Source organism: Anolis sagrei, chromosome 6 (assembly GCF_037176765.1).
Source record: "Anolis sagrei isolate rAnoSag1 chromosome 6, rAnoSag1.mat, whole genome shotgun sequence".
Lineage (NCBI taxonomy): Eukaryota > Metazoa > Chordata > Lepidosauria > Squamata > Dactyloidae > Anolis > Anolis sagrei.
In genome coordinates this window covers 26116628-26233563 of record NC_090026.1, presented here as the reverse complement: position 1 = coordinate 26233563, position 116936 = coordinate 26116628, and the positions used below count along the sequence as shown (strand labels likewise).

Sequence of the window (116936 nt, the reverse complement as noted above, 5' to 3'; positions counted from 1 at the left end):
CTCATGTTTTTTAATATTGCCTCAATTATGTCGTTGTAGATAAAATCAAGTTTTTTTTTTTAAAAAAAACATGTGGCAAGTTTCATTGCAACAGCTCTAACAATGAGGGGGAAAGGAGCCCCTGAAGTTTCCCCATTGGCACGATTACTTGATTAAAAAGTAATGAAGAATTTACTGTATCATTATAGTTATGATATGGACCCCTTACAATACTATAGAAATACTTTACAAACAATTTGCTGCCCCCATTTAATAATGAGTATTATAACATTTTTTTCATTGAGTGCACAGGTGTAGGAGTTTATGAGAATCTGAAATTATCCTAGCGTATCCAGTGAGCTTCAGAGTTAAATTGCCCAAATTTATTTTTGAATTTATTATTACATAGAAAATGGTTACTGTTTCTTGTGATCAGGTATCAAGAGTAACACTCTCAGACCTTTGATGGGTGCTTCAGTAGAGACTGAACATATTCTATTGAGACACTTAGGGCCCACCCAGACGTGGCCCATATGCTGGGCCCTCTTCTATTTTTACTGGAGACATGCAAATGACACCCCCAGTAAAGGAGGATAAATTCAATACAAAGCAGGAAAAGCCTGCTTTATTCTGAATTAATTTGATAGTCCATTAGACCCAAGCCTTTGTGAAAGGCCCGGGTCTAATGGGCTATGGGACCTTTGTGGACAGGCCCACAGGAAGTCCTGGGATTACCCGGGGCCTGTCCATACACCCATCTCACATCATTTGTTTATTTATTTACAGTATTTATATTCCACCCTTCTCACTTTGAAGGGGACTCAGGGCGGATCACAGAACACATACACAAAAAAAAATTCAATGCTGTGCAACAGACAGGACAGACAGCAAATAGAGGTATTATGTCAGTTTAAGCATCCTGGAGGGTGTGCTCGATTCCAGCCACAGGGGGGTGCTGTCACTCCATCCTCTATGACAAAGAACCTTGATCACAGATTTTCTCCTTCGTTTGAGCGCTGACATTTATCTGGTATTTTTTTTATGGTGCTGTAAAATACCTCCCCGCTTAAGCGGTGCCTTATTTCTCTACTCACAGCTCACAGCTGCTTTCAAATTGCTTAGGTGGAGAGTAAGCTGGGCTGAAGGTCAGGTGCTCACTATGACCCGGGTTTTGAACTGCCAACCTTTCGATTGATAAGACGTATTGCTCTTACCAACATGGCCCCTGCCGCTCCACACCCCCATCCCCACAAAACTCCCAAAATAAAAAGGAAACACACTTGGAGCCATTTGGCTTTTCCTTCTGTCTAATGGAACACACCAAGGATGCCCGAAAAGAAGGGGGGCCCAAATCACTCCTGGCTCCCCCTGTCTTTTCACATGTTATTGGTATGGTCCTGGTATGGTCCCCTTTCCACACTGCCTTTAAATCCCAGGATCTGATCCCAATTATTTGCTTGTCCAAGATTATCTGGAAGTGGAGACTCATATAATCCAATTTAAATCAGATAATCTGGGATATGATCATGGGATATAGGGCAATGTAGAAGGGGCCTGAGATTCATTTTGAGAGAAACCAACATGAACAATCAATTGTCATTTGACTCCATTGGTCTTCCCAGGAACAATTCTTCTTGCTAAGCTCTTATATTGCTTGCTTTGTATAGACGGCTTAATCTATATAAATGTGTCAGTGTGATAAATGTGATGTGTGGATTGAATGACATTGTACAAAAAGGTGTATGACTGGAGTCTGGCAAAAACTGGAGACACCATCCTAAGAAGAATGAATCCTGAAAAACTGCAAAAGGAAGTGAAGAATTCATGAACTCCTGATCTATAATTAAAAGTTACTGCTGACATTGTTGAACTGTGATTGAAAAGATGTTTGCATAGTCAAAGACAATAATTCTTTAAGTCAAGGATGTCAAACAATGCCCTTACATTAAGGAAGGAAAACCAACATCTGTCCGGAATTGGTGGACTGAGCATGTTTTAGCTGGAAAAACAACCTGTCAGCCAAATGGTGACACCTTTATGAACAACAACAGCAAGAAGTTTTCTCTATAAGAGACCTTTTTATTTTCCAAAAGTGTGGCAGACAGGCAGGTGTGTCTACCTGCCTCTTTCTTCAAGGGATGGAGAAAGTGGTATATTGGGAGAATGGCAGATTTTCAGGTAACACGATCTGCCCTGTGTTCCAGTCTCTTCTCCAGGAGAAGGAAGAAGCAATGGTAATGTATGCATGAAGAATGAAAATGTAAGTGTGTGTGAATGCTGGGTAGAACATAATGTTCCCTTTCTTTGTGTAACTATTAACCAATGTAGCCATATAGAGTATATAAACCAACCTTCTTTCTCTGTAAAGTGTCTGATATAATCTGTCTCGTGGAAAATGGAATAAAATAAATACTTATATAGTAGAATCAGACAGACATGGAAAAGTTTGATTTCCTGAAGTTATGTGTTCAGAATATAAAACCAATATATTCTACTGAAAAATCATAAGCCCACCAGGTCACAGAATAAACATGACATGGAAATACTTTGGCCTAGTTTTGACATAAATCAGTATAAAGTTACTGTTGGATTCAAATCAATCTGTCGTAACACATTCAAATAACAAACATTGATCTAAGTAACAGAGTGCAGGTCAAAATAATTATTATACTTATAGAAAGCCAATGATCTTGTGGAAGTTGCGTAAGATGTCTGGAACCTGATTTAGACAAGCAAGCTTATCAGTGTTCCATGATTTATTAGGGCTGGGCGGTTTCGTTCGTTAATTTCGTAATTCGTTATTGATTCGTATTTAAATTAGCTTACGATCCGATATTGAGCCATGCAGGAGCAACTAAAAATCAAAACGAATTTTTCAATTTATTTCGTAATTGTTTCGTAATTGGTTCGAAATCATTTCGAAATTGTTTCGAAATCGTTTCGAAATTGTTTCGTTATTATTTCCATATGTCTGGTGCAAGTTTTATAGTTGTTGTTTGTTTTATCAGTGATAAAAAAATAAATTATCACACCAACAGTCAACAACAGAGGGAGAGGGAAGCTTCAGAAGTTCCCCCTGTCCCATTTGGAGGTTTTTTTAGCGTATTGCGCAATCGCGTCCGCCATTAACGAATCGATTCATAATTGTTTTGTAATTTACGAAATTTCGTATATTTCAAACTTTTTTAAAGAAAAATTTCGGAATTCTTTTAAAAAACGAAATGCAAAACCCCCCTAAAAACGAATCGAGTTTAGAATCGAGCTTTCCCCTGAGGAAGGGAACGAGACCCAGCAGCGGCGTCCACCAAGCTTGCAAGGCTCCTCCGTGCTGCCCCCTCCCTCCGCCTCTCTGGGGGAGGAAGAGAAGGGAACGAGACCCAGCAGCAGCGTCCACCAAGCTTGCAAGGCTCCTCCGTGCTGCCCCCTCCCTCTTGCCTCTCTGGGGGAGGAAGAGAAGGGAACGAGACCCAGCAGCGGCGTCCACCAAGCTTGCAAGGCTCCTCCGTGCTGCCCCCTCCCTCTTGCCTCTCTGGGGGAGGAAGAGAAGGGAACGAGACCCAGCAGCGGCGTCCACCAAGCTTGCAAGGCTCCTCCGTGCTGCCCCCTCCCTCTTGCCTCTCTGGGGGAGGAAGAGAAGGGAACGAGACCCAGCAGCGGCGTCCACCAAGCTTGCAAGGCTCCTCCGTGCTGCCCCCTCCCTCTTGCCCCTCTGGGGGAGGAAGAGAAGGGAACGAGACCCAGCAGCGGCGTCCACCAAGCTTGCAAGGCTCCTCCGTGCTGCCCCCTCCCTCTTGCCCCTCTGGGGGAGGAAGAGAAGGGAACGAGACCCAGCAGCGGCGTCCACCAAGCTTGCAAGGCTCCTCCGTGCTGCCCCCTCCCTCTTGCCTCTCTGGGGGAGGAAGAGAAGGGAACGAGACCCAGCAGCGGCGTCCACCAAGCTTGCAAGGCTCCTCCGTGCTGCCCCCTCCCTCCGCCTCTCTGGGGGAGGAAGAGAAGGGAACGAGACCCAGCAGCGGCGTCCACCAAGCTTGCAAGGCTCCTCCGTGCTGCCCCCTCCCTCTTGCCTCTCTGGGGGAGGAAGAGAAGGGAACGAGACCCAGCAGCACGTCCACCAAGCTTGCAAGGCTCCTCCGTGCTGCCCCCTCCCTCTTGCCTCTCTGGGGGAGGAAGAGAAGGGAACGAGACCCAGCAGCGGCGTCCACCAAGCTTGCAAGGCTCCTCCGTGCTGCCCCCTCCCTCCTGCCTCCCTGGGGGAGGAAGAGAAGGGAACGAGACCCAGCAGCGGCGTCCACCAAGCTTGCAAGGCTCCTCCGTGCTGCCCCCTCCCTCTTGCCTCTCTGGGGGAGGAAGAGAAGGGAACGAGACCCAGCAGCGGCGTCCACCAAGCTTGCAAGGCTCCTCCGTGCTGCCCCCTCCCTCTTGCCCCTCTGGGGGAGGAAGAGAAGGGAACGAGACCCAGCAGCGGCGTCCACCAAGCTTGCAAGGCTCCTCCGTGCTGCCCCCTCCCTCCGCCTCTCTGGGGGAGGAAGAGAAGGGAACGAGACCCAGCAGCGGCATCCACCAACCTTGCAAGGCTCCTCCGTGCTGCCCCCTCCCTCTTGCCCCTCTGGGGGAGGAAGAGAAGGGAACGAGACCCAGCAGCGGCGTCCACCAAGCTTGCAAGGCTCCTCCGTGCTGCCCCCTCCCTCTTGCCCCTCTGGGGGAGGAAGAGAAGGGAACGAGACCCAGCAGCGGCGTCCACCAAGCTTGCAAGGCTCCTCCGTGCTGCCCCCTCCCTCTTGCCCCTCTGGGGGAGGAAGAGAAGGGAACGAGACCCAGCAGCGGCGTCCACCAAGCTTGCAAGGCTCCTCCGTGCTGCCCCCTCCCTCTTGCCTCTCTGGGGGAGGAAGAGAAGGGAACGAGACCCAGCAGCGGCGTCCACCAAGCTTGCAAGGCTCCTCCGTGCTGCCCCCTCCCTCTTGCCTCTCTGGGGGAGGAAGAGAAGGGAACGAGACCCAGCAGCGGCGTCCACCAAGCTTGCAAGGCTCCTCCGTGCTGCCCCCTCCCTCTTGCCCCTCTGGGGGAGGAAGAGAAGGGAACGAGACCCAGCAGCGGCGTCCACCAAGCTTGCAAGGCTCCTCCGTGCTGCCCCCTCCCTCCGCCTCTCTGGGGGAGGAAGAGAAGGGAACGAGACCCAGCAGCGGCGTCCACCAAGCTTGCAAGGCTCCTCCGTGCTGCCCCCTCCGTCTTGCCTCTCTGGGGGAGGAAGAGAAGGGAACGAGACCCAGCAGTGGCGTCCACCAAGCTTGCAAGGCTCCTCCGTGCTGCCCCCTCCCTCTTGCCCCTCTGGGGGAGGAAGAGAAGGGAACGAGACCCAGCAGCGGCGTCCACCAAGCTTGCAAGGCTGCTCCGTGCTGCCCCCTCCCTCTTGCCTCTCTGGGGGAGGAAGAGAAGGGAACGAGACCCAGCAGCGGCGTCCACCAAGCTTGCAAGGCTCCTCCGTGCTGCCCCCTCCCTCTTGCCCCTCTGGGGGAGGAAGAGAAGGGAACGAGACCCAGCAGCGGCGTCCACCAAGCTTGCAAGGCTCCTCCGTGCTGCCCCCTCCCTCCGCCTCTCTGGGGGAGGAAGAGAAGGGAACGAGACCCAGCAGCGGCGTCCACCAAGCTTGCAAGGCTCCTCCGTGCTTCCCCCTCCCTCTTGCCTCTCTGGGGGAGGAAGAGAAGGGAACGAGACCCAGCAGCGGCGTCCACCAAGCTTGCAAGGCTCCTCCGTGCTGCCCCCTCCCTCCGCCTCTCTGGGGGAGGAAGAGAAGGGAACGAGACCCAGCAGCGGCGTCCACCAAGCTTGCAAGGCTCCTCCGTGCTGCCCCCTCCCTCTTGCCTCTCTGGGGGAGGAAGAGAAGGGAACGAGACCCAGCAGCGGCGTCCACCAAGCTTGCAAGGCTCCTCCGTGCTGCCCCCTCCCTCCGCCTCTCTGGGGGAGGAAGAGAAGGGAACGAGACCCAGCAGCGGCGTCCACCAAGCTTGCAAGGCTCCTCCGTGCTGCCCCCTCCCTCTTGCCTCTCTGGGGGAGGAAGAGAAGGGAACGAGACCCAGCAGCGGCGTCCACCAAGCTTGCAAGGCTCCTCCGTGCTGCCCCCTCCCTCTTGCCCCTCTGGGGGAGGAAGAGAAGGGAACGAGACCCAGCAGCGGCGTCCACCAAGCTTGCAAGGCTCCTCCGTGCTGCCCCCTCCCTCTTGCCTCTCTGGGGGAGGAAGAGAAGGGAACGAGACCCAGCAGCGGCGTCCACCAAGCTTGCAAGGCTCCTCCGTGCTGCCCCCTCCCTCTTGCCCCTCTGGGGGAGGAAGAGAAGGGAACGAGACCCAGCAGCGGCGTCCACCAAGCTTGCAAGGCTCCTCCGTGCTGCCCCCTCCCTCCGCCTCTCTGGGGGAGGAAGAGAAGGGAACGAGACCCAGCAGCGGCGTCCACCAAGCTTGCAAGGCTCCTCCGTGCTGCCCCCTCCCTCTTGCCCCTCTGGGGGAGGAAGAGAAGGGAACGAGACCCAGCAGCGGCGTCCACCAAGCTTGCAAGGCTCCTCCGTGCTGCCCCCTCCCTCTTGCCTCTCTGGGGGAGGAAGAGAAGGGAACGAGACCCAGCAGCGGCGTCCACCAAGCTTGCAAGGCTCCTCCGTGCTGCCCCCTCCCTCTTGCCCCTCTGGGGGAGGAAGAGAAGGGAACGAGACCCAGCAGCGGCGTCCACCAAGCTTGCAAGGCTCCTCCGTGCTGCCCCCTCCCTCTTGCCTCTCTGGGGGAGGAAGAGAAGGGAACGAGACCCAGCAGCGGCGTCCACCAAGCTTGCAAGGCTCCTCCGTGCTGCCCCCTCCCTCCGCCTCTCTGGGGGAGGAAGAGAAGGGAACGAGACCCACCAGCGGCGTCCACCAAGCTTGCAAGGCTCCTCCGTGCTGCCCCCTCCCTCTTGCCTCTCTGGGGGAGGAAGAGAAGGGAACGAGACCCAGCAGCGGCGTCCACCAAGCTTGCAAGGCTCCTCCGTGCTGCCCCCTCCCTCTTGCCTCTCTGGGGGAGGAAGAGAAGGGAACGAGACCCAGCAGCGGCGTCCACCAAGCTTGCAAGGCTCCTCCGTGCTGCCTCCTCCCTCCTGCCTCCCTGGGGGAGGAAGAGAAGCTTTTCCATCGGCTGAGCGATTCATAGCTAAAGGATACCACCATATTGAGACTGTAAGTCCATCGCTGGTCGGCTCGAATCGTTTTCGGACATAGCTGCTGTTACAGAGTTTCCATCAGCCACCTCCTCGAGATATCATCCTTATTGTCATCCTTCCCCGGCGAAGATACCACCAGTTGCCGGCGAGGATTCCTCCAGGGGCCGGAGCAAGCTGCTGGGCCGCGGGCCAACTGGCCAAATCGAGCCGAAGAGAGACGGTCCCTTGCCGGGTGGCTTCGGCCTGCGGCCTAACCATCTGGACTTGTTTGTCTCCCTCGGCCGCTGGGCCAACTAGGCTTTCCACCTTTGCCTATTCTGCCCGGGCCCTACTGCCTTTCCATCTGGCCCTCACCACCGGCCAAGCGGCGGCCCCCCCCATCTGAGCTGACCGCCACCGTGTCGACCACCTCCGGAGGTCCATCCGCTAATTTACATCAAACGTCAGCTATTTACATCTGAATCATAGCACTTTACTAACTGCCAGTCTCCTGACCACTGTGTACATTTTGCGAACATTGCACGGTATAATCCGTCCTACCTCTGCTGCTAATGTGGTAATAAGACCATAATATAGCGCTTAGTGGCGCCTGTTCCGTAGCCAACTGTTTGCACTTTACCAACTGTGGCACTTTACCCCTCCCAACTCCTCCTGCCGCACATTAGTAGTATAGAGGGCCAAATATTTTCTGTTGAGGCTGTTGCACTTTAATATCTTGTTGCACTTTAAAAACCTTGCACCTTAAGAATTACTCGGTAGCCGCGGAATTTACCTTGCACTTTGCACTTTAAGACTCTAGTATTCAAGGACCATCCTATTTCGCAGCTAACGCTTGCCTCCGGTACCCTTCATCTACCGAAGTGTCCATTTCCATCCATGTGGTCCCCCACCCTCCTATGCTTACTGTCTCTGTCACTATTATCTGGTGGAAGGGGCAGGGGAGGTAGTGGGCTGGAACCTGTGGGAAACAATGAGGGGAGGAGGGGGGATGAAGAAGGCCAGCACAATTGGCAAGATAAAACGCCAACATCCCAAACAGCTGGTGAAAGTGTGATTAAGACCCTAGCCAGAAATAGCGGCATGGAGGAGGGGAGGTGTTCCACTAGCCGAGGGGCCCCCATAGAGGTCATGGTGGGAAGGAGGAGATGCGGGAAAAGGAGACCTCAAATTCGGCCAAATTCGGACCACTTATCTATAATCAAAATTCCAAATCGGTCTCCTAAGGTAAATTGGTGTAACCAGGTGAGCGGACCCTCCGGTCTGAAGGTGGTGCTGTTGAACGCCAGATCTGTCAACGGAAAAACGACCTGGATCCAGGACTTAATCCTGGACGAACGGGCAGATCTGGCGTGCATCATGGAGACCTGGTTGGATGAAGCTGGAGGAGTAAATCTGACCCAGCTTTGTCCTCCGGGTTTCTCCGTGCAGCACCAACCTAGATCCGGAGGGCGGGGAGGCGGGGTCGCAGTGGTCTATAGGGACTCCATCCATCTGACCAGGTGCCCCATCCCCGCAGACCGCAAATTTCGAAAGTGTCTACCTGAGGGTGGGTGACCGGGACAGTATAGGGATTCTAGTAGTGTACCGTCCACCTCGCTGCACTACAGTCTCCCTACCTGAGCTAGCGGGGGTGGTCTCGAGCCTGGCATTGAAGTCTCAACGGCTTCTTGTGCTGGGAGACTTCAACGTCCATGCCGAGACGACCCTCACAGGCGCGGCTCAGGACTTCATGTCTGCCATGGCAACCATGGGGCTGTCCCAACAAATATCTGGCCCCACCCACTGTGCTGGACACACATTGGATTTGGTTTTCTGTCAGGGATGGGAACAGGGTGGCGGTGTGGAGGAGTTGTCCATCTCTCCGTTGCCATGGACCGACCTCTTCCTGATCAGATTTAGGCTCACTGCGCCCCTTAACCTCTGCAAAGGTGGAGGACCCATTAAGATGGTCCGCCCCAGGAGACTGATGGATCCGAATGGCTTCCTGACGGCTCTTGGGGATTTTCCCGCCACCTCGGTAGGTGACCATGTCGAAGCCTTGGTGGCTCTCTGGAATGGGGAGATGACCAGGGCTATTGACATGATTGCTCCGGAACGTCCCCTCTCAAGTAGCCGAGCTAAACCAGCCCCTTGGTTTACTGAGGAGCTGGCAGCTATGAAGCGAAGGAAGAGGGAACTAGAGAGCGTGTGGCGTTCGGAACCGAGCGAGTCGCGGCAATAAAGACCGCAAAGAAAACTTTCTTTGCGGCCACTATTGCATCTGCAAAGAACCGTCCGGCGGAGCTGTTTCGGATTGTCAGAGGTCTTTTAACTCCCGCCTCTGCAGGTGGGAGCCCTGACAATTCGGTCGTGCGCTGTGAAGCATTTGCTCGGTTCTTCGCAGACAAAGTCGCCTTGATCCGTTCTGGGCTGGACGCCGCGTTAGATGCAGACTCTGTGGATGTAACGAGAGCACCTGCTTGTCCTATTTTGTTGGATTCTTTTCAGTTTGTGAAACCCGAGGATGTTTCACAAGATACTTGGAGGAATGAGGCCCACCACGTCCATCCTAGACCCCTGCCCATCCTGGCTTCTGAGAGAGGCCAGAGGGGGATTGGCCGAGTGGGTAACAGTGGTGGTGAATGCCTCCCTTCGGGAAGGCAAGATTCCAGCGAGCCTAAAACAGGCTATTATAAAGCCGCTGTTGAAGAAGCCATCACTGGACCCCACTAAATTGGACAACTTTCGGCCTGTTTCCAATCTCCCCTTTTTGGGCAAAGTCATGGAAAGCGTGGTGGCCTCACAACTCCAGGTATTCTTGAGAGACACGGATTATCTGGATCCGGCACAGTCTGGTTTCAGACCGGGGCATGGTACCGAGACGGTCTTGGTCGCCTTAGTGGATGATCTGCGCCGGGAGCTAGACAGGGGGAGTGTGTCCCTGTTGGTGCTCCTGGACCTCTCAGCGGCCTTCGATACCGTCGACCACGGTATCCTTCTGGGGCGCCTTGCGGAAATGGGTCTTGGAGGCATTGCTTTGCGGTGGCTCCGGTCATTTCTGGAGGGTCGCACCCAGAAGGTGTCATTGGGGGACTCCTGTTCCGCACCACAACCTTTGACTTGTGGGGTGCCACAGGGTTCCATACTGTCCCCCATGCTGTTTAACATCTACATGAAGCCGCTGGGTGAGATCATCCGGAGTTTCGGGGTGCGGTGTCATCTGTACGCAGATGATGTCCAACTCTGTCACTCCTTCCCACCTGCTACTAAGGAGGCTGTCGAGGTCCTGAACCGGTGCCTGGCCGCTGTAACGGTCTGGATGAGGGCGAACAAACTGAAACTAAATCCAGACAAGACAGAGGTACTCCTGGTCAGTCGCAAGGCCGAACGGGATATAGGGTTACAGCCTGTGCTGGACAGGGTCGCACTCCCCTTGAAGGCGCAGGTTCGCAGCTTGGGTGTGACCCTGGACTCATCGTTGAGCCTGGATCCCCAGGTTTCAGCGGTGACCAGGGGAGCATTTGCACAGCTTAGGCTCGTGCGCCAGCTGCGCCCGTATCTCGGGAAGTCTGACTTGGCCACGGTGGTACACGCTCTTGTCACATCCCGCCTGGATTACTGCAACGCTCTCTACGTGGGGCTGCCCTTGAAGACGACCCGGAAGCTTCAGCTGGTCCAGCGTGCGGCAGCCATGTTACTAACTGGAGCGGGTAGCAGGGAGCACACAACGCCCTTGTTGTCCCAGCTCCATTGGCTGCCGATTTGTTACCGGACACAATTCAAGGTGCTGGTCTTGGCCTACAAAGCCCTTAACGGTTCCAGCCCAAAATACCTTTCTGACCGCATCTTGGCCTACGAGCCCACGAGGACCTTGAGATCGTCTGGGGAGGCCCTTCTCTCGATCCTGCCTGCATCACAGGCACGGCTGGCGGGGACGAGGGAGAGGGCCTTCTCGGTGGTGGCCCCCCGGCTGTGGAACACTCTCCCGGCACACATCAGACAGGCGCCCTCCCTCATGTCCTTTCGAAAAAGCCTTAAGACCTGGCTGTTCGAGAGGGCATTTAATTAAATGCTAAGCAACAACATTACGGTAATGAGAACTGGAATGGTATAAGGAAAATGAGACTGGCTATGATTCTACTAAGAGACGAAGCGGATTTTTATGTAGTTTGTATTTGTTGTATAGTCATATGTTGTTGATACTGGCTTCTGTAACTGTCTTTTTATGTGTACTGTACACCGCCATGAGTCGCCCGTAAGGGCTGAGAATGGCGGTCAATAAGTGCATCTAATAATAAATAATAAATAAATAAATAAATAAATAGAAACAATTTTTTCCGTGGTTACCCAGCCCTATGATTTATATAAGTCAGAATATATTTAGCTAAATGTGCGATGGAAGGGCAAATCATTTCTATACTTTCCAATTCATCCCCCAATGACCCTTTAGTCTGAAGTTCCAATCCACAGAAGGGGAGCTAAATTTTTCAGAAACAACTTTTCAGATACATTCAGAAACAAATCAGTTATACAGCTGCTCACCCTCAACAGGGGCAAATGTGACTGACTATAATGGCCCAGTTCTTGAATGAGGAAGGCAAGTTCTAATGAAGCTCCCTTGCCAATTTTGTTTGCCTTCATTCAAGGAAAATAGGGATAGGATTGCAACCTTACCGTTTCTTCAGTTTCTGAATCAATTTCTCAATATTCCTTATTGCATTTCTAAAATACTGAAATTCCTCAAGGTTTTCTTGGCCTCATGTAAGCCGCTCTGAGTCCCTTCAGGGAGATAGTGGCAGCGTATAAATAAAGTTATTATTATTATTATTATTATTATTATTATTATTATTATTTCTCCTCAAGGGGGGGGAAACCAAAACTGTAGTCAAAAGCTGGATTTATACTGCTATATAATGCAGTTTAAATTGCATTGTATAGTCAATGTAGACGAGTGGTTCCCAACATTTTTGACTTGCAGAACTCTTTTTAGAATAAATTTCCATAGTGGAGTCCCTTAGGTCTACCCTAAGTCTTACAAGTTAATAGTGTTTAGGAGTTGTGTTACAGGGGAAGGAAGAGGGGATAGATAGATAGTAAGGGAATGTAAAGTCCTTAGGGCTCCAAGGAGCACAAGTTGGGAATCACTGGTGTAGACCCATATACTGTAATGCAGTTCAGTGCAATTAAACTGCATTATATGGGTTTAACACTGACCATAAAATGCAGTTGCAAACTCTCACCCAATCTATGTATGTCTACCTAATACCACATTGATAATCACTAGCCTGCTCACTAATACCAAAAATGACTGGACAAAGAGGTCAATTAACTAAATTGCTGTACAGTTTTTGGAAATGTTCTCAAAGCAGGAGAAAATAATTAAAATTACTCAATACTTCCTTTGAGAATAAAAATCAGAAAAGCATGTTGTAGAAAACAATTCTACTGAAAATTTAGAGAGATAGAAAGACGTTAACCATAATCTTAATCAGGCTACACTTATTAAAAAGACTCTTATTTGGGCTCAACATTTCTCTTTCGACCGCATGTAGTTAACAAAGAGATAATGCTTGTGTTCAGACTTGGTAAACATGTTTATTAAGATGTGTTTTTCAGCAGTGCGACAGAGAATACTGCTTTGCTTGAATCCCTATAATTACCAAGAAAATTAAAATAAATTATACTGCTTAAACAAATCTCCTCTGAATTTCTGATGGCCGGTAGTAAAACTAATAACAAAAGCTGTAAAAGATCCCTATACATATACCCTACTTGTATTTCAGAGAACAAGACTTAAAATTTGGAACACATCTGATTCAATCAGGCTGTTGTAATTATTGTTTTATTACCGCTGATGCAATAATTTAAGTCAGACTGTTGTAATGAAGGAGATTTACATGGCAATAGAGCAGATAAAAAACTAAAAGGTCTGCGATTTGCAGTAAGAATGGTAATATTAGTATGGTTGCTGCTGCTGCCTCTGGTAGACTGCCAAGTTCAGGATGTAAAATATGAGATGTCACCTTCTTGGTCTGTTTTTCCCAAATACTCTCAGTCAGGAGATTTCATTTTCGGAGGCATTCTTTTTCAGTCTTTCTTCTTTGACAATGCACAAACCTTCAACAAACTACCTTCTGGACTTCCATTTATGAAAATGTTTGTATATAGATTTATCCTTCTAATATGTTGTTGTTGTTGTTGTTGTTGTTGTTGTTGTTGTTGTTGTTGTTGTGTGCTTTCAAGTCATTTCCAATTTATGATCCTAAGATGAATCTCTCATGGGGCATACATGTGTGATCTGCTAGTAGGTCTTCATGGCTGAATGGGAATTTTAACCTTGTTTTTCCTAGACATAGTCCACTACTTAAACCACTACCCCATGGTGACTCCATACCTTTGTACATAGACATATATATCTTCACATCATATTCTGTTCTATGTCTATCATATTTTTCAGTGAAAATACCAAGCTGAAGATGCATTAGTTATTGTTTAGTTTTTAATTGTACATCTGACATGGAATAGAAACTAGAGTTAAAACTTCATACTAGATCTTGATATTTAAGGACACATTATGGTTAGATTATGAAACTGCACAACAGAGAATAATTCATAAAACAATTTTCATCTTCAAATCATGCCTTATTATACTGGACTGTGGACATGATTCCTACACAGTATGTATTCCTATTTATGTATGTATGTGAATCTAAGTTCTCAAATCTTACCTTCTTCCCTTCCCTTTTATTATAGTGGCATTGATTTTGTTAATATTTCCATTCTCTTCCCATGCTAGCATTATCTTCCATCATCTTTATTTTACACTATGATTCTCTTCTTCGATTAAGTAGTAATAGATAAGGTTCTCATCCCTGAACTAGATTTCTAATTTGGTAGAAAATCTAGCACCAAAATAAATAATAACTGCCTCATTCTGAGACAAGTTGGTATCGTCTCATATACTTTGCATAATTTACATAATGTTGTGTGTTGCATAATGTGTTGTTACACCTTTCATTGTACTGCACTTTTGGAATCTATATTTTTACATTATCAGTAGATTTATGTGTCTGTACATGCATACAGCCCTGGAAAATATCAGCTTCTGATAGGCAACATATGAGGCGAAGAATGCAATTTTGACAAAGAAAGATCCCTTCATTAATATGTTTTATTCTGAAATGAAGATACGAGATTTCACGTTAATATATTCTCTATCAACATTTATCTTTCTGAACAACTTAGCAGATTGCAAATGCAGAAGTTTGCAGTAAGTTTATACACTGATACGGTTTTGATGTTCTGCTAGTCTTGTGCAATGATATATGATCACTGCACAAGACTAGGAGAAAACTGAATCTATCTATGAATGTATAACAGTGAAGTGATGGTAACAAATTTAGAAAGAGAAAATGTCTGTGTTAAAAATGTATCAATCTCTTTGTAGTGTAATAACTGAAAACTACCAGCACATCTTGGCTTTGGTATTTGCTATAAATGAAATCAACAACAATCCCTATCTGTTACCCAATATTACAATGGGATTCAACCTTTATGACAGCCATTTCAATGCAAGATGGACCTATAATGCCACAATGCAACTTATTTCTCAGAAGAACAGACTTGTCCCCAACTATAGATGTGAAACTGGAGAGAAGTTACTAGCAGTAATTGAAGAACAGGTTTATGGCTTTTCTCTGCAGACAGAAAATTTATTGGCCATGTACAAAATTCCACAGGTAAGATGTGTATTTTTTGGATGACATGAATGTACTTTTTTCTATGGGTGATTATATATTCTATATATAGACAAAAATGGCTTGGTTTTGTATTCTTAAAAATTACATTTTGCTTGCTTAGAAAAAGCACGGCAAGAGAAACAACATGCATTATTCTTTTTTTCATTCTAGAAAAATATCACTAGCCTGTTGCTTTAACTTTGAGGAGATTTATCTTTTGAGTAGTATTTAGTTGTATTCCTAATTTGCAGATTAGCACTGACATTGATCTGATAGAAACTAGTGGTAAAGTTATAAATTGTTAGTTAGACAAAGCTGCACCATTGAAAGCTGAGAAAGAAACTAAGGAAACAAATTTAATACAGACACATACTGATCCGCTTTGAGGCATCACTGGAATCAAAGAATAACAAGAATCAAGACCAAGTCTTAGAACTGAAAAGGACTTATTTTACAACAAGTATCCTGTGGTGGTTCAAGCACTCAAATTATGCTTGTGGCTTGTTTTTCACTATCCTGGAAAGAGGCATGGGTCATGTTGGTTAGCTTGGTATGCTCTAAAGAATATCCTCGAAATGTGACCATGTTTGAATAAATAAGTCACCAAATGTTCTGGGTAAATTACTCTGGAGCCCTTTTGGTATAGAGATGGCTAACCCAGCCAAGGATACATCTATACACCAAAAGCCAGAAGCAGATGCCTTGCAGAAGTTTACTGGAGAAATTACTTCTCCTTGTCTCATGTTATGTCCTCACCAAAAGCAACATCACCAGCAAAGGGCACAATATTTGTTGGACAATGAACTGGGATCAAGCACAATCCAGATCAAGCCTGATTCAGCTGTCTACACCCACAAATACCAGCGCTTCCACCAGAGCTTCCTGGTATACAATTTTTCATTGTCCTAGATTACTAATTGTTGCAAATCCAGCCAGAAATCATGTGGAGTTCATACAGAATTTAGTTCATGTTGATCGAAACCAATATCTCTACAATAGGTCAAATCATATTTACATGGGGAGTTAATTCCAGTTATTCAAGCACATGTATAGTTTACCATGATATTTTATTTTATTCACTGCTATTGGCTCTGATTCCATAGACTCATGCCATATTTTACTGGAGCAGAGTATAAGGCAAGTTTGTATCATGCACGATCATATGGGTTTTCAGAATGACATGATTCTATTCCAAATCAATATCAGCTTTTTATGGGAGGTATGATAATATAGAATGATAAAGAACATTTTAAATTATTAAATATCTTTAACACCTAATGAATGGAAGAAAAAGAAAATGGTAGGATCTGAAAAAAAATCTGTCAAAAGCCAGTGGAAGGAGACGTTGCCAACTTATTCAAATTTTAAATATACCTACTGTACAGATGCTTTTTTCTCTGTTCCATTGGCAGACAATAATATTTTATTTTCTATTTATTCCTTCACATCTCTCTTTAGTTTATATTTAGTGCTACTACTGTTGAAATTGGAAACACCAACCCTCTTCCCTCATACCAAATGGTTCCAAATGAAGCCCATCAGTATTGGGGGATTCTCCAATTACTTCACTATTTCAAATGGAGATGGATTTCATTCATTGCTGCAAATGGGTTGACATTAGACTGGTTCATGAAGACAATGATCCCAGAATTTTCCAAGAAAGGCATCTGTTTTGCTTTCATAGAGTCATTTACTAACTTATGTTTACAGTATAACACTGACAAGGACACTTTATTAAACTGTGCTTTTCAATTGTATGATAAAATTATGAACAGCAAAACCAATATTTGGGTTCTTTATTGGGATATATATCACATGACATTTCTGGGAGATTTTCTAATTCAAGTAATTAATGGCATAATATCAAAGCCAAGAGGTAAAGTTTGGATTCTGACAGTTGGAATGAAATTAAAATCCCTTGCAAGCAGGTGGAACTGGGATGCACCATTCCTTTGCACAATGTCCTTTACACTTCACTCCAGAGAACTTCCAGGATTCCAGCAATTTCTTCAGAACAGAAATCCTTCTGGGGCTTATGAAGATAGTTTCCTTAAAGAATTTTGGACTCAGGTATTTAGCTGTACATTTCAGGATTCCCTTCAGAGCAATGCGACTGGAGATATCTGCACTGGAGAGGAGAGATTGGAGAGCCTTCATGAGCATGTCCTCCCAGTGAGTGTAACAGGCCAGAGTTACAACATCTATAACACTGTCTATGCCGTGGCTCATGCTTTACATAAAATGTATTCATCTAGGTCCAAAAGTAAGGTATTCATGAAGTCAGAGAGAAGACCGCCAGTGTGGCAGGTACTGGATTCTGATTTTAATTTGGAAAGTTTGTTGTGTTTCACTTTGGCCATAGAAATACAAATGAAAAAAAAATCACTAGGTTCTTGTGGGTTTTTTTCGGGCTATAGGGCCCAGTTCTAGAGGCATTTCTCCTGACGTTTCTCCTGCATCTATGGCAAGCATCCTCAGTGCTTAGCTATATAATTGGTACAATACATGTTAAGGTTACTCCTGTTTCAATACATAGTTCTCAAAGGAAAAATGTTTTCTTTTTTTTTTTTTGCATGTAGCTCCATCACTTTTTGAAATCTGTGTCATTTAATAACACTGTTGGAGAAAAGGTTTCCTTTGACCAGAATGGAGTGCTTGAGGCTGGATTTGACATCATAAATTGGGTCACGTTTCAAAACGGATCTTGGATTGGAGTTAGAGTTGGAAAGCTGGATCCCTGGGCTCCTCCAGATGAAGCAGCCAGCATTGATGAAGACGCCATTGTATGGTCCAGCTGGTTTAACCAGGTATGAATTCAAATATTTCAGATAGCGTCCCCATTTTGGGAGTGAGTGTTGACAGAGTTCCTCTTTAGCAAGATGTCATAAATATATCTGTCTCTGTATTAATTTTTGAAAATGTGCCTAGTGGAAGGCAGTTTTGTATGCCTTCAGATGGCTAAAGTATATTTATTTCCTTTAATGGATGTTTCTTACCATCAATGAGTTTCTCTCTGGAGTGATACATATGCTCCAGTTGACTGAAATTTTCAGTAAAAGAGTGTGGGTCACTGTAATATGTCTACTCAGGAAGATTAAAGATCTAAAAAAAAATCTGGAAAATCTGAAGCTATAAGTAGAAAACAATAAAATCCCTATATTTGCAGGTCTTGCACTAATGGTTTAATTTACTGATATTCAGCAAAATATGTCCTCCCTAGACATTTTTATGTCCTCCAGCACAAATCTATGGGATTCTTGGGCTGGAAACCATTCATTTCAATAGAGTACACTATTATCTATGATTTTGCATTTTCTAAATCAATCAGTTCAGGCATGCCCGTAGCCAGGATTTCGATTCGGGGGGGGGGGGGGGCTGAGTTTTTTTCAGGGGGGGGGGTTCGGGGGGGTTGAGTTTCAGGGGGGGCTGAGTCTGAGAGAAAGAGGGTCTACCCTAATAAACCTTTTGTATCATTACCCCAATACCCTCATGCATATGGGATATATTGAGTATGGTGATCAGATCATGATATGAATAACATAACAATTTAAATCATGCACCAGTAAGGCCTTTTCGCGAACCACCATGAGAATTTCAGGGGGGGGGGGGGCTGAAGCCCCTCAAGCCCCCCCCCCCCCCCCCCCCCCGGCTACATGCCTGAGTTCAGGAATGTATTGAAAGTCACTTTATTACTAAAAAGAACATAAAATCCTTTTGATGGCATCAAAAAATCAATGTGTGGTATATTAAATGTACAGTATATTTGGAAAATAATGGCAATTTAAAATAATTATTTTTTTTACAAATTCTGAATGTGCACACAAGGAAAAATAAAGGGAGGGAAGGAGTCCACATAATTCACTGCATGAACTTGGAGCAATTTGAGTCTATCCTAGGAAAGAGGCAATGTCATCCAGACTTGTCCTTTATCTTTAGCTCACAAAACTGACACTTATTGCACCAAACGAGAGAGCCATTATTGCTTATATAAAGATAGTGCCAGAGGTATGTTCTTCTATGTTCCTGGCAGTACTGCTTAGTGTAAAGCCTCACTGTATAGCATACTGTCTTCTTAAGAAGAATGGCCCTGTATACTTTTGCAAAGACTGACATTTTCTTTAATTGGTGGACAGACACAGCCTCTTTCCCGGTGTAATGCCAACTGCCAACCCGGTTATAGGAAGAAAAGCAAGGAAGGTCAACCCTTCTGCTGTTATGATTGCATTCCATGTCCCAAAGGATTCATATCTGATAAAGAAGGTAAGAGTTGGATTAGAGAAATATACCTCATTTATTGGCTGAATCCTTTTATGACCTTATCACAAGGGGGAGCCCCTGCCAGTGCCGTTTCACCAGCAAGCGTGGTGAAATGGCAGGCATTAAAGGTGACTCCATCACCCCATGCATCACTCCAGTGTGCCTGTGTTTCCCACATCCCATGGGGGAAGTGTTGCCTGAGTGGTGCAGTAGTGTGCTGGCTACATTGGATCCAGCACAACACTGGCAGATTCCTTCCTGTGTTTAGAGGGAAGCATCACATGAGTCTTCTAGTCTAGTTGTGGGTAGGGCTTTCCCTGAAAGTCCAGCAATGTTGTGGGATTAAAGGTTTAATGAGGTATGTTTTGTCCCCATATATTTCATTATCCCAATTTATGTATGTGCTTATATGTCTTATAAGGTATTGGTTTAATCTCTGGTTTGTTAGTAAAACTGAAGTAGTGTGTCACAAAATGATGTCACTAACATGAAATGTTTAGAAAGCTCTGATTTTTAGTACTCTAGTATGTCTATAGCAACTGGAGGACAAAATGAGGGCACTATACCCCACAAATAATAGTTCTACCTTTAGTGTAAAAATGCTCTTTAGTTCCCAAATTTCTGGGTTTGTTCTTAAGCTGAATTTGGAACAGGCACGTTTTTAAAGTGTAGTTCCACACACACACACACACACACACACATTCAGTCTTTGGATAGCACCCCTTGGCTTGTGGTTTGTTCCCCTATTCAGAAGATTTCACCTTACTTTATGTCCCTGTGATAATTGGATTTCGAAAAAAAAAGGTTTATTGTGGAAACAAGGATTGGTGATAAAGTTTCAGTGGAGACACCTTTCCTCCACGATAACTCTTTCAGGTGTGAATTAGATTTAGATTTCTGCGTAGCTGTCCAAACGCATCTCCCTCTACGCCCCGTCTCGGAGTTTAAGATCTTCTGGGGAGGCCCTGCTCTCGGCCCCACCTCTATCACAACTGAGATTGGTGGGGATGAGGAGCAGGGCCTTCTCGGTGGTGGTCCCTCACCTGTGGAATACACTCCCCGGGGATATTAGGTCATTGACATCCCTCTTCTCTTTTAGAAGGAAACTAAAAATATGGATATGGAACCAGGCTTTTTGGGTAATCTGGCAGATAGACAAAGGACAATGACGACTAGAATTGATAGGATTTGACAATGTGGAATGAATTTACGGAATCTGAGCTGACGAACGTTGAGCATTAGATTGGTTTTATTGATTGTGATGTATAATTGATTGTTTTAATTGTTTATAATTGCTGTTTATATATGTTTTATCTTATTGTTGTGTTGGCATCGAATTGTGCCTTTTGTAAGCCGCCCTGAGTCCCCCCTTGGGGGTTGAGAAGGGCGGGGTAGAAATGTGTGAAATAAATAAATAAATAAATAAATAAATTCTCTCGCTTCCTGTTGTCATACCCCCCCCCCCCCGTTCTTAACTATGCATCATTTGTAAGTTAGAAGTTTGTAACTTGGGAACTATCTTTATATAAACAAAGCACATTTTTGTAATGACATTTTTATCTGTTTGTCTGTCTTTCAGATTCATCTGAATGTTTCAAATGCCCAGTTGATCAATATGCAAATCTGGATCAGAATTCATGTTTTCCCAAGACAATAACTTTCTTATCTTATGAAGAACCATTAGGTATTAGTTTAGCCAGTTGTTCTGTTCTATTTTCTTTCATTGTGGCTTTAATATTAAGATTATTTATGAAGCATCACAACACCGCAATAGTAAAAGCAAACAACCAAAGCCTGACCTACATTCTGCTCATCTCTCTGCTCCTCTGCTTCCTTTGTACCTTGATATTCATTGGCAAACCTAAGAAGATAACATGTTATCTACGTCAAAATGTATTTGGCATTATCTACAATATTACTGTTTCTACTGTATTTGCAAAAACCATCATAGTAATTTTAGCTTTTACGGCCACACAACCAGGTTCAAGGATCAAGAAATGGATGGGGAGAAAACTGACCAGCTCCATTTTTTTCTCTTCCTCTATAATCCCAACAGGCTTTTGTCTTGTGTGTATGACAATCTATTCATCATTGCCGGAGACTGACATGCATTCATTGAGAGAAGAAATTGTGCTGCAATGTCGAGAGCCACCGTCTTTCATGTTTTGCTTTATCTTGGCCTACATGGGTATTCTAGCCACTGGCAGCTTCAGTGTGGCTTTTTTTGCCCGTAACCTGCCAAACAGTTTTAATGAAAGCAAATATATCGCTTTTAGCATGTTGCTTTTTTGCAGTGTTTGGTTGATCTTCATCCCAAGCTACATGAGCACTAAAGGGAAAACCAGGGTAGTTGTGAAAATCCTTGCCATTTTAGCTTCCAGTGCTGGATTTTTAGGATTTCTCTTTTTCCCCAAATGCTATATTATCTTATGGAAGCCTGAACTGAATAAGAAGGAGCTCTTCTTTAAAAAACAGTTCTGAAAATAATTCTATAATCTCAGAAACTGTATGCAAAAAATGGATAGTTTCTAGCACCATGTCATATTATTTCATAAGATCTGTACATATGAGGCAATATTAAGAAACATGAGGGGCACCCACACAAAGAACTTAAGAATTACAATATTCACTTATGACTTGTTGAAGTTTAATAAATCTCGTAAGTCTCCCAAATTCAGTTTCATTTTCGGCACAAGGACCAAACTGTACCAGTGGTATGAAGTCAAAGAGGCCATTCTCTTTAAATTAAGGAGAGGCAGGTGGCCTATTGTCATTGGGAAGGCAATTGATCAGGGGAAGAGACTAAGAATTCTGGGAAATGTAATTTAGGAAGGCAGAGAATTCAAGAGGTCCTGCCCTAAACTACATTTTTTAGAATTCTCCAATACATTATTGAATGTGCAAAGAGAACTGATAGTAAATCTGTGCTGGATTTTTTCTTTTCTAAGCTGAAGTTCTATGGCATGTGTTGTATGTCATATAGAGACTATTCAAGGGGGATAACTGTTGTGGCTTATCTTTAAAATTCCCCCCAAATCAGTAGATGTGCGAATCTTTTTGAAACTTGGGGGGGGGGGGGGGTGGTGACAGTGGTAACTGGTTATCTTGGTTATTTTGTGCCCTGGTTATCTTGTGTCATTGTAGACAAAATCCAGGAGATAGATCTTGTGTATTTTTTAAAAATCTTGTTTATTAAAATTTTTCAAAATACCCCCCAAATCAGTGGATGAATGAAACATTCTGAAACTATGGGGGAGGAGGGTGACAGTGGTAACTGTGTTCTGCAATCATAGCTAGTTTCATCCAAATAGCTCTAACAATGAGGGAAAGGAGCCCCTGACGTTTCCCTATTGGCACAATTAGTTGGTGAAAAAGTAACAAAAATTGTTGTATCATTATAGTTTCTACAATATTTTAGAAACACTTTAGAAATGATTCCCCTCCCCAATTTAGTAATGAGTATTGAAATTGTTTTCATTGATTGCACAGGTCTACTACCTTCTGAGAATTTGAAATTATCTAAGCTCATCCAGTGAGCTTCGGAGATAAATTGCCCAAAGCATCACCACTATCATCTTCATCCCAAACTTATTTTTTATTATTACACAGAAAAAGGTTGCTGTTTCTTGCAATCAGGTATCAAGAGGATCACTCACAGCTCTTAGATGAGTATGTCAGTAGAGACTGAATATATTCTATGGAGGCATTTAATCTAATTCTATCTATAGTTCTATGTTCCTGTGTTGGAAAAAGAAACAGATAACCCTTCAAACAATTTTGACCTACAGGTCTCAGCATTCCTTCTTATTTGCTATGCTGGTTAGAGCACTTGGGACTTGAAGTACAACATCCCTTGAAGGGCTGCATGACCCTCATTTCTGGTTTATATGCTAACTTAATATTCACCAGAATTTTTTAATGTGAGGATTATGTGATCTCTAGGTTGATTTTTCTTGATCCCAATCTCACAAGTAATGGATAAAAGTCTATTTTTTAAATAAAAAAACCCACTTGAAATATGTCCTTAACTCATAGAGAGTAAATTGATAATTTGGTACATTATCTCCATGGTGTTCCAGATCCAGGGAATGAGCTCTAGTTCGTTTCCTGCCTTGGAACTCAAACAGCTACAGGGAGATATATCCAAATAACCTTCCAAAACCTTACCAATCTGGTTTGTGGACTATTTTCACTTGAAAATGTGAGAGCAAATTCTAAGAATGGGAATGACATCACAGAGGAGTACAACTTCCCTGAAAAAGATTAATACAGCCTCCCTCAAATCCCTGTCTGATGCTTAATCCAGTGTCAAACTGCATTTACTGAAAAAATCATGTCAGTGAAGTTTATTCCTGAGGTCTTTTCCACACTGCCTTTATATCTCAGGATCTGATCCCAATTATTTGCTTGTCCAAGATTATCTGGAAGTGGAGACTCATATAATCCAATTTAAATCAGATAATCTGGGATATGATCATGGGATATAGGGCAATGTAGAAGGGGCCTGAGCTTCATTTTGAGAGAAACCAACATGAACAATCAATTGTCATTTGACTCCATTGGTCTTCCCAGGAACAATTCTTCTTGCTAAGCTCTTATATTGCTTGCTTTGTATAGACGGCTTAATCTATATAAATGTGTCAGTGTGATAAATGTGATGTGTGGATTGAATGAAATTGTACAAAAAGGTGTATGACTGGAGTCTGGCAAAAACTGGAGACACCATCCTAAGAAGAATGAATCCTGAAAAACTGCAAAATGAAGTGAAGAATTCATGAACTCCTGATCTATAATTAAAAGTTACTGCTGACATTGTTGAACTGTGATTGAAAAGATGTTTGCATAGTCAAAGACAATAATTCTTTAAGTCAAGGATGTCAAACAATGCCCTTACATTAAGGAAGGAAAACCAACATCTGTCCGGAATTGGTGGACTGAGCATGTTTTAGCTGGAAAAACAACCTGTCAGCCAAATGGTGACACCTTTATGAACAACAACAGCAAGAAGTTTTCTCTATAAGAGACCTTTTTATTTTCCAAAAGTGTGGCAGACAGGCAGGTGTGTCTACCTGCCTCTTTCTCCAAGGGATGGAGAAAGTGGTATATTGGCAGAATGGCAGATTTTCAGGTAACACGATCTGCCCTGTGTTCCAGTCTCTTCTCCAGGAGAAGGAAGAAGCGATGGTAATGTATGCATGAAGAATGACTATGTATGTGTGTGTGAATGCTTCCTTTGTTTGTGTAGCCATTAACCAATGTAGCCCTATTGGAAGTCTACCTTCTTTCTCTGTAAAGTGTTTGATAAATACACTCTGTAAAGTGTCTACTTGGTCTCATTGAAAATGGAATAAAAGACCCTTTTAAATGTTTAAAAAAATATTTATGACATCAATAAACTCAGACTACCAACACTACAAGTTATTCATGGTTTTCTCTATTCAATTTCTACTGCTGTTTCCTTGGCTAGGGGGAGGGAGGGGGGGCGGAGAGAAGATGATGTAGGCATAGCTATGTGATGCCTAGTCCCAGAAGTTTATGAAAGGACATCTCTCTGTTCCAGTTTCCATTCCTGTGGGTCTTGGAGGAAGAGAAGAAAAACTCCACCAAACCTTGGCCTAGTGGCCGAGGAAGGGCTCTCCCTCCACCTTATGTATGGCTATAGAGGAAGAGAATAGCAGCCAGTATATGCCAGTCTTAATCCCTTCCTCCAATATCATTCCCTTTGCTCACTATGTTACTTAAATTGTAGCCCTAGGACAAGCAACTATCAAAACAACAATTTGTAAGATATAATCAGAGCCTATAAAAATTCTCATAAATTCAGATGTGAAATTTTAGAACTTCCCTTTTGGTCCTCTTAAAATGCTCATGACTACATTAAACCTTGACTCTTTATTCATTTTGTGGAAAATGGCATTTTTGCTGCTTTGTAAAACCAAGGATCCTGGATTAAAGACGTTTGGCATTGGCAACATATGGAAGTACTCTAAAAGGTTTGGAGCACAAGGGGCATATCTGGTCTTGTTCAGCTCATGGGGAGATGCCTTTTTTGCACCCCATTGTGACAGAGGGGACCTGCACTGGGGTCATCTGCCCAGATGGATCCAGTCCTTTTATACCAATGGTTTCGGCATTGGTCCAGAGGGATGGGCTCATCTATCAATGTTGATGAGTGCCTAGATTTAGAAGATCCATACATGTGTCAACTCTATGTACAACTGTAACTAAAAAAGATTATAGCTCTTCTACTTATGCATTTGTTCATGTGTTATTCCTTGCTTACCAGAATTTACCTTAACATGCAACAGACCATCTTTACTGCATACTTGTGGATTTGTCTGAATTTATGTATTTATTTATTTACGACATTTATATCTCGCCCTTCTCTCTCCGAAGGGGACTTAGGGCTGCTAACATAATTGGTATTATTCCATGCCCAAACAAGTAAAAGCAATTAAACAACAATTTAAAACAACATTAAAACAACATATGTAAACATTGTTATAGTACATGCATATATATGACTAAGTTTTTGTAAGGATCGTCTCCTGTGTGTGTGTGTGTTGAGAAAAAACACCGGATAATTGAAGCAATCAAGCTTAAACCACTCCCTGAATGGAGTATAACATGAGGAGTTTTTCTAATGGTTTTTGGGAGTTACTGAACCACTTACTTCAAGACTAGTCTCTTTGGAAGGCTGAGCGAAGGAAGATAGATGCTTTTGAACTGTGGTGTTGGAGGAAAGTTCTGAGAGTGCCTTGGACTGTGAGAAGATCCAACCAGTCCATCCTCCAGGAAATAAAGCCCGACTGCTCATTGGAGGGAAGGATACTAGAGACAAAGTTGAAGTACTTTGGCCACATCATGAGGAGACAGGAAAGCCTAGAGAAGACAATTATGCTGGGGAAAGTGGAAGGCAAAAGGAAGGGGGGCCGACCAAGGGCAAGATGGATGGATGGCATCCTTGAAGTGACTGGACTGACCTTGAAGGAGCTGGGGGTGGTGACAGCTGACAGGGAGCTCTGGCGTGGGCTGGTCCATGAGGTCATGAAGAGTCAGAGACAACTGAACGAATGAACAACAACAAAGTCTCTTTGCACCATTGGGGAAGAAGAAGATGCATGGATTTAATGCATAGGACTTTGTGTGAGTTTTATTTCTGCAAATGGACTGAGTTATTTTCAAAGCTGGATATTTTTGTGAAGCTGCTTATTTAACTCTAGTTACCTAAGAGTAAATTTTATTTTTCCCATTTACTTGGCTCATATTTAGTCTTTGTGGATGAACAAAGGGTTGGGAAGTCTGGACAGGACTGCATGTTTTCTGGGTTAGCTTTTGTATGAAATAAAGAAATAAAGTGAAGTGAAGTATAAACCGCAACAAATATTTGGCGACTATTGTGCATAGATCCAAAGCCAGATAATCAAATAATCATATTCATCAATCCATTACACATTAACACATTTGAACTTCTCAGTCTAGAACCCTAACATGATAAGGGGAAGGCAGTTGAAGAAAATGTTCTTTACAGATGTCTTTCCCACATTTGTTCAACTAGATATTACAAATGTAACAAGAAGCAACATCTGGATTACATTGCTGAGTGAGACCATAATCTCAATCTGGTTGATCCTATTGAAAATAAGGAGTTTTTGTGCCTTTAATTGCCACTTTGGGCCAGTGTTATTCAGCTGATAGGGAGGGAGTACTTTTGTTCAAGTGTGGAAAAAACATCCAGTCTTTAACAATGCCGTAGGGAATATGCCACTTCAAGCTGCATTACCAAAATGACTGTAATTAGTTCTTCTACTTGTAATATTCCTCCTGAAATGCAGATGATCACTAATTAAAAATTATAGCAAATGATTTTGAAAGGTGATTTAAATATATCTCTACTGATTTCACTATCAGGGCTAGTAGGAATTATAAAGCGGCACTGGTTCTTATCGTGATTTTTTCTCCATGTTCTTGAGCCTACCAGTAAATAAAGTACCAGTGAAATCAGGCATTATGTGCAAATTAGGGAATCTGTATTCTGGAAGCCCTTTCAGATTTAGGATGTTGATGCTGTTTTTTCTGCTGTCTGATGTGGTGGGCCAGGCTCAGACATTTAAATGTGAAATGTGGAATCCCCAGCCTTATCTTCCTAAGTATTATCAGGCAGGTGACTTCATCTATGGAGGCATGATTTTGCAGACAGTCTTCTTATTATATCCACAGAACTTCAGTGCACATCCTCCTGGTCCACTGCCAACAAAAAAGTTTGTATAAATATTTTTTCTTATATACTAGTTCTCTTTTCTATAATACCCTCTAGCCAATTATTTAGGAATGTTTAATAGGCTTTTTTAAGTATAGGAAGTTTCTGTGTTGTTTTTACATTTTCTCATTCTCCACTATGCAACTGTCAGGAAACTAGGCATAGGAAGGTCCTTTTGATTTCTCAAGTTTCTTGTTTTCATGATAATTTTATATCATCCTGTTTTTGAATCAGTTTGAAATGCCACAAAATGATCCCATCTTCATGTTAGATTAAGTTGGCTTTTAAGATGTTGCAAATAAAGTATAAGTCATACATTTAAAATGTTTGCATCAAACGGGCATCTATTTAAGAAAATTCTCACCCTTTGTTTGCAGTATAATAACTGAGAACTATCAGCATGTTCTGGCTATGGACTTTGCTGTAAAAGAGATCAACCAAAGTCCCAATTTGTTACCCAATGTTACAATGGGATTCAATATTTATGATGGTGGTTGGAATGCAAGGTGGACCAATTATGCCATAATGGAGTTCATTTCGTCATGGGATAAAATTGTTCCCAACTATAAATGTGGCATCCAGGACACTCTGCTAGCTGTGATTGAAAATCCGATATTTTATTTGTTAAATGAAGTACAAAATGTATTTGGTATCTTCAAGATCCCACAGGTAAAATACATTTCCCAGGGATGTTTTTGATGCATGCAACCGGTACTTTACTGTTGTGTTGTGCTGTGAGAGAGATATGCATATACACACACATGCACAGACATGTATAATTGGTAAGTAACCACAATAAAAACAACGTTATAAACTCTATGGACATCACCACATGTTGCAATTTAAGCATCCTAGAACACTAGCCAGCCAGTTGAGGGATGTGATGGGTATGCAGCCCATCACACAACGTCCTTCAACTTCTGGTGGAAACTCCTCCTGCAATCCATGTGGAAGACTCCTTGGAGGCTTCCTCGTCAACATGGGAAGGCTCTTGTGTTGTTCTGGCTTCAATGAAGCCTGCTCACTTCTGCCCTGTGTGTCTGTCATTTCACCACACTTGCTCAGTCTCAGATAGCAAAACTGGAGGCTCTCCAGAATACATTTCTTAAGAAACTACTGAGACTCCCACCGGGCACCCCGGCAGCCTTGGTCCGGGCAGAGGTTGGTCTCCCCTCCATTAGATCACGTGTTCATTTTACCCTATTTAATTATTGGAGAAATGTAAAAGACTCCTCAGTTAGGGTTCTTTCCAAGGGATGTTTTGAACAACTAGCAAAATGCAAAGTCTGGAACACTAGATACCAGAAGCTACTGGAATTTCACCCCACTCTGTCTGATAAGCCTTCTATCTTGAACTCAAGGGAGAAACTACAGGAATATTTTTTTAATAATTGTGCCCACCATGATAGTCAGGCCATTAATAACTCCAAATTCTCCCACTGGTTTAGACTGTACAAACTTGACCATGATAGGGCTATCTACCTGACTAGGCTCACATTTCCAAAACTTAGACAAGCCTTCACTGCCCTTCGTTTTCAAAGTATGCCCACAGCAGTGATTGATGGCAGATATACGGGCACCCCTCTGGCTCTTTGTTTATGTGTTTGTGAGGCCCCGGAAACTGAGGATCTGCCTCACTATTTGCTTTTCTGCCCTTTGTATTCTGATCCAAGAATCAAAATACTCGGGTTTATCCTTCACCTCCTTCAGACCAACAATGTGTCCGAAAAGATTTTTTATCTCTTGGCTGACACTAACCCTGTGGTTACTCAAAAGGTGTCTCTTTTTGCCCTGGCAGCACAGAAAATCCGGGCAAAACTAATCTCTGATATTGCAGTTGACTGTGCTGGGGATGCTTTCAACTAATAGTGGCTGTTTATGTAGTTTTAATAATGCTGTATCTATTTGCTTTTACTTGGTTTTTAATTACGCAGGTATGAGTCTACACATTATGTAGTATTTTAAAGCTGCATCTTGCTATCGATGTATGTAGCATTTTAATGATTTATAGGATTTTATGGTGTATTTTATATTGTATTTGATAATCTGGTGTTCATGTATTTATTTGTTTGCCTTGACTTGTATGTGAAAGACCTATGGTCTAAGCATCGAATAAACTACCAAACTACCACCACACTTGCTGGCAAAATGGCACAGGTGTGTATGATAAGGTCCTTAGTAAAAGCCAGCAGCATGAACAAAAAAGAGATTTCTTAAATTAAGAATAAAACATTCTTAGCACTTTAAAAAGTTCTCAAAGAGCATAAATCTTATATTGGAGAATGTTCAATACAATAAGGTATATCATAGAGTATGCCCAATTTCATGTTTCTGCTACTCACAACTCTCCTGTTGGGTATTGCTGCATGACAGAAGGTTAGACGGAATGGTCTTTGTGGTCTCTATAATTCAATTCTAGGGCTCTAGAATGTCAAGGAGAACCCAAGAAATGGATATAGATCCCCATATATGCAGTTGAGAAAGTGGTATATTTCTGGATATTGAATAGGAAGCATGTCTTCTGCTAATCTAGAGGCTGGGAATGCATCTACACTGTAGAATCATGGGAGCTGTTAGTTTGCAGAGCCAGCAGCACTACTTGACAGAGACATCTAAAAACATCATAATACTACAGTTACCATGATTCCATAGCATTGAGCCATGGCAATTAGTGATGTCAAACTGCATTAAATCTACAGCATAGATGCAACTTTTAAACATGGAGTAATTGATTCAAACTTCAGGAAAAGAGAGTCTCCCTAAGCATTAGGAAGATATTTCTGAAAGTAAGAGCTGTTTAGTAGTAGTATATGCTGCCTTGGAATGTGGTGGAGTCTCCTTCTGTGGAGATTTTAAAGCAGAGGTTGGATTGTGTGCTTTGATTATGTATTTCTACATGGTTGGGGCTTGGACTGGATGGCCCAACTCTATGATTCTATGATTATGTTTCAGAGCAATAGAACGTATATACCCATGCATAATTTTAGAGTAATTTTAGCATAACTATCATGGCTGGATTTCACACTAATTTCTTTTCACATTTTTCATGTGCTATTTAGAGAAAATTTGTGGAAAGAGCCTAAAGAATTAATTGCAGGGCAAGGACATTTGCCCCTATTCTCTCTTCATTGCATCTTTGTTCCATAGAGAACTATTAGTATATCATACTTCTGGTTTTGCCATTTGTTCTAGAATACATAAATCAAAACCTGCATGTTATATAATATTGAATTGGGAAATGTGATAATCAAAATGACGCTATATAGTTTTATTCTAAAATAATGTCACTCTTCCTGTGGGCTATGATACTGTAGCATGTTTAAGAATCATACTATTTATTTACCAGGCATAGTTGGTTCATACAACTAATATAAAAACATTGATTACTACTAGATCTAGCAATACTGGGATAATACATTTTTTACAATGACAACAACATTAAAATATATGCTTGTGCATAAATTGACCTCATGTATAAGTCAAGGACAGACTTGTGAGCCAAAATCATGGATTTGAATATGACTGATGAATAATTATAATTATTATTATCCTGCTTCACTTTCTTAAAAACTCTCAAAGTTGCTAAGATCATTCTACACTGCCATTTTCTCACCCTGGTATTCAAAGGGGCCACAAGCAAGATCACAGTGTCAGTAATAGAGGAAGTTGTTGCTTCTTTTAGAGTCTTTCAAAACATGACTATATACAGTAAATTTTCCGTTTCACATATAGACAAGATTGAAAACCTTTCTATCTGTTCCCTCCACTTATGAACTAGGTTATGTATTCCACGGCGTCAGTTGAAATAAAAGATACCAATCCTTTCTCTGTTTATCAGATGGATCCAAACAGAAATTATCAACACAGAGGGATTATCCAGTTACTTCAGCATTTCAAATGGAAATGGATTGGATTCTTTGCTGCAAGTGATGAGATATTAGAATGGCTCAGAAAGAAAATGCTTGCAGAATTTTCTATCAATGGTATCTGTTTTGCTGTCATGTTATCATTCGGCAGTGTGCATTATGATGCTCACAAAGGAGGCTACATGAAAAACATTGCAGAAATTTCTGAGAAAATAATGAACACTAAAGCCAATGTTTTGGTCTTTTATGGAGGGACGTTCCCCATAATACCATTCAGATGGTGGCTTAATGACAAACTGAATCGAGCAGTGCCAAAGTCAAAAGGCAAAGTTTGGATTTTGACAGCTGGAATGGAGTTAAAAAATATTATCTACAAGAAGAGCTGGGATACACAAGACTTCCATGGTGCTATATCTTTTGCAGTACACTCCAATGATCTTCCAGGATTTCACCAATTTCTACAGAAAAGAAATCCTCCTAGTACATATGGAGATGGCTTCATTAAGGAGTTTTGGACTCAGGCTTTTGGCTGCATTTTTCAGAATTCTCCTGGAGGTGATGTGAGTGGAGATATCTGCACTGGAGAGGAGAATCTGGAGAACCTTCCTGAACATATTTTCCCAATGAGCATAACAGGCCAGAGCTACAGCATATACAATGCTGTTTATGCTTTAGCTCATGCTTTACATGCCATGTTTTCCTCCAGATACAGGAACAAAGCAAAGGTGAAGGCTGACAGAAAGGAGCCTCAGAATCAAGTGGTTTGGCAAGTAATTACAATTTTATGTCACTTCTGATACTAATGCACATTAGTGTTTGTGCACCATTTTTTATGTTAGGACCTGGTGTATCTTGTGCAAGAGTTGTGGTTATTGGGTATTGGGTTACTGGACATTGGTTGCAATGCCATCACCTTTAATGTATGAATCCACTGTGAGAGAAGATTACTTTTTGGTGAGAGATGAGGTGGTACATTTTAAAGGAACTAGAAAACAGATAATATTCAGAAGGAGATGTGTTTATTAATAAAAAGACAATTTATTATTCCAAAAAGTTCAGCAATAAAGGTAGTGTAAACTGCTACCAGCAGTTATATTTCAGTCATTCCATGCCAAGTGGTCTAAAATTTACCTGTAGCACCAGTCAGGTGTTAAACTAGGTTCCCCAAAATTTGAGATCTTTAACTGCAACAGTTGCAGTCAAATTTTGGGAAATCCAGTTTAACACCTGACTGGCACTACAGCTAAAATGTGAAAAAAAAATGGAGACATGATGGTGGGAAGGTTTAGACCACTTAGCATGAAATGATCCATTTTGCATCTCTTGTGCCTATATAGCTCAACGTATGTGGATAAAAAGTTTATGTGCATGTCGGACAGCCCATTGTGCCTTTACAGTGCTTAGTACCTGAAAGTAACATATTGTGTCAGTGCACATTCAGCCACCTTTCTGCATACTGTAACATGCTATCATTGTATATGTAACATTATACTGCTATCAACCAGCTTGGACCCTTATGGCACATTATGCCAAAAAAATATTCCACTTGCATAATGCAATGTACACTTATACATATCAGTAGCAGGATGCATGCCATGTGATGTGAAATATCATTCTGACAGAAAGCAAAGACATTGAAACTGTTTGCAATTGTTGATGCATGCGGAAAACAAAGCTATTTTTCACAAATATTCTTCATACCTATATAATATCTATATTCTCTCTTTCTGTCTCTCTCTCTCTCTCTCTCTCTCTCACACACACACACACACTATACTTGCCCTGTGTGTTTATTGCATTTTCTGATGTTCACCACTTGGAAACTTCCAGATCCAAGCAGTCCCTACATATTTTATAAATGAATAGATAAAAAGATATCAGTAACAGAAAAGAGGTGACATGCTTCAGATTTGTAGTATCTTCTCCCGAGTCCCTGATTCAGGTTCTAAGAACATATTTCACAATTGTTTAAATTTATTTATTTGGAACATTTCTATCCCGTCCTCCTCAACCTCCGAAGAGGGAGTCAGGATGGATACCAACAGGCACTATTCAATACCAATACAATATAATAACATAGCATAAAATAAAATTGACATAAATTAAAACAGTCATAAATGTACATTAAAACAGTTTGCACACTAGTGATATACATTTCTCCCTTTATTCATCTCATCACTTTGAAATTGCTGTGACAAGTCTGTCTGTCAAATAAATCCTTTCATTTAACATTGTTATAAGCAAAACCAAAATCTGTTTTCTTTCAAAAATCCAGCTACATCCCTTTTTGGAATCTGTGTCATTCAACAACAGTGCTGGAGAAAAGGTTTGTTTTAATCAGAATGCTGAACTTATTGGCGGATTTGATATCATAAATTGGGTCACCTTTCCAAATAACTCTTTCGTTGGAGTAAAAGTTGGAAAGATAGATCCATGGGCACCACCAGAGGAAGAATTCAGCATTAATGAGGATGACATTGTGTGGCATAGCTGGTTTAATCAGGTACAAATACAAGTCTTTGGAATAGCCTTTCCATTTTGAAATAGTATACATGTTGTCATACTGGTATTTCCTTGTTTTAAGTAAGTGCAAACTGTGTTTATACCATGGTCCGAACTGGCAAGCAAGTCATGCCTCAGTATATTAAAGGTTAGCATCCTCTTCAGTGAAACTTTTTGTATCAGTATTTAAATGACTTTTCAAAACTTCAGATTCCATTTCTCTGGGAATTCTTCTGCAGTTAGGTGAATATTTGATGATAATTGGATTGCTCATTTGATAACGCTTTCAGCTTGTGTTGGACAATCAGAAGATTCAATGCATACAGAAATAACCATGTGGCCCAGGTGCTATGCACCTAACTTGATACATGAAAGGAGTAAGGTGAACCTTTTTAATCCATGTAATACCCTCAAAAACCCCTTTATGGTCTTAATTTGCAAATCACTGTAGTATGAGCTTCTGTAATTGCTTTAGGACTGGGTAAGAATCCCCCTTCCTTTTTACAACTTGTTTATACCCTATTGGGAGGACTTGGGTATTGGCTTAGGTTTGTGTCCATAAATAGGTTTTCACTGGCAAGTTTGGGAGGGTAGGGAATACAAGTTAGTGTACACCTTGACACCACCTTTGAATAAAGGGTGGAGCTCTGGAATGGTCCCCCTGTGACATAGGGGAGGGGGTTGTGAAGAAGACTCCCCTTGGGAACAAGTGAGAGGTTTGTTCTCACTCATAAGCTCCGGTGTCTTGAAGGGAGTGCCCTGGGTTGGCTTTCCAGAAATGACTGCACACGTTGAGCAACCCAGAATTTTGGATTGACTATGGAATCAGGTGTTTATTCAAGGATGGGCTAAGGAGGCCATCAGGAGTTGGCCCCTGGCCTCAGCTGAGACCAACATGAGGTTATTCTCCCACTGACATTTTTGTTTATCTCCAGATACTACAAATGTTAAGACGTTTTAAATTTTCCATGTTTAACGTAGGTCTTTGTGTCTTGTCTCATTATTTCATGCCTGGTAATCAAAGGTCCCCAACAGATTTCTGGCCATCATGCAGAAAGCCAGATCTATAATCCAGCCAACTGAACATGTGCTCACAAATACAGAAACAAAATTCTGAAAAATCTTACTATATACAATGTTGTCTTCTGAATCTTAACTATTCCAATTCATTTTATTCTGCTCTTTAATTGGTGAGCAGGTGCAGCCCCACTCTGTGTGTAATGCCAATTGTCAACCTGGTTACAGGATGGAAAAGAAAGAAGGAGAACCACCCTGTTGCTATGACTGCATTCCATGTCCAAAAGGGTTCATATCTGACAAAGAAGGTAAGCTTAAAAACAACAAATATGTTTGTTTGAATCCTATTAGTAGTTCCATTTAGTATAATCAATTTATTTATTTATTTATTTATTTATTTATTTATTTATTGCACTTATTGACCGCCCCTCTCAGCCCGGGGGCGACTCGGGGCGGTGAACAACAACAAAGAGACAATGTACAGTGAGCCGTGACAATACAAACCAGACAATACAACATAACATATACTTATACTAAAAATTGGATTTCTCCCTTTTATTCAAGCCATTTAAATGTCAGAGGGCTCTCCTACACTGCCATATAATCCAGATTATTAAATCATATAATCCACATTATCTGCTTTGAACTGGAATATATGAGTCCACACTGCCATATAATCTGGTTCAAAGCAGATAATCTGGATTTTATATGGCAGTGTAGAAGGGGCTTGAGAGTTCATTCATTCATTTATTCATTCATCATTCAATGACAGTCTGTCATTCCATGCTGGTTGAGACTACAAATAAGGTTCCATGTCTTAAAGGTTTGATATTGGACAAATAACATAATAATTAAATAAAAGGGAGAAATCCAATAATGCTTGTTATACCTTTGTTCTTCAGTGTTACCAGTTTGCAAATGATAGAAACATAAATGGAAATCTATAAACATGGAAGAGAAGGAGGAAGTGGGGAAGGAAGCCAAAAGTACAATATGATAGGCCATGCTAGAGAAGGGGGCATTTCTACAACTCAGGCCAAAAACTCTGAGAATAAACCCTCTTTTCCTGGAATGAAATGTTTTGTTCATCTCAAGATTAGAAATGTTTTGAATGTTGTCCTTCGTTTAATTGGTCTTCAAGGTTTCCACATCCAAATTAAAAGATCTCACTTTCAAATTGGGTCTTCTTATCAGAAATGATGTTTGTTTCCTCCTTTCAAGACAAAAGAGTGTGTGAGAGGACTATGTGTGTCTATATGTACAATATTTGGTTGTTCCATGACCTCATGCAACAATTTGTGCAATGTTTTCTTATGTTAGCATAGGGTTTCGATAGGATTCTAGCCAAAATGCAACACTTGTTCACAATGACAATACCTCTTTCTTTTTCACAGATTTGGTTGATTGTTTCAAATGCCCAGATAATCAATATGCCGACATGGACCAAATATCATGTATTCCTAAGACTATAACCTTCTTATCTTATCAAGGCCCTATGGGCATCAGTTTAGCCATTTGTGCCCTTTCATTTTCTTTCACTGTGGTTTTGATGATAATATTGTTTGTGAAGCATCATAATACCCCCATTGTGAAAGCCAACAATCGCAAGCTTACCTACACTCTGCTTATCTTGCTCCTCCTCTGCTTCCTCTGTGCATTGCTCTTCATCGGCCAACCCAATGAGATAACATGCCTTCTTCGTCGAACTGCTTTCAGCATTATCTTCACAATGGCTCTTTCTACCATAATGGCAAAAACTCTCACAGTGGTCCTAGCTTTCATGGCCATACAACCAAGATCCAAGATCAAGAAATGGATTGGGAAAAAATTGACCAACTCCATTGTTCTTTCTTGCACCATGATCCAAGCAGGCATATGCTTTTTGTGGGTGACAACCTCTCCTGCATTCCCAGAGACTGATATGCATTCTTTGACAAAAGAAATTGTGCTGCAGTGTCACGAGTCATCACCCACAATATTTTTTGTTGTGTTGGGCTACATGGGGTTTATGGCCTTTGCCACTTTCAGTCTGGCTTTTTTAGCTCGGAGGCTTCCGGACACTTTTAATGAAGCCAAATGTATTACTTTCAGCATGTTGTTGTTTTGCAGTGTTTGGATGTCATTTGTTCCAAGCTACTTGAGCACTAAAGGGACTTCTGTTACAGCTGTGGAAATTTTCTCTATTTTAGCCTCCAGTGCTGGGTTACTTGGTAGCCTCTTTTTCCCCAAATGCTACATTATTTTGTGGAAGCCTGAACTGAACAAGAAGGAGTTCTTCTTAAGGAGAAAGCACTGAATCTTTGTTGCAGTATGGCTTCCTATAATCCATTCATAATATGCCAATCTCAAAAAGAAATGCTTAGGATGAGCAGATTGGCCATCTCTCTCTGATAACAGTTTTCAGATAAATCAATTTTCTTGTGTGCATTGTTCTTTCTCTGAACAATTTTACTTCCTTGTATGCTTTTCTGTATGTATATCTTAATACTGTATAAATAAATAAACTCTTTCAAAACACTAACTATACCATTTTTAGTTTCATATAATGAAAAACATCCCAAAATGCATTCTCGTGGTGAATCTTGCTATCCTAGAAATGGAAGTACGAAGTTTAGATGGTGGAATAGAGAGTATGCTTATCAAATTTTGATTAAAAAAAGGAAATGTGAACACGGAATTTTATAAAGCATTCTTTTCTCCCATTTGGGAAAAGATGAAAGATGTGAAAGATTTATTTTGTCTTGAGGTTCATTTTAAGGTTTGTTTAATGAAAATGTATTACTTCCTCATGGAAATCCAATTTATGTGATATTAATGTGAGCTAGCAGTCACTTGGAAGCTGTGAGTAGGTGGAGAGAGAGAGAGACAGCATTTTTCTGGTTAAACGTATATTCACCATAGAAATAGATACTGACATCAAAGTGGACCAAGGGTTTTGTGTGCGAATCCATAAATCCCAAAGGATAAGAGTTCAACTTCAAGAAAGAACTACGCATGTTTTATTAATTGTGTTCATTCATAAATTGGTCCCTTTGTGGCCAATTTCTAAGTTGGTTTTGACACTGTGATTTTATGAGTTAAGCTGCAATTGTCATTCTGCTCCTAGTTGCACAGAGTGCTGGAAAAAAAGCATTGGTTTTAGTCTCTTGCCTTCTGGTGGTTCCAGTTTCCTGGGTATTAAAACACTTTGTGCTGCTAAAGTTGCACATAAGATCAGAACGAAATCCATATTTGACTATTGCATTGCGGATTCACTAAGGTAATATATAATTTAATCTCCAAACCTAATTTCTAGATGGTTAATATTTATCAGAAAGCTTAAATACACCACGGAATATATATGGGTTATGAAACCAGATTTCTACTCTGAATGGTGCAAATTGAGTTCAAATTGCACTTAGAAGTTGATTGGCCATATTGGTAAAATGTGTTTATGGAGTGTTGTAGCCTGATTTAATGTACAGCCAGAAAGTGTGTGCTGAACTACAGAGACAAAAAATTAGAAGTACTTCAGGATTTCTTGTTGAAATAGAAACTGTTTCACTACTAATTACTTCCCATGAACAGACAGCTTAATATTTTAGAGCAATCACAGGTCTCTTAGTAAAAGTCTTGAGGTCCTCAAATACAACACACCAGACTTCAAAAGTTTGCAAATCTCCCACATTTTTAATTCACAAAGGGATATAGGAGTTATTTTTCTATTACAGTCAATTGTTTTGGTTTTTTTCCCCAATGCTTAAAGTAACCAGATGCTATTTCAAACTGGTTGTAAAATTGTAATTACTCTTGAAGTACTGCTAGGAATTTCCAATGTGATCATGTAGCTTATTATTTGATGAGGCAAAGCATGGTAGTTATGGAATCATACTTGTATGTATGTAGTGCAAAATTTACTCAAGTCTTGAGCTGAAAGTGACAAAGTATACAGATTTGGGTGGTTGGGGAGCCCTCAGCCTAAAACAGAAATGGATGAATAGAATTGTCCCTAAACCAATCTGAAGACTTCAGGGAATTTGTAAATAACACCAGACCTAGTACTTAAAACCTAAACTACATAACTTGTAGCTCACGTTTAAATCAAATTAGTCATCAGACTGCCAGGGAGGGAACAACTTTAATCCCATCTTCCCTGTTCTATACTTAGAATGCTGATGATATTTGCCCTTATTTTTCATTGGTTTCATGTTTGTGACTTCTTCTGATGCAATAATTAAACAGCATGTGTGCTTGTGTTTTTTTAATGCTGCTTTTGGGGGGTTATTTTATAGAGTGAAGATTTCCATATATAATGAACTAGAAAAAGAAGCTAACCTATAAAATAAAAGCAAGAAAATTCAAATGATTTCTTCAACTTCAAGAATATGTTTAATCAAGAAGTTATATTATTGATCAGCAGAAAAAAAGTGATTCCTAAATTGTTAAGCAACTCTATGTGAAAATAAAGCAAAAGGGGAAAATGACTCTAGAAGAATAAATTGTGAAATAAATGGTCAAAGAATTTAATTAAGATATGCCATGGAAATATGAGTATGGAAGAAAATGCCACAATTCTGTCTGGATTTATACTTGTGGGGTTTAATGAAACTCACCAATTTCATTTTTTAATCTTTGCATTATTGTTGTTTCTGTACATAATCACCTTAATGACAAATACTATGATTATTCTAATAGTAAAATCTGACCCTGTGCTTAGCACACCTATGTACTTCTTTCTAATGCACTTGGCCTGCTTAGAGGCTTGCTATATGTCAGTCATCATCCCCAAACTATTAGAAAATTTAATGGTGAAACCTAATGTCATTTCCTTCCTGGGATGTGCTGTGCAGATGTTTCTCTTCCTCTTTTTTGGGGTAGCTGAATGCTTTCTGCTGGCTGCAATGGCATTTGACAGGTATGTTGCCATATGTTGCCCTTTGCGTTACACAACAATTATGAGCAGGAATATTTGCTGGAAGATGGTAACTGGTTCATATGTCTGTGGGACTGTCGTTGGGCTCGTCCACACCACTGTCACATTTAGCTTGCCATTTTGTGGTGTGTCCATAGACCACTTCTTCTGCGAGGTGCAGCCATTGTTGGAATTAGTCTGTGGAGACACTTTCCTAAATGAACTTCAAGTCATTGGGGTGGCTCTGATGGCCATAATGCTACCTTTCCTGCTGATAATTCTATCTTACATTGGTATTATCTTCACTATCATCAGAATGCCAGTCTTGGAGAGCAGATATAGAGCTTTCTCCACCTGCTCTTCACATTTAATAGTGGTTGTCCTCTTTTATGGAACAGCTAGTTCTATGTATTTAAAACCCAAATCCAGCTATTCTCCACCAGTGGACAAGCTTTTATCATTTTCTTACACTGTTGTAACTCCTCTGTTAAATCCTATTATCTATAGCCTTAGAAATAAGGAAATCCAGGCATCCCTGAGAAAGTTATTGAAAAAATGAATGCTGTCTCAACAAAAAAGTAGATAGATGTTTGAATAAGTATATTGTGGTAAAATAAATTTTGAAATGACCTCATTGTTGGGATCAATGCTTTTATATGGGTTGTACTGTAAAGCCTTTGTATAACCAGTATGAATTGTAAAATTCCTATGGACCAACCAGTTAATGTATTAAATCATATTTATTGATGCAACAATGAAGTGTTTTACTGAACTACAAAAAATATTCTGTGTTACTATAGTAATTGTTGTTGCTGTGTGCCTTCATGTTATTCCCGACTAATGGTGACCCTAAAAGTGAAGAGACTGAAAGAATGCAAATTGCACAAGGTAACCCAATGTGCTTCCACAACATAACAGCAATCAAGGCCAAGGCCAAGGCCTGGTGTTTCTCCCTAATTTGTTGCCAGTCATGGGTCGGGAAGGACCACTACCTGGTATTTAGCTCTCACCAAATCTAACACACACTCAAAAGTTAAGCTATAGTTAATAGTTGCAAATTTAAACTGGTAACAGTTAATAAAGTTGCCCAAATTTGAACCCAATACATCGTGTGGTCTCCTTATTTCGGGGATTGGATGGCAAAGTAACCCAATGTGTTTCCACAATATAACAGGGATTCAGATACTGCTTTCTAGATTTATACTACAATGTTTAAACCCAATATTTGCTGAAATAGAAACATGGAAGAGAAAGAAATAAACTGCTCCAAACACATCAGGAAAGAATGGAATAATGTTTCCTAAAGGAAGAAGCAGCTTCGACCTGACATAGTTTAGGGCACTAGTGGGCAACTGTGACAGGCTAGGGAGATGCCCCTGCCTCCCCTTCACATCCTACTTTAATCCCCATTCCTCTCCCCATGGCATCTATGAACTTAACAGGACATGCCACCATGTTTTAAGCCATAATACATGTTTTGGCATGGGAGAAGACTTTTTCAACTAGAAATCACTTTTGATTTTAAAGAAGGAAGGAAGGGAAGGGAAGAAGAAAAAAGAGGGCATTTTCTTGGTTTATAATGATCTAGGGCTCTGGGATATGGTGAAAAATACTCCCATGTTCTTTGGAGAGCATGGCACAGGGGGGCGGGGGGCAATGTAGATAACAAATCAAATCATTTATTTCGGTCATTGACCAGCACAGGAAATAGAGTCACATTTTCATACAAACTTGGTATGTTTGGTACATTAAAAATATAAATATAACTACTGAAGTACAATACGTGTGAGGGAGCAGAAGGGAAGGGGAAACAGGGTAAAAAGCATACAATGCCCTGATCCATCACCAAATTGTAGATTCAGAGAAGAAGATTACTGGACACACAGTTAACTTTTGGGACTAGTCATTCCCTGATGGATTTTGTATGCTGCTGCACAGAACTTTGCAACATTGTAGGTTGTAGCTGAATTAATATCTGCAAATAGCAATGTAGATACTATTTAAGCAAAGTAGGGGGACTTAAAGTCAAAGAAATAGCCCTAGAGGCTGCATGCAACCCATGGACCACAATTTGCCCACCCCTTGTCTAGGACTTCAGTATGATTTAAGAGGCTGGTCTTATTGGAACAAAAGTGGAAACTTTACCCGAGTTCTTTGATTGACATTTGTATAACGTATTACAGCATGCTTCTTTGACTAGGACTATATCCTAAAGTAATTTCTCCTTTACTTCATCTTTGATGTGAATTAGGATTTATGTCTCTAAATATGAAATGCTTCATTGGTAATGTAATGTAATCTTGAAGAAGAAAAGATCTTAAGAAAAGATAATGGGAGATGAAACAGTTGTGATTTCATTGTGTTGGGTTTCTCATCATAGTACTTTTGTCTCTATGTTTTCTCACATTATCACCACTTGCTTTTGCCTCTAATCTAGATAGAGTCATATATTTCTTCCATAAAAACCTGTTATATCCTATATATCAGTTAGTATCCCTGACATGCTGGTGCGTTTCTGTTTGAATATGCATTTCAGTTTTCAAAAACAGAGAATGGGACTAACAACACACTATTGGCCCACTATATAATTTCACAAGACTTGTTTCCTCCAGATCAGTGGTTCTCAACCTGTGGATCCCCAGATGTTTTGATAAAATGGCTAAGATTTCTGGGAGTTGTAGGCCAAAACCCATGGGGACCCACAGGTTGAAAACCACTGCTCCAGATGGTCGACTACACAGAACCAAAGACACTGGAGAAATAATTATATTCCCTGTAATTATGCAAAAATACTGTAATTGAGATTTTTTCCATGTGGCAAAACAGTCAATCAATTTCAGATATTGACAAAAACCTACATAAGTTATGAAGCCTGCTATGAATAGCATTCCTGCAATTGAAAGCTGGATTGAGGGAAATTATTGCTAGGTGAGTGAATAATATCTCAGAACAAGATGAAGGGCAGAAATATGTTTTTCTTCTCCAATATTCAGTGGCTCCAAATATATCATATGCCTTCTTTGGTGGACATGAATGAAATTTTCAGTAGATTAGCAAGATATGATATGCTTTTCTTGCTGCTCTTGCTTGTTTCTTGTTTTCAGGCAATCAGCCCAACATCAAAGGGAAACTGGAAAGCAAAAGCACACAGATATAAAGATGGCTATTTTAAGCCAGGTGACTATGTTATTGGTGCAATTTTATCTTTGCTTACTATTGGGCTTCCTGAAGAATTCTTCAATACTTTCCCCATCAGTTATACTGAATATCCCTTTAAGTAAGTCCTTATAGAATGTGGTTGTGTATTTTCTATACTTAATAAGTAATGGGCAATGTTTCTAGATATTTTTAAATATAATTTGTAAAGGCATTTTGATTGTTTAACACATATTTAGTATAAAATTTATCAATTGTAGAATGGTAGTGTGAAAGACAAGTGCTGTATCAAAGTTGTAAAAATATAACCAATGCAAAACGGGTAATATAAGGAGTCATTAAAAAGTGCAATGGCAAAACTAATGACAAGACATTTTCAGCATGGTTTTCCATGTTTTATGTTCCATTTTCATGGTTGCAAAAAAATAATTTTTCCTGGATATGGGATAGAGTAGGACTGTTTTCAGCTCTATGTGGTTTGATCCATACTTTTATTTGCTTTTAGTAATTGATTTACTTCTCATTAGAGATGAAAAATAACAACATTTTAAAAAGTGATTAAAACATATTTTAAACCCTGATGAGAAAAATCCTGCACTGAAAATGAATAGAAATAAATGAGACTATATTATTTCCAATTTAGGGTTGTAAGTAAGAACTGCCAGCATGCCTTGGCTTTCATTTTTGCTGTGGAGGAGATCAACAATCACCCAGACCTATTATCCAATATCTCACTGGGCTTCCACATCTGCGACAACTTCTTTGAACCGAGATTCAGCTATGAAATAACCCTGTCCCTTTTTTCAATACAAAAAGAAAACATCCCTAATTACAGATGTGGAAGACCATACAAGATCCCTGCCGTTGTTGGAGCACTCAGTTCTGAAACCTCTACTCAGACGGCCACTATTTTAGGTCTCTACAAAGTGTCCCAGGTAGGTGTAGAAGATAAACAATAAAGTACAGCGTAGCTGTAGAAAAAATAAATCAAATGCTATTGTGTGGGCTGGCTCTACCGTGAGCAAATTTAGTGCAAAGAAATGACTGGTAATTGTAACTGATATAGCTCAGCTATCAAAGTGGATGTGTTCCTAGGCTTTCCCTCTTTAACAGGAAATTTTGGTATCAGATACAGAAGTAACATGGAAAGAAGAAGGGTAGAGTATTGCACCATGAAAAAGAACAGCTCAACACATCTCAGAACATTTTTTAAAGTCCAAAATTAAGAATATGCACACATGAATTGAAAGAAATGTAAGCAGTCAAGAAAAACTTGTACAAGGAAGCAAAAAAAAGTTAAACCACTTTATGAGCACTTGAAACTTTGTTCTAAATGCATCATGGAATATATTTTTCTTTTGCCAGCCTCCAGTTGTATTCCCAACATGTTGGGAATAACTGATGAGACAGACTTCTCTGCTGCTTCATTTTACCTGTGTTTTCCTATTCAGTAAGGGAATCCAGAAGCAGTTACTGGTTATCATGCCTGTGGTGGACAGGAGAACACAGTTACACTAGAAGAAGAAGAACTTTATTTTTCTACCTCGCCTCCATCTCCCCGAAGGGACTTGGGGCGGCTTACATGGGGCCAAGCCCAAGGCAACATACAATTAAAAACAAAACAGTAAAATATTAAAACAACATAAGAATAACACCATCATAAACAATAAAACGAGCATCATAAGCAACAACATAGATACTTCAATGTTGACATGCAGATGCACTTCTGCATGCTAATATTGAATGGCTGTGTTTGTAGAAACCTTCTTCATTTTTTCAATACTGGTTCTGCTAAAAAATAATATTCTGGGTAGTTTTATTCAAAGGGAAGAGTGAGTTGCTTCAGAACCAACCTGTCTGTTCTATAGTACAGTGAACCTGAAGGTGGGCAATAGTATCGATTGGATACTTTATTACCTTAGGTAATAAAGGGTTCGGGATAAACTCTGGATATGCTACTAAATGCAAAGATGTGTAAGTTTGGAGGAAGTAGTATCTTTCCAGAGTATTAGTGCCATTTTTCATCCTTAGATAAGCTTATTTTCAGAACCAGGCAACTATAGATAACTAGCACTTGGTCAGAGACCTTCATTTATGCTTCAAGTGAACCTAGCAAATTGTTACATTGTAAGGCCAGCAGAGGGTGCATCTACACTGTAGAATTAATGCAATTTAACACCATTGTAACTGTCAAGGCTTAATGTTATAGAATCATAGGAGTTGAAGTTGTACAGGGCCGTTACTGTTCTCTGCCAAAGAGTGCTGGTGCTCCACTAAACTGCGGCTTACAGGATCCCACAGCATTGAGCCAGGGGCAGTTAAAGAGGTATCAAACTGCATGAATGTGAAGCCACTCTGAGTCCCCCTAGGGGTTGAGAAGGGAAGGGTACAAATATAGTAAGAAAATAAATATACTCTACAGTGTAGATGCACCTAGAGCACTGGCTCTCAACCTGTGGGTCTCCAGGTGTTTTGGCCTACAGCTCCCAGAAACCCAGCCAGTTTATCAGTGGATAGGATTTCTGGGAGTTGGGGACCTACAGGTTGGTCCCCAACTCCCAGACCTACAGGTTGGAACCACTGATCTAGTGACTAGGATTGGATCAACACTGCAATATATTTCAGTTTTGGAATCCAGATTATATTTATTATTTATTCAGGACGGCTACCAGCAGGCACCATTCAGTGCTGAACAATTCACAACATAATATACACTTTACCTATATTAAAAACAGTTATAAATATATTAAAACAATTCGTCATTTCATGTCATCCTCCATGTTAGTTCAACAGTCCATTAAAATTATCTTCACTCCATTGCCATCAGCTAAAAACAGTCTGTTAAAACCATCTATTCTGTGAACATTTGATCCCATAACTAGGGTTTAAGCTTCTTTCAGAAGGTCATGAGGGAGGAGGGCAGATCTAATCTCATTAGGGAAGGCGTCCCACAGCCGAGGGGCCACCACCGAGAAGGCCCTGTTTTGAACAGATTATGTAGCAATGTAGTTGGTGCCTACGAAATATTATTTGGCACGAACTTTCTTGGATCTCCACCTATTTAAAGAAATGAAAGTAGGGTTGAAATCCACAATATGGTTTGTTATCCTAGAAGATGCAAAAAACACTTGATTGTTTAGGCTGTAATCAATTAACATGGTATCAATTTCCTTGAAAATTAGTCTTTTGGATTCATTTTAAAGCATTAGTGGAAATAATGCCAGCCCACTACAAATTAAAGTGCCATTGATTTTGTTCTATTAAAAAGGGGGAAAATATGGTTGTTGTTTTTTTTTGTATTTTGGAATTGGTTGTGAAAATCACTGTGTTGTTTTTTTTCCAGCTGATTTGTGGCTCAACCCATTCAGCAATGAGTGATAAGATTCGTTACCCCTTTTCCTATCAAATGGTGCCAAGTGAAGCTGTTCAGTTTGATGGGATAGTGCAGTTGCTAAGCTATTTCAGCTGGACATGGGTTGGCCTCATTGTTTCAGATGACAACCAAGGGGAAGAGTTTGTGCAAAGCCTAAAATCAGTTCTCACTAGAAACAGCATCTGTGTGGCTTTTACCGAAAAGGCTCCATTTTTCTTTCCACAGACAATTAATGGATCCCCATACTATGAATTCAGTAGTGTCACTGTTTTGAAAAATCTTATTTTTACAAAAGCCAATGTGATTGTTGCATATGGGGCAACATCCCTCATGATTGGGTTAAACATACTGCTCCACAACTATGAACAACTGACAGAGAAGTTCATAGAGAAGGTTTGGGTCACAACAGCACAGTGGGATTTCAGCTCAAAGGTTTTCCTGAATGACTGGGATGTCAAACACTTCCATGGTTCCTTGTCTTTTATGGTCCACAAACACAATGTCCCAAGATTTAAGACTTTTCTCCAGGAATTTAACCCTTACCAGCATCATGATAATAATTTCCTCCAATACTTCTGGCATGATGCATTTGATTGTATAAGTCCTAATTTCTACAACAACACACAAAAATTCAAAATTTGTACAGGGGAGGAAAAGCTGGAGAGTCTTCCTCAGACTGTATTTGAAATGGACATGTCTGGTGACAGCTATAGTATCTATAATGCTGTTTATGCCTTGGCATATGCTTTGGATTCATTAGAAAATCCAAAACTGAGTAATCGGCCACTACAGTCATGGAAGGTAATGGACAAAACTGGTTAACTATTTTATACTTCAATCAGGCCCGTAGCCAGGATTTCGTTTCGGGGGGGGGGGGGGTAATTTTTTTTCAGGGGGGCTGAGTTTCGGGGGGGGGGCTGAGTCTGAGTGAAAGAGGGTCTACCCTAGCAAATCTTTTGTATCATTACCCCAATACCCCCTCAAGCCCCCCCCCCCCCCGGCTACATGCCTGACTTCAATCACTTTTGGTAAATAATAAAGATCTCTCTTCCCAACTAGCTTCACTGGTTTTTGAGAAAAATCCATTTCAACAATAGTGCTGGGGAAGAGGTGTTTTTCAATGACAACATGGAATTGTCCACTGGATATGACATACTGAACTGGGTTGTTTTCCCCAATAAATCCTTTATAAAAGTAAGAATTGGAGCAATGGATTCCGAGACTTCCTCAGACCAAAGGTTTACTATTAAGGAAGATGCCATTACATGGCCTAATGCTTTCAACCAGGTGGGTTTTCCAGTTTTGAACATTTCACTGCAGCTTTAGCAATCATTGGAGAAATTACATTTCACAGGAGCATTTTTGGTAATCGCATTTGGATGGCTCTATGGGAATTGTATCTTCCCCCCCTAGATATCAACAAAAACATTGGGGGGGGGGAGGGGGGGGGAGAAAAGGAAGCTCATGTTTTCTTATCTGTTTACATTAGAATTAAATAGAAAACTGCCTAGGTCATTAAAGTGCTGCATTACTGGAAGTGCAATAGAAAATTTCAGGTTATGTTGAATAAAATCAATGTATTCAATTAAACTGACGTTTCTTCCATTTATGATTAGATGGTGCCTAAGTCAACTTGTACTGAGAGATGCCATCCAGGGTACAACATGAAGATTCTTGAAGGACAGCTACCTTGCTGCTATCATTGCTTATGTTGCCCCGAAGGAACAATTTCAAACCAAACTGGTAAGAGATTCCAGGATCAATGAAAATAAAGTAGAACTTTGAAAATAAATATTAGAATAAAAATTTGATTAAAATTTGTTTAAAACCAGCTTGGTTGGTACTATTGTCAATTACAGATCAGATAATGTAATTTTGTTATCATGGTATCATTGGTTGTCCCACAGTCCAAATGTCAAAAACAGCCTTCCCCTTCACTTTTAAATCTTTTAAATCAACAAGCCTCCCCAACAGATAGGCAGATTGGATAACAACAACAACAACTTTATTTCTAGACCGCACTTCTCTCCCAATACAAACACTCAATGCCTTACAAAGTAACAAACAACATGAGGAATAGTACAAAATAATAAACAATAATTAACAGTGAACTTATAATGAAAGAATTAAATGTTGTAGTGAGGACTATGTAGTAATAAACCCAATTAGACAATTAGACAATAAACTAGGACATGTGTAAACATTAAATAAGGTAAAGGTTTCCCCTGACATTAAGTCTGATTTGGGGTGGTGGTGGTGGTGCTCATCTCCATTTCTAAGACAAAGAGCCAGCCTTATCCATCCAAGGTCATGTGGCCAGCATGGAGTGACTGCATGGAGTGCCGTTACCTTCCTGCCATAGAGGTACCTATTGGTCTACTCATATTTGCATGTTTTTGAACTGCTAGGTTGGCATAAGCAGGGGCTAACTGAGGGAGCTCACCCCATTCCCTGGATTTGCAAGTTCAGCAACTCAGAGGTTTAACCTGCTGCATTACTGGGGGCTCCAAAAACATTATTTATTAATACTAGTTTGGGACCCGGTGGTGCCTGGGTTATTAGAAGAAGGGATTGTTTGTTTTGGGATGTTAGGTAATATCACTGAAGTTTGGTCCAGATCTGTCGTTGGTCCAGATCCGTCAGTGCTCTCTGGATAAGGCTGAACCACGACTCCCAGATTCCCAGAGCAATCACCCCCAAACTCTGACAGTAGTTGCAGTTGGCCATGTTGGGTCTGTGTACCAAGTTTGGTCCAGATCCGTTGTTGGCTGGATTCAGGGACAAACAGGTTGCTTGGTACTCCCAATGAGGACCACAGTGAGTCTTCATGACTGGTAGACAGTTGGGATAATAGTGTACTGTCACGGTGGTAAAGTGCTCTACTAGGATTCCAGTCAATGTACTAAAGTAAAATATATGTAAAAAAGGCTATAGTTTTGAAATGAATTAATTCAGCATATAGAACCATTCATACATTTTTGAATGGCTTATCTAAGTGTTCCTTTTTTTTCCATTCTATGGCAATATTATGTTAGACACAAAACATTAGTGTAATACTAGATTTAGTAAACAGAGCCCCAGAAGAACTATGGACAGAAGTCCGAGACATTGTTCAGGAGGCAGCAACAAAGTACGTCCCAAAGAAAAAGAAAACCAAGAAGGCAAAATGGTTGTCTGCTGAGACACTGGAAGTAGCCCAAGAAAGGAGGAAAGCAAAAGGAAAGAGGGATAAGGGGAGATATGCCCAGTTAAATGCGCAATTCCAGAGGTTAGCCAGAAGAGATAAGGAACTATTTTTAAATAAGCAATGCATGGAAGTGGAAGAAGACAACAGAATAGGAAGGACAAGAGACCTCTTCCAGAAAATTAGAAACATTGGAGGTAAATTTCAGGCAAAAATTGGTATGATAAGAAACAAAGATGGCAGGGACCTAACAGAAGCTGAAGAGATTAAGAGAAGGTGGCGAGACTATACAGAAGATCTGTATAGGAAGGATAATAATATTGAGGATAGTTATGATGGTGTGGTGAATGAATTAGAACCAGACATCCTGAGGCGTGAGGTTGAATGGGCCTTAAGAAGCATTGCTAACAACAAGGCAGCAGGAGACGACGGGATCTCAGCTGAACTGTTTAAAATCTTAAAAGATGATGCTGTCAAGGTGATGCATGCCATTTGCCAGCAAATATGGAAAACACAAGAATGGCCATCAGACTGGAAAAAAACAACTTATATCCCCATACCAAAAAAGGGAAATGCGAAAGACTGCTCCAACTTCCGTACAGTGGCCCTTATTTCTCATGCCAGTAAGGTAATGCTCAAGATCCTGCAAGGAAGACTCCAGCAATACATGGAGCGAGAGTTGCCAGATGTTCAAGCTGGGTTTAGAAAAGGCAGAGGAACCAGAGACCAAATTGCCAATATCCGCTGGATAATGGAGAAAGGCAGGGAGTTTCAGAAAAACATCTACTTCTGCTTCATTGACTATTCTAAAGCCTTTGACTGTGTGGATCATAATAAATTGTGGCAAGTTCTTGGTGGGATGGGCATCCCAAGCCACCTTGTCTCTCTCCTGAGGAATCTGTACAAGGACCAAGTAGCAACAGTAAGAACTGACCACGGAACAACAGACTGGTTCAAGATTGGGAAAGGCGTACGGCAAGGCTGCATCCTCTCACCCAACCTTTTTAACTTGTATGCAGAACACATCATGCGATGTGCGGGGCTGGATGAATGCAAAGCTGGGGTGAAAATTGCTGGAAGAAACATTAACAACCTCAGATATGCAGATGACACCACTCTGATGGCCGAAAGCGAGGAGGAGCTGAGGAGCCTTCTAATCAAGGTGAAAGAAGAAAGCGCAAAAGCCGGGTTGCAGCTAAACGTCAAAAAAACCAAGATTATGGCAACAAGAATGATTGACAACTGGAAAATAGAGGGAGAAACTGTGGAGGCCGTGACAGACTTTGTATTTCTAGGTGCAAAGATTACTGCAGATGCAGACTGTGGCCAGGAAATCAGAAGACGCTTACTTCTTGGGAGGAGAGCAATGTCCAATCTCGATAAAATAGTAAAGAGTAGAGACATCAGACTGGCAACAAAGATCCGCCTAGTCAAAGCCATGGTATTCCCTGTAGTAACCTACGGATGTGAGAGCTGGACCTTAGGGAAGGCTGAGCGAAGGAAGATCGATGCTTTTGAGCTGTGGTGTTGGAGGAAAGTTCTGAGAGTGCCTTGGACTGCAAGAAGATCCAACCAGTCCATCCTCCAGGAAATAAAGCCCGGCTGCTCACTGGCGGGAAAGATACTAGAGACAAAGTTGAAGTACTTTGGTCACATCATGAGGAGACAGGAAAGCCTAGAGAAGACAATTATGCTGGGGAAAGTGGAAGGCAAAAGGAAGAGGGGCCGACCAAGGGCAAGATGGATGGATGGCATCCTTGAAGTGACTGGACTGACCTTGAGGGAGCTGGGGGTGGTAACGGCCAACAGGGAGCTCTGGCGTGGGCTGGTCCATGAGGTCATGAAGAGTCGGAGACGACTGAACGAATGAACAACAACAACAAACAATGTTGTATACAGGCATGTAGCCGGGGGCGGGGTGGGGGGGCTTGAGGGGCTTCAGCCCCCCCCCCTGAAATTCTCATGGTGGTTCGCGAAAAGGCCTTACTGGTGCATTATTTAAACTGTTATGTTTATTCATATCATGATCTGATCACCATACTCAATATATCCCATATGCATGGGGGTATTGGGGTAATGATACAAAAGGTTTGCTAGGGTAGACCCTCTTTCACTCAGACTCACCCCCCCCCCGAAACTCAGCCCCCCCCGAAACCCGCCCTGAAAAAAAATTAGCCCCCCCCCCCCCCCCCCCCCGGAAACGAAATCCTGGCTACGGGCCTGGTTGTATAGTTGTAATTTTAATACTAAACATATTCAGAGTTGTGAAGCTTAATACAGCTCATCAACCACTGGTCTCCCAAGTGTTTGATGCATTTCTTTGTTCAGTTCAGTGTCTTTACAATCTAAGTAAACCAATACGCATGTCTACTTGTTTGCTTTGCCGATGTATAAAGCAGGGCTTCTCAACCACAGGTCCCTGAGTTCTGAGACAGGTCTTTAGGGGTTCCTTGGGAGATCCTGATCATGATATTTTCTTTGAGCGATAGATGTAATCATTTTTTTTGGAATGGTTCTTTGAGGCCTGGAAATTATTTGAAGGCTTCCTCGGGGTTAAAAGGTTTGAGAAAGCCTGGTACAGATAACATTGCACAGGAAGATCTTTCTACTTTTTCAGATGCACATTATTGTTACAAATGTCCAGAAGAGGAGCGTCCAAACAAGAAACAAAACAGATGTGTTCCCAAAGTCATCACTTTTCTTACTTATGACGAACCTTTGGGGATCAGTCTGGTGTCTGCTGCAGTTTTCTTGTCTCTACTCACAGCCTCAGTATTTGGAATATTTATTAGACACCAGAATACACCAATTGTCAAAGCGACAAATCGGGACCTTACTTATCTTCTGCTAATTTCCATTTTCCTCTGCTTCCTTTGCTCCTTGATATTCATTGGACAACCCAGCATAGTGACTTGCCTTCTTAGACAGGTTGCTTTTGGCAACATCTTTACTTTTGCACTTTCTTGTGTGTTGACCAAAACAATGACTGTGGTCATAGCATTCATAGCCACAAATCCTGGGGGGAAAATAATTAAATGGGTTGGCAAAAAATTATCCCACTACATTATCTTTATTTTTTCTGCTATCCAAGTTGGAATTTGTACCATCTGGCTAGGCACCTCTCCTCCATTCCCAGAGACTGATAAAGTCTCGCAACCTGCAGAAATTGTAGTACAATGTAATGAAGGCTCATCTACCATGTTCTACATTGTCCTAGGCTACCTGGGTATTCTGGCCAGTGTTAGTTTCACCCTAGCCTATCTAGCAAGGAAACTACCTGACGCATTCAATGAAGCCAAATTTATCACCTTCAGTATGCTAGTGTTTTGCAGTGTCTGGATAACCTTTATTCCAACCTATCTGAGTACCAAAGGCAAGTACATGGTAGCTGTGGAAATCTTCTCTATTTTGGCCTCGAGTGTTGGATTACTGAGTTTTATTTTTGCTCCTAAAGTGTACATTATCTTGCTGAAACCAAACATGAACATTAAGGACCACTTGTTTAAGAAACGGAAGTCAATAAAATAACCTTCTGTACATACAATGTAATCTCATAATGATACATGGACTAGATGGCCCATGTGGTGTCTTCCAACTCTATGATTAAATGATTCTATAAATGCTTTTCATTGAAGGAAAGGACTGAAATAGACCATATGATGTATATGTAGAAATGTGTTACTCATCGATGCATACATCTGAAATTATGCAGTATGAATAAGATGTGTGACTGAGTTGTAATACTTTACAGTTATTAAGCACACATTCACACAAATATATTTTCCAGATGTGATCTTGCCTTGTTCATTTGCCTATTTGAATGATATGTAATATCTGTGTTTTAACAATAATATATGAATGAACTGTTGCCCACAGAAACAACTACTTCTCTCCCTTCTTTTTGTCTCTCAAGCAAGCAAACAAGCTTTAGATAAAGATTAATTGCTTATTATAATTGTATGCAACTTTAAATAATAAAAAATCAAAACAATTTACAGTGTAAAATGAAACAACATTTATATGTATAAGGTAGGTGTAAACTGATTTTTAAAGTGTATCTAAAACAGAATATTGTCTTTGTACATTCAGTCCTTCAGATCTGCAAGTTTAACTTTTGAAGATTTGATTATTTGCAGAGCAGATCCTGTTAATACATTATCTGTAAGAATGCCTACGTCTTCTAGTGTCATGCTGGAAGACCTAGATGATCCCAAAGAGATGTTTGCTAAGGTTAAAAGGACTGACATTCCAGAAGCATACTGTAGTGAAAGCTACCTTTTAGGCGACCAGGCCGAAGCCTGAGTATCAGTAGCTGTCATCTTGAAAGACAGGCAGAAGCAGGAGGAGGAGTCAAGCCGACTCCTGATTGGTCAGAGCAATTAGGGGAGGAGTCGGTTGAGAGAGGGAAAGAGGCTGTCAGCTTTTGACAAGAGAGGAGAAGTGTCTTGACATCAGACACAGAAGGAAGGGATTTTTAGGAGAGGAAGCTAAATAGGAGTCTGACAGGGAAAGAAAGCTTTAAAGTGAGCCTTAAGGAATAGGGAATAAGGTTGAGACAAGGGCTAGGTTTTTACTTTGTGGAGAGGACCAGTAAAAGAGAGTCTTGTCTTCTTATACTTAGGGAAAGTATAAGAGAGCTTATTGCCCTGTGTGTGAGACAGATAGGAGTCTGTTCTCTAAGTGATACTGTTTCTAAGAATAGAGCAGTCTGTTTAAGGAAACTCACAGTTTTGAAAGCTTTATTGTCAGTAGAACTAACTGTTTAACCCAACTAAGTCTCTACAACTGAATTAAGTTTCTGTACCGCTCATTCTATGAGTAGATATTTGCTTAAAGTTCAATAAACCTTTTCTAGTTCATTTTTAACTGGTGTCAGCTTCAGTCTATCAATCTCCTCAGAACTAAGTCAAGTCAATAATTGAAATCTCTTTAAAGTCCAGTCAGCCAGCGAAGAAGCAATAGAAGAACTAAGGGCAAACACACCTTACTTATGACACATTCACACCTTTGGGTCCTCAGACCAATAAAACTGAGGTGGTGGCAGTCATATCTATCAGAAACATCGGTCATTGATATATTTAACCTATGGTCAGCAGATAACTACGTTACACATACCTATGTCTTTAAATGCTATTCTCATATCTCCCTTTACAAGATCTTCTGTAGACTCCCTCTGGCAACATGGCCATCTGCTTTGGTTAGAAGCATTCAATCTTTTTTAATATCTACATCAGTTTACTGAGAGAGGTCATTTGGAGTTTTGAGTTTGAGTGCAATGAGTGTGCTAATGATGGTCGGCTTTATTTTTTTTTAGCGGATTTAGAGGCAGCAAGGTCTGGAAGCAGGCCCTGAGGAAGCTTCATTGTTCCCACCAGGCGTCCTCTTTCTGTCCCACAGAATGGTGGGACAGAAAGAGGATTTGTTTCAGAACATCTTGGAGTTCTCATCATAAAGGGAGATATTGGCGTATGATTCAAAGACATGGCTATATTAGTCTTTGAAGTGAGTTTAAGTCCCCATGCCCTGTCCAAAACAAATGGTTTTTTTTGTTGGTTTCCCTATGGTAACTTCCATGCTGACATGCGGCCACCAAACCCCCTCCAAAAAAAAAAAAGCCCTTAAAATAAGAAGAAACTTATCGGGTGCCATGAGACCTCTCTGGCAGGTATCTTGATGTGTAGAAATGATGTGCCCAAAGACAGGGCGGTTCTGGAGACAGGGCAATTCTGGCACATCATTTCTATGCACCAGGAGGCCTGCTAAAGAGGCCTCATGGCACCCAGTAAATTTCTTATTTTAAGAGCTTTTTTCGGGGGTGGGGGTGGGAAGTGGTGTGACTTCTTCACTTCTACAGGCTCATGGAGCCTGGAGAAGTGAATTGGGCTATGGGGACTGACCCCTCAGAGGTCTCAGGACTACCCGGGGGGTCAGTCTCCACAGGGACCCTACCCCATTAGACACAAGCCTTTCAAGAAGGCCCGTGTTTTATGGAGTATCTAAATAATTCAGGGCAAAGTAAGGTTTACCTGCTTCATCCTGAATTAATCCTCTTTTGCCTGAGGTGTTGTTTGGGTGTCGCAGGTAAAAGTATGATAGAGCCTGCATTTTGGACCCTTTTTGGAAGGGCCCTGGAATATTAGTATGCAAGGAATTTTGTAGCACTCTAGAGACTACCTGAGAGAATGACGTTTGTTGCCTTAGCTTTCCTAAGACTAAGTTTACTTTCTCAGGTGCATCTGAGATGCATTATTATACCGTATAATGAATTCAGTATGTCCACCTGCATTTCCTTGTCCTGTCTTCCTCAGATGGCTGAGCTAACAAGAATAGGGAAAACATATCTGCTGTAAGAGAAGGGGTTCATGCAGGAGCAGTAGCCTAAATTCCAATAACCAGATTGCCATTATAGGATGAATGGGAAATCTATGTCCTCCAAAAGTTTTGGGATTCCAGGTTCCATCATTCTTATATGGAGATATAAATATCTGACTACTTTCTCCTTCATATGAGGATGAATGAATAAAACAGTTTTCTCCCCTAGTATTCAAAAGGATTGAATATGAGTTATTCTACATGGAAAAAAGTGTATATGTGTGCTTTGCATACAAACTTTCTGTCCAGAAACAGGTTGCAGGTTATCCACTGTGTAAAAAAAAAAACAACTTTATGTAACCCCTCCCCCACCACAAACATGCAAGTTATCCCTTGATGTTTCAGTCATCAGGTGATGATTTGACACATCAATATTTCTATGACAATAAATAAACAATATTATCTTTTGTTCAAAGCAAATAGTCTCTTGAATAATTTTCTCTTCAATGCACCTTTAACTTCTTTATTTCTTAGGCTATAGATGATGGGGTTTAACATGGGTGTGATTACTGTGTAGGAAAGTGAGAGGATCTTCTTTACATCTGGAGAGTAGCCTGATTTAGGTCTAAAGTAGGTAGATGTGGCTGTTGTATAAAACAAAGTAACCACTACAAGATGAGATGAACATGTAGAGAAGGCTTTATGCCGTCCCTCCATTGAGGTCATTCTCAAGATGGTTGCTATGATGTGCACATAAGTGAGCAGAATTAAGAAGAAAGGGAACACAATGAAGAGCACAGTGGCTGTAAGAGCTTCAATTTCAAACATATCAGTATCAGCACAAGCTAACTCTAGCAGTGGAGGCTGTCACAAAAAAAGTGGTTGATTACGTTTGGCCCACAGAATGGTAAACTGAATATCCACGTTGTCTACACAATAGAGACAGGAAAACCTGAGAACCACAAGGAAGCAGCCAGTTGGAAACAAGCAGTTCTGTTCATTATGTATGGATAATGTAAAGGGTTACAGATGGCTACATACCGGTCATATGCCATTGCAGCAAGGAGACAACATTCAGCTGCACCAAAAAAGAAGAAAAAAGTACATTTGAGTAGCACAACCGGCATAGGAAATAGTCTTGTTCTCAACCAAGAAATTGACTAGCATCTTTGAGATGATGACCAAATTGAATCAGATCTCTAAGATGGAAAGGTTTCAGAGGAAAAAATACATGGGACTGTGAAGTATGGGGTCCATTGTTGTAACAATTACGATGAAGGCATTTCCCAACAGAGTTATTGTGTACATAAAAAGGAAAACGGTGAAGAGGGGGTACCTGAAAGTCAGGGTAATTTGAAAACCCAATTAGAATGAATTCTGTAACCCTGGTTTGGTTGTCTTTTTCTGCATCATAATTTCCAGTAGTCTCTCAAGTAAAGATGATATGTTCTTCTTTGACGGCCAGTTTTTGGAGAGCTGGTATTGTGGCTGTTTCACTCTTCGGTAACTGAACTAATTTCTTCCCATTAGAATATGTTATAAAAAACAACAGAGACTGCTGTCAGATATGAGCCAAAACTGGATAATATTGTTTGGACATGTGGACAATTTCAACAGAAAGGAAAAAACCATGAAAATGAACAAAATCTGGCTACCAGTATTAAAAAATTCTAAAATTGCAACAGCAAAAACAGCAGAGAGAAAAACAGGCAGGGACATCTAATCACCTTTCAAGAAGAGTTTGCTCCAGGCACAGTCAGCCCATTGTATGCTAATCAAGATGGTCAGTTGAAAAATTCACACCTAGCCCAACTTACAAAAGCCCTTTGTCTCACCCTGGTCATTCCACAGATATATAAACCCCTTTTTTCCCAGTTTCCAGCAGACCTCACCTCTGAGGATGCTTGCCATAGATGCAGGCAAAACGTCAGGAGAAATGCCTCTAGAACATGGCCGTATAGCCCGAAAAAACCCACAAGAACTGAGTGATTCCAGCCATGAAAGCCTTCGACAATACATTCAATTACTTATTAGAAATATTTTTTTCTATTGGATGATTAAGTCAAGTTTGACATACATTTTCCAAATGCAGCATTAATATAATGGATTTTTAACCAATATATCTTTCCTTTAAAGACTTATGACAATATTGTAACATAAACTCATATTAAATGCAGATAAACATTGTCTTGTGCTACTGCACCCTCCCAGTCACAAAATGAATATGAAACCCCAGAACTGTTTTATAAAGTTTTTATTCTTGAGCAGGGGGAGGTTTTATTCAAAAAGGAATAGTTAAACTAATTTCAAATCATGTATGCTGGCATAAGAAGAAGTTCCTTGTGTGTATGCCCTTGACAGGATTCATTTAGTACAACATTCTGGAGTATGATTTTAAGCACATTCAATTCCATATTCTTAATATCTTAGTCAGCTTTGGAGCTCTTGTTATCTTATTGTTTTTACCCAAAGTCAGGATGCCAAGTATGTATACTGGATATCCGAGTCCTACTCAAGAACATCACCATGCATGTTCTCAAACAGTCGATGCTTTGCACATGCAGCCCCACTATGCTTCACTTTTTCTGAATGCATGCTTAAGCAGTGACAATTTCTATTATTTCTATATTGTAGGTATAGAGAAACTCATAAATACGTTCATGTCTTCTCTAACAGAAAATGCTACTTAACCTAATGCATAGAATCCTGTTGTTAAAAGGAAGCCACATGGCTCTTCATTCAGAAGTAAGTAATAAATAGAAGTGTGTTTCATCAGGCTAAACCTGATGAAAGTGTGCACTGATTTGCAACCCATCTGCATTCTGAAGAAGTCTTCTTCTCAGGATCAGAGTGATTTATTTCTGATTTATGAAAGACCTTTTGGTTATCTCAAAGAATTATGTAAGATTTCAGTGACTTAAAAATCCAGCCATTATCTATCGTATTAAACATGCATATATCCAACTTCCCAGTTCAATATCTTAATATAACCTGAAAAGCAACAGCTTAATTGACAATTTATTTAAAACATCTGAAATATGATATAAAGTAATATACATTTAACATCTTGTGAGCAAATACAGCAATTGTTGATCATTGTTAATCTTCCATATCTTTACTTTGTCAATTGAAGATGACTTTATTCATGAATTTCCCAAGAGCATTTCTGATCTCTTTGTTTCTCAAGCTGTAAATGACTGGGTTGGCGATTGGTGACACAACAAAATACAACAAAGCTGCTAGGAGTTCCTTGAAGAGAGTTGACTCTGAACTTCTCTTCATGTATGTAAACATCCCAGTAAACAGAAATAAAGAAAACACTGTAAGATGGGGCAAACATGTGGAAAAAACTTTGTACCTGCCATGAGAAGTAGGGATTTTTTGGACTGCAGAAAAGATGTGAACGTAGGATCCAATGACTGAAGAGCAGATAATCAAACCAAACACAATGCCACATACAAAGATTGCGGTTTCATTACCAAAGGTGTCAGCACAAACAAGCTTTAGTACTTTGGGGATATCACAAAAAAACTGATCTACATTGTTTGGCCCACAAAATGGCAAAGAACTGATGTTCATGGTGTGTAGCGCCGCATAGACAGTACTGATTATCCAACAAGCAGCTATCATGCTGACACATTTAATTTTATTCATTATCATATGATACTTGAGTGGGTAGCAGATAGCAATGTAACGGTCATATGCCATGATAGTGAGGAGAGCTAGTTCTGCTGAGGCAAAGGTGATTCCCAAAAAGATTTGGCTCATACACCCAGAGAAGGAAATCGATCTGGTTTGTGTCAAGGAGGTGTTCATGGCTTTAGGGATTATGACCGAAATGAAGAAGATATCAAGGATGGATAAATTGGCCAGAAAGAGGTACATGGGTGTGTGAAGATGACTGTCTACAGCTACAATAAGAATGAGGAGAAGGTTTCCAGCCAAGGCTATCAGATAAATCAATAGAAACAATAGGAAGTATAATACCCGAAGCTCAAACAGATCAGAAAATCCCAGTAGCAAAAATTCAGTCACTGTGGTTGTATTGGAAACTTCTTGTTTCAGGCAGTCTCTATATAGTTAGAAGGAAGGAATCATATTGAGTCAGTGCATTAATTATACAGTTCAATGTAGTAGTGATACTTCAGATAGTTTAATCTAAATGTGGAGATGCACATTGTCAACTCTTAAATATGAACTGGAAGTAGTATTTTAACAATGTTAAGAATAATTTCAATTTGGTTTTGCTTTGCCGTGTTAGGAAAGGCAAAGTAAATAATTTTTCAACAATATACAGATGTAAAGATACTGAATCTAGTAAGAATTCTACATTGAAGTGGATATTTATGATTCGTAGTGATTTTTTTTCATGTCAGGAACAACTTGAGAAATTGCAAGTTGCTTCTCTTGTGGGAAATTTGGCCGTCTTCAAGGACATTGCCCAGGGGATGCCTGGATGTTTGATGTTTTACCATCCTTGTGGGAGGCTTCTCTCATATCCCCAGATGGGGAGCTGGAACTGACAGAAGGAGCTCAACCCACTCTCCCTGAATTTGAACCACTGACCTGTCGGCCAGCAGTCCTGCCAGCAGAAGGGTTTAACCCATTGTGCCACCAGGGGCTCTGTTCGTAGTGATGTAATTACTACATTTCATACTCAAAAGTAATATACAAACATTAAAGGTTTGAAATAAATTACAATAGCCTTTCTACTTTCAATAACCCATCTTTACAGGGCCCAACATGACTCAAAATAGGCATGAATACAAATGCAGCTTATATACTATTAAACCTCAGTTCATATGAATATATAATTCAATTAAAACATTTACAATATCATTTTTGAAAAAGCAAGAAATACCACACCTACCTACTTATTAATAGATTTTTCTCAGTTCTGTCAATTGCCAAAAATAATTGTACCTTTTCAGATGCCAGCATCTTCTTTCAATTATTTAATTAACTTCAGATGAGCCATATATTTTGTTCCTCTTCTCAATACCGGGGGGGGGGGGGGAACCCAGTAACTTTGTGATTTTTCACACTATGCCTTTCCGATAGATAATCATGGATGTTTCTTTCAAAGAAATTTGATTGTCTAGCATTTACTCACTCAGTATCATTAAAGAAATGTCTTTCCTCTTTCAGTATTAACCTGATGACTGAACTTCCTACTTTGGCATGAGGCTCTTTGAAATAACCTAAAATTCTTTTAAAAATGGAAGATGTATATTGTCTGCTATTTTTGAAATAATTTAAAGCCATATAAAAATCTCAGTGAGTAAGACAGAGAGAAGAAGAAAAGAAAAAGAGAGCCTGTTTTGGAAGAAATATACATGATAAACAAAAATAAGACACTTACTTTGAGGGTTTGGTGTTGGAACACATCCTTTGGAACATATCTCTTCATAGATCAAACGAAGGTATGCTTCATGAATTCTGGCCATATATTGTATATGGAATGAACCAAGCATTTTTGATCAAAATAGTCAGACTAAATTGTTACTGTTAAGATCATCTTGGGAGAATGAAGAAATGGCTATGGGGTATTTTGTAAAATATGTTCCTGTGGTTGTTATCTGCCACACAATATCTGCTCGGTCTTCATAGGCCACAGTTACTCAGCTGACAATTCAATGCATTCTCTACCAATGCATTTATACAACTTGCCACACAACTTTCTCCCAAGAGTATAGATCTCAATTATGTAGGAATTTTTTTTTCCCTTTTGGATGCTGTTGAGAAAAAAAAAAGAAAAAAAGATATTTTGAATAAGCTCACAGAGAATTCTTTTTAATTGTGTTGTTGCATCATTTGCATGAAGAAAAAGGCAGAGATTCAGTTATGATTTTGACATGAATAACTGCTTTTCACAGTGATTTGATGCATAGCAATGAGTAAATTGCATTGTTTATTTATGCTGTGTAAAACAGTCAGCCAATTTGTATATAGCAATCCATTGTTAAGTGCACAGTTCTGGAGAACTCTTAGAGGCCAACATTTCTAGCAAGGATCCATAAAGATATTCTAATTTATTGTCCAGCAGTTGATAATAACTCAGTAATGACAGAGTAGCAAGACTCCAAATGCTGGACTCTTGACTTAGGATGCATCTATACTGTAGGATTAATGGAGTTTGACATTTATTTAACTACCATGGCAAAATGCAACCGAATCATGAGAGTTATGGTTTAGTGAGGAACTTTTTGAGATAAAAGGCTAAAGTTGTTATAAATTACCACATCCATAATTCCATGGCATTGCGCCTGGCAGTTGAAGTAGTATCAAACTTCACTTATTCTACAATGCAGATAAAGCCTCCTTCATGCTTAGTTTACATCTATTGTGGTTGAGGTCTTCTTGGAATAACAAAGATAGCATGCCATCAATCCTATACAAAGTTACTTGGGTGGAAGCTCTAGCGAACACATGGAGGGTATTTTTATGTATACAGTTTGCTTGTGGGTCTTCTTATTTAAGGATGAATATACAACAATGAATGAAAGAAGTACCTCACTACCTCTGAGGATGCTTGCCATAGGAGAGAATGCCTCTAGACCATGGCCATATAGCCTGAAAAAACCTACAACAACCCAATGAAAGAAGTAATTTGTCTTAAGCCATAAGGCGAAGACTGTGGTGAGAGAGGGGCTTTTGAAAGCTCACTTGGAGGCCAGATGGGGATTGGCTGGTTTAAGCCTTCCTCCCCTTCCCGCATATCATAACAGCCTCCTTTCTCCTTTGTGTGACCCACCCTCAGCATAGTGTGAGTGGTTGTATCAGGGCCAGGTAGGACTTTTTCTCTTCACATTTTCTCTGGATTTTTTTTTTTGCCAACCCCATACTGTTTCTGTTGGATGTAGAAATTGTCTTGAGATGATGTCACTTAAATACGTTGTCACTAAAATTTTAATTGGATCCAGTAGACACCAAGACTTCCCCTTTGTGGGTGAAGGGTAGGCTTCTGGAAGGCTCTTTCTTGGTTTTATGCCTTGGGGAGCTGGAAAAGGGGCTACCCTGTGGTTTAGGAGGAGTACTCTCTTTAGACTGGCTAGGGCAAGGAACCAAAATAGTTTGCAATGCTCTCAGTTTTGACGTACTGGCCCAGGGTGATGTGTGGAGATAGTCAAAGAACTGATACCCGCCACTCAGCTATACCCATTAGTTGATTTAATCGCAGAAGCTCGCAGAAGCTCAAATAATAGGTCAAATAATGGCTGCTTTATAGCATTTGTTGTTGTCTGACCTCTTTATTTTTCAATGTGGTTTCAAATATTGCCACTTTCCAAACTAGTCTTATGAGTAACATAGATTTTCTCATAATAATAATTACTTATTAATTGTATTTATATTATCAACTTCATAATATTTCATTTCTGATGTTGTCATTGTGTTCATGTTAGTCAGACTATTGCCTACTTCAGTTGATGAAGATGGCCATTGCTATTTTAATTTCAAGATATGTGGTGTAGTGATTTGAGTGCTAGACTATGACTCTGAGGATCAGGATTTGGTGACACTGAGCAAATCACATACTGTCACATACTTGTGATAAGTTCACTTTAGGGTTACCATAATTCAGAAATAACTTGAAGACACACAACAATAATGTTTTAATTGTTGTTATTTTGTAAAAAATGTATCTGTAAATAGACCAAATTAATAACACCTCACCTGCCAATGTTATTCCCTCCAGTTTCAGGATCTAAGGGCATCACAAAATCAGAAAAGTATGTATTTGCACTTTTATTCTTCCATTCCCATTATACATGTTCTGTAGAATTTCAAGTGATTTTACAATAGTAAGCATAAAGCACTAGACTGCGGCAAAATCTATATACAAATATTCAACAATTGATTGTCACCAGGAACACAAAAAGTAAGCTTGCAAAGCTGAAAAATATGGCGGAATGTGGATTAATGGCAACAATAAAAGCAGAGCCACAAAGAACAGGGAACTTTAATATTTCTATTTACAAGAAAAATTAGTAACAACTGGTCAAAATGTATTCAGAAATATGGAAGACTGGATGGGCAGCAAATTCTGATAGTACCCTTTGCATGAGGTTCTGTGATAATGGGAGGAGATGACAGCCCAGGTCAGACATCCTCAAATTCTGGGCCTCCAGCTGTTTGGGCCTCCAACTTCCAGAAACCCTAGCTAGCTTGTTCAATGGTCAGGAATTTGGGGAATTAGAGGCCTAAACAGTTGGAGACTCAGAGTTTGAGGATACCTGGCTCAGGGCAATGCAAGACTGTTACCGAGTAGATTTCTACCTCCATAAGTGTTCTGTAAGTCTCAAAAACTGGTGTTACCATCTTTGTTTCCTTAGGGCCCTTCTACAAAGGCTCTAAAATGTGGAAGTTACTGCGTTAAAAGGGGGGGGGGGCTAAATTATGCTAATGGTAAATTTACGCTGATTTGCAGCAACTGATGAAAAACACATTTTTAAAGGTCCACTTATATCCCAATTCCAGATGAAAAATACACATACTCACATCACTGTATATCCCTGCACTCATAAAAAAAATGAGATTTCTCTCCCCCCACCCCCTGTGAAGACTTCTCCAGCACACATCCACTTTTAAAAGCGTGACACACCTGATGAGGTGATTGGGCTGTGAGACAGATACACAGGTGATTTAAAAGAAGCATGAATGGAGAAGGAAGCATGAATGGAGAATTAGAACTCTCTGAAACCCCTTTTTATGCTTTATAATATTAAACAAAGCATAAATAAACAAAAACAATTGGGGGGGGGGAAGAGAAATCCATCAGAAGTTTTTTTTAAAAAAATCCACTCTGTTTTGCATTAAACCTCATATGCGCAAATGCAAATCTGCTTATATTTATGTTATTATGATAGTTGCATGTGCATTTCAGCTGAACCACAAGCAATTTCTGCTATCTGGGCTTCAGGGAAGCGTTGTTCCATTTTTGCACCCCTCCCAAAAATGAACAAGTGCCCAAATGGGCATTTTCGGCCACAGCTAGAAAATGTGCCTAGATTGGCTGCAGTAGCAGGGCACCATTCTTTCCTGCCAAATGTCACTTTATTCACTAATAACAAACAACAGCAACATCTTCCAAAACTTTTGCATTTCTTGTTCTCACAAAATACTGGAAGAGGCCAGCAACCCACCATCCACAAGAAAGTAAGCAAGCAACTTGTCCCTTTATTAGAAAAACACTTCTGTATGATCCAGAAATTATTAGGTATTGGTGCTAAGTTTAGATAGGTAGGTAGTTTTTTTTAAGAATCAGACTTTGCTGTTTGCTGGTATTCCTATAATTATTAATAACAATAATCTTTTAAAAGTAGATTTAAAAGATTTAAAAGTAGACCTTGCAACCTCTGAGGATGGCTGCCATAGATGCAGGCAAAACATCAGGAGGGAATGCTTCTAGAACATAGCCATACAGCCCGAACAACCTACAACAACCCAGTGATTCCAGCCATGAAAGCCTTAGACAATACTTTCATAAGTACTTTCTGAAAGAGAGGAGTGAGGAGATATAAGACAAAAGCTAAAGGTTTTAGTAGAGGCTAAAGGGTGACTCAAAGCTTAGAGCCACCTTACAAGAAAAGCACATCTACCCAAAAGTCCCCAACTGCCATCCACCCACCCATAATTTCCATCTCTCAGTCCCACTAAAAAAAGAATCAAGAAAATAAAGGAAAATCGAGAAGATTCAATGCTAGAAAGAGGCCAAGTCAAGCCAAAAGTTAAAGCTGAGAGTGAGCGGCAAGGCAATCAGACTGAAGCTCCTCTCTCTAGAGCCAGATGCAACTGAGAAATTGAGGCACTCATCCCATTAAATAGACACAGCTTGCATAAGACCTTCATGACTTTCTTCTATTCTGATTGGCCCAACAGGCAGGGCTCACAGGGAAACTCTGTGATAGTAGGCGGCAGCCTCTCCACATGTCACGTGCTCCCAAATAGAGCAAAAGGAGCTCAGTATGGTAGCCCATACTGAGATTCAAATTTTTTGATGGAAAGTTCCCTTATAGAGTTCTTGTGACTATAAATTAAGGAACAGAAGAACCAGCCATGTGTGTAGGGGTAAAGGAAGAATATAAATTTAACAACCCAATAAACATATAAGTTTTAAACAGTATAAAAATTACTTGATTCATCTCATCCCATTTCTTCTTCTTTTTTCTTTTCCTTAAAACAATGTCAAAATCTTTTTTTAACTAGCTTCTTTATAGCTTTCTTCACTTCTTTGTTTTTTAGGCTATATATAATGGCATTTAACATCGGGGTTAGAATGCTGTACTGAACTGACACAAGCTTATCTACTGTTTCTGAATAACTTGATGCTGGTCGCATGTACCGAATGAATGCAGTCCCGCAAAACAAAAGCACAACCATGAGATGGGAAGTACAAGTCGAGAATGCCTTCTGTCTTCCATCAGCAGATTGTATCTTGAGAATTGTGCTAATAATACGAATGTAAGAAGCTACAATCAGAAGGAGGGAGGCAAACCCTAGTGCCATGCTGAAAGTGAGAATCACCATTTCATTGGCAAAAGTACTTGTACAAGATAGCTGCAGTAGCAAAGGTAACTCACAGCTGAAATGATTGATGCTGCCAGGAGTACAGAAATGTAAGCCAGTTAGAAAGACAGTATTTACAAGGGAGTCGACAAAGCCTGATATCCATGCACCTAGCACCATTTGGGAGCAAGCTTGGCGGCTGATAATGGTGCTGTATCTTAGTGGGTGACATATAGCAGCATAGCGATCATATGCCATTGCTGAGAGTAAGAAGATCTCTGTCCCAACCATGAAAATAAAGAAAAATATTTGTGCAATGCAGCTATTGAGAGAAATTGTCTTTTCTGTAGCCAGAAGATTCTCAAGCATCTTGGGAACTGTCACAGAGGAAAAGCAAATGTCAATTAAAGATAAGTTGGTAAGGAAGAAATACATAGGTGTGTGCAGCTGTGGATCAACCTTTATCACCAACATAATGAGCACATTTCCTGACAGAGTTATTGTGTATATTAGTAAGAAAATAAAAAATAGGAAAATCTGGAGTGTTGCATCTTCGGTAAAGCCCAATAAATGAAATTTCACTGCAGCTGTTTGGTTTTCCATTGCTCTATTCATGATAGGCCTCTTATCTAGAAAAGAAGTGGATGAAAAGAAGATGAAGAATTGCATTCAATAATGAACATAATAGGGAGACAAACAGAACAATTGCATGAGAGCCTTAGATATGTTGATGTGAGTGCATGACACATCAATCTTCTTGTACCTATTTTTTTCTGAATAACAATATTTTTGTTCGCATCCAAGCATTACATATGCAATTAAGTCAACTGAAATATATCTATATTCATATGGAAATTGGTTCATTTAGGAATAAATATATTACAAACCTTGCATTAATCTTTGCAATAACAAAAAAAAAATGGAATGTAAACCACTTGTTTACGAAATGCAGCTAGAGATATTCTAATATCCTTGAGTGAAGTCTACATCATGTGAGTAGAACTCTACTCACAAGGAAAATCTTTATTCTCATCATCTTCCCTCTGAAAGCCCCACGTGTTCCCCGAAAGCCTGCTTCACAATTTCTTCCATCCACAAGTAGATTTTCAGATGGTGCAGAAAGCTATGGAATAAGGTTTATAGTTATGATACAGATATACTGTTTCTAAGATGACAATACTGTATCTCTGAGTAATGAGTTCCATATTAGGAAACAAGTAGACTTTTAGTTTGATTCAGTTGGGCTCTTCCCGTATTTTTAAGTACAAATCATATTTAGGTTTAGGCTACTTTTCCAGTCGATGTCAACTGGCAGCAAAATCCAGAGAGCTGGGGCTTATCACAATACAATGGAACCTTGTGTACATAAGTCATATACATATCTGATTTTTTTTTAATCGAGAGAAATTAAGACCTCAAAATAGCATACTGGGAAATTTTTACACTTCACTACAATTTGTCTCTCCAGTATGAAAATGACACATACCGAACTTTTCCTATTCAGGTTTTCATAATTTGCTCAAAATGACTCTACACAACAGTACTGGCTTTTTCTTTTTGAAGCTAAGCACAGTCCCAACAAACAAAGGTTTGGCTGATGGATAGAAAAATGCAATTAACCCACCAGATGCTTTATTATTTTTGAGCTCATACAATGACATTATATATTGTAGTTTTGCTCAACTAAACAATTTATGGGGGAAAATCATTTTTGCAAATGTAAGAACTTCAGACAAGGAGAGCAATTATGCAGTTTTCTCTTAATAGAAATTACTAGACAAGAGTAAAATTAAATCCTACAGCAGTGATCCTACATTATTTATGCATCTTGTAGATTCACAATAAAGTAGTTAAGTAGAAGTTGTGTTACACCACTCCCTGCTGAATAAAAAAATTGCGTAAGCAATTTTGTAAGTACAAACGTACCTGTAAGGAAGCTTACACATGCATAAAACAAACAGACTACTAGTCTATATTTATTAGAAATAAATCAAAGTTACTCACCTAATACAGAAAGCTGTTTTTCTCTGCCTCACGTTCATATTCATGACAAAAAAAATCACTTCCATTCAAATAATGGAATAGACCAAAATCGTTTTGGCTCATTTCAGATCTTTCTTTCACATTTGAACCAACATGGGTCTAAAACAAGTATGGATTCTACAGGTTTGTCAATGCTTTCAACTTCTTTTTAGATTGAATAGCAATATCAAAATAAAGAAAGATGTTTCACAGTTTTAAGAATGTTATACTCAGATTTAGGCAAGGCTTACTGCATTTGCACAGAGAGAATCAGAGCAATAAGGAACTCCTGAACATATCCCATCTTGAGAATTCATTTCCCTGGATATTAATTTGTGAGAGCATGTGAGAATTCATACATTTTGGGAATATCATAATGCTCTTGAGATGTCTTCCTGGATAGTACACTACACAGAAATTTTGTATTATAGTCAACATACTTATTCCTATAAGGGTATTACCTAGCTACTATAGTAGCATGTATGAAGTATCTTCATTTAATCTATTTTGGATGCCTAACTAAAGAATCACATGGTCATCTGTCTCTATATAGGGCTTCACCAAGCTGCCGCTGCTGTTGTTGCTGTTATTCAGGGGAATCGGACTGCTCTACTTTATCACACAAAGAGAGGGTTTAGAATTGAGGTTCAGTTTTTCAAAGGCCAGGGAAATTTTTGTTATGTTACAGAAATACACTAAGATAGTAGATGTGCATGGAATTAATTTTTTCCATTTCCTCCTTTTCTTTCTGTACCTTCAATGCTTCAGGAGCCCATAACATTAAGGGCAGTTTTTATTAATCCCCCAGCAAACAAAAAAACCCCTTCATTCCCTGAAAACTACTACAAGTTACCTGTCTTCTTCCAGGAGGTCATCACTCTTCCTTACCTTGAAGTGGGAAGCCTCCTTAAAATGCAAAGAGTGCATGTCTGCTGACATGGTGCAGCCCAGGAGAGAAAGCGCATGCATCTGCCTGCAGCTGAGTGCCTCTTCTCTAGAATAGAAACAGCTTAAATGCCTAAAATGATGGGAGGGGGAGCCTGGGAAGCCTGCCCCCCATAATGGGCCAATAGACATTTTGGCACCCCAGAATGAAAACAGATATCTGCCCTCCTGAATTTGGGAGGCTCCCAAAAAAATGGATCGGGGCCCCCATCAAAAGCCAAGATATAAAATGAGTCAAGGTTTACCCGGATTGCACAAGCCTATTAGATAGATGTGGGCATCTTTGAGATTCTTTTTTATGATGAAACACCGGGGTAGAAGGAAAACTATATGTCTGGCTATTCCCGATAGCTATCAGTATACCCTCTGATGTCCTTCAGTTCTTTAAAAATAAAGACTCTTGAGACAGGATTAAAGTTAACCAAATAAATTTACTGGAAACAAAAGGCAAAGGTAACTTCAGTCAGAGTTCTTGAAAAGTGAATCAAAATAAAATACTACAAAGGCAAAGTTTGTTGATTGAACTTAGTTACACTGGAAATAAACACTTGACTATATTCATAAAATATGAGGTTAAATGCTTGACTATATTTGTCTTCATAAAGGTACTTGGCTATTGATATAATACAGAACTAAAATGGTAAAGTACAGAACTATAATAACTAAATGGTAAAGGTACAAGCTATACTGGTAAAGCACTCTGGGCTATAGTGTCTATATGATAAATACACAGCTAAGATGACTATGTGGTATGTACAGCTATGATGACTATATGCTAAATACAGCTATGAAGGTCTATGAGGTATATGCGTGGTATATACAGCTGGTAAATACATGCTATAGAATGCCTGTTTAGATTGCCAGGCCAAGGAACCCAGACAATTTCTGGCATTCTCCTCCAAACTCTGGCACAGACTAAAAAAGGAGAGAAAAGTCTTTCAGACAAGTTCTACGGCAAAAAGAGCTAAACCAACAGAGCCAGGACTCTAGGGGTTTTTAAGTTCCACCCCTAAAACTAAGCATAAATGGAAAAGTTCACACCAAAGGGAGAACAAAACAAGGAAGTGAAACAGAGGAAGGAAAATGCTAGGCCAAGACATCACAATACCCACCTCTGTCTAGAAAAGCGGTTCACAACTTGTGGGTCCCCAGGTGTTTTGGCCTAAAACTTCCAGAAATCCCAGCCAGTTTACTAGCTGGTAGGATTTCTGGGAGTTGAAGGCCAAAACATCTGGGGACCCACAGGTTGAGAACCACTGGTCGAGAAAGAAACAACGTAGCTTACTCTAATGTCAAAATTCAAACTGATTGACTAAAATGCAAACCAGTCAGAATAAGACACATTTAAACTGGATAGATGTCAGCAGGATATGAGCCAAACCTCTATGTTGATAACACCTAACTTTGTTAAATATATATTTGTGTAATGATAGCTAGGAATTTCTGTGGATGATCAAATAGTGAGTCATTTAAGATTTGAGAGATTTATGCTAATAGCCAAGAAGTAATCATAGATGGTAAGAATCTAAACCCTAATATGAATGTCTGATTTTTAAAATATTATATTATGGACCCCACAACCTCCTTGATTGCATCACACCTTACATTATAAATCTCCTTAGTTCATATGAAAGAGGGGAGCGGGCACAGAAAAAAAATCTTAATGTTTTTAGAGGACATTTGGTTCCATTAATTTGACTTAAATGCAGTAATAGAGTGAAAATATTTATTTTGTGAGATAAATTCAGATATGTTCACAAATGCTTCAGCTGAAATTCATATTCACTCCATTTAAGTGAATGTGAATTTCAGCTGAAAAATGAAGCCCAACAAATCCACAATGTTATAGGAAATCTATCTGTTGTGACATTTTTGTTCATCATGTTTAATTACTTGTGTCGGTGAAATGTCTCTTCAGTGCATTTTTAAAAAATCCTTTAGGACCAAGGAAAAGTTTCTTCTGAGACTGATTCCTTAAATCACACTTTTGTGTATAAACAAGCCTAAACGCAGCACCATTCAATCATCTAAAGATTTTTAATGTGCTCCTTGTTAATCCTAATTATAACTCTGTTTCATCATCTTTTTTCTTCAGCCTCATATCTAGAAAGCCTCATACTGAACTCTTCACTTGTCATTAAGGGTACTATGGGCAGCCTATCAAAGCTATAAGCAGAATCTAGTACAGTGGAATCTGAAATATCTCTCTATATTTGCTGACATATGACTATATCTCAGAACTGATAAACATTTGCAGTTTTGATAGTAATTTATCATCCATTCTTCACCTGGGAGATTTTAACATTTGCTTTAATTGTGAGTATATATCTTTTGTAGTAAGATGAATAGTATAAGTGAAATTTTCAGTAATTTTATTTACAACTAAACCAGGCAGTTCATTCCAAGCAGTCATAATTCTAAAGTTCATTCCTTTCAAATGGTGTATGTATATGTGTCTGTCTGTCTATCTATCTCACATGAATTCTGGCAGGACACAGAGTTAAAGTGCTGTGTGCTTGCTCAGCCTTTATGTTACCTCTCATAGATTAAATTGTGATATTCATTTTTAATAATGTGTACATGAACATGTGGGTATATATGTGCGCATTTTAGAGATAGAATAATTTTGCCTGTCAAAGGTTACCCATTTTGATAGTAATTTTTAAGCTTCTTGTATGTTAATATAAATATTTACCAACAGTTTGTTTTGTGAAGCAGCAGGATGATATATGAAAGAATGGGGCTCAATAAGTTAATGAAGGTAGATACATTACTATACTGAAAATACATTAAGTATACAACTGGCATATACAATAATTAATTATTTCTTCCTTAAAATGTTAATATATTGCCTGCTTAACACTTACATGACTTCATGCAATTGTATACTAGAAAACAGAAAAGGGAGCAGACTTTGCTATTTCAAATTAGACTTGGTTAAATGTTGAGGGGAAAGAATATAGTAGCACTCTTAAGACTTTATAAAACTTTACTCATAGCAATGTAACACTTCATCATTCTTATTCATTTTACAGACACAACAAGTAGACAAGCTTTCTAAAATGCTCAATGAAACAGTACTGACTGAATTCCTCATCTTAGGTTTCTCCAGTCTTCAGGAATTGCAGCTGCTTCTATTCTTCATCTTCCTTGCTATGTATACTTGTACTCTGGTTGGGAACATCTGCATAATTACCATTGCCTGTCTGGATTCTCAGCTTCAGACACCCATGTACTTTTTCTTAGGGAACCTCTCATTTCTGGATATCTGTTACACCACTACCAATGTCCCACAGATGCTGGTGCACCTTGTGTCGGAGAAGAAAAGTATCACATACACTGGGTGTATTGTACAGCTCTATTTCTTTATCACATTTGTGGGTACTGAATGCGTCCTTCTGGCTGCAATGGCCTATGATCGCTTTGTAGCTATATGCCATCCTCTGAAGTATGCAACCATCATGAGGAAAGTCCTTTGTCTCCAGTTAGCTGGTGCTTGCTGGGCAAGTGGCATTCTTAACTCTGCTGTACACACCTACATGACTTTCCGACTCCCATTCTGTGGATCCAATCAGCTCAACTACTTCTTTTGTGATATCCCTCCCTTGCTATTGCTTTCCTGTGGAGATACCTCCCTTAATGAGATAATTTTGCTCATTGTAGGAGTCTTCATAGGATGGGTTCCTTTTGTCTGCATAGTCCTCTCATATGTCTATATCATCTCTACCATTCTGAAGGTACGCTGCAGCGAAAGGAGACTCAAAGCATTCTCTACTTGCACCTCACATCTTACCATTGTTTTTTTGTTTTATGGAAGTGCCATCTTCAACTATGTCCGGCCAATATCAACCTATTCAATAGAAAAAGATAGGCTCATTTCTGTCCTTTACAGCATTGTTACCCCCATGCTAAACCCTTTGATATATACCTTGAGAAACAAAGACATTAAGGTTGCTCTGAAAAAAATATTTCTGATGAAACTGTATTCAAACTGAAAGTGAGGCTGTTATACCATTTTCTTTACTATTTATTTGAGGTTCACGTCATTTTCAGACTTGCTTCCAGATTAGAACCATCTGAACAAATTTATCATTAAGATCCATTGATTACAATGTTGGATTTATTCTCAGTATGATTAAAGTTGGCATTAACTTCTGTCTCGTAGAGTTCAATACAAGCACCATTAAAACTGAAAGCAAGAATGAAAAAGTATAGTTTTTTTTCCAAAATTAACGTCCATTAAACAGTAAACAAACATGTCATCACCCACCTCCCCATCCCCACATCCCCTATGTGTGCTTGCTTCTGTTTACATTTGGGATAGTAAGTTACTCATATTTTCAGGCAAGAGTGTGACTTATTTTTTAAAATTCTTTTGTATTTGAACCACAGATGGCAAGTCTCAAGTGAAGTGGTGTGATTCACTCAGTTTTAGAATACCTTTTCTTTAAAATGTTCAGATCAGGATAAATTCTTCCTCCTCTTACTTCTCCTGAATATGCTTATACTGATAGCCCAAACTGATTATTGAATAGGGCAACTGAATTATAAATATTATTATTAAATAATGAAGTTAGTTTTGCCTTGGAATTATTGAGAATGACTAGGAAATCACAAAAAAGTATTATAAAGTCTGGGTTTTCTTATGTCTGGGTGAGTTATAAGACAGATTTTAGAGATGCTACCTATTATTGTTGTTGAATATGATTATTTTGCCTTATGCTATGATAAATATCCATTGTTTTCAAACATTGGTGCTAGTTTCTGGGGCAAGATGACAAGCAGTCCGACATTCAAACCACTTTACCACAATAACACCATTAAAGTATATAATTTACAATCAATGGGCCGAGATAACAAGACTATTATTTTGAATTCATTTCACTAAATAGTCCTATATTTCAGCCGTCTTATTTGGGTTTTTTGTTTAGCAAAAATAGCTGCTGTTCTCTGATTAATGTACAAATATAGTAGTAATGGTTTAAAAACAAAAACTGAATGAACTTAAGTTAATGTTATAACCATTATAGCCTTATTGCTATGGCATGTGTGAATGCTCCTCTTTTATTGTGGAACTTTTTCTACTTTATTAATTCTTTATTCTCAAGTTTTTCCCCCTCAAGCAATGACTTTTAAGACAGCTGGCATAAATGTCATGTTCCATTGGGATCTAACATAGACCTACGACCCCATCACACTAGAGGATGAATCCACTTTAAATCCGGTTGCTGCCTCTTACAGAATTTTGGGTTTAGAGAGGAGCTTTTGACAACCTCACTAAACTACAACCCCCAGAATTCTGCAGGAGACAGAAACCATATAAGAAGGCATATATGATGATGCATATGATGTTTCTTTCTTCCCATCTACACTGTAGAATTAATGCAATTTGACATCACTTTAATGCTTATGCCTCCCCAAATTACACCCCAAGATAAAGGGAAGGGGCAAATGATGTCCTTTTATACAGCAGATAGGCATTCTATGCATGATGATCTAGGTCTGAAAGGGAACAAAAACTATATTTGCAGGAAATCTTATAACATCAGACAGGATTAGGAACTGTAACACCATCTATCCTAGTCAGCACAGGGGCTGATGACAGACTGTAAGGGTAGCACTTAAAAATATGACCCCCTTGCTCTAGAATGCTCTAGAAATCTAATGAATTGCTCTAGAAATCTAATGAGGACAGAAATATTTCAGAGCATGGTTAAGAAAACCTGACATTTTCATTTTCACTACATTTCTCAAAATCCTACTTGTTGGAGTCCTCAGAATCATTGCAAATTGTGACACTGTTGTTTTCTTCCTGCTTGGAAATGTGTGAAAATGTGACTATTTTTGTATGCAGTGTGCATCACCAAAACATATAGCTTATAGCAGGGGTCCTCAAACTAAGGCCCGGGGGCCGGATACGACCCTCCAAGGTCATTTACCTGGCCCTCGCTCAGGGTCAACCCAAGTCTGAAACGACTTGAAAGCACACAACAACAACAACAACAATCCTATCTCATCAGCCAAAAGCAGGCCCATACTTCCCATTGAAATACTAATAAGTTTATATTTGTTAACATTGTTCTTCATTTTAATTACTGTATTGTGTATAAGATATGTGCAGTGTGCATAGGAATTCATTCATTTTTTTTTCCAAATTATAATCCGGCCCTCCAACAGTTTGAGGGACTGTGACCTGGCCCTCTGTTTTAAAAGTTTGTGGACCCCTGGCTTATAGACTATATATTTTTCTTATATCATATTTTTAAAGATACTCATGGTTTAATGCACCGCTACTGTCCCCCTGACAGCTGTTGAAAAGTTGTAATATAATCTCAATAACTGCCTGATATTTTGAATTACAATCCCATCATCCCCAACTATTCTGAATGGGACTGAATGACTTTGTAGGGAATATTCGGAAGGCTTCATCTTGAAGAAGGATGGTAATCCATAGGAATCTAATTTCCATATATTGTGTAATTCCTCTTAAAACCAACTAACCGAAAACAAGGAGATATACATATCAGTCCTGGGCATATTGTTTGGAATCATATTCCACTAAGTATGTAGTAATATCATAGGAGTGCCATCACACAGTAGAGACCTTAACAGACTTGGTTCAAAGAAAGTCCTGCTACTGTGTTAATTTAGAATTATGTGCTAGAGTTTGAACTTGCGTATTTTAAATTGGATGTTTTTAATAAAGGATGGTTTAACTGTTTGATTTTAATTGTGGCCGTTGTTTATAATTGTATGTGTCGGCATCATATGGTTGCCTGTTGTGAAGCCACCCTGAGTCCCCCTCCGGGGGTGAGAGGTGCAAGGTATAAATGTGTGAAATAAATAAATAAATAAATAAAGTTCATTCAGGTAAAATATTCCAATCCTTTCTATACTTGTCTATTTTTTGAGAGCATATTCTATGTTCTAGAGTGGGATGTACTTTGAGAGTGGCAAAAAGGACAACTGCCTTAACCTTCCTTCTACCCTCCAACTTTTCACTATTACTCCAGAGAGCCTCTTCTAGTTTAATATGAGAAAACATTGTCCATAAAGTAAGAGTGGGATATTGCCTTTACTCACTACATTTTACTTTGATAAACTGTAGTCAACATTGCAAAATGATAGAGGCATGAAAGACTTGTCTGAAAGCATCCCTTCCAATAGTGCTTATGTTTACCACACAGCCGTGGGTTGCTATATGTATGGCAGAACTTGTCTATGCAATCCAGGAATGTATTTGAAAGAGAATGATTGCAACCGAACTTCCATGACTTCATTCCCAAGTATGTACTGATTGGCTTTACATCAACAATTCCAGAGAAATTCCAGAGAAGTAGCCCAGCTAACATGTTACAACAAAAATGAGAAGAGCCTGGCCATTCTTTATATGAAAAAATGGGAGGTAGTTCAAGGATTCATGGAACTAAGGGCACTTCCACATAGTACCAAAATCCACTCTGAAGTGAGTTTAAGTAACCCGCTTCAGTGCAGATTCCTGTCCCCACTCCCCCGCCCCAAAAAAACAACCTGGGATTATTATTTTTTTTTGGGGGGGCTACATGTCATTCTGATTAAAATTGGGATAGCATGAAGCCACCTCAAAGCCATCTAATTTCCTCTTAAAAGGTATGAAATGTACCTGGTAGCCATAACTTTCCTCCTCCTGTCCTCCCAGCACAAGAAAATGACACCGAGGAGATAGGAGGGGCAAAGAAAGACCCCCCCACACACACACTCCCGATCTTCTCATGTGCCGTTTCCTCATGCCAGGAGGTTTGAGGAGGAAATTTATAACTGCCAGGTACATTTTCTTTAACTTTTAGGGGGAAATTTGGGACTTGGGGGAGGGTGTGAGTGCCATCCAGGAACCCAAAAGGTGCAAGATGGTAATGGAGTCACACCTCCGGGTAGTCCCAGGACTAACCGGAAGTCAGTCTTCAAAGGCCCAATACCCCATTAGACCCAGGCCTTTCACGAAGAGCTGAATCTAATGGGTTATCAAATTAATTTGGAGCAAACCAGGGAAACCTTGGTTTATTCTGAATTAATTCATTTTTACCTGTAAAAACTGAGACAGGTTCTGGTTTTTGGGCCCATCTGGATGGATCCACTGGTGGACTGTCTAATCAATGATTTCTATTGAACAAAATTAGCAGTAGTGCACAAAAACTTAATAACCCATAATTTTCTTAGAAAGTCTTAAAGCAATACTAGGTGAAAGGCATAGAGGGAAATAAACATTGTGAAAATAAACTTCCAGGTATTTGGCATTTTTTCTGAGAGCAGGAGGAGAAGGAGGAGTGTTCAAAGTAGATATAAATAGTTGGTCTTGCACTAAGAAATACATTGCCCAACTTACTGGCCAAGGCCTGTTGCGATGGGGGGTGCCCTCCCAGAAGCCCCCTGCACGGTGGGAAGTTTCCCGCCACCTGGCCAGCTGGCCTATCAGCAGCCGTCCCCACCTGGCACCTTGGATTGGCCAGGGACACCAGGCCTGCTTCGGGTTGTTCTCCCTCCCCCCCCCCCACCGCATGACTCATATATTTGTATATTGTTGCCATTATTGGTCTTTGTTAGTTCGTCACAACTTGAGTTGGCCTGTGGCACATGGCATGGGCCCTGGATCTGGTTTCTGCCCCTTCCCTAATGGCCAGGGAGGGAACATCTGGTGGTTTCCAGGGTTGCCGTGTTTTGTTGCCCGGTATTGTGCCAGTGGGCCCTTGTCGGGTCCTTGAGGTATCTGTCAACAGCGGGTTAATGGATCTTGATCCAGAACCCATGCATGCCTGGCAGCCACCCCTTTTGTTCCTGTAATCAAGAAATAAGTTGTGGCCAATTTTTACTCCATTTCTGTGTCCGTGTCATCTCTGATTCTGGCGGCGGGATGAGGGTCACCCATCCGCACACAACAATGAATATCAGCAGGTGATGATTGCTTTGTGGATGTATACATTATATCTTTTTTGTAAGTGCTAGTCTTGGTCATGTGAAACACATACACATACACATGGTGTCTGAGAAAATAGCATTCATTATTCCCTAAATATAATTTGCAGAATATTTTTAATTAACATGTATTTCTTTTCAACCCAGCATCCTTTCATCCTGTTAGTCACAGCAGTAGCAGTAGCAGTAATAACAACAGGAATAGTAATACATAACAACTGCCCCTCATTTTTCTTTCTTCCTATTGGGGAAAAAACTTGAGTGTAGAGCTATCCCCATTTGTGGGTCAGCTGTGTGTTCTCACTCATCACATTAATGTCCAATGTATTATCCTTAAGTAAGCTATGTAAAATGTCCCTGCTCTGGATGTGAAAATTGTATTAAGTAATGGCTGATGTTACTAACATAAACAAATGTAATTGAAAATGTCACTTAAATAAGCATTATTTGAGTTGTAGCAGATGAAGGAATTGACCATCTTCAACAACATAACGCCTCCGTTTCTTTTCCACCTGCAGATTGGGCAGTCCCCACCCCATGGTCATTCCGTGGATTGGAGGAGACCACAGGAGCTCCCTGGCCACTCCTTCATCCTAGCGGTCTCTCATCCACACCACATTCTTATCCTCGCCATTAAGTGGACATAGGGCTATCCAGCCTTCCTGTTATATTACTGATAATTCCTAGTGATTTCTTGTTCTAGATGTTCATTTGATATAGAAATAAAATATATTGAAATGGTTGCACTCGTATCTTCCTTGTAGGCTTCCTGTTTTGGTTATGTTTATTTGACATCAGTAATTGCAATGCATTCTCCTTCTGATCAATCTACTCACAGCTCTTTTTATCTCCTTGTTACGTACACTATAAATCAAGGGGTTTAGTAAGGGGGTGAAGACCACATAGGAGAGAGAAAGTAAATGTTGGTTTCCTAGGCCATAACTTGATTGAGGATGAAAATGTGTCAGACATGCAGACCCATAAAACAATGTCACAACAATAATGTGCGATGAGCAAGTGGAGAAAGCTTTCCGTCTCCTTTCCACTGAAGTCATTCTCAAAATGGTGCTGATAATACAAATGTAGGAGACCAGGATCAATAGGAAGGGGCAGATAAAAAGTATAAAGCTTTCTATGAGGGCATATGTCTGAAACCAGGAAATGTCTTCACAGACTAAGTGTAGAATTGGTGGAGTATCACAGAAAAAATGAGAAATTGCATTGGATTTGCAAAATGGGAAGCTGAGCAACCATGTGCTCTGTACAGTTGCAATGGGAATGACTGAAGCCCAGACAGTTGCCACCAGCAGCAGACAGAACTTCTTGTTCATTTTGGCTACATAATAAAGAGGGTTGCATATAGCAACAAAACGGTCATATGCCATGACAATTAATATGAAGCACTGTATTGATCCAAAAAAGAAGACAAAATATGTTTGGGCCCTGCAACCTAATAAAGAAATGACCTTGTTTTCAGATAGAAGATTCACAAGCAGCTTGGGGATTATAGTGGAAGTCAAGCCAACTTCTGCAAAAGAAAGATGTTGAAGGAAGAAGTACATGGGATTGTGTAAAGTGCTGTCCACAATTATTGTCAAAATTGTGATCAAGTTTACTATTACTGTGGTCAGATAAACAAGAAGAAACACAATGAAGAGGAGGATTTGGAGGTCACCTAGGTTGGAAAATGCCAAAAGAATGAACTCATCGATCATGGTCTCATTGTTCCATGTCATGATTTGAATCTTAAATTCGATGTTACAATTACAGTCAATGAATCAATTCATAGACTGACTCTACAAATAATTCAGATTTTGTTAGGAGCAAAATCCATTCTTCATGTTTGCTGTGGCTGCCTCAGTTGAGTGCAGAAAGTATTTGTGTCATTGTAGAAGATATTTTTGAATTTTGTCGCTGCTTAGAATCATTTTCATCCACTCACTGAAATATCCTCTTCAACATCTGTTATCATGAAAGGATAAGTAGAAAAATAACATTTTAAACATTTGTAAAATGAAATGTTTAAGTCTAAATGTTTGATTAAATATAACAATGGAAGGATATATAATTTTGCATGAGATGCAAAGGTAAAAATTCTGAACAGTTTCTAAATTCATTTTGATACAATGTATTTATTTATTCATTCATATATTTAATATGCTGCCTTTCTCCTAGAGTGGACTGAAGGTGGCATCCAAAATTAATGTTAAAAATATTTATAACTCAATCTAACAGTTGCTATCATATCACAGTACATTTTAAAACCAATTGAAACATACAAAAGTTAAAAGATATGTAAAATGTGCCCAATAAAAAGCCACCACTGGTTACATATTAAAAGCTTGCTAAAAGTTTTCACCTTCCAGAAAAAATAAAAAAATAAATATGGAACCTATGGAAGGATGTTCCAGAGGGTGAAAGCTGTCATGAAGAAGGCTCTCTATCATGTCCTCACCATATTAGCGAGGTGAAGCATTCCACTTCAACTGGCTTCTCCACCAAAATATAGGGCTGCTGGGGCAAATCCATTGCCCCATGCACTGCTCCCTCACAGGAACCCTTATCCCATCGAACTGGGAAAGAATCACCCAGGCGGTGCAGAAGTGTGCTGGCTTCATTGAAACCAACACAATACAGGAAGCTTCCCATGTTGAGAGGGAAGAGTTGCATGAGTTGAAGGAGGGCTTTCTCAGGAAGTTCCTTTATATTGTGTGATGAGCAGTGGGCCCATGCATCCTCCAGCTGGAGTGGAAGCGTCGTATGATGCTTCCAGAGGTGTGATGACGTTGCAAGTGAGCCTGTTATGGTGATGGAGCCAAGGAAATGTTGTCTGCTGTAGATCTCAAGGCTCTAGCATGTTGGCATAGGGAGATATGATATTTTAGATCACTTAGACCTAAGTGTTATAGGACTTTATAGGTCATGATCGGCACTTTGAACTGTGCCCAAAAACAAGCCAAGAGCCAATGTTCTGTTATCAGGGGAATTATATGCTTATATGAAAATGATAGATTTTCCCCTTCCCCAAATGTAAATTGTTGGGAGATAACACATTACCTGAAGCACCAGAAGTGTGGCCACTATCATTCTAATTCAAGCATTTCCTCGAGACCATGTCAATTACATTTTCCTGTACTATATGGGAGAGGGACTCATTTTCCCAGACTGTATCCTCATGTAGTTTAAATTTATCAGGAGGAGAAGTTGGAGAAGAAAGCATCTGAGACTTGCAGAAATTTTAGAAGCATGGAAGCATATAGTTGGAAGTATCACAAGGGCTATCCAGTTTAACCCCCTACTATGCAGGAATACACAATCAAAGCACTCCTGACAGATTGCAATCCAGATTTTCTTTAAAAACCTTCAGAGTGAAAAACCACTCTCTGAGACAGCATGTTTACTGTCAAATGGCTCTGACCATCAGGAAGTTCTTCCTATTAATAAGGTAGAATTTATTTTCCTGCAATTTGAATCCATTGCTCTGTGTCCTAGTCTCTAGAAAAAAAGCTTGCTCCACCTTCAATATGACCCAGTTTCAATTATTTCAACATGGCTCTCATATCTAGTCATATCTAGTCCAAGCTAAACATACTCAGCTAAACATACTTAGCTCCCTAAGTTGCTTCTTATAGGGACTGGAGCTGGTGTGAAGATTGTGCATGCTCAGTGATAATGGACTGCTTAGTTACTGTTGGGAAAGGGCAATGGTAGTTTAAAGTGTGGAATGTGATGTTATAGGGGAAGGACAGGCTAGCTGGAGCCTTAAGCAGGAACAATCTGGTGTATTTCCTTACTGTTCTGAGAGTCTACTCAGAGCTGTTGGGAAAGGGCAATTGTAGCTTAATGGTGTGGAATGTGGTGTTATAGGGAAGGTCAGGCTAGCTGGCACCTTAAGCAGGATTAATCTACTCTATTTCCTTCCTGAGAGTCTACTCAGAGCTATATTGAAAAACCTGAAAATGTGCTGTCTGCTTGAGAATCTGAATATTAAGCTGTTTATCATAATTTTCATTTTTGTTTTATAATTGCATCTTTTTTTCACTTTACCTAGAGAACAAATTCAAGCAAACTCAAGTTCATGTGGATTATCAAAACTCAATAAAACACCTTTTTCCAACCAATGATTTGAATGCATTAGTGACACTAGGGAAATATATTAATAACTGGGATGTACACATCTCTCCATCAACAATTATCAACTGGTGATTGAAAGATCTGTAGGTGAGAATTTTTGATGGACATATGTGTGCATCCCAAAGTAAGAGCAAGAAGCTACAGAAGCCCAGCTAGCTAGCAATTATTTTTATTATTTATTTTTCCTGGTAATTAGAATATTTTTTTAATATTTACCCTGGAATTTGGAATCAAGCATATCAGTGGCCAACTGAAATTCATTGATATATTTCCTGTTATTGTAGGTTTACTGAGCTGTTAAAAATTGGATCTCATGGCATTGGTAGAATTATTTTAAAATATTTGATAGGCAAACGTTTGTTCTCAGTTACTTTAACTGTCAGTTCTTAAAGTAAGTTAGCATTTTCTACCTGTTTCAGTAATGACACCATATATATCCCAGAGAGTTTCTTTCCTTTTCATAAATGGAGTCAACACATTTTTTTCAAAGCAATACACAGCTCTCCATTACAGAGGAAAATAGTATTTCATCTGTTCATTACTTCCCATCAAACCAATCTATTTGTTGATGTGTCTCTTTCCCTTGGACATTCCCCCCCCCCCTTCTTTGTGGATTGCAATTCCTCCTCTTCATAAATTTGCCCCTATAGTATGATATATGCATCCATCTCCAATATAGGAATAGACATGATGAGATTAATTTTGCCATAATACCACTTCACATTGACATGTTCTGGACGGAAACTGAAATCACGATTGTAGAAATAAATTACTGTATATACTCACATATAAATCTAATAATTTTTTTCAAAAATCAACTGAAAAAATATTCATTGAATTATCTACAGATCGATGTGACTACAGTATCTTAAGCTCTTATCAAAAAAGTAATCAACATTTTAGTGTATCACAGGAGAACCCAAAAGAAGTATCGGTCTGCTCTGCTCTTTCTACTGTGATGCCACTTCTGGTCTTTTTTGCATTTCTTATTAATGAATGAATGATATTTGTTTTTCTGACTGACTTATGCTCTTGCATAAAGATTAAAAAATTCAGAATCCTTACCTCAGTAATTGGCAATGGCTTCACAGTAATATCTGATGAAAAGTACCAATGTCTACTGTCTAAAGCTCTCTATTTCTAATTTCTGGTTCTGATGAGAAAAATGATAAAGATCCCTCTTGGAGGTTAATTAGCATAAGGTAATTAGAAAGGATGTGGTAGACAGAAGATTAGTAGAATAGAAGTACTAAAATCAGCACCGGACCAGCAGAACCTTGGGCCATAATTATGATTCTACTAATTGGCACTTTTCATTGGAGAACTCATTGTCTTCTCTTCCTTGGAGACAAATTCTTATACACTATATATTCTGATTAGGTCATTCTAAAATGCAAGTCAGCTCCTATTGTGAATTGTTACAGGGGATGTATCCAGATAATATGTTCCCCACATATGTTACCTCTACCAAAGTCCATTTATTTATGCTTTGTACCCCCTACATATACTGCTGAAGCAGAATATGTAGGGGGTACAAATATACATAAACGGACTGTGGCATATATTGTTTAAGGAAGCCTTTGAATCTGAAAATAAGATTGTCATAGATCAACAGTGATGAACAATTCAATTTACAAATCAAAAGGAGACTCATTATTTTTTGAGACTTGAAAAAATTGAATCAAAACAACAGAAAAAGATAAACAACTTAGAATGGGCTTAAATTTGTATACTTCATTTTAGAATGAACTTTAAAATAATTGTTGCAGTTTTGATATTGGAAAATAAAATGTTTTGATTAAATACAGAATATCAATGTACATCTCGGTTATTTAGTATGATGATAACCTATCCTGGAGAGTTCTTTATTTTGAGGTCAACCCAGAGTATTGATCATCCCTGGGATGGTACTTACTGTGTATCCCTGCACTGCTGTGGAGGCAGAAAGGAGTCCTTAACGCTAGCCAAGGTTGATGCAGAGGTGGGAAGGAGTCCTGACCACCCAGCCACTCTGAGCCCTTTTTGATGCCACTGGTCAGCTACTCTTACTATCTTCCTTCCATTCTCATCATAGTGGTGACCATTACTACAAGTAATGAGTGATGCTCATCAGTCATTTTATGCCTGATGACAATCACTATGATAATAATAGAAAGGGATGGTAAGTGTCATTCTGTTTCCCCAGGCCACCAGAGTCCCAGGAATATGGCATGGCCATGTGAACAGTTGTGTCTGGTTCAGTCTTGGAAGTGGCTGAAGTGTTTACATGGGCCTGTAATCATAGCTTGCTCCAGAGCAACCCATATCTTTTATTAATGCAGCTCAAGTCTGTGTTAAGCAGCCTTGGTCCACATTAACCCAAAATAAACTCCAGGCAGGCTTGTAGCCAGAGGGGTGGTGGTGGTGATTTAAAAAGTCCAACCCACCCCCTGAAATGTTTCAGGGTTTTTTTTAAAAACTAGTTTACTCATGAATTTTAACTGGTAAACCAGCTTTTCTTAACCTGAAATATTGGTGTGTGTGGGGGGGTGTCAAACCTTAAAATGCCTCCAGATATCATGGAGCCGGATTTGTGAACATTGGATTGCAGCCAGAAAGATCCCGATCCACATTTATTCCACAGACACTAGTCTGGAACACTATAGAAAGAGCTGGAAGGAGGATTAATAAACACCTTCCCCATCTCATGACTTTTGCAGCAAACTGAATACAAATAAGCAGAAATGTCCTCTCATTTTCCTGGGAATGGATTATAGGGACATATGATTGGCATAACATATCCCTGTGATGTAATGCTTAGTTTGGCTCATTCTTATCAAAAGAATCCATCATCTAATTACTTTAACACCTACAGGCAATTCTTATTGTTCCTTTATGATAAAATGCAACAGCTACATTAAATTATCCCATTGGGTTTTTGAAAAATATTGCAGTCCCCTGAGATGCAAGGAACAATATTACCACCAGTCCCAGATAAAATATGCATAAATCTGATTCAAGATAGAGTGATCAATGTTAGCAGACTTCAAATGTCCTTGCATCTTTGACGCTGTTTCAAAGGATGATACCTCTTCGGCCAAGCATTTCAGTTGCAAAATATTGCATAACGAAGCTTGTTTATGCAATGTTGTTGATGGAGTGCAAAGGATGCCTGCAGCTTTTACACAGCCAAGACAATAATGCTCTGGGAAATTTCTAAAAGAAATGATAAGGTAAAGAATGGCAGCAATAATCTTATAGTAAGGTCTTTTGGTTAAGTGTGTCAACATTCAGAGAAGATCTAAGATTCTAAGAGTTCTCTTGCTTCTCACCTTTCAAGCAAATATTTAATTTCCCTTATTCTGCTACTTCTCTGCTTTGTGAAAGTAAGCACATTTTCCCCTTTTTTCATGATTGCATTTTCATATTCTTTTCACAGTTTTATGTTCTTAACGCACAGATTTTAATCAATGTTTCTCAATGAGAACATAGGGTTGTGACCATTTGTGAAAGATCATGTATTTTGTAACACACATAGACTTATGTATAATCTGAATTTAAGAAAGAGAATTAGACTTCTCTCTCAGTGTCATGACACCAAAAACTATATTCATGTGTTTGCTAATAGTTTTGCAAAGTGTGAAGGAATAGATTTTTTTGACTCATTCTTTTTTGACCATGTATTTGAGTTTGCTTTGTGTCCTCCCAGAATAATATGATGGAGACTTTCAAATGGGGAAACAAAACAACCATCGCAGAATTCATTCTTTCGGGATTTGGAAATCTTCCAGCACTTCGAACACCTTTATTTCTGTTATTTCTGTTTGTCTACATCATGACTGTTGCTGGAAATCTTACCATAGTCTTGTTAATTGCAACTGACAGACATCTTCAAACTCCCATGTACTTCTTCTTGGGGAACCTGTCCTGTCTGGAGACATCCTACAGTTCAACGATCCTGCCTAGAATGCTGGCCAGTGTTTTCAGTAGAGACAATGTAGTGACATTCAATGGCTGCCTCATACAACTATATTGTTTTGGCTACCTGGCAACTGTAGAATGTTATTTGTTGGCTGTGATGGCCTATGACCGATACCTAGCCATATGCAAACCATTGCACTATGGAACATTTATGAATGTCAAAACTACCATCCGACTGGCAGCAGGGGCATGGATATCACCGGTCATTGTCCTGGCTGTAGTCATACAATTACTGTCAGGGTTGCATTTTTGTGGCCCCAATGAAATTGATCACTTCTTCTGTGATCTCAGCCCAGTAATCCAGCTCTCTTGTACAGACATTGAATGGACTACACTCACTATCTTCATAATATCCTCAATAGACACCTTCCCCCCATTTCTACTCACTTTGACATCTTATATTTTTATCATTATCACAATTGTGAAAATTCCCTCCACAAAGGGCAGACAAAAAGCATTTTCTACCTGCTCCTCTCATCTTACCATAGTGACAATTTTTTACGGGACCCTAATTATGGTGTATGTGTTACCCAAAACTGACACCCAGGGAGAACTAAACAAAATATTCTCTGTTTTTTATACAGTACTGACTCCCCTTGCAAATCCCATCATATACAGCTTGAGAAATAAAGAAGTGAAAGAGTCTCTGAAAACAGCGATTGGCAAAATAAATACATTTACAAGAAATTATTATAATCTTTAATACTGATGACAATATATGATAATAAGCTAAGTTAGAAATCTGTTAGCTCTTGTATGCTTAAACTGCAATTGAATCAAAATGTTAACATTCTGGTTACTTTTAAAAGGTGTCATAAAGCTGCAGCTTTCATAGAACTGAAATATATATTTAAAGCCAGGGGATTTTTTTTTTTGTCATGATAAACTTAAGGTGTTTTTTTAAAAAATAGCATTTTCAAGTGATTCATTTTGTTGTTGTTATTGCTGTTTCAGACTAATATATGCAAAAAGAATCAAATCCATAAAATAAACTATGAAAAATTGCTTGTGTGTTTCTGTGCATTTTTCTGAGGAAAAAGTCCATAGTTTACATGAAAGTCTCAAACCGAAAAAGGAAAAAAGAAAGTGTTCTAAGTAAAATATTCATCAAACAGAAAAATATGAGAGCATGTTCTATATCAGTATATTTGCAATACTATTATGCACATTCACCTGGGAGTGATGTCTACGGAATAATAAGGGAAGTCCAAGCATATATGCATAGATTTCTGCTATAAATATGTGGTAAAGATTGACAAATTTATCTAGTGCCTCTTTTAGAAGGACTGCAACTCTCAAAAGGTATAGTTGCCCCTCTGCATTTGAGAGTTTAACTTTTGCAGGTTTGATTATATGGGAATTAGATTACTATATTATCTCTAGGAATTTTTAGTTCCTCTATGACAGGTCTATGGCCAGCTATTAGTGGACATTCTATATGTAATATGTAATATAATCTAGGAATATTTGTCTAAGAATTGCTGGTGAATGTTAATCATAGAACTGTCACCCTGGATGACCTACAGATTGCTGGATCAGTGTTCTCTCGTGTAAAAAAAGGTTTTTCATTCACATTTTCCACTTTCACTGAGGATCTGTACCCCCAATGCCCATGATCATGGAAGGAAATTGAATTTTCTACAGTTTTATTTTAAAAAGCAGTTATGTTAATTGTCATGACACCAAGAAATAATAAATGACACACTAAATAAACAGAACATTTTGTATTTCACTCTCTTTACCTAAATATTGTATTTCACTTTCTGCACCCACACATGGTAAATGCATATTCCTAATCAAGTTCCAGATCATCTCAGGGATGTATTTCCTATTATCCAATATAAAAAACCACAGCCCAGTCTTGGTACAGCATGGTATCAATATAAAATCACATGACTCGTGGCAGTGTCAGATACTTTCTGCAGAAATCCTTTTTTTCATTATAGCATTTTCCTGTTGCATTGTCCTAAATTTGTGCTTGGCCTAATCTGCTTCCTGCAATTATATGGGGAAAATTAAAGGGGAAAATGAAAAACAACTTTTTGCTTTAAAGACAGAAAAATGGTTCTCATTGCTGAAGCCAATAAGTTGCAAAGCCAAATGCTGCAATTTTACCAACTCATCAGATGGCCGGTGGCTTGTGGCAGTAGTATTCTACTTTACAGAAAGGTGTGGGGAATCTGTTACCCCATGCTCCGCATTGCCTGGATCCATGGGAGGGCAATCACATGGGGGAAAGCATGAGCTTGCAGCTTTCCCCCAAAGATTTAATAGCAACATGGGAACTCTTCTGTATTTCCCTGGTGGCAGCATGCATCAGCTCCATCCTCCTTCACCTACAGAGCCAGTACAGCATCATGTGACGGGAGCCAGCTGGCTCTATGGGTGACCTGGGCTAAAATCGGCTCATGCCACTGGTTTTAGCCCAATGCGATGAGGTTGTTAGACAGTAACACTGGATAAATAAGGATTCAATGAAAAATGTTTTTCATGTCAAGGGTGCATCCTTAGATATATTAGAAAGATGCTCCATCCCTCTACTCTGTATTTACCCTGAACTCAATATATACCCATCATTTACTACAACCTCACACACACACACACCCAAAATACAGAAGTGACCAATTATGTCAACAGAAGCCATTTTATGGCAGTTTTTCTTTTAAATCTCTCAGGACTGGGAGAAACAATTGTCATCAGTGGCCAATCATTCCTTTATACTCTGAGGCTTTTCACAACTTTTGTCATTTTAAGTCCAATTTTCAATTTGGCCTCAGGCCTGCTTATTGAATAGAGATAGCTGATTATGGTACAGGTATATCATTGGTCAACTTGGTGTGCAACACAGAACACAAACTGGATGTAGTGTTTCTTTGGACTATGTCAGCAGCTTTTGATAACAATTATTGTGATATGGGATTTAGGGGTACAGTTCTGCAGTGACTCCATTTTTAAAAATATCTGGGCCACCCAGTATATTTCAATAATATACTAATGGGTTGGATAAGGACTGGTTTTTGTTGTGTTGAGAAGAACACAAATGACAAAACATCTCACAAAGTCCCTGTGTGTCCTAAAAATGGAAAATATGTTTAAAAGGTCAAAAAGAAATGGAAAAAAACATTAGTTTGATTCTATTGGAATTAGATATTGAATTACACACTTGGAACTTTCATAGTTCAGATGTGTGTATTTGTTTGCTTGTTAACTTTCTGCTAATGTTCCTAAACTGCATTTTTCCCTTTAAAGTAATGTACTTTGAGAATCCTATTTTGCACCAACACGTTGGATAGGGAATACTAATATGGTTTTTTAAAATCTTGTCAGCTATGTAACTATGTACACTTAAAAGTTAAATAACACAGAGTGTAATGGAGGATTTTGATGATCTCCTCCTTCCTCCTCCTCCTCTAGTACTTCCCCCTTTTCTTCTCCTTTTTCTTTGATTTATACCCCATTTTTTCACCAATACTATGACTCAAGGCTGTTTACAAAATATTAAGACCAATACAAAATAAAATACATCCAAAAGACACCAGTAGAATGATTCAATAAATACAATTAATCCTCTAAAGAATTAATACCATTTTAAAATCCATGAAAAAAAAGTGGAAAACTAAGCCAAAGCATTCATTAGTCCATATCTCCTGATAGGTCTTTTCCCCTAATGAAATAAACCCGTGAGAGACATTAGCATCTTTAATAAGGCATACAGTAAGAAATGCACAAATATATCACACAAAACTATACCCACAAAGAAGTGAGAAGAAGAATGCTGCACGACTTGTTTTCTGAGACAAGACAAAAATAATCTCTTCCGTGCAGCAGAGGTATTTGTCATATTGTTTATTTGGTGCTTGGTGTATATAATATATGATTTTTGTAGCACAATTCTAACCTAAAATATAAATTGCCAAAGTGTAAAAGTAGAAAGTGGAAGGGAAGATGATGAGGGTATCTATTTATTTATTTACTATATTTGTACCTCACCCTTCTCAACCCCTAGGTGTATAACATTATAAAGTCTTTTCCACTGTGTTTTTGACTAGACGATTCCTCAGAAATTCTGGCTCCCAGTTATGACCCAAAATTCAGTCCCTGCACTTTACTACTGTCCTCTGCCCAGAGTTATAGTGTTTCACCTCATATTGCCCCTATCCTCAATTTTGTCAGCTGGCACTTGCACTTTATCTATCAGCCCTACCCTCACATGATTTGTACCATCCCTCCTCCACTGCCCAAGCCCAGATCTGTTTCACTATTTCAGGTACTGATTATCTGTTTGGTGGTTGTTTTTATATTGTGTTATGCTGTTGTTTGCTTTGTTTTTGTTGCTGTTTTATGAATTTTAATGTGTTATATTTTAACTATGTTTGCTCAGGCTTGTCCCCATGTAAGCCACCCCGAGTCCCTTCGGGGAGATGGAGGTGGGGTACAAACATAAAGCTATTATTATTGTTATTTATTATTGTTGTTGTTATTATTATTATTATTATTGTTATTGTTATTATTATTATTCTAACACAAAACCACAGTATGTCACAGCAAACGAGATCTATATGCTGGATTTCATGTCACAAAATCACAAGTCGAACACTTCCCAAGCGTCTAGGAGTGTGTGATGTATTTTTGAATGATGCACACAGATCCAAGTAAAGTGGTCTTTTGTAGTTGACAGATCATGATTTTGTCAATGTTTATTGTTTCCAAATGCTGGCTGAGTTCTTTTGACATGGCACCCAGTGTGCAGATGATCACTGGGACCACCTGTACTGGTTTATGCCAGAGATGATGATGATGATGATTATTATTTTGTATTTATCTATAAAGTGATAGGATCTATAGTGATTCTCGGCTTTCTATCTTTTTCAGTTTGATGTTTGTATGCCACAAAAACACAATGCAGAGAAATCAGAGTGACATCACTGAGTTTATTCTTCAGGGTTTGGGGGAGCTACATTGTCTGCAGACCTTCCTGTTCCTTCTGTTTCTCACCATCTACATTTCAACACTGACTGCCAACATGCTTACCATTCTTCTGATAATGATTGATCAGCACCTCCACACACCCATGTACTACTTTCTTGTGAATTTGTCTTGTTTGGAAATCTTATACAGCTCTTCCTTCCTGCCAAAACTGCTGACGAGTTTGGTGACAGGAGACAAAACCATCTCTGTCAAGGGATGCATTGCACAGTTTTATTTCTTCTCTTTCCTGGGAGCTACAGAGTGTTATCTTCTTTCTGCAATGTCTTATGATCGCTTCTTAGCAATATGCAGACCCCTTCATTATACAACCATTATGAATGGCAAGTTCTGTATCCAGTTAGCTGGTGGCTCTTGGATCAATAGCATTTTGTTTACCTCCTTATATTTGCCTTTGGTATTAAAGGGACTACACTATTGTAGTCCCAGTGAAATTGATCACTACTATTGTGATGCATCTGAGCTGGGAACACTTTCCTGTAGTCGCATCAAAATCTTGCCATTTGTCACGGTGACCCTGGGTTTTATATTCAGTTTCCCTCCTTTCCTTTTGACCATAATCTCCTATGTATATATCATTTCTGCCATTCTGAGAATCCCATCGATCACTGGGCGGCAAAAGGCCTTTTCAACCTGCTCTTCTCACTTGATTGTGGTTTCCATTTTCTATGGTGCAATTGTTGTTGTATATTGTATACCAAAAATGGAAAGAACAAGAATGATGAGAAAAATATTTTCTTTCTTCTACACAGTCCTGCCTCCCATAGCCAACCCCCTCATATATAGTTTGAAGAACAAGGATGTCAAGGAAGCTCTAAGAAAGGCTATTGGGAAGATTGTGAAAGGCCATTCCTAATTTTTGAGTTTTAAAATTTGATGGTCCCTTTCATGTTATAAAAATAACTGTCTGACTAAGGAAAGGACATAGCAGTGAACACTATTCAGTCCAAGCTAATAATGGGGTTAAACAGAATTAAAGTCACTATAGAAGCCCCATCTACATTGCCACGTAATGTAGTTTGAAACTGCATTATATGAGTCTACACTGAGCATATAAAGCAAGTTCGACTGCATTATGTAGGTTTGTAGGTGGGACCATAATTACAAACATGTGCAATTAGGATGGTTCTACTCATAATTAAGACCATTGAGTCCAGTGGGGCCTGCTTTCAGGCAAGTAGTACAGGATTCTCCCTTCAATGGTGGAAACATTTTTTTTATCTGCAAGTGGACACTTCTGATTTTGCAGTGTACAGCCACCAGCTCACAAGGAAGTCCACTTATGTTCAAATGGAGATGACAATTGTTACTAGGGGTGTGCAATTTGGGAAAAACCTGTTCCATTTTCAATCCCATTTTTGGCTGGTTTCCCATTCTGCTTTTCAGGAAATTCCTGAAATTGGGAGGGAGAAATGTTGTTTCTTGGATCCACAGCCAGAAGTTCCATTTTTGCTTCAGGAAGATCTGATCATTGGTTTCAATGGGGAAATGGTGGGGCTCCTCTTTCCATCATTTATGGCTATCAGGATCAAAATGGCCACACTTGGATGACACACCCACCAGTGCAAGCCCCTAAGTTTCAGGATGTTTGGGTCATTTGCTGATTTTTAGGATTTTTCTTTAATGAGAGGGGTTCAAAGAAGTGAACTAACAAGAAGGGCTGGGGTGGGGGGGGGGGGGAGGTTGCTGAACTCGTGCAGGCACACTCAAGTCGGAAGATAAGGCTGGTAGAATATTTCAAAGACTGAGAGTCAAAGAGGTGAAAATGGCAAGGGAGGAACTTAAATATATTTCAGTCTTCATTTTATTTTACTAGTAATTTTGCTAGGGAGGAGTGGCCCTCCCCCATAGCAAAATAACTAGAATTACTAGAAAATAAAAGCAAGACTGAAAGATGTTTAACTAAGGAAATTCAATGCAGAAGAAAAGGGAATTCTCAAGAAGCGATCAATTCCCTAAGCACTAAACAATAGCACTGAGACATAAGGAACTAGCACGTCTCTCTTTCTCAAACGCCAGCTTTGCAAAAAGACAACACTAAAGAGTGGGTACCCACATATGGCTGCTTTTCTCTTGCAGCAGCCGAATACACCCAAATACAGTCAAAAATTGGCTGCCATGTGCCCTGTTATTGCCAGTTTCTGGCTGCTCGCCCTCCTCGTATCGGGAGGGGGGGGGGATTGGTTGCCAATTTTAGCTGAAACTGCTGAACTACCAAACCAATATTGTGCACATCCCTAATTGTTACTTAAAACAAAAAGCTATATTTTCCATACACATGCTATCGAGCCACAGCACCCCCCCCCTCGAAAAGAGTGAAGGCAATAAAGAGATTCCAAAAATTAATATGATTTTTTCCTTTATTTTATAACAATGAATGTATCAACTTGAGAATTTAAGTGTAACATGTGACTTTTATGTATGGTGTCAATTCTTAAATGTATAAACTCTATCAAAAGCCTGCATCAAAATGTATCTTGAAGGCAGCTACCTTTCTGTGCCCTCAGTTTGCATAATTTCTTGGGAAAGGAGATCATGGCAAGGGTTCCTCCAGCTATTTCTCAAGCCAGATAAATATAAAAACCTTTGTGTGGGTATGCTCTTGCTCATTCAACTTTAGGCTGAGAGTGTGTTGCTCCCACTTAAGAAGGGGCTCAGCAAACATTAATTCATTTAAGTTTCTGAATGGGCAGCCAAGCCCCTGATTATCTGGAATGGACACCTTTATCTTTACGCCTTACACTCTTTGTCTCACATGAGACTGGACACTTGAGTTAATTAAAAACTCATCAGTATCACCACATCACAGGACGATTCCAGACAATGGTAAAGTTCGCTTCAACCCGGGTTTTAAAAACCCGGGGTGGGGCAGACTGTAGTCCACACACCACACTAAAAGCCCACACTTTCCACGGGCACTGTCTACATGACCTCCCAGTACCTACCAGAAGAACAGGGAGACATCTCTCCCTCCCAAAACCCCTTAAAATGGGGAGGGGTAAAAATAACTTACAAGCCTCCATTAGGCATCACAGCATACTTCCTGGGATTACCAATTATGCTGCGGAACCGGGGGGGGGGGGGACATTCCTGCCTCCCCCTTGTTTTTTCCTCGCATAAGAGTACATTCAAGGGACTGTACTGTGAAGCCTAATGGAGACCAGTAAGTTATTTTTACTTTCCCTTTCCCATTTTTGAGGGGTTTTGAGGGAATGGGACCAATCTCACATCCTCTGGGTTCCAGGAGTCTAGAAGGTACGGGTTGGGTGTTTGGACAGGTCGCAGGGAAGTCCCAAGACTCAGGCCTTTCACAGAGGCACATGTCTAATGGACTATCACATTAATTCACTATAAACCAGGGTTTTTCTGCTTTGTGGCAAATAAATTCATTTTTCTGTGGGACGCCACCTGGATGCCTCATTTTAAAATGCAAGAGCTCACACTTTAAAAGGGCTGTCTGGAGGGGCCCACAATTTCATCCAGGGTTGCACACTCCTGGGAGGTGTCCCTACAATTGATTGATCTTTCAAACTGACCAACTACCAACTATATTTCTTCCCACCACAGGAATATCCTTCTGCAGGCTGTGATGTCAAGGCAACCCCTGGGTAATTTCAGCACAGATCTTGGCCTGTCTCTATTTTCAGTCAACCAGGAGAGGGAGCTACATACACTTCCTTAGTAAACCGAATTCCATGTAGGAAGACTGAACTCCATGTAGGGAGAATTATCAATATGTGACATATTCCTAATTTAAACTATGCTACTCCTGTCATTCAAACAATGGCCAGGAGGCCGATGTGAGAAAATGATTCATAGGGGAGAGAGGGCTAATGTTTCCCACATACCTGTCTTCCCCATGGATACGAGTGGGCAATGTATTGAGTATATCTGTGTGCTTGTTAAATTCTCTATGCCACAGAACAATTGAAAGAAACCTCTTTGTCAAAGAATGACAGATTCCTGAGATAGGCATGCTAGAGGAACAAAGGGTCTTCTATAGGTCATCTCAGAACATGTCCTTTCTTCTGTTCATCAGTGAAAGGAAGTGTGATGTCCAATGTGCAAAGAATCACCTGGGCACTGGACTAAGCTGAACCTCAAAGAGTGTTGAGGACCTGAGATATAGGAGAGTTCAATGGCTATAATTGAAAAGACTTAATAACAGCACTGCATCAATATCTTTCTTGAAGCTGCAATGTTCTGTATCCTTTTATTTATACATAACTCAAGATAATTTGTTACATGCAGAAAGCCAAAATTAAAGCATACATAGGGAATAAATGGTTTTATGCCTGCCATAGGAGATGAGTTCAGTTTATTTTTAGAACTATACAAGTTCAAATGTTTATGGCCATATAGGGAAGTGCAGTTTCTTTCAAATTATAACAAATGTTTAAAATCTATTTAGTGTATGCTAGTTAGGTAGACCTTGAAGGAGCTGGAGGTGGTGACAGCCAACAGGGAGCTCTGGCGTCGACTGGTCCATGAGTTCACAAAGAGTCGGAAACGACTGAACGAATGAACAACAACATGCTAGTTAGGATTAATCATTTGGTTATACCAGAAACAGATGTTTTTACTATCCTTCTCCAGTACATGTATAAATTAAAGTTTACAAATGATAATACAACATTCACAAGACTATCTTTCTAACAAAAATATATTTTACTGCAATGGTTTAGATATCAGTTACATAAAATCTGGACTTGGGTGAATTGTAGCTGCCCACACGTCAAAGCAACCAGGTTCACTTTGAAATTTCCTGCATGTTTCAGAGTGATATACAGTTCTTTTTATGATGGAGTAAAGGTGCAAGCAGTGCTTCTGCTGCTAAACTGGCCGTATATCATGTGAACTGCTCATAGTGGATTCAAAGTACATTTTATTCAGCCCATGTAGACATGGTCTTATTCACAAGTAGAGTAAACTCAACAAAACAATTACTCAGTGGTGAATCAACACATTTACTGATCTCGTTAATTTAATTAAATTTTTCTTTGGGATTACCTATAGGTTGCAGGACATTATCTCTGTTGAAAACACACTCTGTTCATTGTCTTGCGCATCATCCTTTGGATTGCCCCATTGACCTCCTTATTCCTTAGACTGTAGATAAGTGGGTTCAGCATGGGTGTGATGACAGTGTACATCAAAGCCAACACTTTGTTACTATCCTTTGCATGAATAGACCTAGGCCTTAGATAAATCAAGCTGCCACTCCCATAGTACAAGGTCACCACAATGAGATGAGAAGAGCAGGTAGAAAAGGCTTTTTTACGGCCCTCATATGACTTCATCTTTAGAATGTTAGAAATAATCAGGATATATGACACAAGGATAAAGAAAAAAGGAGTAAAAATAACTAAAATGGTAGCTGTGAAGAGTTGTATCTCATAAAAAGAAGTGTCAATGCATGAAAGTTTAATTAAAGGTGGGATATCACAGAAAAAATAATCAATTTGATTGGAGCCACAGAATGGCAAGGAGAACACCCAAGATGTCTGAACCAGGGATACCAAGTTCCCAATGAACCAAGAAAGAGCTGTCAATGAAATGCAAACTGTATTGTTCATGATAGACATGTACCTCAGTGGTTTGCATATGGCTACATAACGGTCATAGGCCATTACTGCTAAGAGGAAACATTCTGAAGCTCCTAAGAAAAGCAGGAAAAACATTTGTGAGGCACAAGCAATGCGTGATATTTTTCGCTCCACTGAAAGGAAATTCACTAGCATTTGCGGGAGAGTAACTGAAGAATAGCAAACATCTATAAAAGATAAAACTTTGAGGAAAAAATACATTGGTGTGTGAAGCAATGGATCTATCACAATCATGGTGAAAATGAGCATGTTTCCAGCTACCGTTGTTACATAAAGCATCAGAAACACAATGAATAATGGCATCTGCAGGTCAGGATGATCAGTTAGACCCAAAAGGACAAATTCTGCCACTCCTGTTACATTCATTGGCCTTATTCAAAGACGTTCATTTTTTTCTGGGAGGGAAAACAAAACAAAACAAAGAATAAAATATTCAGAACATTTCTTGTTGATTTATGAAATCATTCCAAAGTTCTTTTTTAAAACAATGACACAAATATTTTAACATTCTTGCCATTGGAAAATAAAATGAGTAAAGACTAGAGAATGATGGATCAATCCTGAAATGCATTCAGTTTATGTTCTCCACAACAGGAAGGCTAGAGAGCCTTGGAAAAAAACATTCCTTGTGATTAGAAACCAGAATTATCCACTAGTCACAAAGTTAAAGCCCTTATTCTTCCTTCCTGCTTTCCCTACTTCCTTTGAATTTTCTGTATATGGAAAGCTTTTGTGTGGATGAATCAATATTTGGAAACATTTTGTATTTATGTTTCTGTGAATACTAATTGCTTAAAAAACCTGCAGGGGTATTGATGTAGAGATCTAGATTCTATCAGAGGAATGCCATTCTGGATATTTCCCAACTCTGTCTGAAGCGGTCCAATTTGGATTTCAATTGAAAGCATGTCTGAAAATGCTCCCCACCCTGCAACTCCACAAAGTTGAAAACATGTTGTGGATATGGTTTCAGTTACTACTATTGTAAATTTTAGGTTTAAAATGTTATTGTTCATTGAATAAGATCTGCCCTCTCACATATTTTATAAGACTATAACTTGTTTTTTGGATTGATTTCTCCTCCTTTCTTGATATTTTATCTGTTCCAGCTTATTGAGAGCACTAAGATCCATTTCAATTACATCATTTCAAACTTTGATGTCTATGAAAGAAAATAGAAACAGATATTTTCATATTTAATTTCAGATTATCCCTTTGGAATGCAATTATACTTTTGAAAGTTTAGCTTGGTTAGGATAATGAAATTATATAATGCAATTCAGTTTTTCCAAAAAAGTCTAACATTGTTCTGAAGTTATTTCATTTTTTTTAAAAAAAAATACCAGTGTTCATTTCCTCAAATCTTTCCCTGCATATTTCTGAAAGTTAATATTTGCACAAAAAAATCAGATCCCATAACATTTGGTGGTTAGAAATGATAAAGTTATAAATATGAATTCAACCAGGACATAAAATAGCTTTGATACACATTTACATTAGATCAAGACAGTAACCTCTAACTCAGCTATAGGAAATATATGGAATAAAATTCAGATTCACAATAAATAAATAAATACTAAAAAAATCTGGTAATCATACCCACAGTCTCATATATAGGACTAATTAGTGTAAACATCCTTTCCTTATCAGTAAGATTGCAATGTTACATTCATTTGCTGAGGAGAAGCATTACAGAACTCAGTGAAGCATACTTCTGAGCAGAAATATCATATGCAGAAATATTTTGTAAATAAACATTCAAACAAGAAGTTACCATTGGGGAAATAAATTAAATGTGAAATTCTTTCCAAGTAATTTTATTTTATTTTAATGTCGAAAATATATTGTATATTGTTGACAACTTTTTGCTTGAGTTCATGTTTCCGGCCATAGGTTTTTAAATTTTTGCGTGTTATTGTCTATATGTCAGTTATATTAATTGTATTGTTTTATTTGCTTATTGCTTTCTTTTTTTTATTAATGTGTTGTTGGGCTTGGCCTCATATAAGCCACCCCGAGTCCACTTGGGGAGATGGTGGAGGGGTATAAATAAATTATTATTATTATTATTATTATTATTATTATTATTATTATTCCTTCCATAGATATCCTGCTTTCTTAATATACATAAACATATTTATGAGCCTACAATCATTGTGCATAAACAATAGCAAACATTGCAATTAAGCCTGTTCTTGTGGAAAAGTGGGGGGACCCAAAGGACAATTTTTCAAGTTTTTAGAAAGCTGTCACCTTCTATGCATTTCTTTCTTAAATTAAGAAAGATAACCTTTTTCATTTTTTTAAACCTATTAATTTTAATATGAGAGATATAAGCATATTATTCCTATTCATGTCATTATAACTTATATATTTCTAGGAGGATTGTTGTCCCATGCATCTTATTGCTGAAAAGTAAATAAATATAATAACAAAGATAATATCAAAAATAAATATAATGGGAAAAATATAATAAATCACAATTCAATAGAAAATCTATTATATTAGACATATTAGATGAAATCTTATTCATTTATTCTAACTGGAGCAGACCTATTGAATCAATAGCTTGATGGAAAAATGAAGACAATCAATGGTTCTGTTCTAGTTGGAAGTAAGAAAAGGACTTAGATCATTATATTCTGTTCATTGTACCTGAACTCCCAAATTAATGGTTCATGGTACAGAATAAGTCAATCTGGTTCTTTATCCCAACATATTTGTATGAAGAATTTCACTTACCAGGTGAATGAAAGCAATAGCCACTGCTGAAGATACCACTTTAGCTGAAATTTCTCAAAGAAATGAAGTAGGATTTAGCCAAAAAAGCAAATTAGCATAGCCAGAAGCATCTTAGTCATCTCACTATCCAAATAAAAAGCAATGGAAAAGAGAAAACAGGAGGACGGTTTCTTGTTTTTTGTCTCCTATTATCTTTCTGGTAAAGTTCATCATAATACCTCTGCTTATAGAATGAATCAGTTTATTTCAAAGGCACGCTGCACTTCAACTGATGTCTCCAAGGAACAGTAGCACGTAGAAACCCAAGAAACATGACATCTTGACCTTGTTTTACATTACATGTTCTTTTTATTTCCAGAAATAATACTTAACTGTTCAAATTACACCTAATTGAGCTCAGTAATCCATAGCTGTATCACAAAACTAGGCATTCTAATTTACCACTTAGTAGTATGCATAGCTCGCAAAAACCTCTATCCTTGTCCCAAATTTAATTTTATTGTTTATTTACAATGTTTTTTTTAATTCTCTGATTTGCTCATGAGCACTCTACCCTCTTAAAAACAGGGGATGTCAACATGGTGCCACAGCAGATTTTACCAGATGCATCTGGTCATATTCAGGGCCAGTTGGGAGCATGGAGGTAAAAAAAAACATTCTTTCCATTTGTTTTTGTATACAAGTAGTGCCCGAGTTGCAAACATGTGACTTACAAATGACTCGTAGTTAAGAATGGAAGTGAGACAACTGGAAATGAGAGGAATCGACCTCTGTGAAGGGGAATTCTCTTCCTTCCCTACGAGTAGATTGTTAGGAATGCCCCAGAGCTAGGGTGTACTGCTGCACCAATTCTGATTTGGAGCTGGATCTTCTGTTCCTGTAAGCAACTCCTATGTTGTGCTTTTCCTGTACACTGTAGCATGGGGAAGACGGGAAGGCACTTACCTGTGTCTAGTTTTGTCAAAAGAACTCCTTGCCATCACTGAGTGCCCTTGCTGATATCATCAAAGATGCCCTTGTAACTTGGAGAAGAGGATGGGATTGCTCCCCTTCTTTCCCCTCTCCCTTCTTGGAACCATGCAGATCCCTTTGATGACTTTGGGAAATGAGTGTAGTGATTGCCAGTAGGTCTTTATAGTTCGGGCTGGCCTCCTAATGAGTCTCCAGTGTAGACTGACACTGTGATATCTAATGAAATTAGATGTAGAAAAGCATGAGGGACATCCAGTAGGCCAAAGGTTGTGGATTGAAATAAAAGTCTCAATTGATCACTAGAAAGACACTGTAGTGAAGTGCTTTGAAAGTTTCAGAGAAATTAATAGGAATCAAGGATTAAATTCCACACTTTGAAATCAAGCAAAGGGCCACCTAATAAATTGATCAAGTATGTTGTTCCTCTCACAAACTGAGGATGGAATCTCAGCTGAAGTGGATACAAATTACTATTGTGCCTCAAGATATCCAGAAATAAAGAAGCTACTCTGCCTTGTTCAAAAATGTCAAGCTGTATACTGGGCTCAAAAGTGAAGGGTACTACTGAAGATCTCCAGATGAATTGAACTACAATCCTCAGCATGCTTCAGCATTGACTATTCTGGCTAAAGACTATTATATTTTGATCTAAGCTAAATTTATTTAACAAAAGTCTGGTTACCGTCTTCTTAAACATGAAAGGAATCACATTCCCAGTCTCTGGGAGCTATTAATTTATTTATTCACCCTATTTATACCCTGCCTTTCTCAATCCAAATGGGGATTCAATGTGGCTTTACATATAGGTAACTATTCACTGCTTTAAAACAACATACAATTCAAATGAACAATTAAATTAAAAATTAAATTAATGCACATTAAAACATTTAAAAACATTACATACACTATTCAAAGCAATGCCACCCATAATCGTAATCCGGACCCATTCCAGTATTCATTGCACATATTCTATATCTATTATTGTGCTACAATTATTCTCTGAAGGATTGGTCCCAAAACCACATTTTCACTTTCCTATTGAAGGTCAGGAGGGAGGGTGCTGATCTAATGTTGCTGGGGAGGGAGTTCCACAGCCGAGGGGCACCACTAAGAAGGCCCTGTCTCTCCTCCCCACCAGTCATGCCTGCAAAGGAGGTGGGACTGAGAGCAGGGCTTCCCCACACGATCTTAGGGGGAGATACATTTGGACAGGTAAGCTGGGCCAGAACCATTTGGGGCTTTATAGGCTAAATCCAGCACTTTGAACTGTGCTAAGTAGCACACTGGCAGACAGTGGAGCTGATGCAAAAGGAGGGATGTCCTTTCTTTGTAAGCGACTCCAGTGAGCAGCCTGACTGCTGCCCATTGGATCAATTGAGCTTCTAAATGGTCTTGAAAGCCAGCCCCACATAGAGCGCATTGCAGTAGTCTATTTGAGATGTAATCAGAGCACGGACTACCATGGTAATATGGTTCTATGGGTTGATGTAACAAAAAATTAACTCATAAACTTAGATCAATGGGATATAAGATAATACAAGAGCTGTCCCATCACTTTTGTTAAATGTATGCAGACTCAGTTTGTTTCAATGAGTTCACATTAAATTACCACTGCAGTTCACAACTAACTTTTAACTTTTATCTCTATGTTCATTAATCCATACCCATGAGATTTTCCTGAAGAGAAATGATTACCCATGGGACACAGTCTGTCTTTAAAACGAGTCTGGCCAATATAACAAGTGAAGCTCTGCCCATGAAAACATGAATATGATGCTGCATGACTTGTTCACATGGCCAGGTAGGATGTCTTTTCTAAGTGACAGAAATATACTTAACATATTGTTTTGTTTAAAATGCAAAATGTGTCTTTGAGTTGCATACTGTATAGCTATGATTTTTGAAAATAAAGATAAAAAGAAAGAACAGTAATGATGGGCGAGGAATCAGATATGAAAACATTTGGTTGGAGATGTCCTTTCTAAAACAAATGGTGCCAATGCTTCTTTTCTTTTTTTTTAACGGTTTTTTATTTGTTTGTTTTTTACCACAATTGTATTGCAGGTATTAAAAGTTTTCTTCACAATAAAATGTAATATAGTAGTAAAATTGCTTCCCCTTCCTCCTTCCTCTCATCTTCTCTGTTGGCTTCTGATTTCCTTGGTAGGAGATGTTACTACTGTCAACATGTATGGCAAATATCTTCCAAGGTAACAGTGCTAGGTTAAATCCTCTAAATAAATGTTTCTAAATATTTCTGATGTAAGATTGCTTCTGTTTCAGATTTATTTGAAGCTGTCAGTCCATAGTTGTGTGTCTCTGTCTTTCTTAATAAAGTTTTAAAATGGTTCCCAGTCATTTCCATAGTCGCCTTGGGTTTTTTCTCTGAGCATCATTGCCAATTTATCAATTTATGCCATTTAAAAACAAATTACAGTCCACGTTTTGGCTGTCAGTATCTTTTTCCAATGTTGATGGCAATATTTCTCTATCATGTTTTCCACCTTTGTATATATGGGACAGGAGACCACATTCAGAGAAACCAGAGTGACATCACTGAGTATATTCTTCTGGGTTTTGGGGAACTACCTTATCTACAGACCTTTATGTTCCTTTTCTGCTGCATAGTCTACATTTCAACACTGATTGCCAACTTCCTCGCCATTCTTCTGATAGTAACTGATCAGCACCTTCATACACCCATGTACTACTTTCTGGTGAATTTGTCTTGTTTGGAGATCCTCTCCAGCTCAGCCATTTTGCCCAAGATGCTTGCCTGCTTGGTGACAGGGGACAAAAGCATCTCTTTCAAAGGATGCATGACTCAGTGCTATGTTTTAAATCTTCTAATGGGTACTGAATGTTATCTGCTTTCTGTGATGGCTTATGATCGCTTCTTAGCAATATGCAGACCTCTGCATTATGCAACTCTTATGAATGGCAAATTCTGTATCCAGTTGGTGTGTGGTTCTTGTATTAACAGCATTGTCTTTTCCTCTGTGTACTTACCTTTAGAGCTAGAAGGGCTACATTATTGCGCTTCCCGTGAAATTGACCACTTTTTTTGTGAAGCATATGCAGTGGGGACACTTTCCTGGAGTTGCAGCAGAGTTTTGTCCCTTGTAACATTAACAGTAGCTTTTGTATTTAGCATCCCTCCTTTTCTTTTGACACTGATCTCCTATGTATATATAATTTCTGCCATCTTGAGAATCCCAACTACTACTGGACGGCAAAAGGCCTTTTCAACCTGTTCTTCTCACCTTATTGTTGTTTCTATGTTTTACGGAGCCATTATTATTGTATATTTGATTCCAAAAATGGAAACCACAAAAATTCTGAACAAAATATTTGCTTTATTGTACACAGTTCTTCCTCCCATAGTCAATCCTCTCATATATAGCCTAAGAAATAAAGATGTCAAGGATGCTTTGAGAAAATTTGTTTGGAAAATTAAACAAAAACATTTCCAAGTTAGAGGTACAAACCCAGATCCTCTCTTTCATGTTCATGTGAAAGAACTCTATGGCTAGATCCTCCCTCCCTCCCTTTTTGTCTTTCCTTCCTTCTCTCTTTCCTCCGTCCCTCCCTTAGCTGGGAGAAGAGAAGGTAGAGAGGGAATGTGAAGACCATGTTTCAAGATTTAAAAGGGTATCCAATTGAGGAGGAGAAAGGGGGAAAACTAACTTGCTGCTGCTGTAGAGACCAGGGCACAAGGGAGGAATTGGTTCAAATGGCAGGGAAAGAGATTCAACTGAAAATATTAGGAAGAACTTCCTGAGAGTAAGAGCTATTGGAGAGTGGCATAGGCTGCCTCAGAGTTTGGTAGAGTCTCCTTTTCTGGAGGCTTTTCTGCAGAGGTTGTCTATGAGGAGTGCTTTGGTTGTGCCTTCCTGCATGGCAGGGGGTTGGACCGGATGGCCCTTGGGGTCTCTCCCAACTCTAGGATTCTATATCAGGAGTAGGCAATATGGGGTCTCATATATACACCTTTCCTCTCCTATCCACTATCTCATCCTGACCAAGGCCAACGTTTTTGGGATCCAAACATTTCCTGCCTTCTCTTCACTTTCTGCCTCTGAAAGTGTAGAGGAAGGGGAGGAGAAGGCAGGGAGGGAACTTGGGAAGAAGTCACTCCCTCCCAGCCCGTCCACCCTGCTCTGCCCACCATGCAACCCCCAAGTTAGAAAGTTTCCCTGTGCCTGGACTAGATCAAAGAATATAAATGTGAGCAAAAAGCAACAAATGTTAACTATACTTTATACTAGTTGGAATGTATTGCAATGTCTGTATATATCTATAATGTGTAATATCTTTGTTCATTAAAGATATACTTCTAAGAACATGTACCTAAGCATGTTAAACCTATTCAGGAGAAATAAATAGTATTTGCAAAATCTGTTATCTTGCAATAGTCTTTTGACAGTCCACAAAATGAACATCAGTGCAATCTGATCAAACACAGATTTACATGTAAAAGAAACATGTAGTTGGCAATAAAGATGGAATTATAATTTTGGATGTTGCTTTAAGAAAAGGATTCAGTATTTAAAAGGTTTCTTCTTTCGTTCTTCTGCATTTTTAGGTGGTCTCTTTGCTGACACGTAATCAGATTTTAAATTCCTATTTATTGTAGAATAATGTACTTAGAAGTAATACTTTATCTTCTATTGTTGCTGTTTATTTGTTCAGTCACTTCCAACTCTTCATGACCTCATGGACCAGCCCATGTGAGAGCTCCCTGTCAACTGTCACCACCCCCAGCTCCTTCGGAGTCAAGCCAGTTACTTCAAGGAAACCATCCATCCATCTTGCCCTTGGTCAGCCCCTCTTTTTTTTCCTTTCCATTTCCCCCAGCATCATTGTCTTCTCTAAACTTTCCTGTCTTCTCATGATGTGGCCAAAGTACTTCATCTTTGCCTCTAATATCTTTCTCTTCAATGATCAGTTGAACTTTATTTCCTGAATTATGGACTGGTTCTTCTATTGCCACTACTGGATTTCTAGCATCTAGTTATGTTTAGGTTGCTACCTGTTTTGGAAAAAGGAAGATATAAAACTTTTGAATAAAAAATGATTCACAAAATAAATAAATGAAGTCCTTGATAAATATTTTGAGATCTTCTGAAGATGCCAGCAACAGATACAGGTAAAACACCAGGAGAAAATGCTGCTAAAACATGGCCATACAGCCTGGAAACCACACAACACACCAATATTTTGAGTGCTTTCCTTTACTTCTATTTTTGGTTCCATTGTGACAGAATTTATTTAATATTTAAATTTTACCCCTATTTTTCCCATGTATGCTGAGTGACATTGAAACAGACTTATTTTATTTATAGCCAGGTTTGAACAGCACAAATATTTGCATACAGAATGATGCATTGATTGTGCTAAGGAGCTTGTGAGTTCAATGGTAGAATTTAACGGTGGAAATGAATTTGATAGTTCTGATGTATGGGAACAGAGGTTGAAAATGGAACCATTGTTAGTTGCTTCTTCCTGGAATACCCATACATCAGAATGCTCATCATTACCTTCTGATTCTGTCAAAAGTGGGAACAATTCATTTTCTGAGGCTTGCACAGGACCCCATAAGTTTGGTTCCACCTCTCTGTGGCCTGCAGAATAGAATTTGCCATCTGTAGTATATGAAACTTTTATTCATTTCAGCCCTGATTCAACCAGTTAAATGTTTATATAATGAGCAGCAGGTTGTTTCCTTAATAAGTACAGCACAATTAATGTATAGCATGGTCTACAGCTAGGAAAGAGAAAGGCTGGATCTACACTGCCCTATATCCCAGGATCTGATCCCAAATTATCTACTTTGAACTGGATTATATAAGTCTACACTCTCATATAATCCAATTCCAAACAAATAACTTGGATTTTATATAACAGTGTAGATGGGGCCTAAGAATTTAAGTAAACTCTCATTTAGATGAAATTTAACTCAAGACCACTCAGCCAAAGGTGCTGCAGGTGATGGTTTTGATGTCTTGCATTGATAGATACCTATTAAAATTGGCTCAGCACACATGGCAAGTCTGGCCACAAGTAGAAAACAGTGACAGCCCAGGTAGCCCTCACACAAGCCTCTCTGAATTCACATGACCCTACTGGTCTACTCCTGTTCTCAGTGTACTATGAGTTCATCTGGTTGCCTTTGGGAGAGGGGGGTGTCACCTACACTATTCTGTTTCTGTGGGACTGGAGAATTGGCTCCAATGTTGTCTTTAATAAGGCTGTGCAAAAAATCTTAAGAGGGTTGAAAATAGTAAGAGATGTGCCAAATGCATACTTTTGACCCACGCTATGAAGCACCACCGCCCCATACAAATGAATGAAAACATCAAGTTTGCAGTTTTTGTAAGCAAGTACATAATTGTCATAAGTCTCAGTGAGTCAGCTTAGACCAATGTTTCTCAACCTGGGGATCGGGACCTCTTGGTGGGGGGGGGGGGGGTCAGAGGGGTCATCAAAGACCATCAGAAAACGCAGTATTTTCTGTTCATCATGGGGGTTCTGTGTGGGAAGTTTGGCCCAATTCTATTGGGGGGGGGAAGGGTTCAGAATACTTTTTGATGAACTATAAATCCCAGGTGAACTATAAATCACAGCCATTGCAACTATCAAATGCCAAGGTCTATTTTCCCCAAACTCTAGGAATGATCACATTTGGGCATATTGAATATTTGTGTCAAGTTTGGTCCAGATCCATCATTGTTTGGGTCCACAGTGCTCTCTGGATGTAGGTGGACTATAACTCCAAAACTCAAGGTCAATGCCCTTCCAGTATTTTCTGTTGGCCATGGGAATTCTGTGTTTGGTTCAATTCCATCATTGATGGAATTCAGAATGTTCTTTGATTGTAGGTGAACTATAAATCCCTGCAACTATAACTCCCAAATGTCACGTTCTATTTTCCCCAACCCCACCAGTATTCAAATTGGTGATTATTGGGTATTTGTACCAAATTTGGTCCAGTGAATTAAAATACATCCTGCCTATTAGATATTTACGTTACGATTCATAAAAGTAGCAAAATTAAAGTTATGAAGTAGCAACGAAAATAATGTTATGGTTGGGGGGTCAACACAACATGAGGAACTGCATTAAGGGGTCACAGCATTAGGAAGGTTGAGAAACACTGGCTTAAACGTTCAGCACAAGCAAACTCTACTGGGCAGCACAGGCAGACTAGTTAGGTTCTCCTCAGCCTACCAGAGCTGAGGGATGAGGAGAAGGGAGCACACACTCCTGGTGTTTCTAATAAATTCCAAAGCAGACTCAGGGATAAAAGGAAAAGGGGAGGGAGTTGCATCACATGCTCTTTCTCATCCAATTGCAGTATGGGCTTCAAATACTAGGATTCCTTGTGCCAGCTGGGAATGACAGCTGCATCTGATTTCCCCCTTGCAAACTGTGTCTACTCTCCTCTCAATAGGAGAGAGAGAAATTTTTAAAAAAATAGTGGGTGGGTGTTTCTTTCTGAAAGATAGCTGGAATGATGACAGAATTGATGCCTTGCTGTGGAGGAATTCCAGGAGGCATCTCTTTTGTTTTTTAAAATGTCTTAGGGAAAAACTTTACATTTTCCCTAAAAATCAGCAGATGTGCAAATATTTCTGAAACTTAGAGGAAGGGATGTCCTCGTTAAGTTGCATCATTGTAGAGAAATTCAATGAGAAAGCTCATGAAGTTTTTCAAAAAAACCTCAAAAATAGCCTTAAAATGAACAAAATCTGGCTACCAGTATTAAAAAAGTCAAAAATTACAACAGCAAAACAACAGAGAATAAACAATCAGGCACATCAAATCACTCTCAACAAAAGATTCCCCCCAGGCACTTCCAAGCCATTAAATGCTAATCAAGGTGGTCAGCTGAAACATTCACACCTAGCTGCAGCAGACAAAAGTCCTTTGTCCCACCCTGGTCATTCCACAGATATATAAACCCATTTTCCTACTTCCAACAGACCTCACCACCTCCGAGGATGCTTGCCATAGATGCAGGCGAAACGTCAGGAGAAAATGCCTCTAGAACATGGCCATATAGCCTGGGGGGGGGGGGTTAGAGTGGTACATGTGTGCTACAATTGTAGCAAACTTTATCCTGATATCCCTAAAACCAAGGGAGGGGAGCTCCCTTAGTGTTCCCATTGATGCAAATGGGCGAATAACATAACAAAAAGCTAACTACATTTTCAGAAAAGATCTGACATGGAACCCTTACAATTTTTTCAGAACACTTCAGAATCAAAACAGGAGTTGTAGAAATTTCATTAAGACAAATGAAGCAGGTTTTTTGAGTCAAGCCATTACAGTGCAGGCTCCACTGCCATTTTTTTTCCAGCTGCAACAGACCACATGGCTGCTGAAAATGACTGCTTTCTGTTTCTTTCAGCTACATGTGAAGCATGGAGAGGCAGCTGTGCACCCGTTTTCCTGTGATCCCTGCCAGTTGAGACAATCAGAACAGAAGAAAGCCATGACGTGTCATTTGTCTGCCAACCCACGAAGAAACACACGAGAATAAAAGACACAACACCAATGCGTTGGATTCAAATTGGGCAACTTTTATTTAACGTTACCTATTTAAGTTCTTAACTTAACTCAAGGGTGTAAGGAACTGGTGTCACCTAACCCAGGTAGTATCACTACCCGATAATAACAATTTCCGGGCGAAGCACCTGGGTTTCGGTAATCAAACCGTATCACCATCAAGGGAAAGGAATGAGGAGTCTCTTCCAGAGCTCTTGTATCGAGACTCCTTCCCATTAAAGGCCATTAACAACACCTCACCCCTTTAAACTGTAGGTGAGTGTTTAACTTAAGGGCCTTTCACCCCTTAAGGGGTGCCCTAGGTGCACACCGACTAAAGGAATTTCCCTATCTATTTACGCCTGGCCTATTTAAAGCGTAGCCCACTTCCTCTATCTAGCCCCTAAACAGTATAGGGTAGGCAAAAAACCCCCCCTATAAAAACAAGAAGAGGAAAAAATTCCTACCCGGTTCCGCAGGCAACCGCACGATATACTGTTAATGGGCGGGAGTGGTGGGCCAACTTCCAGGCGCGGAATGAGCCTGGGAGGGCCTGGCCTGTGCTATCAGGCCACGCCCCCGGATGTTCTGGAGGGTTCCTCCAGAACTCCTCCCTGCCTCGTGTGAGGCAGACAAATGTTTTTTCTCTCCCCATTTCTTGGGGAGAGGAAAACTGTTGTCTGCCAACCCACGAAGAAACACACGAGAATAAAAGACACAACACCAATGCGTTGGATTCAAATTGGGCAACTTTTATTTAACGTTACCTATTTAAGTTCTTAACTTAACTCAAGGGTGTAAGGAACTGGTGTCACCTAACCCAGGTAGTATCACTACCCGATAATAACAATTTCCGGGCGAAGCACCTGGGTTTCGGTAATCAAACCGTATCACCATCAAGGGAAAGGAATGAGGAGTCTCTTCCAGAGCTCTTGTATCGAGACTCCTTCCCATTAAAGGCCATTAACAACACCTCACCCCTTTAAACTGTAGGTGAGTGTTTAACTTAAGGGCCTTTCACCCCTTAAGGGGTGCCCTAGGTGCACACCGACTAAAGGAATTTCCCTATCTATTTACGCCACGGATTGGGGGCAAATGTCCATTTCGCCCCCATCCCCCACCAATTCCTCTAACACCCCTAAAATACCTTCCTGTAAATCTAACCGAAATCGTTGGTTGCCCAATTCCGAAAGGCGTACTCCAAAACCCCGAAACAACCTCTCGTCGTCACGAGTGATGTTTGGGTGCTCAATGTAACGACCCCTCTGATGGATCTGAACAATCACATGGCCTGAGTCACTCGTATTCTGGCTTTCTCAAGCCTTCCCATGTCGCCTCTGCACTTGCGACGAGGTATGATAGCGGACAAACGACGTGCACCCTGGGCCATGACCAACAAATCCTTCGAATGTCCACCCGTGGATCAGAACAATCACATGGCCCGAGTCACTCTTTTTGTGGCTTTCTGAAGCCTTCCCACGTCGCCTCTGTACTTGCGACGAGGTATGATAGCAGACCAAACGACGTGCACCCTGGGCCATGACCAACAAATCCTTAGAATGTCCGCCCGTGGCTCAGAACAATCACATGGCCCGAGTCACTCGTTTTCTGGCTTTCTCAAGCCTTCCCATGTCGCCTCTGCACTTGCGACGAGGTATGATAGCGGACAAACGACGTGCACCCTGGGCCATGACCAACAAATCCTTCGAATGTCCGCCCGTGGATCAGAACAATCACATGGCCCGAGTCACTCGTTTTGTGGCTTTCTGAAGCCTTCCCACGTCGCCTCTGTACTTGCGACGAGGTATGATAGCAGACCAAACGACGTGCACCCTGGGCCATGACCAACAAATCCTTAGAATGTCCGCCCGTGGCTCAGAACAATCACATGGCCCGAGTCACTCGTTTTCTGGCTTTCTCAAGCCTTCCCATGTCGCCTCTGCACTTGCGACGAGGTATGATAGCGGACAAACGACGTGCACCCTGGGCCATGACCAACAAATCCTTCGAATGTCCGCCCGTGGATCAGAACAATCACATGGCCCGAGTCACTCGTTTTGTGGCTTTCTGAAGCCTTCCCACGTCGCCTCTGTACTTGCGACGAGGTATGATAGCAGACCAAACGACGTGCACCCTGGGCCATGACCAACGGTGGATAACCAACACATCAGGAGAAACACCCACTCCTGGTAACAAACAACAAAGGGAACACAAACCGTCCCAATGCAATGCAGTCAACGCCGCTGCATGATATAACACCTGCTCATAAACTGATGTGTGCTAAAGCCGCCAGCCAGTAATTTGCTGCAGCTCTGTAAGGCTAACTTTCCAGCCAGCAACTAAGCGGACCCGCCTTGATTGGGCTGGGGCCCTTTTGGAACAGTAACCTGTCCAGGGTTCCTTCTATTGAACTGGGCACCTCTTGGCCCACTTCTTGTGGGTTTTCCCTTGTAACAACTATTGGTTGCGTGGTTACCCTGGCATATTGCACAGGCGTGCTGATATTTACAGTCCTCGCGGGCGCAAGCTCCCTGGGCCGCGTATTCCCAGCACATAGCCTTTTGCCTTTGCGGCTGTTGTGCTGGGCCTCCCTGCCGAAAGGGCTGATTCTCTTTAGTGTTCTGTATAGTATGGCCGCTATCGGCCTTCTCACCAGAAACTGCTCTGGTTGTATTCATTACCTCCATCCACAATTGACTGTCGATGAGGTCCCATCGCTTGTTAGGCATCGTGGCAGCCTCAGAACGAAAGCGGCTATCGTAAACAAGCCACGCCTGACCAGTGTAGTTGACATATGCCCCATATATTATATTTTGATATTTAAACAAGGCCTTGGCCCTGTAAGGATGAGCTTCCACTAGCAGGGATGCATATATGGTATAACAAGCTATCCAATTTTTCCAATTCCGCTCAACCCGCCTTTTCTTTAGCTTCTCTTTACGTTCTTCGTCCAAATCCTCTTTTTCCTTTTTATCTAACTCCCTAAAGTATAATGAAAACATATCTATATACTCATTCCTGAGTATCTTGTCTATGGTTTTCTGTGACAAATGAGCCCCCAAAGAGGCTGAGGCTGCCGTAGGTACTATCGGCAAAACCCATTTATCGGTTCCCCAATACTGGTTGTCATCCCCCGTCCTAGCCATTTCTAAGGTTATGGGGGCAACCGTAGGGACTTGAGGGCCAGCCTTTGCGACCGAAGCTCCTGTTGCCACCAGGGCCGGACTTGGGAGAGTAGGTGTTGTGTTTTGCGCATGGCACAGGCCCCAAGGCCAGACCAGTGTGGTGTTATTACCTGCGGATGTCGAAGGCCCGTCCACGACGATGGCTTGTGTAGCAGGCTGACCAGGTGCCGCCCGCTCTGGCACAGCTGGTGACGCCGAAGGAGATGTCATGACCGGATCAGCCGGTGTGGTGGCCGATGGTGATGCTTTCTTCGCAGGCTGTACCTCCGCGCTAACTGGTTGAGACCAGGATACAGCCGGGGCCGCGCTGGTCAGCGTTGTTGTTGCTGGGTTGTCAGCCGACACTTGACCCACGACCGTTTGCGGTGTCGGGGCCGGAGGATCTTGTTCCCTCTGATTGGGCTCCGGTTGGCTGTTGTGATCAACTTCTTGTGTCGCAGCTGCTCGGGCGGCCTCTAGAACAGACATGCGGGAGAGCAGATTTTTAAAAATTATCTTCCTGCTAGCCTGCCGCGCAGGGCGCGGCCCAGCCTCCCTCATTGAAAGCCCCCTCTCCCTCTCAAATTTGTCCATCCTAGCCATGAGAGCATTCAATTCTTCGGCTGAAACGTCCTCCTCCTCCGATGATGATTCCCTAGGAGGGAGGGGACGCTTCGCCGGAGTCTTCTTGGCAGGTCCCTTTCCTTTAGGGCCGCCCACATTCTTCCTCGGCGTCATCCTGAAAGAAAAATTACCAGTGACTGTGTCAATAAGTATAAAGCGCCAGTAAAACAAGTTGACAATGACTTTATCACTATGTATATATATATATATATAGGGCATATTGATCAACTCACATTTGCATTGAGTCTCGCTGTGAGGTTATCACAAGTTGGGGCTGACCCCAGAAGCTCACCCTGTACCCAAGTAGTCAGAGCCTACAGTTGGGCCTACTGATCAATTCTTATTTGCATTGAGTCTCACTGTGAGGCTATCACAAGTTGAGGCTGACCTCAGAGCTCGCCCGCACCCAAGTAAACAGAGTCTACCGTTGGGGCCTATGGATCTACTCACAATTGCATTTATTGCTGCTTAAGTGTTGATTTTTATTTTATATACATATGCATTGAGTCTCACTGTGATGCTATCGCAAGTTGGGGCTGACATCAGGAGCTCTCCCGCACCCAAGCAGCCAGAGCCTACCGTTGGGGCCTATTGATCTACTCACATTTGCATTTATTGATGTTTAAGTGTTGGTTTTCATTCTATATACCTATGCATTGAGTCTCACTGTGAGGCTATCACAAGTTGGGGCTGACATCAGGAGCTCTCCCGCACTCAAGTAGACCGAGCCTACCGTTGGGCCTATTGATCTAATCACATTTGCATTTATTACTACTTAAGTGTTGATTTTTATTTTATATACATATGTCTTGAGTCCCACTGTGAGGCTATCACAAGTTGGGGCTGACATCAGGAGCTCTCCCGCACCCAAGCAGCCAGAGCCTACCATCGGGGCCTATTGGTCTACTCACATTTGCATTTATTGATGTTTAAGTGTTGGTTTCCATTCTATATACCTATGCATTGAGTCTCACTGTGAGGCTATCACAAGTTGGGGCTGACATCGGGAGCTCTCCCGCACTCAAGTAGACCGAGCCTACCGTTGAGTCTATTGATCTAACCACATTTGCATTTATTACTACTTAAGTGTTGATTTTTATTTTATATACCTATGCCTTGAGTCTCGCTGTGAGGCTATCACAAGTTGGAGCTGACATCAGGAGCCCTCCCGCACCCAAGTAGCCAGAGCCTACCGTTGGGGCCTATTGATCTACTCACATTTGCATTTATTGCTGCTTTAAGTGTTGGTTTTTATTTTATGTACATATATATACACATACACACAGATATCCATATACATGGATACATACCTACAAACATATGCATATATATATATATATATATATATATATATATATATATACACATATATACCTTTTTTTTTTGGTATCAGAAGCTGGATCAAACAGCAGGAGCTCCCCCTCTGATCCTATTTAAAATAATAATATTATTTGGGGTGTATCAGAAGCTGGATCTAGCAGCAGGAGCTCTCTCCCTGCTCCATTTTTTTGGTATCAGAAGCTGGATCAAACAGCAGGAGCTCCCCCTCTGATCCTATTTAAAATAATATATATATATATATATATATATATATATATATATATGTTGGTATCAGAAGCTGGATCTAACAGCAGGAGCTCTCTCCCCGATCCATTTTTTTTTTGGGAGCTGTGGCTAACATCGGGAGCTCACTCCGCTCCCGAATAAGAACTATCGACCTTAGGTCAGTAACCTCTGTAGGCAAGGGTATAACTCCCCTATTACCTGTGTAACGTTGTATATTTAACATCATACCTACTACATATAACACGCATCCGGCCCAAAATAAAGTAATGATGATTCTACGATGACAGAGCGGACCATTTTTAGTGTAATTATAGTAGTGTGTATTAGTGAGATGCTGTTTTCGATGTGCTTTATTGTAAACTGTTTTTATATATGTTGTACACCGCCATGAGTCGCCCTAGGGCTGAGAATGGCGGTTAATAAATGCAGGAAATAAATAAATAAATAATAAATAATAATTGAAATACCTTTCACTTTCATTTTGCCCCATGTGGCAAACGAAATTGGGCCTATCCTAAAATGGCAGCCGCCCCATCTCCCACAATGGCCTCCATCAACGGCCCGGACGGCGACCAAAATTGACGCTGCGGGCCCCGGCAGCGACGGACGCCAATTCAACACGAAGCCTATTGCCAGAACCCCCAGGTAGCTCGAGGCCGGGCCCAATCCTAGGCCACGGTGACCATGTGCCAGGGAATGTCGATGGCCGGCTAGCCGCCTGCCAAGCCGCCCAGCTCCAGGCCCCTGGCCACATGTGCCCTTGTTTGCCATAACCAAGGCCTCCGTGAAGGGCCCTGAAGGGCCCAGCCTTCGTCCGGGAGGGGGGTGGGTGGGTGAAGCCTCCCTCCCCCAGGACCCCTGTACAGACCTGTAGATGCTCTTCTTATCCCCTTAACCTCTTTTCTTCTCTTCTTTGCTGAACCTCTTCAGACTTCTTGTCTTCGCTCTTCTCTGCAACCTCTCTCCCCAACTTCCAGGCGCGGAATGAGCCTGGGAGGGCCTGGCCTGTGCTATCAGGCCACGCCCCCGGATGTTCTGGAGGGTTCCTCCAGAACTCCTCCCTGCCTCGTGTGAGGCAGACAAATGTTTTTTCTCTCCCCATTTCTTGGGGAGAGGAAAACTGTTAGTCGAGTTGGGCTTCCATTTTTTCCTGTTGTGAGGCGAGCAGTCTTCTGAGAGAGACAGATTGGTGATCTAAATGCTCAGTGCCACTTGCAGTTCCGCGTGGCTTGCTTTTTTACTCAAATAGCAATAAATCAGCAGTTTACTTTCTACACACTTAAGAAACTGCCACCAATAGTGCCCTTTGCACCCTTCAAATGTGAGGTAGAGGATGTATCTTACCATTTCTAAAGCTGTCATAAAATGAGGAGTTAATGAGGAGTTAATTTATATATATATTTTAAAGAATGGCTAATGCTCCTTCAAGTGGCTCCCATTGAAGTAAGTGTTTAAAAAGGGTGTCACCCTTAACTAAGCTTCATTGAAAGGGTGTTGAGGGCAATCCCAGAAAGGGGAGGTTCTTAAGTCTGATGCCTTTGACCCAGATCTTATTGAAGATATAAGGAGAAAGGATCCCAGAATGAGTGATTTAGTCTGATTCCCTAAAAATGATGGAAAGATCCAGCCCATTGCGGCCAATGGGCTGGATCTTCCCGGATCTTTCAGCTGACAGATCAAAAAACTGATTTTTTTTTCCTGACTGAATTCGGGAGGCTCCTGAAAAACAGATATAGGGGTTCACCGAAACCTGGATACTGAAAACAGAATGACTTGCACACTCGTATTGTGCACAGCCCTATTAATTAAGTTTCACTTGTAGGTTTGGGGGTGGGGGATAACAAAAGTTGGCATCATTTGTGTTAAGAGTGATACTCCAAAATGACCCTTTTGGGTTCTGGGGCCTGGGAGCTGAAAAAAAGCCTACCCTTATGCGTTTGCTCTCCCTTATGAAGTTTTGGGGCTTGCCAGGAAGGAGGAGGTTGGGTCTCTAATTCTGCCTTCCAAAATGCAACCCTCTTGGTAAGCAACTCATAAGACTAGAATGCCTGCAGGGTTAGGTGTTTTTGCTCAAGTGGAAACTGAGGAGGTTTGTCACATGTAGAAACCAGCTTTAGTTAAGACCCCAACCAGAGTGCTATTCCTCTCTATCAAGTTTTCTTGGTTTTAATCTTAAATTGTTAATAGGTCAAACATCGTGGGCGTTATTTCAACCAATTGCATGAGTCTGATGTCGTTATTTTGGGGTGATTGTCAAACACTTTGCCATATACATAGAGATAACATAAATCACTTTAGGTTGGCCAATATTTTATTTCAGGTCTAGTTAGCACACATCTCCATGCAACTCTTCAACGTTCAATGGCAAAGTAATGCAACTGAATGCACTACTTAATGAGCATTTCCCAGTACTTGCATATATATTATGTTGGCATTGCATCCACATCACTTATGCAAGTCATTTATGCAAAATTGAATTAAATTAAGATATTCCACATCTACAAAAGGTTTAATCAGCAT

The 116936-nt window shown here is 40.1% G+C and overlaps 12 protein-coding genes and 1 pseudogene across 12 annotated transcripts; 8 read left to right on the top strand and 5 right to left on the bottom strand.

Annotated features, from left to right (window-relative positions):
- Positions 1 to 16390: 16390 nt before the first annotated feature.
- On the top strand, positions 16391 to 21610 carry LOC132779597 (vomeronasal type-2 receptor 26-like). Its single transcript, XM_060783280.2, has 4 exons — positions 16391 to 17179; positions 17452 to 17679; positions 19006 to 19132; positions 20709 to 21610. Exons 1-4 carry the CDS (start codon positions 16391 to 16393, stop codon positions 21608 to 21610), a joined length of 2046 nt encoding a protein of 681 aa, XP_060639263.2.
- A 2632-nt stretch (positions 21611 to 24242) lies between these two features.
- On the top strand, positions 24243 to 37070 carry LOC132779596 (vomeronasal type-2 receptor 26-like). Its single transcript, XM_060783279.2, has 6 exons — positions 24243 to 24313; positions 27767 to 28058; positions 31168 to 32025; positions 33531 to 33758; positions 34956 to 35082; positions 36169 to 37070. Exons 1-6 carry the CDS (start codon positions 24243 to 24245, stop codon positions 37068 to 37070), a joined length of 2478 nt encoding a protein of 825 aa, XP_060639262.2.
- Positions 37071 to 39300: 2230 nt separating this feature from the next.
- LOC132778041 (olfactory receptor 10C1-like) lies at positions 39301 to 40224 on the top strand. Its single transcript, XM_060780649.2, has one exon. The coding sequence runs from the start codon at positions 39301 to 39303 to the stop codon at positions 40222 to 40224; it is 924 nt and encodes a 307-aa protein (XP_060636632.2).
- A 5967-nt stretch (positions 40225 to 46191) lies between these two features.
- LOC137097427 (vomeronasal type-2 receptor 26-like) lies at positions 46192 to 52906 on the top strand (annotated as a pseudogene).
- A 3243-nt stretch (positions 52907 to 56149) lies between these two features.
- On the bottom strand, positions 56150 to 56857 carry LOC132779595 (olfactory receptor 10A4-like). The gene is given in 3 exon segments (XM_067470530.1): positions 56150 to 56556; positions 56559 to 56781; positions 56783 to 56857. Coding segments are annotated over 3 exon segments (705 nt in total).
- Positions 56858 to 58813: 1956 nt separating this feature from the next.
- Positions 58814 to 63405, bottom strand: LOC132779594 (olfactory receptor 14A16-like). The gene is made up of 2 exons (XM_067470529.1): positions 63365 to 63405; positions 58814 to 59762 (listed from the first exon to the last, which is right to left on the bottom strand). The coding sequence occupies exons 1-2, from the start codon at positions 63403 to 63405 to the stop codon at positions 58814 to 58816; spliced, it is 990 nt and encodes a 329-aa protein (XP_067326630.1).
- A 2470-nt stretch (positions 63406 to 65875) lies between these two features.
- On the bottom strand, positions 65876 to 66811 carry LOC132778040 (olfactory receptor 5V1-like). Its single transcript, XM_060780647.2, has one exon. It carries the CDS (start codon positions 66809 to 66811, stop codon positions 65876 to 65878), a length of 936 nt encoding a protein of 311 aa, XP_060636630.2.
- Positions 66812 to 72225: 5414 nt separating this feature from the next.
- On the top strand, positions 72226 to 73158 carry LOC132779593 (olfactory receptor 5V1-like). Its single transcript, XM_060783276.2, has one exon. The coding sequence runs from the start codon at positions 72226 to 72228 to the stop codon at positions 73156 to 73158; it is 933 nt and encodes a 310-aa protein (XP_060639259.2).
- A 5748-nt stretch (positions 73159 to 78906) lies between these two features.
- LOC132779592 (olfactory receptor 10A4-like) lies at positions 78907 to 79848 on the bottom strand. The gene has a single exon (XM_067470528.1). The coding sequence runs from the start codon at positions 79846 to 79848 to the stop codon at positions 78907 to 78909; it is 942 nt and encodes a 313-aa protein (XP_067326629.1).
- Positions 79849 to 85943: 6095 nt separating this feature from the next.
- Positions 85944 to 86909, top strand: LOC132779591 (olfactory receptor 6N1-like). The gene has a single exon (XM_060783274.2). It carries the CDS (start codon positions 85944 to 85946, stop codon positions 86907 to 86909), a length of 966 nt encoding a protein of 321 aa, XP_060639257.2.
- Positions 86910 to 91106: 4197 nt separating this feature from the next.
- Positions 91107 to 92048, top strand: LOC132779590 (olfactory receptor 6C4-like). The gene has a single exon (XM_060783273.2). The coding sequence runs from the start codon at positions 91107 to 91109 to the stop codon at positions 92046 to 92048; it is 942 nt and encodes a 313-aa protein (XP_060639256.2).
- Positions 92049 to 96219: 4171 nt separating this feature from the next.
- On the bottom strand, positions 96220 to 97164 carry LOC132779589 (olfactory receptor 10A7-like). Its single transcript, XM_060783272.2, has one exon. The coding sequence runs from the start codon at positions 97162 to 97164 to the stop codon at positions 96220 to 96222; it is 945 nt and encodes a 314-aa protein (XP_060639255.2).
- Positions 97165 to 102986: 5822 nt separating this feature from the next.
- On the top strand, positions 102987 to 104045 carry LOC132779587 (olfactory receptor 5AR1-like). The gene has a single exon (XM_060783271.2). It carries the CDS (start codon positions 102987 to 102989, stop codon positions 104043 to 104045), a length of 1059 nt encoding a protein of 352 aa, XP_060639254.2.
- The last annotated feature ends 12891 nt before the right edge of the window (positions 104046 to 116936 follow it).

What these genes read in the sequence shown, in the direction of transcription:
- LOC132779597 (XM_060783280.2), top strand. Translation starts at nt 16,391, where the DNA reads ATGGTTCCAAATGAAGCCCATCAGTATTGGGGGATTCTCCAATTACTT. An exon ending in GGTCCAGCTGGTTTAACCAG is followed by an intron (nt 17,680 to 19,005) that starts GTATGAATTCAA and finishes ATTGGTGGACAG; the next exon opens with ACACAGCCTCTTTCCCGGTG. An exon ending in ATTCATATCTGATAAAGAAG is followed by an intron (nt 19,133 to 20,708) that starts GTAAGAGTTGGA and finishes TCTGTCTTTCAG; the next exon opens with ATTCATCTGAATGTTTCAAA.
- LOC132779596 (XM_060783279.2), top strand. Translation starts at nt 24,243, where the DNA reads ATGGCAGATTTTCAGGTAACACGATCTGCCCTGTGTTCCAGTCTCTTC. An exon ending in AGAATCAAGTGGTTTGGCAA is followed by an intron (nt 32,026 to 33,530) that starts GTAATTACAATT and finishes TCAAAAATCCAG; the next exon opens with CTACATCCCTTTTTGGAATC. An exon ending in GGCATAGCTGGTTTAATCAG is followed by an intron (nt 33,759 to 34,955) that starts GTACAAATACAA and finishes ATTGGTGAGCAG; the next exon opens with GTGCAGCCCCACTCTGTGTG.
- LOC132778041 (XM_060780649.2), top strand. Translation starts at nt 39,301, where the DNA reads ATGAGTATGGAAGAAAATGCCACAATTCTGTCTGGATTTATACTTGTG.
- LOC132779594 (XM_067470529.1), bottom strand. Translation starts at nt 63,405, where the DNA reads ATGCCCTTAGATCCTGAAACTGGAGGGAATAACATTGGCAG. An exon ending in GGAGGGAATAACATTGGCAG is followed by an intron (nt 59,763 to 63,364) that starts GTGAGGTGTTAT and finishes CTAACTATATAG; the next exon opens with AGACTGCCTGAAACAAGAAG.
- LOC132778040 (XM_060780647.2), bottom strand. Translation starts at nt 66,811, where the DNA reads ATGAATAGAGCAATGGAAAACCAAACAGCTGCAGTGAAATTTCATTTA.
- LOC132779593 (XM_060783276.2), top strand. Translation starts at nt 72,226, where the DNA reads ATGCTCAATGAAACAGTACTGACTGAATTCCTCATCTTAGGTTTCTCC.
- LOC132779592 (XM_067470528.1), bottom strand. Translation starts at nt 79,848, where the DNA reads ATGACATGGAACAATGAGACCATGATCGATGAGTTCATTCTTTTGGCA.
- LOC132779591 (XM_060783274.2), top strand. Translation starts at nt 85,944, where the DNA reads ATGGAGACTTTCAAATGGGGAAACAAAACAACCATCGCAGAATTCATT.
- LOC132779590 (XM_060783273.2), top strand. Translation starts at nt 91,107, where the DNA reads ATGCAGAGAAATCAGAGTGACATCACTGAGTTTATTCTTCAGGGTTTG.
- LOC132779589 (XM_060783272.2), bottom strand. Translation starts at nt 97,164, where the DNA reads ATGAATGTAACAGGAGTGGCAGAATTTGTCCTTTTGGGTCTAACTGAT.
- LOC132779587 (XM_060783271.2), top strand. Translation starts at nt 102,987, where the DNA reads ATGGCAATATTTCTCTATCATGTTTTCCACCTTTGTATATATGGGACA.